General features: G+C 40.3%; 5 protein-coding genes across 12 annotated transcripts; 2 read left to right on the top strand and 3 right to left on the bottom strand.

Annotated features, from left to right (window-relative positions):
* The first annotated feature begins 12,592 nt into the window (after positions 1-12,592).
* On the top strand, positions 12,593-30,301 carry IL7R (interleukin 7 receptor). Of its 2 annotated transcripts, none has more exons than XM_074856292.1 (8): positions 12,593-12,724; positions 18,552-18,690; positions 20,030-20,184; positions 21,821-21,975; positions 23,034-23,211; positions 23,974-24,064; positions 25,997-26,072; positions 27,452-30,301. In XM_074856292.1, the coding sequence occupies exons 1-8, from the start codon at positions 12,625-12,627 to the stop codon at positions 27,953-27,955; spliced, it is 1,398 nt and encodes a 465-aa protein (XP_074712393.1). In that variant the 5' UTR covers positions 12,593-12,624; the 3' UTR covers positions 27,956-30,301. The 2 variants fall into 2 exon arrangements, with proteins under 2 accessions (XP_074712393.1, XP_074712394.1); XM_074856293.1 differs by having other exon boundaries at positions 12,638-12,724; positions 18,434-18,690.
* Positions 30,302-33,049: 2,748 nt separating this feature from the next.
* CAPSL (calcyphosine like) lies at positions 33,050-47,673 on the bottom strand. 3 transcript variants are annotated; one of them, XM_074855499.1, is made up of 6 exons: positions 47,537-47,673; positions 42,977-43,113; positions 41,964-42,141; positions 40,898-41,107; positions 38,510-38,650; positions 33,050-33,211 (listed from the first exon to the last, which is right to left on the bottom strand). In XM_074855499.1, exons 2-5 carry the CDS (start codon positions 43,111-43,113, stop codon positions 38,549-38,551), a joined length of 627 nt encoding a protein of 208 aa, XP_074711600.1. In that variant the 5' UTR covers positions 47,537-47,673; the 3' UTR covers positions 33,050-33,211; positions 38,510-38,548. The 3 variants fall into 3 exon arrangements, with proteins under 3 accessions (XP_074711600.1, XP_074711599.1, XP_074711602.1); XM_074855498.1 differs by lacking the exon at positions 38,510-38,650 and adding an exon at positions 33,894-34,040; XM_074855501.1 differs by lacking the exon at positions 33,050-33,211 and adding an exon at positions 36,281-36,545.
* Positions 47,674-65,709: 18,036 nt separating this feature from the next.
* On the bottom strand, positions 65,710-100,989 carry LMBRD2 (LMBR1 domain containing 2). 5 transcript variants are annotated; one of them, XM_074857059.1, is made up of 18 exons: positions 100,709-100,989; positions 93,298-93,527; positions 92,759-92,838; positions 90,802-90,897; positions 89,875-90,042; positions 88,800-89,010; positions 84,510-84,584; positions 84,045-84,158; positions 83,230-83,413; positions 82,193-82,374; positions 80,688-80,821; positions 80,372-80,477; positions 79,541-79,638; positions 77,691-77,794; positions 76,446-76,492; positions 74,578-74,680; positions 73,212-73,341; positions 65,710-71,291 (listed from the first exon to the last, which is right to left on the bottom strand). In XM_074857059.1, exons 2-18 carry the CDS (start codon positions 93,469-93,471, stop codon positions 71,231-71,233), a joined length of 2,067 nt encoding a protein of 688 aa, XP_074713160.1. In that variant the 5' UTR covers positions 93,472-93,527; positions 100,709-100,989; the 3' UTR covers positions 65,710-71,230. The 5 variants fall into 5 exon arrangements, with proteins under 5 accessions (XP_074713160.1, XP_074713163.1, XP_074713162.1 ...); XM_074857062.1 differs by having other exon boundaries at positions 93,298-93,507; XM_074857061.1 differs by having other exon boundaries at positions 100,726-100,989.
* Positions 100,990-101,122: 133 nt separating this feature from the next.
* SKP2 (S-phase kinase associated protein 2) lies at positions 101,123-113,382 on the top strand. Its single transcript, XM_074856541.1, has 10 exons — positions 101,123-101,200; positions 101,945-102,192; positions 103,528-103,639; positions 103,917-104,060; positions 104,633-104,767; positions 106,087-106,185; positions 107,733-107,860; positions 110,052-110,103; positions 110,803-110,910; positions 112,077-113,382. Exons 1-10 carry the CDS (start codon positions 101,193-101,195, stop codon positions 112,288-112,290), a joined length of 1,248 nt encoding a protein of 415 aa, XP_074712642.1. The 5' UTR covers positions 101,123-101,192; the 3' UTR covers positions 112,291-113,382.
* Positions 113,383-113,923: 541 nt separating this feature from the next.
* Positions 113,924-132,270, bottom strand: NADK2 (NAD kinase 2, mitochondrial). Its single transcript, XM_074855683.1, has 11 exons — positions 132,227-132,270; positions 131,805-131,893; positions 130,199-130,280; positions 128,800-128,883; positions 125,732-125,868; positions 124,709-124,787; positions 122,183-122,278; positions 119,908-119,963; positions 119,771-119,824; positions 119,193-119,316; positions 113,924-116,721 (listed from the first exon to the last, which is right to left on the bottom strand). Exons 3-11 carry the CDS (start codon positions 130,267-130,269, stop codon positions 116,583-116,585), a joined length of 840 nt encoding a protein of 279 aa, XP_074711784.1. The 5' UTR covers positions 130,270-130,280; positions 131,805-131,893; positions 132,227-132,270; the 3' UTR covers positions 113,924-116,582.
* Between the last annotated feature and the right edge of the window lie 11,909 nt (positions 132,271-144,179).

The raw sequence follows: 144,179 nt of genomic DNA, 5'->3' as shown, positions 1-144,179 counted from the left end.
GACCAACTTCCAACAGATCAACATAGGGTGTTGAGCAGCTGTGAAAATCAAGACAAATATTAGGTAACAATAGGTTTATCATGGGATTTTCAAAAGCTTTTCAGTGACTGAGAAGCAGAAATCCCACTGAAATTTTTTCCCCTTCCTTTTACCTTATTGCATTGAAAATTTTTTCCTAAAATGGAAATTAACCTGGAAGATTCCATTTTGAAATTTTTTTCTATACAGTAATCAGAAAACTGAGAAATTTAAATGTAACAGCTGAGGAAGTGCAAAGCTATGATTCCAGTACTATTTGCAATGCAACTCCCTTGTCCCTGCGAAGTTAATTTCATATAAACATACACAAATGCTGAGTGCTTTAACATGCAGAAGAAGGTGTTGGTGGGAGAAGAAAATAAGCGAAGCAATGGTAAGCACTAAAAATTTTCACTGATGTTATAAGTGTGATGAAGTTTTGTCATGGTTTGAGCCCAGAGAAAAACTGAGCACCATGCAGCCGCTCTCTCACCCCTTTCCCCTCAGGAATAGGAAGGAGAAAATACAACAAAGTCTCAAGAACTGAGATAAGGACAGAGAGGGGTGATTCACCCATTATGGTCATGGGCAAAAGACAGACTCGTTAGGGGAAGAAAAACCCATCAATTTAATTCAAACACTAAAAACTACACTTAACATAATAGAGTAGGCCAGTGAGAAGTATTACCACATTTTAAAAACACCTTCCCCCCACCCCTCCCTTCTTCCCAGGCTCAGCTTTACTCCCACTTTCTCTATCTCCTCACCCCCAGTGGTGCATGGGGCTGGGAATGGGGGGTGAAGTCAGTCCTGCTGCTTCTTCCTCCTCAGGGGGAGGACTCCACGCATTCTTCTTCTGCTCCAGTGTGGTGTCCTTCTCACAGGAGACAGTTATAACCATAGTATAGTTATAACCTTACAAGAGCAGGTTGCAAACCGTGAGGGTCTCAGATGCACATGCCTTCTGGCTAGCCCTGGGCCAGGCAGCTATGCTAGCTGGGTGGAAGGGCCCATTGTCTCAGCGTCCCTGTGTCTCACTTCAGTCCCTGGATTTTTCTGCTCCTCACAGGAGCAGGAACCTGCTTTCCTTCTATGTCCAGATACAGACGGCTTCCCTCACCGTGCCAGCTATGTTGTGGCAAGTGGAGAGCAGAGGTCCCGGACCATCAACCCTCCCTGCTTTTCACCACTGTCTCCATGAGACAAAAAGTCGGCACTTAATGAATTCCCTTTCTACTTGATCACAGGGAATAATAGTGGACACTAACAATATCGCTGCCTTATCCGTAAGTCCATGGTCAGACCTATGCTTTTGTTTTCTGCTGTTCTTGAACTTAATATCTTACTGATCACTTTCCCAGCTGAATTTCAGGTTGCAACAAATATGCAATTCAGCAGCTTGTATCTGTTGTGGTTTGTTTTTTCTCTTTAACTGCTTGATAGTCATATTTTTGTTTCCCTCCCTCTTTTTTTCTTTTTTCTTTTTTTCTCTTCCAAGCCTAGGTGATTTGGTGCAGGTTTACAGAACATTCTAGTTGTGAACACAAACACCCTGGCACCGATGGCTCCTGTGGCAGTTAAACTTTGACTGCCCTGAGACTGGGCTTGCAGTGTTTGCCTTGAAAAGTGAAACCAGTGGAGATATGCCTGTTTTCATGTTTTGTTACAAACCTTACTTCAGGCCAAGGTCACTGTAAGGCTGAGCAGCCCCAGTAACCTATAAACAATGCATGTTTATTGTTTTTCTCCAGCATTACTTCATTTTCATATAAGGCTTTGACACAGGTTCATATGAGTGTGGTCAATTTCTGACGTGGCTTTGACATTTTCCTTGACTTATTAAAGCAACACTGTTTGCATATAACCCACCGTGGAGTGAGAGCTAAGATAAAAATTGTGTCTTATGTACAAAACTCAGTGCCATCTCCACAAGTCCAGACAACAGTATGCAATGTAAATCCAAACATATGGTAGACAAATAAGAGCCAGCATATACCTAACTTGGCTGTATGCATTTTAATGCAGACAAATCAGCTTTGTGCAACGGTAGAAAATGCTGGCTGATGCTGTGCAAGACAGAGTGCAAGAAGGGAGCTGCTGCAGGAGCTGGGAAAGAAGGGAAACTGCCTGGTCCCTCTGAGGGTCTGCAGATGGCCAGCTCCTCCTGCAGCATGTGCACCTCTGCTGAGTGCAAAGAGCTGTTGCCAGTGGAACTTACATTGTTCAGTGAGGTGAATAACAAACAAAAATCTCCTTCTTGGCCTATGTTGTGCCCACAGCAAGGAAAAAGCCGTATAATACCGTAGGTGCAATCACACCCTAAATTACAAGAAAGCATAACTTCAGTGCAGTATGTTCTGTACCGTGCCTATGTGCAGAGACCCAGAAACTGGTCAGGCCTTTTGTCTTCCTTCTCTCTGGAACACTGGCTCCATTCATGTGATGCTGACATTGCACAGATCCTGGCATGCTTCAACACAAGTGCCGTGCTGGTCATTCAGGAGACCATAAAACGGGTCACCTTGTTCTGCTTGTGCTGCCCCTGCAGGCACCAAGAGCTGTCTTTCCACCTCTCCCCACATACCATAATTTCCACCCTTCCTTTCATTTTTTTTTTCTCCCTCCACATAGGCAACATCTCTCTTAAACCGTAGTGAAATTGGAAAGAATATTGCCTCTTGCTTTGTTCATCAGAACCACTTTGAGTAACGTATTCCCTGCTGAAACGTACCCATTTTTAACTGTGTTGATGTACATTCAGCCTATCGTGGGCAGCCCAGCTAGACAGACAAAACAGCTGGGGGGTTGACTGCAGTTTATAGGGAAGGCATGTGAGCAAGTCAAGTAACAACCCTATGAAATTAAGCAATTAGAGTCCCAAGTGGACTTGACTGAAGTAAGCGCTCTCAACGGCAGCCTCACATTCCCAGAAGTCAGCTTTTGTATATCATCTGGTCAATGTTTGCACTGTCATCCCTTTTATTGGATAAAGGTCTGATCTCAGGGATGTAATGGCTTCAAAATGAAGTCAGGTAAGACTGTGACCATGTAATTCAGCAGTATACCAGATGCAGCAGTTAAAGCAACCATTGTGATCCAGAATGTACAAACACGAGAATGTGGAGAACTGCAGTGATAATAATATCCCTGCACACAGGGGTTAGTGAGACTCCTATGAGAGTATTGTGCCTGGTTCTGAGCACTTCAGGAAAAAGCTGAAGGAAAATGTGGTGTCAGGAAGACCTGTCTTACTGAGTGAGAAGTTTAAAGTCCTAGATTTAGTTTACTTGTTCAAAAACATGATGAAATGATAATTCCATGGTTGACTACAATTATCTGCATGGTAAAGGATTTCAGATAATTCATTTCTGTAAACAAAAGCAGACAAGATCTGCTCAGTGGAAGTTGGATTTAGACAAATTTGCATGTACAACTCAAACAATAAGGACAGCTAATTTCAAGGGTGCAGTAGTTCCTCCTCTGCTGCAAGTCTTGAGAAGACCAAATGTAATAACTCAGGCATCACAAGTAAAACTGATAAAGAGATGGAAAAGTGATATTCTTTGGACAGTGCTGTGCTGCAGGGCAAACCACATCACCATGACAGTCTGTTCTGCCTTATGAAACCTCAGGTTACATTCACAGTGCACAGTGCAGCATGGGCTAGAGATACCTCATCTGGATCTAGGAGACAACCACAGTGGTAATACAGTTGTGCTGACACAGTATCCATCTAAGCTCACCTCCCATTACAGTAAATTACGTCAATCAGAACTGTACGCAAATAATGCTATAAAGCATCCAGCTTTTGTAACTACAGCTTTATAGCGTTTGAGGTGGTGCCTGTACCTGTAGTCTTCATTGGACTGTGAACCGAGAATATTGCTGGGCCAGAGGATTCAGTTTCCTTGCTACACTGAAAGCTCAGCATACATGGGAGCAATGTTTTTGACTGTACCCGTCACCCAGTTCTCCATTTCAGCTAGGATGAAATTTTCAGTGAATCAGATTATCTTCTTTCTTACATTTTCTACATATTGCTATGATGAAATTCCCTTTATTTCTTTGGTCTTTTTGCTGCTATGCCTCAGTGTAATGCAAAGGCAAGCTGGAAAAGCTTGTGAGTTCCATATTACTACTCATTAAACACTACACTGACACAGCAATCCCTCAAGAAGAATTGCCATGTAGAAAATAATAACTAATGTGTCAAACAGTCTTCTGCTGTGCCCAGTAGACCTGCTGGATCCCACACCTGAAGCTTTCCATTGAGCAGACACCGTGCTCTAGATTTCAGTCCTATGGTACCTTTCTTTTTTTACATTATTGACACCATCCAATTTAATTCTCTAGAGAAACAAAGGCCAATCATATTTAGTTTGGGGATTTAGTCTGCTTTGATCAGCATGGATAAGGACCCATATAAAAATGAAACAAAAAATATGAAGCAGATAAGAACCTTTCCCTTGGGGTGAAGGAGGTGACCATCAGGTCTGCATTATATCAGTGGCTCATCTCTTGTATTTCGGTGGCTGAAGAGCGTTCTTTGTGCTCTGCTCTGTCAGGAGCAGGGCAAAGCATTGCATGTTTGCCTTGCAGTGATGGTGTGGCACCCTGCTTTGGGGGAGTCAGCAGGGAAGAGCAGCTCTGTCCCTGAGCAGTTATGCATGACCAAAGGGAAACATGGACCATAAGACACAGGAAGGGATGGCAGGAATGGGAAACAGCCAGCGAACAGGGACTTTGCAGCAAGAATGTAGACAGTGAAAGCAGACAGCAGCAGCCTTATCGGAGATTAAAAGAAAGAGACTTTCTGAAGGACACGGACGGAAGAGTGGAACCTGTTGCTTGTAGCTGGTCTGAGAGCAAGCCTGGAGAATGGCTCCTGTGTTACACTGAACAGTATTTGAAATCTGATGGAGTTTCTCCATTTCCAAATATGAAAAATGTGAAACCACCTTTGAGTGGTTTTTAAATGCTCAGTGTAATGACAAGATGACAACAATCTGCATGTCAGCTCTGCCAGCTGGGGTCCCATCACAGCTTGCATATGTCCCTCTGGAATTAGTGCCTTATCCATATATTTCTTTTTCTCCTGGCTAATCAGACATAATGAATGGGCAGAAAACCTGTAATTATTTTTCTCTTTTATAGAGATTTCCCCACCCCTATATTCATATTTAAAATAGAGGATAATCTTTCAGGTTGATCATATATATTTTCCTGTGGTTTTCTGGCATGAAGTGTCTCAATTTAATGTTATCTAAAACATTACTCCAATTTAATTGATATGACACAGATGTAATTCAATTTGAACAGATAAACATCTCAGTGCACAAAATTTGTGCCAAACCAAATCACATGAATTATATATCTTTTTGTTACTTTTGATAATGTCTGTTTACAACATGGTTTTTTCAGTTACAATTTCATTTTCTTGTGTGTTTTTCTCAGTTCCTCTACTTCTAAGTAGGTTTCAGAGCAGGAAAGAGATTTTAAAATTTCTCCTTTGTGACCTTTTGCTATCTAATGTTTATCTAGTCCTTATTCACTTAAGCATTCTAAATGTTTTTTAAAAAACAGTCTTAAAAAATATTTTAATGAATTCAGCCTTACTGATGAAGCTACATTCAGCCACGCTAATTTTAAACAGTAAATTCTGTTATCCCTACGGCTAACAGTTGGTATGTCTGTTGCTGGCTTCTCAGTGATTTTTATCAAGCCACTGGCAGACTGATATGTGCTGAGATGTGCAAGGAGAAGTAAAGGGAACCTATAGTCAAGGTTGCCTTCAGCAGCCTGATCCACCCAGGCTGGCACCCAAGTCCACTTTGCATCCATCTAAACAGCACAAACCTTGGTTTAGAAACCCATTATCCTCCTAAAAGCCCATGTCTGGAGGACCTGCCTCTCCTGAGGGCTCATCCCTGTCTGAGTGCAGGGGTGAGGACACAGCCACCATGGGGTCGGCAGTCAAGGGCTGCAGCACAAAACCCATGGGAATGGCACGAGGGGATAAACATTGGCAACATCAACCCCACACAGGGCATTCAGCTCAGCAACCATGGTCCTTCCCATCCTACCTTACTGCAGCTCCCTTGGGGCCACAGGCACTCTGGCTTTGCCACACCACCTGTGCTCAAGACCGTTGTTTTTCCCTGAGGTTTCAGCTTCTGCTTTTGTCCATCTTCATAACTGCAGCAGCTATTACCAAAAGTACTGGCAGTACTTGCATACTGCACTGTGCCTAGGCAGATGTGAATCCTGTGCCTGCCCGAGTAGGAGGGAAGGGGAGAAGAAAGGGGAAGCTGCCACCCTCACACAGGCACTGCCTGGGTGCACACCATCCCTCCCTCTCTCCTTCCCACTTACCTGGTGGTGGTGAAGCCCCACACCCAGAACACATCAAACATAAATATTGCAAATGTTATTTCAGGTTCCTCATGCTCTTTTACACATGCCACCAGCCTCAACCCCCTCAAGATGGTTTCTGTCTCTCTGTTCCATTTTACAGTGACATGTAGTCATGTTCCCTCTGTTCGCTCCTCTTTGTCCTGTTTGCTGAGGTCTACACTCACTTTTCATCTGGGGCTTACAAAAGAGTCCAGGTCTGTGTCATGAACTAGTCATACATTGTAATGGAGCCTCCTACATCCCCTTGGCTTTTATTTCTGGAATGGGGTCTGTATGCAGGAACATTATGGCTAAATATTAAATATCCATAAAGCAACCACAACCGTTGTGGACAGACGTATTCAGTTGAAACCAAATCAGTTTTTAGTAATTAAAATTTTTAAACTAAAGGAAATTCTCAAACAAAATTCATTAAAAATAATTCAAATTCAAACATATTTAATTTAAAAGTTGCAAGGGTCAGATTGGAGTATTTTGCAGAATTAAAATTCATTCACAAAATGCTTCATTGCCACCAAAATAGCAGGGCTATGGCCAGCACTGTGCCTGAAAAATGTACTGAGTAAGTACGGTAGTCTTATGGCAGGTGAATGGGGCAGTGATCTCCTGCTAGATCTCATAAATGATTAATATGTCTTGCAGTAGTCTATATGTTTCTTTAAGACCTAAAAAAGCCATGAAGACAATGTTAGCTTTCATTTCTTTAACTATGCTTTAACTCAGGTTGTTGTAGGGAATAACTGAAAATAAGCACAGTAAAGACTTAGAAACTAGCAAGCAAATAAAAGATGCCCAGAAGAATTAATATGACTGTTCTTCCTATTGCTGTTGCTAAATTTGTTACTTGGGAAAAAAAAAAAAATCACCTTTTTTTTTAGCCTGTCCTACAGTTTTGAAGTCTGATCTCATAATATTTGAATGCCTGACCAAAGTGCACACCAGGCTCTCTTGCTTTACCCATCAATGTTTTTCTAACTTTTCTATATTCTTCCCTCAGTAAAACAGGTCTCCTTGTTAATATGGTGCCAATTTATGAGTCCTGGGGGAGGAAGTTCAAAGCAATAATTTTAAGTGACAAAACCTCAAAGACAAAGGCAGTTCAAAGAAACAGTCAAAAATTTCTGCTCTCTGGTACACATGGCTCCTTTCTTCAGGACAATGTGGTGAGGAACTATACGTCTTCCACCCTGCATTGCTCTCATACTCTGCAGACCAATGGGATTTGCTAATGAGGGAAGCACAATATCTTCCAGAGTATCTCCAACCAGACCTAGTTTCTTAGCTGAGTAACAGCAGTGGCTACTCTTGTGTGCTCTCTTTCTCTTCACTCAAGGCTTCAAGTTATGTTGTCAGTGGCAATGTTGCCTTAAGCAGTATGACTCCCACATGCTCCTGCTTTTGGACCAGCAAAACACTTCTTAGAGCAGCCTGAGGCTTACATGAAGTCCTTCAGCTGAGGACCTGTCAAGAGATGTCTCCACCAGGGAGAAGATATGTTTTCAAACCAGGTCAGAGTGAGAAATGCCAAGAAGCAACAAAAAAGAAGATTCTGATTCCTTTTTTTATGTAGAAGTCCTCCTCCTCACAGGTGAAGTTGTCTGGAAGATTTCTACTTTCATGGCATATCTGGTTAAAAACCTAAAAATCTAAGTATGAAGTCTGTTTGAGTATATATATGTAATACATGTTCTAATGAGGTACTGGTTTATTACTTGCCTTAACTTTACCAAAATCTTTGCTAACAACAACAATAAAAAGTAATAATAACCTTGAAATAACAACATTTTTTAGACTTAGGCACCAATCTGTAATTTAGAACTATGGTTATTAACATCTCAATTTCAAGTGTTTATTGAATTTCAGAAATTCTCTTTCAGAGCTGCATGAATCTCCCAGTTTGTCTTTCTGGCAATAATCTAAAGAAATATCCTATGGCAGATTTTTTTAAAGTGTGTTTAGGGTATTTTTTCTTGAAATTTTAGTTTAATGAGATTCAGAAACACATTAAAGTTATGCACAAATTAAGTGTTGTACTGAAGGAGGGTGGACCTAAATAGGTGTTAAAAAGCCATCTTGAATCAGCACCCATGGCCCATAGAAGGGCAGGGAAATTGTGCCATCCTCTCCTCAAGCTCCCCACTTCTTTGAGGAGCAGTGCAGAGCAGGTCAGGTTAGGTCGGACAAAGGGACCAACACCCTCATTCTGTGATATAATGAGATAATTTATTAATAGGCCAAGGAACAGAGGAACTCCATACCATAGAGAAGGCCAAGAAGCCCAACAGCTCCTGCCAAATCTGATCAAAAGTTCCCTCCCAGTCCCAAGCTGGGCCATGGGTTTGTCCATGGGTATCTGACCAGGACACACCAACTGAGCTCCTCAAACACAAGGATGCTTGTAACCTCCAACATTCAGTGTCTACATGGCCTGTCGCCAGTGCTGCACACTGGGATGTGTCTGGAGGACCCACTTCACTCAAATCACACAGATGTTCTGGGATCTCCCTGAACTGGAATGTTTGAAGCATGTAGCTAGTAGAAGGATGTGATCTACTAACTTCATCTTTCTAAGAAGGTACTGATAGCAGATTTAAATCTAGCATATGTACAGAGCCTTTTGCATTTTTTGGAGCCAAAACAGAATCAAAACAGACTTTTGGGTCCTCAGGAGAATAAATAACAAGTGAACAAACACTATAAGAAACAAAGAGAAACGTTAACTTGTAGATGACTTGCTTGGTTAGTCATTTTCAATAGCTGCAACATAATCCAAGAAGGCACTGGATCATGTGGATTTGTCAGCAGGAAGTGCTGAGAAGCTGATAACACTTCATTGACGGCACACACTTGTGAGCCATAGGGCACTGAAAAAATTGCTTTCCCCAGTCAGTCCTATCACTGGGGAAAATGTATGGACTTTATTAATGTCCAAAAATGTAAGAGGGTTTAGGGTGACTCAGAAGCTCCAAAGCAGAGTGTTGGGATGTGAAGAGGTCTGGCAGACCAATGAAGTACAGGTACATTTTTGCTGGACCTTCAAAACTCTTACCTGTTTAAAGTGAGGCTTTTTTGTGGGTTGTTTTTTTTGTTTGGTTTTTTTTTTTGTTTTTTTGTGGAACCCTGACTGAGGCAGAAGCAGTGTAAATTTATTCCAAATAAAATGAAATCGAGTTTTCTTTTAGCCTCTCCTGGGTACTAACACTTCATCTGTCCTAAAAAGTAGTCTCTTGCAAATTTGATTTCCTGTCTCTAGGGTGTTAAAAGAAGACAACAAGGTGAGACTGATGGACTCAAATATGTCTTAGAAATCAAACAATTTTTGAAGCAGAGACCCAGAAGTAAAATAAAATATACTTTTGGTTCAGGGTTTTTTCTATAAAAGTTTTTTTTCTTCACATCGTTCCCCCACCCAGACAAAATGCAGCTATGACAACATGGAAATCCCCTGAACAGCACAGCTCTGATAATAAGATTGTTCAGGTTCAACCAAAATATTATGTCTGAAAAGTCTTTTTCTTTTAGTTTGCTTCAGCTGAAACAGGAAAAAAGAAAAAAAAAAAGATCAAAGTGATAGCCCACTCAATTATAAACAAGACAAATTTAAAGTGAGAAGGTGTCATTTCCAGATAGTGATCAGTTTGCACAGGAGAGCCCTCCTTTATTGATATTTCTGGCTGAAAATGAGATAGAAATTACCCTGAGGGTTTCTAGAATAATATGATATTGAATATTATTAAACCAGGTGCTGAAATCCTTAAATAAACTTTTTTAAAACAAAGCAGCTCTAGGCCTTAGGGATGTGAAGTCACCAGGACCCAATCTCATTGATTCAAGTTTGGCTTCAATGAGTTGGGTCAAGCATAGGAAACTCAGGAGGGAGACATGAGGACTAACTACATGAGGACATGAGGACTAAAGTCTCAGCAGGTGGCTCAGACCTCTGAAAGAGGGTATTTCTTGAAGGGATATCATGTGAATGGGGCAGTGACCCCAATAATTCTGTAAGTGAAGTCAAGCTGTTGAGTGAGGGTCAGTCAGGCCACAGTGCTGCCCTCTTCGTGACTCCTTGACCCTGCTGCCATGTCCAGCTCCTGCTCTGCTTTGTGTGTATGGGTGGTCGCTGTGGCCTGGCAGGTCACCCTCCTGTTTGTGGGTGGGAGGTATTGTAGAGGTCTGACAAGCAGAAATATACCCCCTGACTCACCTTGGAATCTTTTTGAATTCAATGGAGAGAAATAAATGTATTTAGATTTCATCTTGTTTAGATTTCATCTTTTCAATGCCTATGTTAGGATGAGATAAATCACGTTCTCTGCTGGGTAGATGGAAATGAAGCACAAAAAGTTCTGACATAGGAGTATACACTGTAACTACCTACATATTGACCAATGGATCCAAACCCTTTTTTTTGTATCTACCTAGGCTTAGTGCACTTTCAGGGAACACTTTGATGGGGAGTCTCAGGGTCCTACCAGAAGGAGGGACTTGACACAGGTATGGGAGATGTCCATCTACTGGGCAGCCTCTCTAAACTGTCATGGAAAAGGGGCCATTTCTTCCCACTAAAACAGGGCAGGGAAGCTCAGAAACACCCCCTTGGCTACACACTGCCCCTGTCAGGGCAGCAAGTGGCACTGGAGGACAGTCCCTGATGTCCTGATGAGAAGGACACTTCTCTAGACATGAGTGCTGAGTATTCTTCATTTTGGTGAGTGGTTTAAATTATTTTCTTGCACATGAAAAAGCTGCTGTGGCTTCCATATTGAGTCTCTTTATTATAGTGTCATCGTTTTTCTGTTCGCTTGGGCATTGTTACCAACTTTGCCTTCAGTTTCCTCTACGCCTCTGACATAAAGCTTTTTTGGTGCAGCCGGGGCTGTGCCAGAGCTTGCTCTTCTCTTTCAGGTCTTCAGCTCACTTGTACCTAGCCACATCAGTCAGCCGTGTGCATGGCCCTGCATTACACTCTAGCATGCGTTGGTGTATACAGCCACAGAAAGTGTGCAAAGGAAATATTTAACACCTCTTTATCTTCCGCTTTCTGTCTCTACTTTGTCCAAAGACTGAAAAAATGTCAAATGTACGACTTTGTTCTCAAGATCTAGGTTTTGCAGGATTAGTCTTTTAAATCACAGCTTTTCTGGGTCGCATTGCCTTATGTGGGACTTCACAGAATCACAGAATGGTTTGGGTTGGAAGGGACCTTTGAAGATCATTTAGTCCAACCCACCCTGCTGTGCACAGGAACATTTTTCACTAGATCAGGTTGCTCAAAGCTCCATCCAACCTGTCCTTGAACATTTCCAGTGATGGGGCATCCCCAATTTCTCTGGGCAACCTGTTCCACAGTTTCACCACTCTCATAAAAAAAATTTCTTTCCTGTGACCAATCTAAATCTACCCTCTTTCAGTTTAAAACTGTTGCGCCTTGCCCTGTCACTGCAGGCCCTGGTGGAATGTCTCTCTTCATCTTTCTTACAAGTGCCACAATAAGGTCTCCCTGGAGCCTTCTCTTCTCCAGGCTGAACAGCCCCAATTCTCTCAGCCTCTGCTCATAGGAGAGGTGTTCCATCCCTCTGATCATTTTTGTGGCCTCCTCTGGACTTGATCCAACAGATCCATTTCTTTCCTGTGCTGAGGACTCCAGAGCTCAATAGAGTACTCCAGATGAGGTCTCACCAGAGCAGAGGGGGAGAATCACCTCTGTTGACCTGCTAGCCACACTCCTTTTGATGCCAACTCTTAAAGAATAAATAACAGCAATCACACTTAGTGTTTCACAGCTGGAAGATTTTTTCCCTTGGACCTGTGTACATCCATTGAGAGGAAAGTGGATAAGAGAACTAAACCATGCTCTCAGGGAAATCAGCATCAAAAATCCCACTAGCCAAGCCAGGAGCACTGTCCATGAAACATGGTCTCAGTGCACTGAACTTGACCAGATTTGCCCTAATGAGTCAATAAGCCTGATCTAGAAGGTCCTTAGTTTTGAAGTGGGTAGCATGTTTCAAAGTAAAAGCTCTGTTAATATCTTCATGCTGGCTTCCTGCTCTCTGCCACTAGTCATCCTTGTCGGCATGTTTACATTTCCCCTTGCCTGCGGTCTCTTTATCAGGCAATGGGTTTGTTCTGCGTCTAGTATAAAGTAAGCGAGCGCGGGTTTCACACACACACGTACTGCACACATGCAGCATGCTCAAGATGACACAGATGAGTACAGTACTGAGCATTTTCGTCTTGTTTCTTCGCACCACTTTTGGGGAAAGTGGTTGCACCTCAGCAGATGGTGATGGTGAGTCATTTCATCTTCATCTTTCCACTCATGTATGATCTTGAAAAACCTGAGTTAAGTGCTCCAAAATGCAACTGCTGGGTTAAATGACTTAGTGTTTTAGCCTCCAGTCTCTTTCTTTTAGTGCCAGTACCTGAGGCAGATCTGGAGCTTTAATTTAATTCCCAAGTCTGCTGTCCTCGTAATGTCCAAATTCATATGAAATGAAGGAGACTGTAGCTGTATGCAGAGGGCATGCAAGATCAGACCTGTTAATCCTCTCTTGTAGCTAGTGTCCATGAGGAGTTATGCCTGGGAGTGAGGAACTGCTTCACTCTTCTGCAGTCCATGGTCACTCTGAGCTGCCATCAGAGAGGGGTGATGTTCTGGCTTCTCTTGTTCTGGGCAGTTTTCTCCAAAGAAAATGTTTTGATGTACCTCAAACCTGGTCCAAACTGTTCCATTTCAAAAGCCAAGCTTTTTCTCTTTTTCTTTAAGTAATTGTATCAGGTATATCTGTGGGATAGTCCCAGTCTCCCTTGTAATACGACTGAAGCAGCAACTCAGCCAGGGTGTTCTCACAGCCCATCACTAAAAGCATTCATCCCTTACTCAGCAAATAATTATAAATTAATTCAACAGTTTAAATTTAGGCTTACTGCAGATTTCATTATCTCATTTGGACAAGTGAAAATTATTTAGCAGCATCAAAATCATAAATCAAAACATAAAGAACAGCAATAAAACCACTGCTTCAGACTACTGTCCTTTCTGTCAAAAGGAATATGAGAAATTGGATTTACAGATTCAGTCACAGATTTGTTAAACTCTTACTTTTCTAATACTAAACCAACATCAGTAACAGAGCTTGTTGCATTGTGCCTGAAGGACATGAGCTACTCAGTTAATGGTAGTTTTAGGGCTCCATTGTTTGGGAGCAAAAGAGTTTTTGGTTTTTAGGAAGATAATGGCTGTGTTCCTACGCTATCTGACAGGGAATCTCGTTTTCCCCTGTGTGCCATATATTATAACATACATATGTACGTACACATATATACATATATACATAGATAGAATATGCGTGATAAGATTTTAGTTAGAAGAAAACAGGGAGTGGCTCAGAACTGCATCTAACAACCTTGGTTTTTCAATTTGTCTTTTATTTATACACTGTTTAGATTCAGCTTTGGCAAGCAGCTACAGTGGTGAATGGTCAATGCTAGTGATTTATCACTGGTGTCACTGAAATCTTAAGGGCTTCCCAGAAGCAGATATGACCAGACCTTTCTTTGTTTCGTCATTAACTTCCAGTAAACTATAATTTGTTTAGACTTAAAGACAAACAGATTCAGATAATCCTCACTGAGCAATTAGCAGCTTTCATGATTTCTTCATGAGTTTCCTGGGTTTGGCCAACAAATTAAACAATCCAGGGTAAAATCACCTGTGATAGATGTTTGGCTTTCAGTCTTTGCCTTTCCAACTCACCCTGCCTCTGGCAGAGTGCCACATGATCTCACCCCTTCTTATGGGCAGAGGAGGGAAAAGATCATTGCAGCACTTGCCTTCAATCTCCTCCTCTTTTCTGAGCAGCAGACTGTCTTCCAAGAGCTGTCCCCCAGCCTGAGAGAGTTTATGGAGATCCCCAAAATCCCTAAGAGAGCTACAAGCAGAGCTAAGAAGGGGCAATCATGAGGCGCAGAAGGGTACGGGCAGGGGCAGCAGGAGGCAGTAGGCTGCGGGGTCTCATGGGCAGGACAGCTGTTTTCAATCGTCCTCCTAACCCAGACTTGTATGGTTTGTGCAACCCACATCAAAACTGTTGTGATTAAAATGAGTTCTGCCTGAACCAGATCAGCACTAGAGATTTTGCATTACTCTGGCCATGGAGACAGTCACTTCATTGACACTGGAAATTCGGTCACTGATCCTGCAGGTGCTTAGCAGTTCCTTTAGTTTCACATGCTGTTGTTAATCCCAGTGGCTTCAGAGTTTAAAGCTAAAGCATGTCCATTGTCTCTGCTAACTCTCCTCTCTTGGTAAAGGCTCCTGAGATTCCTGCTGTGATCTGAACCATCCTGCTGGGTGTAGTCCAAACCTGAGACAATAGGAAGGACCTGCCATAGCTGTTTTTCTCCCGCTAGAATCACCCCATCTCAAACCCTGCCTTGTTTTCAGCAGAGCCAGGGCTCTTCCTGGTCTGAGCTTCTCAAGGAAAAAATGATAATCTTGTAAACTTTTCATTGTGTAAAGAGTCCTTAGTTGTGCGAGTCATGTTGGAGTCATCAAAACCATTTACATAGCAAACACATTTGTACAAGGTAGTTCTGAGGTTTCGGGAAGAAGTGTAAGTTATGTCAGACAAAAAAATTGCTGTCAGTCCATAGAGGAGCCATACCAGAAAAGCGCTTTAAATTGCTTACTGAATACCATTGATGAGATTTAATTATCATATATTCTATGATTAGCATATTATTTCCATGCATAAGGAACCATGTAATCACAATGTGAAAGTTCAGTGTCAAAGAGGTGAAATCAACCTTTCTTCCAGGAGGCACCAAATGTACACTACACTTATTGAATATTAAATGGCTGTTTGAGCTAAAAGATAAAACCTTTTTCTTTCTTGTCATTTTGCAGTTCAACCTGATAGATAATTAATAAAATATCTGTTACTTGTCAGCAAAGCAGTAGCAGACAGCTGAAAGATTTTTTCAGATATGCCATTTATTAATACGATGATTATCAGTTTTGTCTGTTTATGCAAAGTCTGGTATATGTACTTTGCATATACAGAGCAGACCGAGCAGCCTCTCTCTCTTATATAAAGTAAGATCAGTCATCCTAATTCATAAGTTTTAAAGTTGTCTTGAGGTAGCTATGAATGTAAATAAACCAGTCTCCTGGTAGTCGCAAGTAAAGTCAGAGAGACATAAAATTTGACATATTTGAGCATGTGAGCTTTGGGTGTAGCTATCTATATAAAATATGGGGGGGCTTCCATTTTATGCAGATTCATTTCAACTTACTTGTTATCCCCTGAATTTTGAATATATATATATCTATATGCACACACTTTTACCCATGAATATGTATCTTTATATAATATACATTTCTGTACGTGTATGTCTGCACAGATGGATCAGGACTGTGTTGGTCAAGACTCTCACCTGTGTGAAACTGCTGCAAGACTTGTTCTAAAGTTGCACTGATCTCTGTGTCTCTCTTGAATGTGATGGTCAAATAGAGCAGCTTTGTAAAGCACCTGCTTCGTCTGTGTCTGTACTGAACATGTTATCCCCTCAAAGCATCAGCACTGGTGGAAGACACTGCATTTCATAGAATCCCAGAATCATTCAGGTTGGAAAAGACCCTTGGGATCATCGAGTCCAACCATCAGCCCTACTCTACAAAGTTCTCCCCTACACCATATCCCCCAGCATCTCATCTAAGCGACCCTTAAACACATCCAGGGATGGTGACTCCATCACCTCCCTGGGCAGCCTATTCCACGGTCTAACCACTCTTTCTGTGAAACATTTTTTTTTTGTTGTCCTTCAGGGAGACCTGAGGTCCTCTTGGGACAGACCCCCTCAGAGCTGTGGTGAGAAGGGAAGACCAGTAATTTCTTCTTAGCACTGGTTGCCCATGGTGGCAAATGGCCACTAAATCTTATCTTGGGGGATAGATCTATCTCTGGGTTCTGGATTAGTGCAGCATCAGATACTCCAGTCCCTCCTGCTACCCACCATGGGTGCTGGTGGCAGCAGCCTCATTCCTAACCCCTGCCCACACTGCTTTTGCATTTTTCTTTGCCTTCCTGACTGACTTCTGAATTTCTTCTCTTACTCAAAACCTGACTCCAGATACACCTCAACTCCAAGGTCAGGAGAAAGCACTGCTGATAGTGACCCTGTGGGGTGATGCTTTTTAATTACATTTTAAAGCAATAAAAATACTCTCCCCTGCTTTCTCCCTGCTGTCAAACCATGACCATTTTGCATCTTCAGATATGTTCCATGCCAGACAAGGTCTGGGTCTCCCTGTCCTCTGGCAGGATTGTCCAGGGATCATAGGACATCACCAGCAGGACTATGAATCACAGTATCTAAGTAGCTGGTTACCCCTCAGTAATCCAATTCACCTGGGTGACAGCAAAGATGACCATCATTTTCTCTGGGAGGATTTTCTATTGGAAATGTTTCCATGGACATTTCCCCACACTGTTTGTGAGTGTGAGTCACTGATGTTCCTGGAGCAGCCAAGGTCTTACTGTGGCAGGTGTCTTGCATGTCAAGGGTACAGCTGAGGAGTGAGTAGGAGAGGACCAAGCAGGGGATCAGGAATAGTCCCTGGATACGGAAAAGAGGGTTATGTATCATTACAGCTACCCCTAACCACCTGCAAAAGAAGATAGAGGCATTCCTGCCCTGAGGATCCACTCAAGGGGTCATGGCAATAACCCTTTTCCGTGTCTGCTTGGCTACAGTGGGTGAGATTTCATGAAATGAGGCTGAACTGACAGTTTCCACTGGTGAGGACGCCTCTCAGAAACATCAGTTTTTGCTTCACTGACCTCATACCTGCCAAGTGTAGGACTTGAGACATACGCTTTTACTCAAATCGTGGTTGTTTTATTAGTCATCGAAGCAAATTTGCAGGAAGCCACTCATTGTGGCAGAAAGTCTGAGCTTTCCCTCCTGAGCCCAAATTTGTGACATTTCAGAAAATTTTGCAGTACAATCAAAATGGGGCTTAATTGCCTCATGACACCAAAATACTCTTGCTTTCCTAAAACCACCCATATAATTTTCCAGTCTTCTCAGGAACCTGGTGACAGGCCAGACCTTCACAGCACAGGCAGGGGTAGAGCAGGAGCAGGAGGATGCTGCTTGGGCACTCTCATCTGTCTGCAACATGGCTGGTCTTGATGCAGGTGCAGCAATAGCAACTGCCAAGCATGCATTCTCAACTGTGGGTCTGACGCTTTGGAGATACAAGGTGTTTGACGTACTTTCAGGCTGCCCTGAGCTGAAATTCCTATACAAATAACTCCTGTTGAATCTAGCCCTTGCTCTTGAGCAGATGTTAGCCTTGAGCAGCAGACCCGGACACCTCTGGCAGTAACTGTGTGGACTATATTCCCCAGTGCATGTTTCTGTTCCATTTATTTTCAAGAGTGTTTTGGACTTTGACTTGAATATTCTGCTTTTCAATAGGCATCATGAACATGTCTTGCTCTGGTCCTCATGCCCAAGGATAGCAGCATTTTGTGGTTTCTAGTAGAAAGACCTGTTTGAGAAAGTTTTGAGATGATTTTCAGATGGAGTAGGTCCTGCTTTATCTTGGTGTAAAGTTTATCTGTAACTTTTAAAATGAGAATTCCCCTGTCCCTGGCTCAAATTTAGGAAGAATTAATCTGCAGAGCGGACAATACATTTTCTCTGGTTTGCACTTGACACTGGGACTTTTTCGCAGAGATTTCCAGGTTGACATCAGCAACACTCTTTGTCCATGATTAATAGAAAAGAACAGACATAGGGGGTCTCATCTGGCCAAACCACCTGCGACACTATGTGTTTTTATAGTTCACAGACTGATGATGCAGAATGTACCTTCATGTGTGGTAAGTGGGTGGGCTTCACTGGCATTCAGACATAGAGACCTTGAAAGGTGCACGTGGTTTTTAATTTCATTTTGAACAAGCTTTCTTTGCTTCTTACAAAACAGGTGGGTTGATCCTCTTCCTTTGAGGCAACCATGTAAGGAAACAACCTCCTGTACAATGGAGCTGCAAATCAAATACACTCAGGTTTGCTTCAGTAACATCCTACGGATCTCTCCTTAGGGACTTTTGTAGATGATGAACCAGACAACTTTGACATTGACTGCTTCAGCCAGCTGGAATTTAAGGATTCCTACAGCAGCCTGACCTGCAATTTTACTGAGCTGCCTCCTCACAACACTAACTATACCCTGGCCCTGTGGTAAGTGCTGTCAGCCCATCCTTTAGTAAACTTCTGGGAAGAGAAATGCTAAGTACCAGTGAGTCATGTTGCCATATGCTGGGAAACAGGAGCTACATAGCTAGACAAAATTCTGCTTCACAGTGTTTTACCAAGTTTGAATACTACATTGAGCAAAGAAGAATTTACTGAAATAAAACATAACTCCCTAATAAGAAAAAATATCAGCTGGAAGAGTCTGTAAAGGGCATTATAACATCTCAAATAGTCCTGATCTTGCCTCTGCTGTTCTGAAACACCTGTAATTACAGATGGTAGCCCAGCATGAACTGAGATAATTTTTCCTTTAAATTAAATGATATTTAAAAAGACTCCAAACATAGCTTTTATTAAGTGAAAAGTAAAAATGTTTTTGAAGAGGCAGATCCTTTCCACAGAAAATTCTTTGGCAAGAAGGATGATTTTCCACTGCAGGGAAAATGCCTTTATCTAGATCAAGACAAAAATTAAGCAATTGTCTTTGCATACACAGACATGCAAACACCACATTAGAATGAGTATACAAAAACCCAACAGTTACCAAACACATTGGTCATCTCCACTTCTCATCAAGGCCTTGGAATTCTTTTCCACATTTTTCTTAACTGATACACTTAGTTGAAGAAGCTCAGATTTTGTGTCTTTAGCATACTTCCGCTTTTCCCTTTGCCTGTTTTTACTGAAACTGAAAGTTTCGCAGCAGCCAGCAAAAGTGGATTTTTTTTAATCTTGTTATTCTAATCACTACTTAAATTTTTCCACCTAGTTTATTAGGATTTTTCTATTTTCATGGGATTTATTCTGGATTTTGACTGAAATTTTATGACAGTTCTCAAACACAGGAGTCACACAGGTGGAGAAACAAACAGATATATTTCCACCTCTGAAAATGTGCTGTATGAATCCTTCATGTCCTGGCTGACTGTTGACCCTGTATTTGCTACCACTTCAGTCAATAAAACATTTCTCTTAATCTTCAGTGAACATCCAGATCTATTGGCCTGTGTTTAAAGGTGGCAGCAGTAAGAACATTTTTAAAGATACAAAGGTTTCTAACACATACATCTACAATTTAATAATTGCATTTTTTTCTTGGAGAGCTCCAGGACTCTTACTGTGATTCTCACCACTTGATTACTGTGTCCAAAGACCATGAGGAAAAACACTATCAACCTTTTAAACTCCTTATTTGCATGGCATTTTTTCTTATTTCACATGGAGTTTCATTTCATTTAATGTGAAATGAGCAACAAGGATTCATCCCTTACTATGTTATAGTACGACCAAGAAGAAATTAATGTCGTGTCACTTTCATCAACAGTACCAAGGAAGATGGCAATTACGTGTGTTTCAATATGGAGAAACAGGAAGATGCCTATTTCTTACAATTCACTGATATACTCTCAAATAAAGATATTTGCATGGATTCTGAGACAAAGAGAAGGGTCTGTAGGAGTCTGGTTGTAACTGACATTGGTAAGACACAACATTTTTGATATTTATAATATATAGGGATTACTGGGGAAAAAAATACCCCAGTGCAATGCCGAAGTGTCAGTCTTGGTGAAATAGAGGCAGTATAAAAGAGTGTCCTGGCAGGGCACACGTAGTCTAGATTGGGGTGTTGACAGAATGTGGTGTTTCACTTGCTTCAAAGCCAAACATGGTTAACCTCCATTCAAAATGTGCAGCTGAATTCTGGTTTATTGCAACACTCTGCCGAGACCCTGGTATATACCAAGTCATGCACATGGGCGAAGCAGCTGTTGATGATGAACTGTCAAGCAGGAGCATTTTGTTCATCTCTTACTAGGGACTGCACAGTGTCAGGACTGACCATCTAGTCTAGTGTGAGCTCAGTAGCACAGGGACAGCAAGATTGCAAGATCTCACTTTTTCACACCTTGCTTCTTGGTGGAGCCTGTTGTCTGAACGAGGTGCTGAGGCATCCTGCAGCACAGAAGGGACACTGAGATCCCATGAATGGGTTTGTCAAAGCCATGTTGGGGACCTGCCTGAGTGAAGAAATAAGGAACTCAGGGGAAGAGGGGTTACTTAGGACTTGTCCCTCTTAGGAGCTGGTCTCATTCAAAGGCTGCAGAGAAGCCCGTGTAGGGCAGCTCTGTTCTGCTCTGGTACCACCTTGCTTTGCCTTTCTTTGGCAATAGGTGCTGCAGCATCCCTCTCTTACAAAACATATCTGCCTCAGTCCAATAGTTTTGTAATAATCTTACACTACCTCTTAGTTTATGGGCCAGCCTGGACCATCTCTGGTGGTCTCTCTTCTAGAAACTGTGGTTTCTGCAGGGATGAATTAAGTATTTGGGGGTTGCAAGAGTGTGCATGTTTTCTGGCTATATGCATTTTCCTGAGAGGAGGGAGGTGTGGGTTCTCTGTTCCCGTGAGAACTGATGCACTTTACATGACTCATTCAAGAAGCCTCAATGGCATAGACACAGATCCCTGCAGACATCCAGCTCAGGCACAGCTTGGGGAGAGTCCCAAGGGCTGAATTTTGGACATGATGTACATCTACAGATGGTCATCTGACACAGTCTCCTGCAGACCAGGTCAGCCGTGGGTTCGTAAAAAGGCCTGGAACCACAGGTCCCTCTGCTATAACTAACAGTATCATACTTTATCCCTTCCTCTGTCCCACCACCCTGATGGCTACCAGCAACTGTAGCTGTACTGGGATTTCTCCCCAGTGCCTTCCTCCCAGAGCAGGAATGGGTTTTGCCATGGGGTCTCCATCTCAGAGCACTGGCTAGAGGGACTGAATTTTAGGTCTTCAAGCAGTGCTACTGCAGGGATGGACATGCTCAGGAATTGTTTTCCAAGACTAAATGTCACATCCCCAGGAAGCGCCATCTCTGCTGGTCACACTGCTGCTTCAGCAGGTCAAAACCAAGCCCCTCTCAGGACCAAGGTGTAAGGATGAACTGGGGCTCAGCATGAGGCTGGCCCAAATCAGGCTAGCCCTTGCCCAAGATAGGTCACCATGCAGGGGATGTAACTTGAAGTGGAATTTTTTTTTTACTTTTCAAAACCTGTTTATTTTGTAGTAATATTATTCTATTCCTGTTATATCCTGGTTTGTTATCATTTTCAGTTAAGCCTGAAGTACCATTTGATATAAACATCACATACCAAAAGGAGGCAAATGAATATCTTATTCATTATAGCACACCACATTCATGGAAGAAATACTTAAAGGACAAATTAATACACCAAATAGCTTATCAGAAAGAAGGAGGTACTTGGAAGGTAAGTGATGATATATTAGTGAGTTTTCATTAATTTCTGAAATTAAACATTATCAGAAATACCGGTATCATGTAAAACCCCTCAAATCTGCATTTCTACAATTCTCCAGCTGAAAATTTGGAAAGATGTAATATTTGGCATTTGGAAATTTCATCAGTCAAAACAATTCCAGACCAACAGCATCTATGTCTGTTAGACACTTCTCTGGGCTAACGAAGTTTCATTCTTTTGGGCTTTGCAGTGGGAAGAGAAGACATAACATAATGAACCATCCGAAGTGTCTGAGTGGCTTGCTCTTTGCTATGGTGGTTTTGCTCTTATTTTCTGTGCTTATCAGTCAGTAAATCGTATGACCCTTTCGTATTCACAACAGTTTCTTTGTGTCCCTTTTTCCCTGAGCCTCTCCAGGCTTTGGGTGTAGCCCTGCAGCTCTCCCACTCTTGGACCATGTTTTGGGCTGCCGCTGCCTGTGAACTGAATCTGGTTTGGACTGCCCAGCTGCTGGGACCTCTGTGTCCCCTGTCACACGATCAGCCGTGCAAACACTAGTCCAGATGGGGGATGTTTGAAACCATGGACTATACCTGCTTTTTACAGAGGGAACCCAGGAGAACTGTAACTAGAGAAAGAAAAGGATTCAGGCAACAAAATACATTGAAATAAAGAGCTGCACTGTGGGATTTCAGCTTCTTTCCTGCAGCTGCTCTTTCAGAAGTTGTCATTTTATGCCACACAAATGTATACTTTCCACTCTCCCTTCTGAACCTTCCCAGAGAAGCATACGCTTCCCACTGCACTGTCAACAGTAGCAAAGCACAGTTAATACTTATAGCTGTTTTCCAAACAGCTTTTACCTGGCATTAGTCTCTGTTCTTGATACTGTCTGGACTACCTGTCTGTTAAACTAGACTGATGTCATGATGACCACCAGTATAATCACCACACAGCAAACAACACAGTACTGCAGGGATGAACCTGATCACACATATTTTGCTGAAACTCAAAGACACTTGTCCTGTCTTATAGAAAAATAATTGGATTTTTTTGTGTGTGTTTAGGCAATAGAGACACCATACCTTCAGATAAAATTACTGGGAAAAAACCTCGAAAATGATGCATCGTATGAGGTGAAAGTACGTTCAAAGCCCAACGGAGATTATTTTAAAGGCATGTGGAGTGAATGGAGCACTTCCAAGAGCTTCAGGACTGCAAGGGAGCAGCACTCCACAGAGAGCTGTAAGGGCAGAAATCACTTTGGTCCACCTGGAAGAGAGCAGAGCTAGGGGTCCTTGGCTAGCTGGCCAGCCCTGGTGGCAGTGGTGATGAGAGCATGGGGAGGGAAGAGCCCACGGCCACAGGAGAGTCAGCCCTCACAGGCATCAGGCACCCGAGAGGAGATGACTCAGAAAGTGGCTGTATCACTCTGGTCTGGGCCTGAGTCTCCATATGAAGTTAAATCTCACTCAGGGATGATAAGATCAGATGCTGTAAGGCATGTGTGGGGTGCAAAGGGAGGTGAAGACTGACTTGCTCTCTGCTGGTGTGCAGGGAGAAGGAACAGCTTGCATTGAGCAATTTAGGTAGGGCACATAGGGTGGTAAAACATGACCCATTTCAGTGCCCTGCTTCTATGTGCGAACATGGCACTTCAGTCACACATACAATACAAGATAAAACCTTATTATTGCACTTGCAAACATGAATAACCCTTCTGGTCCTTTGGGTCCCTTCAGTCCCCAGGGGCACCTCAACATTACATGTCACTTCAGTGCTGCTTTATGCATGCTTGGAGCTCAGCCAAGTGTTGATGCTCTGGCAGCCTACCTCTTTCCTCCTTCAGGGATGCAGAGGAAATGCACCACTGCACCAGTCCAATGATAGGCAAGTGCAATGCTTGGCATTAATTCCTAATTTATTGTCTGAAGAGACATTACTGTTACTGTGGCTTAACAGTGAGACATCTACATGCATTGGCTGATCTACTTTGTTTTCCTTTAGATAACAGCATGGTTGTGGTAATACTCTCCATCCTGGGATTCATGCTGTCCATTGTCATGATTGTCCTGGTCATAACTTTTTGGGAAAACAGGTAATCTAAGTCTCTTTGTATCAGAAAAAGTGTTGGAAGACAATCCTGTTCTGACATTCTTATTGCTTTCCCTGTTATACTTGTGAACCATTCTCCTTCCATCTCTGGACCTCTATCTCAAGCCAAAGGCAGACAAAGAGTAGAAGCGGGCAGAATAAGAGAGGGTGTTGGAAGGCAGAAGATGACCTGCCACTTTGAGCAGACTTCAGTCTTGGGCTTGAAACACCAACACCTTTGGGGAGCTGAAGTCACCATGAAACACAGAGTTGGTGTCTCACTGGAGGAAAATTTGACTCAAAAACTTCAAGCAAGATGCAGAAAAGAAAGCCACCTGTGGGTTTTAGTGAAGTCTCAAGAGGTGTGGAAATGGTATACCAAGGAGACTGCCTCTTTCCCTTTCATAGGCTGAGTCAGCAGAGTGTTTGCTCTGCAGCGCCTTAAGAAGCAGCAGGGCAGAGCTCTGCAACAAGGGCTTGATAGTGTCAGTCACCAGCCCACCCTCCAGCCAGTCACGTGGCAAAACCAGGCTCTACATCCCCCACCAAAGCAGTCACGGCAGAAGTGGGACTGGAGATACATTCATTACACAGGCAGTCTTTTGTCTGCATTGGTTTTTTTTTTCATATATTGACTACACAGCAGTAGATAGATAGCTGTAAATATATATTTTAAATATGTGGCTATATATGCTTGTATAGAAGATAGTTGACAAATTTAAGAAATTGGACAGATATGTAGATAATCTGGTGAAACCAGAATGTGAAGTGAAAAAGTCCCAAGTTTAACCATATGAGATGAACCTTTCCCAAGGCAGAAAACCTTGGGCTGTTCAGTGAAATTTAGAGCAGCCTGTCCATGACATCCAGCTCTACTGCCATCCAGAGAGGTAGCTGCATGCAAGCTGCGTTTTGGGGATAACATCTGAGCTGTACTAACTCCTGAATTACACACAGGGATTGCTGGAAATGTGCTGGTTGGCCCCAGTCAAACCATGCCAGGAATAATTTTAATAATTAATAATTTTATACACTGGAGTTATCTGCCAGGGAATGCTCCCTGGTGCTGTTTTATTTGCAAGTATAGATGTAGCTTGAGATTTCTAGGTCTTTCTTTTTACTGTTGTTGAGCACCTGTAGTTCTCTAACTTTGGTAGGTCTATTTATGTAAAACTGCTGAAAAACAGGCTTTTAGATGGTGAGACTTTCTGAACCCAGAGACTTCCCTTTTAAAAAGAAGAGGGATTTATATATGTATGTATATATATCCACATGTACAGACACACATATAAAATAGAATATATATTTATATACATCTATAGCTATATTTATATCACTGCAACATTGAATATCAGTCAGGCAATATTCTCTAGATGCATCATAGCTGAGTGTTTCTAGCAGCACAAAACAAGAACTTTGTTAATTTAGGCAGTAAAAATGAGACCTGTGGAACAAGGCCACAATACAGATATCTGAAACACAGATAGCTGGCCAAGGAGTAGAACAATATGCAGTTTTTTTAACTTATATAAACATGCAGAACCAAATATCAGCAAATTTGCACTTTAACCACAGCATCTTTTTTCACTTGCAAAAATTGGTTTCAGCATGCAAAACCCCGTTAACACAGCTAGATGCAAATGAGGTCTTTGCCAGCATGATTTGTTGCTTTTCAAGTACTTGGTGAAGTGTCTTCCTTTAACTGTGACAATTTGTGCACTCAAAAGAACAATGACTACTCAGTGACCTTTATAACGCCTCTTCTCCTGTCTTTGTTCTATTCTGAGACTTCTCTGATTATTCTGGGTAATGCAAGCCAGCCCTAAGGCTTTGTGAGAATTAGTACAAAGGGTACAGTATGAACCTCTGACATGTTGACATGTCCCTCTTTTACTGCTGTTTTTGTCTACTTTTTGTCTACTGTTTCTCTTTTCAGGATCAAGCCTGCTGTATGGCCAAACCTTCCTGATCATAAAAAAACACTGGAGCAACTATGTAAGAAGCCAAAAAATGTATGTACTTCCACTGTTGTTTTCACCTGCATATAGACTATTCGGAAGAAAACACTTATGAGAGACAGTACGTGCATTTGCTGCATGAACTGGGACATCCTTCAGAAATTACTTCTACATTTCTCTGAAGAGAGCCCACATTTGCCCAGGCAGATGCTAGTCAGGGGTATGGAAATAACAGATAATTAAACTAGTGCCTGATCTTTGACCTGTGCACTGTAACTACAGAGGGCTGGAGAATTTGATATATGAAGAAAGATTGAAGGAACTGAATTAGTTTACAGGAAAGAGGAAGCTTGGGGTGGGGACTACCAATCACAGCCTTCCAATACCTAAAGTGTAGGTAGACAGATGGTGGAGGTGCTCTTGCTGCAAGGCTGCATGGTGACAGGACCAGAGGCAACAGGTACATGTTTCTTCAGGGCAAACTTCATCCGGATATAAGAAAAAAGTCGTTTTCCATGACAACAATAAAAACAATGTAGGTTTCCTAGAGAAGAGTTAGGTTCTCCATTGCTGGAAATGTTCAAGTCTTGGCTTGATAGGGCTCTGGATAACCCAATCCAGGTCCTGCCTCTGGCAGAAGGTTGAACCAGTTGGACTCCAGAGGTCCTTTCCAACAAAGCTGCTTCAGTGATTCTATGTGATCGTGGGGCTGGACGGGGACCCTTTGCAAATATCACTGGTGATGCCCATGTACCCTTACACAGCCAGCAGAATTGCTCATACACCATACAGTATAAGATCTGTTCTGCCAGATAAAAGCCAGATGGATAATGTTACAAACTGTAAGGTGTGGGATTAACCCGTTGCCTTAACTATGTGTCTAGTGTATTTTTTCACTAAAAAACTCATCAGTGCTGTTCTCTCCAGTTGATACATTATTAGCATGTTCTTAATTTAATAAGAGGTCTAAGATGACTCTACCATCCCACATGCTCCCCAGTTCAAGGATTCCTAATGTTTCCGGAAGTCATGGCAATCTTTTACTTCCCTCACTGCTAAATTAGGAAGGTAAAACTGAAAGGAACCGCCTGGGTTGTTACACTCATTCCTGCAAAATAGCAGGCATGCAATAGATGCGTGTCTCAGAAAAGTCTCTGAAACACCAGCTCCCACCACATTGTGTAGCACATAAAATGCTCTCCAGTGGCACTGTCTGCAGGAAGCCACTGAATAGGTTCAGACTAATATGGCAAAGGATTTTTAACAACGTGATAATTTATTCTCTGCTAACCAATTGTTCAGTCTGCTAAGGTTTACTTTCAGAGTTAAAGAAATAATAAATACCTTTCTAATATCAAATGAGTTATCAAAGTACCTTTTCTCTTCAGCTAATACCCACCGTTAACTGACCATGCTGTTTCTTTGCCATGCAGAATTTTGATATAAGCTTTAACCCAGAGAGTTTTGGTTATGTTCATATCCATAAAGTGGATGGCATTCGAGCCAAAGCTGAACTGGAAAATTTTCTGCAGCCATCAACTGCTCTAGAGACGAACCTTACAGAAAAATTTAGGAGTGGATCAGACCTGAAGATGAACCTTGCAATGACAGACAAAAGCAACCTAAACCTGTCTGTGACTTACGGAGGAATCTGGCCAGCTGAAGCCCTGCACAGACTCCTGGGCACCAATCAATTTGCAGTCACCGAAGGAAACTGCAGTTCTAACACATATGAGGTGTGCCACAGCAACAGGGTGCCCCTGTGTGATGATGGTTTCAACCTTTCCTCCGCTCCTCTCCTGGATCCCTCTGGCCAGCCTGGACCAGAGTCCCTAAATGGTGACACCATATCCCAGATGGTGCCTACCAGTGAAATGAGGTCACCAAACAATGAGGAAGCCTATGTCACAATGTCCAGCTTCTATAAAATTCAGTAAATCTCACAGGAATAACAGCATACATTTTTTCTCTAACACAGGCAGGACATTGAAGTTTTCTGTTTTGTTTTCCTGCATCCTCTGAGTTCTCACCTCCACAACATACCCTGTTCACAGTGCAACACCACACCTGCAAGGAAGAGGGTTCTCCCACATGATAAGTGGCCTAACATCATCTCTCAGTATGCTGGCAACAATCTCCATTGCAGCAGAAATTAAATTTAATTCAACTTGACTTTTATCTTCAGATCTGATTAATCCATAGCAATGACACTGCAATCCTAGGTGAGGATCACAGCATGTCTCATAAAAGTTAATGAACTCTTCTGTTAACCTCTTGGTTGCAGAGTTAAGCTCTTATTAATGCCCAAGCAAGAAATACAGCAACAAATTCAAGTTACATAGAATCCAATCTCTTTCAAACAGTGGTAGGTCAAAAGTAATTCCTCTGCAGTCAGTGAAAGCCCATGAGTTTGCAAAATGCTAATAAATTAGAGTTGCTATCCAGCATTATTCACCTGGGTATTCAAGAGCTCGATCACCTCAAAGGGAGTTTGCTGAGCCACCAGGAAAAAGGGCACATGGACTGATTTAGGAAGATGTTTCCTCAGACTAATTTTTTCTTTTTTGAGAGAGAGAGAGATTGAAACAAAGCAAAAGCCTACATGCCACTTCTTTTTGCTGTTGGTAAAGATCTGTCCCAGAGACAATTTTAGGATTCACAGGTACTTCTGCTAGTGCTATATGTTAAAGATCTTAAATATTTCATGTACTATCAATGTTTAGCTAGGAAAACAAAACAAAATCAATGAAAAACAAAGTCTCATCTCTTCCTATAAACTGTAAAATGCAAGATGTTGTCTTTCTCTGCAGCTCTTGTGCAAGCATTAGTGCAACATGTCTTTCCAGGACAGAAGGGCTGAGTGGACTGTGTTTGTTTACTGGTATTATTCCCAATGGCTGTGGCTGCATGAGAATACTTTGAATTTAACCAGGCAATGTTCTCATACAACATCTGACCTAAGAAGATGGATGGAGAGTCATGCATCCTGCCAGTGATCAGAGACTTATATTTTTTAAAAGTACCTTGAAAATTGCCTAGATATAGCTTTTTTGTTTTTTTACATTATGATGAAGGAAGAGATTCTGTCCCTTCCCTTTCACCTTTCTCTGGACTCTGAGCCCAGCTCTAAGGGGTTCCCCACGTGCTGTCACACAGAGAAGGCTGAGACACTTCACAGACCCTCTGGGATGGTGCACATTGTGGAGCACATGCTTGGAGATAAAGCTGCTATAGCCACATGGTTGCATGACAGCCGAGCAGTGTGGCCATGGGAAATCCAAGCTGTTTTGCTGCTCTCGGGGATTGGGGTTCACCTCACTGTGCAGTCTCAGTTTCTCTAGCTGCTTGAAATTCTCCTTTACTGAAACATATTCACATTCCTGGAGTCTAAGGGTAAAAAGAGCCCTCTCTCATCCTCAGAGCTGCTTGAATTTGTTCTGACTGGTAATAATCACTGAGATGTCTCTATATTTGATGTAGCCTGCTGGAGAAAAACAGCACTCCCAAAACAGGACTCTACTTTCTCCACCTCCACCCGACACCAGGGAAACCCTCAAACCTTATGATGCCTGCATGCAACGGGGCCAAGGATTTGGCTCAAGGCATTCCAGTGACATTTTACAGAATGTTTTTTATTGTTGTTTCTTACCAACTGAAACATTGACTAATGCAGTACAAAAAGATGAAAGCCCTGGACATTCATTTGCTTTATAATGCTCGTATTTCTTTTTTAAAATGCTGCTGGTAGTGCTCATACTGTGCTGACTTGCACAGTGTGATTGTAGATGCAGACAGACTGTGCTGGAAAGATATCCTCTTCCAGTAACACAGTGACAAGCAGGGCGTAAAGGAAGAAGTAAAAGCGCATCAGAAAAATCCTATATAGTATGTGCCACGCTTGTTTTGAACTCATACAGACATTTTTAAGGATTAAAAGTGACATCACAAATGTCTATTTGCACTATTTAAGCAGAAGGGTACCCATGTGTAATAGTCTTTCTCTTTGTCCAGAAAGGTATACTGCTCTTTAATATGGGAAAAGTAGTAGAAGCTTGATGTTTGCTCTTTAATATGGGAAAAGTAGTAGGAATCTGATTTTTATTTACTTTAATGACTGAAATAGTTATATTTTTCCTATGTAGCACTCATTTTTGCATAGCTGCTAATGTTTAAACATTTGTTTTATTTTCTATGTCTTAGTATCTTATTTAATTAGATAACATGTAACCTTGGTTTTATAATATTTCTACTGTATTAAAAGGATATGGATATCTGCATGACCTATTTATGCTGCTCTAATCCAGTCTTCTAATATACATCTATTGGGATAGGACTTACTCTGCCCTCACTGAAATTAGGATAACTCCATGGACTTTACCTAGCTTCTGCCAGGATAAATCCCAAATAAGTCCAGACAGCTCAGAGGCCTGAAAGCACTGCAGGATAACAGCAATCTTCACCTTCCCTTCGTTGCCACCACCCTGTAAGCCAGGGAAGCCTCTCCACAGCTCTGGTCCCTACGTTTTGGACTGGGCATGTCTTTGTTCATCCTAACTCAGATTGCAATCCAGCCCCTGTTACCCAGAAAACAGAGAGGTAACAGCTCTGAGAATCAGGCTGGTGAAGTCAAGATCCTGCCAATGGATTGTACTTGCTTAGGTGAGCAAGAAGCTTTGACCAAGCCCCTGTGGGCAGCCATGGATCTGCACCACAAGCATCAGAAAACAGAAAAACCCTCAGGCTTGCAATAGCATACATATGCATACAGCAAGGCAAATTCCCATACAGGCTGTGACCTCAGAGATGGTACTTTGTTAATACACTGATGAATGGTGACAAATATATAACTGATGGAAAACAAAGCAGCCTTTTGTTAATTATGTTAAACCTAATGTAGCTTTTCTTAGTGGAGGATATAGGCTAACTCATGCCAGACATGGGGGTTACTTTATTCCAGGCATGCACCTGGACGTATGATGAAGCCTATCCAGAAGGGTATTTTTCCAGGAGAGCAGCAGCAAGCACAGTCAAATCAAAAGGGATTAAAGGTTAGTATTAAGGTTTCTAAAGAACCCTAGCTCCCAGAAATGGCCATAAAAACTCTTCATTGAACCATATGCAGCTGCTACAAAGCCAATGCCAACAATCAGGTCATCACAGTGGTGTTCAGTCAAGTCCTGTCAGGCTGAACCTTCACAAGCACTAAGCTCCTCCAAGATAACTCTGTTTGGGGATTAGGCTGTTCTGAAGCGTGCAGAGACTAGCAGTATCCTTCAGGTTTGACAGTCTGGCATGAACTGCGGGAGCTAAATCTTTTGGAAAAATTGGTCCTCGACTATTTTGCAGGTGCGCAGTACTAATATTTGAGCAGTCTTAGTATTAGCATCACTGAACATCATATGCGATTTTATAGCCATCAACATAAATTTGATGGATGTATACAGATATAAAAACTTTCAGCTTCCTTTTGCAAAAAACAGAAATCCATATATGCACAAAAGCAAGAAGCAACGCAGACACTTTTGGTCCATGGCCAGCTTTTAGATATGTAGTATATATATGAAGATACAGCCATGGCTATGTATGACTTCACCAGGTCAGGACCGAGTAGTTTCCTTATTCTACAGAACAGTTTCCCCCATAGCGGTTGACAAATTCCCATCTGACTCAGCATCCACACAGGAGTATAGCTCAGCTTTCACATATTCCATATATCTTCTTTACTTCAGCATTACATTCTTCCTCTACACTTTCTGCCCCCTGTGCTCATACTCAGCTGCACACACAAAAAGAGCTTGCTGAGCCTGGTTTCTATGCAGCTGCTTTATGATGCCATGCTTGGAGCTGCCTGCTCCTCTCTCCACACATACCCATCAGGCTCCACTGCCTCTTCTGTGCTCGTGGTACAACACAGCCCATCTCCCATTGTCATTTCTCCCCTCATCTATGCACAGCTCATTTGCACTATGCAAACATCTCCTAGCGGCACACAAACTCTAATCCGTGAAATAAAATAAGTCTTTTGTCAGTTATAACACTGACTCACAGCCTAATTTTAATGATGCTGAAAAACGATAATTACCTCCCAAGGCAATACTTGTCCCCTGCTGAATTTGTTTGTTTACCAAATCTCCTCCTCTTGTGTATTGTTCATTAGACAGGGTGATAAAGCACACAAAAATGCTGTGTGTGTCAGTGGGGTGGTAGACGACCAGCTAAGCATGAAGAGACAGCGGAACTGTTTCTGTCAGGGTGAAGGGATGGTTAAATGCATGTGATGTGCAGTAAAGTCTGGGCCATGAAATAAATGCTGAAGGGATGGCCTGGCCACCGCTGCTGCAGGAACAAGGTGGCTGAATTTGGGGCAGTTCTAGGCAGGCACAAGCTGAGTATGAAGCCATCCCTTCTGGCAGCAAGGGACCTGGTGGTGCTGGCCGGGTACTTCTGCAGGGCAGGAGTTCAGCTCCTTCTAGGCTTCTTAACAAAAGTGTTTATTGACTTGAAGGCCTGTATTTATACAGCAATACTGAAGTGCTGCATCCCTGGGAGGAACAGCAGCAGGTTTTTAGTCATGCTTTTGGCTCAAGCTAGTTATCTCTTTGGTTGTGGGTTTCTGAAGCTATCCTTTAAAACCAGCTACAATGGAACATAAAATGTAACCATCTCTGTGAAGAATTATTTTAGGGTCAAACAGTTCCTTATTACTGTGATTATGAAGCCTCCCAAATTAGCACTCCTCTGTGTAACAGGACATTGGCAAAACAAATCTAACGTACAGACACACAAGAAAACAACTGATGATGCCAGGAAATGCAATTGCTAATTTCTACTGACTATCCCATCCATTTGCTCACTCGGCAGCTCTAGGATTCAGCCAGGCTGGCTATCCCTTGGCTTTTAAGCGCCACCTGTTGAAACATGAAACCACATGTCAGAGTCCAGAACTGGGACACTTGCTAGTGTCATCAAATCATGAAGTTCTGAAAAAGGTGTTTAGATGGGAATTGGGAGAAAAAATCAAACCCACAACAAACGTTTCACTTCTTTATAGTCTCTGATCACAAAGGAGTTGGGGGAAATGAAAGCAAAAGTCAGAGTTTCCAGGATTTCTTCATCATTAAAATGAAGTAGGCATCACTGTCCACAGAAGCACTAACTCCTGAGTAGTAGTTCAAAAACTCATCTTTTGTAACCTAAGAATGAAAAAAACAGTGTTTACATGTGATGGCTATATACTGTGGCCCAAATCAAGATGTTTATGTAACACATCCCTATATTTTGCAAGTAATTCTTTTGCATTTTCCACAGAAGTCTGTTTTTTAGGTCAAACTGTCCTAATCTGACATTAGGATGTGTTGTTGCAGCAAGATCTCACACAGCATTTGGTCCAGTGACACTGAGGTCAATGGATTGAGCTTCTTGCTTTGGGAGACAGAGCTGTTGCTATGTCCTTGAAAAACAAATGTCAGGAAAAGTTATTCTGGTTATCGGTATATTGACTGCATAACTTAGATGTCACAACAAAATTAGATTAGTTCAACATTAGCAGCATCAACAAATGAATGTAAAAATCTCCAAAGGTTAGTCAAGAAATAAAAAATGAAAAACAAAGCAGAAATGTATTGGTGGAAATATCTAAAGGAATAAATCCATGCCACAAAGTCAGAGCTCCTCAAAAGCAATCTGCTTTTTTTTTTTTTTCCCCAGAAAATGTACATAAACTAAAACAAACATATACACACAAAACCCAGTAAATTTTGAATGCTAAATTATCAACTGAAACTTAAAAAAAAATAAATTGCAGCTTTTGGTAAAAATATCATGTTTTCAATGCAGAAATAACAGATCTATCTCTGGAAAATAAACACTGCTCACATTTTGCCACAATCTCTGCTCTTCCACAGAAAACCAGACTTGAGTTAAATTCCATGAAACATTGCACTTCCTTTCCTTCTCATCTTTCCTACTTGCCAAGACATTCAACAGAGTCTGGATCCCATCCCCATTCTTCAGCTGCAGGTCCTGTTGGGATCAACAGCAACATTGTAAGCTGGAAGGAAGCCTAGGTCCAGGTTTTGTCAGAGGTGGGGCTGCCATACCTGGGGTTGGCTGCAAATCAGCGAGCTGAAGCTTTTGCATCCTACCGTGCTCATGCCTCCTGCAGCCTCTGTTGGTGTGAGAGCTGAAGAGGTGCTAGAGCTGAAACCAATGCTCGCTCATCTGGGGTAAACCAGTACGGCTGGGGGGCTGTGTCAAATACCAAGGCTGCTCTCAGCCCCCTGAAAACTTGGCATTGAGTACAGACCACTAGAAAACCTGCTTTCTGCTCACCCCTTCCTTCTGAGCTGTCTATGAGAAAGCATTTCTAGAGAAACAGGATGGGCTATAATCATAGCGAAAGTCATAGAAAGTGGGCAGTCGCCAACGGTGGCAGATTGCTCTCAGCGTTATCTGTTTTACCAGGGAAAGCTGAACATGCTGCTGCTGCTTCTTGTGTGGAGGACAGGATCTGGAAGGCAAAAATAGTCAAAATCCCCAGGCTCACTCCTTCTGCCAGCTGGTGACAGCAGAGGCTGGGAGGCCTGCTCTGGGGTGGCAAAGCTCTGCTCTGCTCACGCAGCTACAGAGGTTTGAGGCAATACCATGTAAAAGCTGTTACATAAAGACAAATTGGCTTTCATCCAGCAATGTGCGCAGGTGGTTTCATCTGCAAAAACCCCAGCTGCTTCCACCTGCCTCTGCCAAGACAGCTTTGTGCCAGGAGACCAACATAATGAATCAGATCAGTGAATATACCTTGCCAGTTAGTTGGACTTGCATTAAAACTCAGTTTCTTGAACCAGAAATTTATGCTGTGGGAGAGAACATGAGCCAAACAACAGCTGTGGGCCATATCAAGCCAAAAATTTCCCATCCAGGACAAAAACATGAAGCCACAAAAGCACACAAGGGGTAAAACCAAAATGCAGTAAAGAATTCTTCTGGAGTGCTGCCTTTCCCCAGGGAACATGTCAGAGGGAGAGGCTGTCCCCTGCTTCTCCATTCCCATGCCTTGTGCTCTTTTGGGGTGGTGGGGGATCACAGAGATGCTCTGATGGCTCAGGTAGAGCTTGGAGCAGACTGGGGGGGGGCGGGGGGGGGGGGGGGGGCAGGCGTGGGGAGGGGAGGAAAATGGAAGCTTTTCCCTCTATGAGGGACCAGAGGGTTCAGCCAGCATTTTTGGAGTACACTCCTGGTGTGGCCTGGTGGGGAGGGCAGAGTTCATCCCTGACAAGGTGCTGTGCCATGGGGCAAGCTGGAGCCCAAGGTGCAAGGGAAACCTTTACCTCTGGTATTGGCCCACAGCACTGCAGACTCAAATGTTCTTATGGTTTGTGCTATCCTGTTTGGCATCTGTTGCACAATCAGAAAGAAGAAATAGTGCTTTGAACATGAAGCATCAACCAAGATCTGACAATCTTGATGCTAGCACCAGATACGATCATGTGCATTGCCACCTATCTCCCAGTATCTGCTGTGTGTGCTGTGCAACCACAGACTGGCAGGACAGCCTGCATCACCATCTATCTCCAGCATCTGCTGGGTCTGTAACCAGCACACAGCAGCCTGCAGTTGAACACAAGCGCCTGAGCTTCACTTTTGTCTCTCCCAGATCACAGTGCAGCAGCCCCAGCAGACAGGGACAGTGAAGTGTTAAAGGGTGGCTCTGGTCACCCACTGTTAGCGCTGATATCCCTTCATGTCTGGTTCAAATCCCTTTAACCTCTGCAGACTGCTTCCACTGAATATCAGGTGTGTGTGCCCAGTGTGTCATTATGGCTGCACATCTCCCAGTAGAGATTTTCCTATCTTAGCAGCCAATGTAATGCCTGTGTTAGTACCATGAATTTGCACACATATTAATCAAATGACATTTCTTACATCACAGATTCCAATTTGTGTTCTATGGCATCTGATTACAAGAGAAAAATCATGTTATTCTTTCTCAGATTATTTCTTTCTCCTGAAAGCACTATACCTTTTCTGCAGTTTCTAGTTTTTACTCAGATTGCTCCAGGAGCCACTCTGTTCCCACAGAAGAGAAAAGAAACTTTGTAACCCACTTCAAAGGAATCTAAAACCAGCCTTTGGAATCGTGCTCCATACAAATTTCAAAATGAGTATATTGTGAAAAATGTCCTCCTGATGCTGAAAAACACATCCAGTGAGCAATAAGGCTCACATGCAGGCAGACCCAAGGAGATGGGAGCCGCTTTGAGGGCACCAGGGCTACACCGGCTCCAGCTCTCACCCGCAGGGTGGGTGCTGAGCCCTCCCACCAGGACGAGAGGGTTTGAGGTCTCCTGGCTCATGTCCCCCAGATCCCCACACAAAACCCCTTTAGTCAAGCTCAGTGCAGAAATCTCACCCTGGAGCACTGAGCTTTCCCCAGCCGTCACAGGCTCCTGCTAAGGAATCCAGCAGCTGGTGACAAAGCTTCTGCTGTTTTTTAAAAAACATATTTGCTTCCAGTACCACTTCTCCCTTCTGAAAAGATATATTGCATTTGGGATTAAGTAAAATTGGAAAATATTAGCACTGAGAAGACAAACTGGTTGCAGTTATTGAGATTAAAACTTCCACTGCACTTGATTAAATGTCAACACAACAGATCACTGTGGGGTCTGAAGACATGAGATAGTGTGTCAGAAGGAAATAGTTTTTTCATTTTGTGATTCCCACAGACCATCCACATTACTTTCTCTTTTTTTTGAAATATAGAATACAGATAACATGACACTCTGTGTGAAGCCAATTAATAAATGAGAAAGAAATGGATTCTACTCAAGCTGCCAGGACATGTACAGCCTCTCTTTGATAATAAATTTGTTATTCATGTAAGGTATGTTGGCACTTCAGTAGCATCACAGTAAGTAAAGGTTCCTCCTATGGATGTCAGTCATAAAGAGACCCTTTCCAACAGTTTCCAGTGTCAGCCCAGTATGTAAATTTCTGGAGGCTTACAGATCAAAGAAAATATTTGAGTTTGCACAGCCTTTACTAAGGAATTGCAAGCAGCTATTGCTCGTACTGAGATCATGGCTGGACAAAACAAAAGCAGACTTTGAACAAGACCAGAGCAGCAAGCACTCAGGACTTCAGTATTTGAACTGTTAGCAGCCCAGGCTAAGTAAAAGCTGAGACTTCATCAGTCAAGCTCTTTTGAAAGTCCAGTCTGTAAGCCTATACTGTTTTTAGCTGGCTGCCAGCCTGAAATGGAGCAAATGTTGTCATACACAAGCCATTTACCCTTTGCTACAGCAGCAGCATCTCAGTATGGGAGAGCAGCACAACAATGCAAGAGAAGCAGAAAGAAGATGACAAACAGAAAAGGAACCAAGGCAGGAATAATTAGACATTTTTTTCTTTTTTTTTTTTTTTCTTTTACAGTTTCCTTTGTGCACCATTTCCCCACTCTCTGTATGGGGAAAGGACAGAACATATCAGAACTGAGATAGCCTCGTTGATGTGAACAGGAGGGTGGGTTCCCATCCTTTTTTCAGCAACATAAATGGAAGATGACAAGACAAGAAAGTTACAAGTTCTTGAGTTCCCAGAAAGTACCCTGAAGTCATAGCTTGGTCATAAACCAGTATAAATACAAAAAGTAGTAAGCGACTTTTGGTGTAGGTGTGCACAGACAACAGCTACTGGACCAGTAAATTTTCCAGGAACAGTGAGAAGAAACTACTGTAACATACGTATGTCCTTTAAAGAAAAATATTAGTGAGATGATCTCACAGTACAAAAAGAAAGAAACCAAAGAGGGGGAAAAAGCTATAAGCAGGCTTACAGAGGTTTGAAACAAGGCATGCACAGGAAAGGTGCCTGTATGCTGAGTTGTAAGCCAGGTAGAAAACAGGGCTTTAAAGAGTATTTTGCATTTATTCTGGTCCGTGTCTCCCCTTCTTGATTTGTTTCTCCATCCAGCCTCTCGGCACTGGGAACTCACATGTTCCCAGCAGTGAGCTGCGGAGTTGATCCATCCCGCAAGTGAGTCCCAAGAAGTCAAGAGATGTTGCAGTGCTACAGGCAAGAGGGTTAGGTGACACTCCTGGGACAGACTTCCTCACATTTATAACAGTCTTCCCCAGACCACCATTCTTCCAAATTATTTCAGTCTCTTCCTCTTGCATCCTCTGTCAAGCAGAGCTAACACTGGAGGAGGGGATACAGTCAGGAGCCACAGGGACCTAATGTGTATGTCTGAGAAGAAAGGACCATCTCATCTCAGAAAAGACATGTCAGGGATGCAGGGAGAAAAGGGACAGATAGGCAGAGTGGTTGGATGCCAGATCTGCTCTGATTATGCTCCAATCCCCCGAGGCTGAGCCTACAGAAGCATCTGGGAATTATTTCTGCAGATTGACTGTAATTGGCACAGTTACTGGAAGCTGTTATTATGGAAAATGAGCATATTGTTGTGCATACACTTAATCATGGGAACCTACGAAAGGTGGAAGTAAAGTCTTGCTCCTTTAATCATATGATCAGAGTTTCCAAGCATTCTTCATCATGATGATAAAATAGACATCTGTGTCTATTGAAGCGCTGACTCCTGCATAGTAGTTCATGAATTCTTCCATTGTGACCTGAGACAGAAGGATTTAAAATATGAAATTGAACCTTTATGTTTTTAATATAAGTCAAACCCACACATTAAGAAGAACTCTAAATGGAATTTAACATCCGCTATTTCATGTTGTTGCTGGTGAAAAGGAATCCAACAGGAAGAATGAAGACACTGCAAATTTGCGTCAGTTCACTTCTTTGTTAGAAATAAGAGCTCTTGTCCTCCAGGAACACTTGGATGGAAATGAAACATGCCGAGTTAAACTAACCTTACCAGGAACTGAAGTTAAAATCAGTGCTGCCCAAGAAGACAAATGTTTTAATGCATTTTTTTCCAGGGATGCTATAATCTGTTTTTTTGTGTTATTTTTAGTGAAAGTGGATGGGTTTTCTGGTGCAACCCAGGGACAGCTAGGATTTTTATATCCATTCACTAAAGAGAAAATATCATTGCTTTAAATAGGTCTCACTTAAAAAAGCAAACATTCTTTCAAATAACTGAGTTTTGAAAATCTTTCATGGATATTTTGAGGTTGAATTGCTTTTAAAATTACCATTAAAAAAACAAACAAACAAACAAACAGATTAGCAGATACGAAAGTGCATGTCTCTTGTGATGCCTTAGCTCTCAAATGCACAACACAGTAGAAGCAAATATTTTTCTATGTGATGTTTATTCAAGGAATGACCTATATGGTTTGAAAGTTAAGTAACAAGTCACAATGGGGAGAAGTGAACACTGTAGACTGTCTTACCATCAGGAAACAATTACAAGCTTCACTGACCCTGCTGATTTCAGAGGCATCCAGCAAGATCATGGTGAAGAGGACCTTTCTAGCAGATGCCTTTAGGCATTTCTGCTAAAAACATTTTAGCTGTTCAGTTCATACCAGTGTCATTAGTGACCTCTGAATCAGGTACAGGATTGTCACAATTCTTGGAAGAAACTGCAATTAGGTGAACTAATGTCAGAATTGCTGAACAAGACGTGGGTGCTCAGAGTAACTTTTTCATAAGCACAAACACTGCAGCATTTATGAGGTGAAAGGCACTGAACTTGTCAAGGATCATTTTGGAGACTCGTTTAACGTGTTAATATATGACCTCAGCACAAAAAGCAGGAACATTTTGCCTGAGGTTTGCTAGATGTCACCACTGCTGCAGAGAAGGAAGGGGACAACTCATGCAACTGGTACCTCTGAGGATGGCAGAACAGAAAAAGGAATGAAATTCAGCTCCACCAAGTGAGAAGTGATGCCTGAGGGAAGTAAAAAGCATTGCCTCCCTACAGACTGAGAGCCTTCCTGTTGGAAGCAAAGCAAGTGGAGAATTTGGATGTAGTAGCCAGCCATTAGACAGGTAAAAGTCACCAGTGTAGTGGAGCCCAAGTGACACCTCAGAAGTGTGAAGTGTTAAAGACATTCCACAAAGTGCTGATGAAACCTTATCTAGTTTGTTATTATGAACAACTCAGACTGAGAAGACCACCGTGTGAACAGAGGAGATCCACGATTGCTCTGAGTTCGTCAGACGCTTGTAAGTTCAGACCAAAGAATTTTGAAGACACATAGCAAAGGGAAAAAAATCATGCTTGACTTGGAGACAGTTACAAAGTGGATGCATAAGAAGTGCATCACAGAAGGTGCCCAGGCTTTGTACCTGCACTGGAGAGTCAAAGCGGAGGGTAGGAAGGGCTTCCAGCCCCGGCCCAGCCAGTGGTTCCTCAGGGCACACGGCTGGTGGCAGCCCCCCAATCCCACCCTCCCTCCAACTCTCTGTTGATAAATCTATCTCTATTATGGACTGATTTCCAAGTCTTTCAGTAATTACATACACTGGAGAACTGGTAACTGTAAAGTATTTCACATATTAGGGAACCTGCTTTTTAAATTAATCCTGGTATTTATTGTCCTAAGAAGTAAAAAATCCTCCAATTTACGTGGATCTTGAAAATCAGCAATCATGTGGGTTACTCTGAAGATATACTTAGAGTAATCTATGAAAGTAGAGCATTAAGGCTACAAACCTGTAAATGCAATCTCATGTCTACCCTTGCACTTCCTTCAGAGCCCCTTTGCCTCTGAATGTGTAAGCAAGTTCTAACAATAGTCCTATGCAGAGGTTATGCATCCATTGTACTGCCCCCCCATATATGTAACACAAATGTGTGTATGGCACTGCAATCACTCTCACATTTAATAATTTAAGTCAAATACTGAGTCAGATGGTGATTTCATGGTTTGACATTAGGTGTCTGCTTTACTTACCTTCCCATCTTTGTCATAGGGTGAATCAAAATTATCCAAAAAGGCCCTAAAAACTTGATCTTCTGTCCAGTCTCCATTTTGGTATTTGGGATGATGCTTTGCATTATACACCCCCTGTAAGTCTTCAATTGTTATGACACCATCTCCAGTTTTATCTAACTTCCTAAACGCCTGCATGATGATCTCTTTTCTTGCATTTGACATTGGGGGCTGTAAAGAAATATTAACAGAATCATTTTATTTCTGCCAACTACTTGCCTAGTTCCAAATTCAAGTAACTGCTGCTGTTAATAATAATCCTATTTCAAGGCACTTGGGACAACAAACTGCTGACAGCTACACTGTCCATGAGCTAGGAAGGGTAATATATCACCAAAAAAGCAGTATGATCAAGACTATTCAGTGTCTATCAATATGATAGCAAATGGACAATAAGAGAGAAAATGCTACCTAGAACACTTTTCTATTCTACTTATTTTAAATATTTCTAACAAGAAATTACTAATTACTCTAGGCATTAATTATTTCCTTTCTTAATTGCTTAGACATCAGCAGAGCAAAAAGGCTCCCACTAAAATCAGTCACACTGTGGCTGATTAGAGAAAGCCACCACTGAATTAGTTCATATTATAAGGAGATGCATGAGAAAATGACAGAAAAAGAAGTGAGATTAATAGTCTGAACCACATAAGTACCTGGACTGCAATATAGGAATTTAGGTACCTAAATCAAGGCAGCAAATCATAAAAAAAAAAATCACAACCATTTATTTTTAACTATTCTATTCTATTCTATTCTATTCTATTCTATTCTATTCTATTCTATTCTATTCTATTCACTTCTGAGCTCTCTCATCCACAGAGGTGTTGTTTAGGATGATTTTCCTCCTTTAGCATATTTTGATGGACATAGAACATTTTAACTTTTCAAGAGTTACTGATTTTTTAGAGTTGTAGACTTTCCTAATTACTAAATTGAAAAAAAGTGCTGTGTTTCATGTTCAGCTAATGACAAATCAAGGATTTTTCTCCATTTTTGCAGTAATAACATAAATTCCCAGACTTACTCTCAGTGTAACAAGAAATTCATCAAAATCAATTGTTCCATTGCCATCTTTATCAAATACCCGGAAAATCTCTTGTGCTTCTTCCTTGTCTATCATCATAGCATAATCATTTAATCCTTTCACAAATTCTTTGAAATCAAGGGTCCTGCTGTTGTCATCATCCATAATCCGAAATACTCTGTGGAAAATGTGCAATTTGAGGAGAATACATAGGACAACCTGGACAATGCTGCAGCATTTTAGCACAGTGACAGAGCACAGGGACACCTTTCTGAGATAACATTTCCCCCTTGTACAGTCTTCTGAGGGAAAAACTGAGGGGGTGGGGAAGGAACCCAGTAACAAAAACCCACCACACTTATTGGCAGCAGCAGTGACTTGCTTAGAATGGGTGCCTGAATATTACACTGCTGAACTTAAATGGGGTGACGGCTGCCTTAACTGAAGGCGTCTTCCTATTCATTATACATTGAGTCATCTAAAAGTTGGGCTTGTAGATGAAGTTCCAGCTGGTGACCTTGTATCCCTCTGTGGTTTATGAGGCCCAGGAGTGGTTTCAGGGTGTGATGCACCCTCTCCTAAGGGTGGGGTGACCCACATTCTCAGAGTGACTGCAGAAGAAGTCTAGATGCCTCCCATAAACTATACAGCTAATAGATTATTACACACAGGGGAATCACACCCCAAGGGAAAGGAAGCACAAAGCCCCTGTATTGAGATACTTATAGAACATACCAAAGAGAGAGAAAATATTTTGTGTTCCCCCTCCTTGGCCGGAGTTGTTCTGTGTCTCAAGGACACACCTTCCTCTGAGGGATTCACGGTCCTCATCCTTCAACAAACGAGCAGGTCAGTCCTGTCTCCCAAAACACAGGAAACCCAAGCCCAGGCTCTGGGGGTTGTGGCATTTGCATCGGAACCAGGAAACTCAAGTTTTGGTCCCTGCTTAGCCTATGAACCTCTTGCAGCTAAAACTATTAAGCTGAATAATGGATTTGACTTCTTAGACTCACCTGCCAAGTCCTTTGATGCCTGCAGATCCCCTTGCTAAACACTGCAGGCGAAGTCTTTCTACAGGGTCGGTCGTTTTGGACAGGTTTCTTTTGGCCTGGATTGCCATCTCTCGGTCATGCCTTGCTGTGCCTGGCATCTGGAAGACCAAAGTGCTCATACAGTATGGATTCACATGCACAAGGCAGAGTGCTGAAACCTGCCTTAGTACATAGAGCATCCCAAATCCCTCACTTGAAAGGTGCTGGCAACTCTCTCATGAGCACTCATTTTGACCCTCTCTTTCCTTTTCCTTATATCCTTTTATCAGAAGGGGAAATTGCCAATATAGGCCATCAACCCTGAAAGAAAAGCTCAGACAACCACCCTGGGATTAACCCAGATGCAAATATGAAAGTGTGAGTAAGAATTTGCTGCCTACAGTGTAGGAAAACAGTGAAAACCAGTGAATGCAGCCAGGAGAGCAGTGCTGCTTCTGCACCCCCAGCAGTCCTGCCAAGCCTTCTCAGCCTGCCACGTGTGCAGTTAGCATTTGCTCACAGGTAGAGCTGTGACAGCAAAAGATATCCTGGCTGGGGACCTTTTCCTTATGTTTGCTTTTGTTCCACTGTAGTCGTAATTCTCCAGAGCAGGGCTTTCTCCCGTTACATGTCTGAGCAACAGCTATCACCCCGAGACCTGACCTCACCTATACAGATGACACCTTGTGCTACTTCAACACAACTGCAGAAAAAATTAATACCTTAAACTTGCACAGCATTTAGCACTCCAAGATTTCAGGACTCTGCCAACAGTCACATAAGTCTTCCAGCTTCCCTCAGAGGAAGACAGTGAAACAAAAAGTGGGAAAACCAGACCATGGACTTGCAGCACTGCAACAGCACCACCAAGAGCAGCACGTCTGGGCTGGCAGAGGGTTGCTCCTTCTCCCGCAGGGATTATTTGTGCCTAATGCTAAGAGTATCAGGGCTGCTCATGGCCATACTGACATTTTAGGGGTACATTGAATCCTCACCCCTGAGCAATGCTCAGGACCAGGACTGCCATTCCCTAGCCTGGCTGCTGGGTCTACAGATCACAAAGGCCCCCAAAATATTTTCCAGCCTTTAATGCATCACAGGACCAGGGCACAAAAAGAGTTACAGAAGGACTGGGTTGAGTTACAGCAGAGCTCCTGACTCAGGGGCCACTTGATGTTCTGCTGAGGATGCTGAGGGTGGGGAGATGAAAAAGATAGATGGCCCTGTGAGACATCATCCATGCACATTGCACTTCCAATCTCATTGTTACTGCACATGCAGAAGTGTGAATTGAAATGGTAAGAGAAATCTTCTGAGAAACATAGAATTAAACTGTTTCATCTTAACTACTCTGCTCCTGTCTACAGAGCATTGGCTATGGCTATGTCACATGTGCTGACTTTTGCAACCCCTTCAGACAACACCAGTTGGGCTTAGAAAAACAGAAAAGTAAAATGGTTTTGTTCCCCCTCAAATGGTTTCAGTACTAGCTTATTGTAGAAATCTAGCATGGTAGAAAAGAGACCATTTCAGCTTTTGTTTCAGCCAGAATGAGCAAAGTTCTTCTGGGAATTCATTAATGAATGACCAGAAAGACCTTACAGCTATGTGAGATCAGCAGTCACAAATGTTTTCTGCAAACAATGACCTGTATTTAAATGATGTTTAGCTGGCAAGAATATAAAATACAGTGAGGTTACATGAACACAGTGCAAACTATATTTACATTACATAATTATGTAATATAGCTTACATATATATAATGTCTATACATCTGTATACAGAGTGCATAACCCATGCATAGCACTGTGCAGTATGCCTCTATACTATGTTATGTATTTATACAGATCTATAAATAATGAGAGCAGTGATGACATAATTTGTCTCCACTGCACACTGCAAAAATCTACATAAACACACATGGTGCAAAGAGTGTAGTAGCTCTTTGCCTTGGGTTCTGTAGAGGCATTTCCAGCATATTGCAATACACATCAAATAATCATTGCAAGCGAGATTCATGCATTGAGGCTAGGGAAGGATCATCTGATATGGTATCAGATGGACCCCTCACTACAAAAAGGACATTGAATTACTCGAGCATGTCCAGAGAAGGGCAACGAAGCTGGTGAAGGGTCTGGAGCACAGGTCCTACGAGGAGCGGCTGAGGGAACTGAGGTTGTTTAGTCTGGAGAAGAGGAGGCTGAGGGGACACCTCATTGCCCTCTACAGCTACCTGAAAGGAGGTTGCAGAGATCTGGGGATGAGTCTCTTTAACCAAGTAATAAGTGATAGGACAAGAGGGAATGGCCTCAAGTTGCACCAGGGAAGGTTTAGACTGGGTATTAGGAAGCCTTTCTTTACAGAACAGGTTGTTAGGCGTTGGAATGGGCTGCCCAGGGCAGTGGTGGAGTCCCCATCCCTGGAGGTGTTTAAGAGTTGGGTTGACATAACGCTGAGGGATCTGGTGTAGTTGAAAATGGTCATTGTTAGGTTAATGGTTGGACTAGATGATCTTCAAGGTCTTTTCCAACCTTGATGATTCTGTGATTCTGTGGTATCTACTATGATCTCCTGTACCTCAATAAAAGCCACTGAAACTGGCCAGTCCTCAGTTATGTCTGCAGTAAGTACAAAGTTTGCTTCTACACCCACAAGCATTTCTAGCTGAGAAGTCACCATCTCCAGGCTAAGTTGTGCCAGTATTGAATCATTTTCTTTTTAAAATATGTTCTTTGTTTCTAGTCTGAATTTCCCCCATCATTAGATGTTGTTTTACTTTCTTTTACTAGATTAAAGAGCTACCTGTTAAAAATTTGTCCACATGCAAGCACTTGAAGGACTCTTTTAAACCCTCTTTGGTTAAGCAATTAGACAGAGCTTAGGATTCTTGTTACAAAATGAGTTTCTAGGTGTTAGATAATTCTGCTGTTGTTCCTGAACTTTTCCAGTTTTTTCCAGTGTTCTTCTTGAAGTGGGAGAGAGCAGTCTAGTAATGTCACTAATGCCATAGGCTGAGATATTAACTTTTTTTTCCCCATGTATCATGGTTAAAAACACTAATAATAAATATTTCTGCTAACTCTTTCCAAATTTCCATTCTCTGTAATGTTCAATAACAAAATCATCAACACCACATTGCTATATAAAACTCACACATCACACTAAAGCTTCTTAAACATGATCTGGCTTCCTTTATCACACAGCAGAATGCATTTAAGAATCCTTTCTATACATTCAATAAATACAGAAAACCAGTTAAATATAAACCCTACTACATGCAAACCTGGTCAGCAGTAACACATCTACCACTTCCCTATTTCTGGTTTAAGCTAGAGATAAACACTTCCTAGGCTGTTAAAAGTCTATACTGCATTGTAAGATAACAGATTCTGAATCAGAGCAAGGATAGAGGACTCACAGTGATTCACATGGTCTCTCCTCTCCTTCCATTTTGCTTTTCCCCCTTTTTGGATAATGTGAAGTAGGTAAAGATACAGTCAGGATTTGCTGACTACAACAGGTCTCTGTATACCTTACAAACATGTTATGCATTAATAACCATTAATAAAACATGAAAAGGTCATAACCATAACTTTGCATGTTTTTAATTCTTATATCTCTTCCAAGATCATCAGATGTCTCCCACGGTGAAATGAAAAAGAGGCTGGTTAATTTAATTCTGAATGCTAGAAAGTTTTGTTTTGTGTAACAGCCTGGACAATTACAATACCCCACGTTCTCAGCATTCTTTGTTTCTATGGGCAATGTTGTGTTGTGAAGGTTGAACAGAAACAATCGCATTTCTTCTTAACAAATACAAAACCTGAAATTCTCGGTTGTTTTGGGGGTTTTTTTTCAGAATAATCTTAGGCTGTTCAGCAACCAGATCTCTTTACATCCCTCTAAGCCCGAGGCTTAAATCTGTGAAGAAAAAGATTTAATCTAAGCTCAGCACCATTCATTTATATGTTATCCTTCAGCTGAGTCCAAGAGACTCTTGTGAAAGTCCTGAAAAACACCCCAGTGTGGCAGGCAGAAACCCATACTAGCCTCCCCATTATTGCAGGCTCCTGAAAGTCCCTGTCCTGGCCAAATGCATGAGTTGCACACCATCCCTGAGCAGAAGATCTGAGAGTCTGAGACTAGATTAACTGGCCTAAACTAATTGCACACATTTGGTTTGTTCCTAATAATTTCATTAAATTATTAAAAGCATGAAAACTGCATGAATGTTTGGCAATCATCTGAACACATCCTTAAAAATCTGGGTTCCCAGTCCCACTCACCCCTCTGTAGCAGCCTCCCCTCTGCCTCTCCACCACCTCCAGCATCATCCAGCTCCTATCTTCTGGCAGGTGGGGCAGTACCACTCTTGCTATTTTGCATATACATAATTTGCATATTTTATACATGCAACATGTATTTCCAAAATATATATATATTATATATGTGTATAAAAAACACCACTCTTGGTTGAACCGCAAGCTCAACTGATCAGAGAAGCTCACTGCAAGCTAGCAAACAAGAGAGAAAATCCTTTACCTGCAATGCTATCCTGCACCTGGGGTTTCCACCCCGGACTTGGGAGGTGTCGGGGGGCTGGAGCAATGTCGTGCCCCACCTGCCTCCGTGCTCCCAGGCTCTCGCCAGGCTCAGGTGGCAAGTGGAGAGGATGCAGGGCCGCAGACTCACTATAGAGCTTCCTTGTCCATCTCGTTTTACTTGTTTGCACACCCAGCTGCCTTGGCTCCCCCCTTTTTTGGGAGGCCTGGAGTTTACCAGCTGGTCTCCAAGGTGACACTGGTGGCTGCGGCTGGCCCAACCTGCAATTACGCCGCTTCCCCAGGCAATTGCCACAGGGTTGCAAGAGTTTTTTTATTTAACTTATTTTTAAATCAATGCCTTCCTTCTCTTCTCTGCCCACATGGGCTGGGGGAGGGAGAGTGGGAGACACCTCACACTGTCCCTCACAGAGGTGCTGGCAGGAGGGTGCAGTATCACCATGCCAGCATTGGGCATGGCTATGTTTTGATAATATGTTCCTCTGCTCTGTAGTTCATAGGGTTGAAAAAACTTGCTGCTTCAGTCCTTTACTCAAAACACAATAGGAGAAAATAAGTAAAAGCCTGTCAACTGTGTTTCACAAAAAACAAGTTGCTGGTGTGTTTTTTGTCCTGCTGCTTAATTGCCAATTTGAAGACCCAATGGTCATGAGAACCTCCACGGAGATGCTGAGATTGTGTTCATTTGCAGCAAGAAGAGACCTGAAAAGGTTAAACACCCATATGATGAGGAAAAATTGCCCTCTGCCTAGACACAGCTATCAACAACTCTGTCTGCAGAAGGTCACAAACTTTATCAGTGACATAGTGTAACACTTGGGGAAAGAATTAGTGTATTGATATACTCCTTAGGGGTCAAAAAAAACCCCCCTGTGTTACACTCCCTGGCCCTCTGCGGCAGCAGCAAGCTGAGTACACAGGCTCAGGACTAATGGCAATGGCAGCTCATACAAGTCAGTGCGAGAACACATGGGAAATGGTGAGAGAGCCCACTTCTGCCCATGGATAAAACACTGAGCAAGAATGAATAAGTGCATTGTTTCCTGACAAGAGCAGAAAATTATTTTAGGCAATTACGAGAGTAATAACATTTGCATCCTGGCTGGCTGCTTATCTTTCATCGACAGGTACTTCCTGGTACTAAACCATAGCTTGTGCAAGACTTTGTATATGCTTTATATCTCGCATCTGGCAACTGATTGTACATTAATGCACAAGCAGGAAACAATGCTTATTTAATCATTCTGTGATTCAAAAATATTGACTTAGTGACAATGTAACATCCTCCCATCTGCTATCGTGTTTTGTGAATTGATCTTCAGAGGCCTCCTGGGAATACAGAAGAGATAAGGGACTTCTAATGTGACCTGGGCTGCCGGCGATGGAGGAGCAGCCCCTGCCGTCTGCCAGCACACACTGCAAAGGCAAAACGGAGAGTGAAAACTGAAGAAATAATTCTTAATGAACAACAACGTGGTCCTTGAAATTCAGCATCCCACCTGAGTAAAGAAATTCTTCAAATGCAGAATTTGCATTGACTATCAGAGGGGTGCCAGTAGATTGGAAAAGCAAGGACAGGCTCTTGAAAGCAAAATAATGTTAATTTAACATCCGGATACTTCAGTGCCTTCTGCTGCCTTTCCTGACCTCTGAGAGTGAGCCCACGCATACACATACACACATAGTTTTTCAGTTTACATTTCACACACTCTTCTGAAAATTGAACTGTGTCATGTCTGATCTGGTTAATGAGTCATGAATCTGAAAAATTATTAATGTGCTTTCAAGTGTCTCAAATTGCATTGGGCTGAAGTTTATTTGATTGTACGTACTCTGTTACTGTGCACAAACTTGTAAGCAGAGCTCAGTGAATTCAGAATGTATCATAAAGGAGATGGAGATTTCATCAGAACTCTGTAATTTTTCCTCCTCATTTTCTAGCTCTGAATACATATCTGTTCAATTTTTCATTTTCAGTCTGAACAGCCTGAACTGTCTGTTCCATTTGTGGTTCAGCACTGGACTGAATCCATTACAAAAAAAAATCTGTGAGATCTAACATGATCTCTTACGACATCTAATATGATCACTTATGACAGAGATTAAGATCTTGTCAAATTAAGTTTTCAAAAATTCAGATTTCTTGCTGAATTTTGGCAGGAGGAAATGTATAAGACATGCCTTATAAGCATTACAAAAAGTGTCTCAAAGTAAAGAAAGAAGCCACTGGGTATTTTGCCATAGTTAGTTTACATGCACTAGCATTGTTTCTTAACATGCTACCTGTGATCATCATTGCCAAGAAGTTCTTCAGCAGTGAGAAGTGCATGTATGAACACATCTGCTTGTACTTGGTAGGGGAATTGGCATGGTGTTTAATTTTCAATACAACTAAATAAGCAGGTTAAAAAACCAAACCAAAACAAAACAAAAACAAGAAAGCAAGCATGAAGTATCAGAACACTATACACCAAAGAAGACTAATTTTACAGGATAAACCTTTGGGGCTTTTTCCTGCTATTAAAATTGAGAAAGTTTCACATACACTGAAAAAGAAACCCTCATCGTAAGTAACATTGTCAAGGGAAAAGTATTCCCATTATAAACCAAGCTATAATCCAATTAAATTGAGCTCCCAATCCAAATAAAATGCTTTTATATTCAAAAATGCCGTCTCCCTGTGTGGTTTGTAGTTACCCAGCTGAAATTAATTATACTTATGATTGTTCTCCAGAGCGGAGACCAGCTGGCATATGCAGACCATGCCCATGCTACTGAACTCCTTCCAAGGGGGGCGGCCACATCCAACCTGCCTGCTGGGGATGGTCCCCTGCCCTGCTCACAGCAGACACGCAGCCCAGTCTCTCCGCATGGGTCTGACCCCACTGCAGTGACCCTCAACTCATCCCTCCAGGCCGAGGAGCCTTTCCAGCCTGGAGTGTGCATGGTGCCAGCAGCGCCTGCCCAATGGATCACTCTGCCTGGCTGCGCATCTTCAGCATTCCCTTTACCTTGTCTTGCCTTACCTTTTCCCCTCACTTTGCAGAAGCACAAACATTTTTTTAACACTATGCCTGCTGTTAAAGACATGTGTTTCTTGACAAGTTTTTTAAGGTGATTTGAGATCAAGAGCATTCCAGAAAAGGGGGTAGTCATTCTGAAATATTTTTTACTTGCAAACCTACCACAAATCTGTTTTCAGTTGGAGAATGGAAAATTAAAACACTAGATATTTCAGGTTTTTAATAAGCCCAGCAACTAATATTTACCAAAATCCAATTACTTTTACCCTGTGCCTTGAAATAATGAAACTTTAAGTTTTTAAAGATTTCAGGCAAAGTGGAAAAAACTTAATGTTGTGGGGTTTGGGGTTTTTTAACTCTCTCACATTTCTCAAAAATATTGACAAGCTTCTGTCAACCACAGTCAAACAATGCAATGGAGGTCTGACATGCATGGGAAACTTCTGTGCTCAATACCCTCTCTTTCCTCCAGAGAAGAAAACAGTTAAATGGAACCAGTGTTTAGTAAGGACAAATACCTTTTGATGCTGAAAATCTGTGCTTGATCATTGGAGAGGGGAGGAGGTGAGGAAGAACAGGAATGCAGTCTGCAGCTTGCTGCAACAAAACCCAGAACAATCTGTCCTCAGTGAAGAGGGCAAAGAGAAGGGAGCCAAAACCAGAGTGGAGAAGATTTCAGTAAGCTGCTCCTCAAGGAGGCCTCCCTAAAGACAATCATAAAGTGCTGGAATATGCCGGGGAAAGAAGAATGGTTGTAAGTCTCTCTTGGCACAGGCACAAGAGAGGAAGTCTTGATCATTTTTTGATGTCCCTCCCAGTTCTCTGAAATGTGGATTTTTACAGGTATATGGGATCATGCAGGCACAATTAGGCAGGAGGGAAAAAGGTGGTAAGGAAGCAATGGTAGTAGTTGTACAAGACAGGGCAGAGGCTCTTTCTTCTAGGACATGGGCAAAGCATTGGATTTTGGAGTAGCTTGAGGCTGTGAGGAGGAGAAGTTGTATTAGTTGCCAGTGAGGGGAATGCTTTGCTTGTCAGTCCATGGAGCCTGTTTGACTGCAGCTATTACTTCAGTCTGTGTGGTACCATTCTAAAATAACCACAAATAAGATGTATTTCTTCTTGTTCTCTGAAGCTTCCTCTCCAAATTACCAGGGAATGTTTTGGTTCCTGTCTACAGAAGCTTGCTGGTGGCATGTGAGTCAGATGCTTTTCCCTACCAGGGATGGCAGCACGATTCAGCACAGGCCTACCTACCCTAACAGCCACCCTCTCACTTGCTCTATTCATCAATGCACTGGTGATACACCACTGGTCTAGAGAACTTAGCGATGTCCCAAATTCCCTTTTCTCCATGGCCTTCTCACTTCAGAAGTGACTTTTGTCACACAGAAGGATTAGCTATTGTCAGGCTGCTCTGCACATGTTGAGCCCTGAGATGGTGCCACCTTGGCATATGAGCTGCTGTTGCCTCAGCTTCTCTGGCTGTGAAAAGCAGATTCATATGGGGGTGAGTCAGTGGACTAAAGAAACAGGGCCAGATCTCAAAACAGATTAATGTCAAGTATGGGCATTTACCCTCTCCTAATGCTGCAATGCCCAGAACCTTGTGCTTGTGTCCTCCAGAACCTGAACATTCAACTTTTTCAAAAGTATTGCTGTTCAAAGAGGGCCCCCCCTACAATTCTAACCTGGTCCCAGAAACAGTGAAAACCCAACCATATGTACTTAAGAGTCATTTTAGCCACCAAGGACACTCCAGGTATCTTCATAGAGCCACACAGGATTTACCTGAACTCTCCCTGCAGAGGAGCTGAAGGGATGGCAGAATGCCTCATGGTACCAGGTGCTGGTATTTAGGCAACTGAATTACCCTCAACCTGTCCCTCCTACAGAATTACAGCATCATAAGAACATTTAAAGTTAAAAATCAGTTTGTCTGGATCAGTCCAAAGGTCTGCTGGCCCAATCTCTTAATCCCCACAACGGCCAGAAGCCACCATTGAGGTATAAACCCTGGGCATGCCTGTAGAGTTCTCCTCCCCCATCTGCCCTCCAGCAACCAGCCATGTCCCAGCTTCCTGAGCTGGAAGTCATACCTATAGAGCTATTCTCCATGAGTTTCTCTAGCCCCTCTTTGAATCCATTAACAGATTTGGCCCTTGCAAAAATCTCACAGTAACAAATACCACAAGCACTGAGCTGTCATATCCTGCAGATCACATCTGGTGTTGCAAGCAGCCATTCAGATTTTGGGGCATCCTCACTGATGAACGAGAACTGGAAGGTAAGAAGTGACGTGGTTGGCAAAGTCCAGCAAGAGTGTCTTTGGCAACAGGCTTGTCAACTTCGTGATGAGGGCTTTAACCCAGGTTTGCTGGGACTCATGACCAAAGCCTGAGGAGAAGGAGAGGCATGGAATGGCCCTAACACTTTCCAGCTGAAAGTAGCACTGCTGGCAACCAACTCAAGTGCCTGCATAGCACAGATGAACATGCGCAAGGAGAACAGAAGGAAATAAAAGTCTAAGCACACTCTTCCTTGATTAGTTTCTTTCTGTTTGCCTGATGCAGGAGTCAGACTTACAGGTTTGTAATTCCAGGCTAGGTCATCAGACATGGCTTTCTGAAGATGTTACTTTTTAGCCTTGGTGGAATTAAAACTACTTAGCACCTGGTGCACCTTCATAAGTCTCAAGGTTTTAGGTCCCCAGGAAAGTGTCTCTCTTAAAATAAGTGTATGTATTCCCTACCTAAACAATGGACATGCGTAGGTGCCTTTGACATTCTCCAGGTAAGCACAAGGGAGTTTGGTGTCCATTTTCCCAAAAGCTTCCAAGTGAGTGAGGCTTTCACAGACATTCATAGCACTCAGCAGAGAGATGGGGGATCTGCCATTACAGCCTGGAGTACTGACCTGAGCCCACAGCTCTCACAGGGCATGTATATGGGATAAAGATGAAGACAGATTCCTTCTCTGCTATCTCCTGGCTCCCTGTAGTTTGGCTTTTGGACTGTTTTTTCCAGTATCATCCTCCAGCATCCAGTCTGGGCATGCTCTTCGTTACTGGAGGAAGCAGACCACTGAGACAGGATACACCAGCTAAAGCTTGTGAACTTCTGCGGCTTTGTAGATGCTGACTAGGAGAAACTGCCAAACCCCAGTTTCTCTGGGGTTTGGCAGCAAAACTAGTGTTTTCCAGTTATAAGCAGGACCTAAATAACAGGCTCAGATGCTGCAGCCCTTGTAGCTTGGGACTCATTTCCATTTTAGCAAAAATCACATACCTATATCTTTTTTATTTTGAGGTGACGGGGGAGAACAAGTCTGCTGTCAGGTGAGAAGGAGAAGAGTTTTATGGACTTTCCCTTTTAAAGACAATCCTGTGTTTGCTTTTCATTCTAAATTAAGGCAAAAACACATTTGAAATTTCTGGTGAAAAAGCTTTCTGCAATGCCACTTCAGGTAAATCATAATGTCCAGTTTTGATAAACCCAAAGGACTTTGGCTCTGGCATGGATCTTACTGCACATGGTCAGCTAGCCATTGTAGAAACAAGGAAACACAAAGATGCTTCTCTTTCCCCTCTAGCTTTTGATGTGCAAAATTAAAACCAAAACATCTACTTTAGTTTTAAAATTCTTGGGTTTTTTTCATACCTCTTAACATGGAATGAAATACAGAGGATTCTTTTCAGCAGCTGCAAACGATCTCCATCTTACAGGCTTCCTTTCTCCCACACTGCGGTTTTGGAAATCAAATTAGAGTTGTCTTTCTATACTGTTCTGTCTCTCTGTTACGATGGCATGAAAGGCTTCAGCCAAATGGCTTTTACTTTAAAAGTCCTTTTTAAAAAGAATTCACATGAAGGAGTGCATGTAAACTAGTTCCATCTGCTTACTACCCCTTGTGTATTACAAACCACTGAAATGAAACAGTCACTATGCTGAGAGGATTTTCTTACAAGCAAGATTTTCTCATGCCTTTGACACAAATGGTTCAAACCTTTGACTCCAGTTTGGCAGCATAGTACTAGTGGTAGGAAAGGTCCTGAAATATGTGTGTGTGCACCGAAAGCTTAACTCGCTGCAGGATTATACGTGAGGTTAAAAAAACACAAGAGCTCTTCTTGTTTTGCTGCTCCACTCATAGCTACTGATCTCTAAAACTACCAAAATCTCGATGGTCTCTTTCATCGGTGAACACTCAACTAAAGATGTATAGACTTGCATTGGATGTAATCATAAAAATTTAAAGGATTTCTCCACATGTTAGCATGTCTTATTCCCTGAAAATCAGTCAAGAAATGCTGGGAAGAGCAGCAGTGTAGCCCTGTAACCTGGTTTTGCCATTACTAGCAACAGGCCACCAGCTTTGTAGTGAGTTTGCAGAGCTTCAGGATGAGGGCCTGCCAGGCTTGTTTTGTTTGAACTTTTCTTGATCTGCCTGTAGCTTTGTTCTACTTCCTTCCGTGACAGCAATTTCTTTAACTGACCAACTGCCTATAATAATTCATTTTAATTTTATCTTTGTATGGTGCAGTTTTATATAGACAGCAGTAACAAGTAGTAATTCTATGTATAATGAGATGTTTACAACTAACACAATACAGGGTTGAGAAATACCATACCGGTACAATTGCAGAGGCCATGAGAAGTGGAGCACAGAGCAGTACAGGCATGAAATGATAAAAGCTGGGGCACAAGCTTTGCATTGGACTCCAATAGCTCCTCATCAATGGTCACTTAGAGAAATGCAGACCTGGAGCTGGATAAAACTGGATTTAAGGGTAGCAATGAGAACAAAGAAATAGCCTTCAACATATGTGAAATACACCACATACAGTAAATTCAGCTGTAATGGAGCTGCAGATCAGTGAAAAAAAAAAAAAGAAAAATGTGTAAATGCAGGTTAGGAAACACAAATGACCTCAAGTAGATCCTAGACTGTCAGCATGATAATATTCCCAACAAAGGACACCAGCAGCTGAAGATTTACAGTGTTAAGTCATTCTACAGGCTGTAGACACTGAATTTAGGACCCAGAGGAACAGAGGGGTGAGCATAATCCCAAGAAAATGGATAAAACCTAGGTGTGTGTTATAATTCTAATTGTATTTTTAGTATTATTATTATTGCTACTTTTCTCTGTATTAAAGTATTTTAATTGCATTATTATTTCTTTTTCTATAACAATTAGATTTGGATTAGCAATAATAGACTCTTCAGATTTCAATTAACAATAAATTTTGGCTTTACTGATATGTAAGGTGTTCATTCTTTTTGCCCATAAACAAGACCTTGAACATACAGAAGGGAGGCAAGATGAACATGAGGGCCTCTTCAAACTCAACTCCTAGTAAGAGGCCAAAACTCACTCTGTAACATCATTCCTGCTCTTTCCAAGGTATGTCACTCATGTTGCCACCTGTGACCTGCATTAATGAGAAGCTTAACTGTTATGTTGCGTGTGGTTATTTTCACATTCACAGAGTTGAGGTCTGCTCCAGCAGTGAGACTGCTTTGCCCCTTTGCAGTTTTTCCTCTTGGAATGGGACGGTGATTTTTTTCTTAGCTGGGAAGTTAGGCAGGTGATGTCTCTCTCCATACTGGCTGCAGGGTAGCGATGTCCTTGTGTATGCCACTCACTTGACTCTTGATCCCTGTCTAGCATATAATCAAGAATTATTTTAAATAGAGGTGATAGCATGTGTTGGTTATGCCCAGCAGATTTGGCATCAGTTCTCTGGATCTTCCAGCAAAGATCCTTCTGTCCAGCTTGTGAGGAAATATGCCCGAGCTGTGACATGCTCTTTCCTTCATACCAGTAATCTTTGTTCCCCTTCTGTCTGCCCTCTATTTTAACAACTGCTGGGAAACAAAGAAATCTGTGTTAAGCTCCCCTATATGTACACAAGCTTTTCTTCCATAAACCAGGAGCTCCTGTCTAGCTGCAGGTTAGGTGGGAGTGCCACCAGTAGTAGGAGACCATAGCTCCCAGGCAATCATTCATGACCCCACCTTGCACAGTAGACATCTATGTGGCTTGTATGGGAAGGGACCAAGAAGCATTGTACGGTTCTGCAGGCATATGCTTGAGAGGACATCCGACATGGAAATGCAGAGAAGTAGGCACACCCAATGCTGCAGAAATGGCAACAGGATTCCCAAAACTCTTCTAGTTCCACAGGCCAAATTACATGTTACAGACCCTCCATTGTTTCAAGACCTTCTCCACTAGTCAAGTCATAATTTCACTCCCTAACAAAGTTCCTGCTGATTTTAGAAGTGTGGCATTAAACATGTGCAGGTAGGCCTGAGGCAATAGAGATGAAGCGTCCAGTATCCATAGTTGTCCCTGAAGTTAGTCACCTGGGCCATGACCATTTACAGTAGCTAACGTTCTCACTCTGTGTCTCACTGTTTATCTCCATTACAGACACTGATGTTGATGGGGACCCTCTCACAGTACAAACCACCAGCAGGAACCAGTAAGCAGTCATTTACACATCATCAAGTCTAGGATAGTGGCACCACTCAGCGTTTAAGTGTTTGTAAGTTAGTTTTTCTGCCTCAAGACTTGTCCTTTTTAAAACCAAGTTAGTCATATTGTCTCGAATGGATTTATGCTGATGAAAAATGCAGTTCAGTCATATGAACAAGCAACCAGACTACAGTTACTGAAGCGTTTCTGGTACACTGGCCCTGCATTTGAGGCCAGATAACACGAACAAGAGTTTGTTAACTTTATCTACCCAGAAATTGCATAATCTGGCACATTTGTTATCTACAGGAAGAAGTCACTATCTTCTGATGGATGAAACCTCTACAAGTATTTGTACAAACAGTCATATGATCCGGATGTCACCAAAGATGGCTGTTTTGATGATGCCAAGCCAAAAAAAAAAAAACCCAAACCAAACACCCAGCTCACATAGTAACAACAAAAAGTAACAGAACATTTCTCAGAACAGAATATTATAAGAATAATGTGAAACCCAATTATACTACTACTGTAAATACTATGTAAACTCTAGTAACGGTGCGTTTAGTCCATCAACAGCTGCCTCTGTCAAGGACAGAGGCTGCAGTGCTGTGCTGCAGTTCATGGTGTGTTACTCCTCAACCATAGAAGGCTCTGCTGAGCAGCACCTTCAGTGTTGCAAGTCCAGCCCTTCCTCCAACCTTGCCTGGTGTAGCTCCCTGCCTGCACTGCCTGACCTGGCACAGCCCTGTCCTGCCATCACCAACATGGCATGTAACATCAAGAAAGAGGTAGGAGCAGAGTTCTGAGACTGCTTTGACTGTTTTCAGTAATGTTTTGACACAAATGTCAGGTAAACCCCTAACTGCACTATTACCCCAGTGCCTGGTTGCCTATAATTAATCAGACCTCCTCTAGCCAAAAGGAAAACAGAGGGCCCCAGGCTTTTGCAAAATTTGGGACTCCAAGCTTATCTTGGAGGATTTGTCATTATATGGCACAAATCAGTGCATGTTTCTTAGTTATGGACAAAGTGGGTAAAATGGGAGGAGGAGAACACAGACACTTAACCCTGGCCAGTGAATCTTTCCAAGAGGTTTGGTACCTGACATCTAGCTGTGTTCTGACTATCATTGTCACAACTGGGAACCAAATCAGAATAAATTGTGAACTCTTCACTTCCTTTTGCCCCAGAGCTGTGAAAAAGCATTAATCATTCCTCATTTTTGAAGAAAAGGTTAATTTTAGCCTCCAGAGATTTAAAAGGAAAAAGAAACAGAGGCTGAGTTAAAGGAAGTATGTCAAAACTATCTTCCCTTTAAAAATATTGGAAATATGATGTGGTTTAAAATAGGAGTAGCCCAATCCCTACCAAGGTATCGAGTACTCTGGTGGCCAGGACTGTACTGATAAGTATAAAAAAGGGTTTGTGAGCAACACTTATAGGTTTATGGAGGGCAGGTACACAGTCTTGGTGATTTCTGTGTACAGTTGCTTAAATTGCTTGGATTACCTGCAAAGTCTATCAGCATTCCTCACAGTCCCAGACAGTGGTTTCTTAAATACTAGGCTTTAAACAATGAAGTAAGGCTGCAGAAGTCATTCAGTGGAAGTTCCCTCTCCCTTCCCCATGCATGTACAATTCTTTACCACACTATTTCTATGCAAAGATAACATGCAAGATAAAACAGACTTCAGCTAAACACATTAGTAGGATTAAGTCCAGCAGTTCCAAGTCCAGGGATTTCCCTCTGCAGTTTCAAGTCCAGGGATTTCTCATCCCACTGTCCATGTTGCTGAGTGTGGAACCGGGTGCACCCTCAGTGACATGGACAGTGGCATTAAGTGTCACCCTCTATGTCAGTGACCAGCTGGAGTGCAGGGAGCTCTGCCTGGGAATGGATGAGGAGCCAACCGAGAGCTTATGGGTCAGGATTAAAGGGAGGGAAGGGACAGGAGACATTATAGTGGGGGTCTGCTACTGGCCATCTGAACAGCCCTGGACGGAAGAGGAGCCCAGGAAAGCTGATTGCTATTCAAGGATCACCTCCTCCAAGCTCAGGAGTGATGCATCCTGACAAAGAGGCAAAAATGCCAGGAGCTCTGCATGAATGAACAAGGAGCTTCTGGACAAGCTCAGACATAAAAGGGAAGCCTACAGAGGGTGGAAGCAAGAATTACATTTGGCCAGAGATGTCAAGGGTAACAAGAAAACTTCTCTAAGTATGTCAGTGATAAAAGGGAAAGTGTGGGCCCTCTCTGCAAGGAAAGGGAGACTTGGTTACCTGGGACATGGAGGAGGCTGAAGTACTCAACAACTTTTTTGCTTCAGTCTTCACTGGCAAGTGAAGGAGGCTGCTGAAACAAGGCACGTGCTCCTGTTTAAGCAGACACGCTCTGAAATAATCTTACGAGTATGGATTTCAGTGGTAACAAGCATCAAGGATATTTTTTCAATGCAGAATTATTAGTGCACGGGTTTTTTTTAATACTTTGTTATTCTTTTCAACAGGATTAATTGAAAAGTTAACCAAATTTGTTAAATTCTAAACCATTAAAATTTGAAGAATTCACAATTTATAGGTTTGACAAGGAAGTAGCACTCAGTCTTGCTTTTCTTACCATACAAACAGATGTTCAGCACTTACCTGAGTTCTATGAATCAACTGGCATACCAATATTGTACTCAAAGACCTCAATTCCTTGAAGGAGAAGTTTGGCATAACATGGCTGATTCTTTTAATCCTTCCTGCTCTGCTGTAGAAAAATTAAGCTGTGCTCTGTAGCAGAGTTCCCTACTGCTAGCAGGCCACAAGCTGGAATGGACAGTCCTCTGTCTTTGTGTCTCAGTATTTCACCCCTGCCTAGCCATGGACTTCCAGAGACATGTGAAGAAGAATTTTGTGTCTCTCTGATCACTAATAGCAGAAAGTTGGGAACATAGCAAATTTGAAAATATCAGCAAAGAAGGAAAAATCAAATCCAACAGAAATCTGGCTGTCTATATAGAATCTGTTTTGTTTTTTTAAAAAAGACATTAACGGATTCTCTCAACCCACATAGGGTAACAGTTGCTACCCTGTCCTTTCTGATTGTGTGGCAGAAGCCAAGGTGGCAGATAGCAGAGATTGTAGGAGTTCTTGATTTTAAAGTAATAGAGATATGAAAAAATATCTCCATAGTGTAAGCATCCAAGGAAATAACTGCTTGAATCCAGCACTGGTACTGTTAGAACCAAAGAATCATTTCATAAACTGTCATGTTTTATTGTTCTCTGCAAGTGCTAAAAAGACGTCATAGCAAAAATCAAAAGCTCAGTTTTTCTCATTGTGACATTGGGCCAGCTACTCTCAACCTTGTTGCTGAACATGCCCTTCTGGAGGAATATTGGTTTGGCCTTTCTACCCCAAAATAAATGGAAGTATTATTTTGCCCTATGGTTGATGAGCTCATATTGCCACACTGCAAACATTGCAGCTTGGATCCCTCAGGAGGATCTATTAGATATGGACTCTGGTAGCTAGAATATATAGTTAATATAAAGACTGGTTTCATATTTGTTCTTTATTCAAATACACTAGTGCAAGTGGTGTGGTCAACACGCTGGAGGGAAGGCATGCCATCCAGAGGGACCTGGACAGGCGGCCGGTGCAAACATCATGAAGTTCAACAAGTCCAAGTGCAAGGTCCTGCACCTGCGTTGGGAAATCCCAAGCACAGATACAGGCTGGGTGAGGAGCAGCCCTGAGGAGAAGGACTTGGGTTGCATCAAGAGAAGTGTGGCCAGCAGGTCAAGGGAGGTGATTCTGCCCCTCTACTCCAATCTCATGAGACCCCACCTGGAGTACTGCATACAGCTCTGGGGACTTCAACATAAGAAGGACATGGATCTGTTGGAGGGGGTCCAGAGGAGGCCACCAAGATGACCAGGGGGCTGGAGCACCTCCCTTATGAGGGCAGGCTGAGAGAGTTGGGGTTGTTCAGCCTGGAGAAGAGAAGGCTCCAGGGAGACCCTATAGCAGCCTTTCAGTACTTAAAGGGGGTGACAGGAAAGATGGGGAGGGACTCTTTACCAGCGAGTGTAGGGATAGGATGAGGGGTAATGGCTTTAAACTGAAAGAGGGTAGATTTAGATTAGATGTAAGGAAGAAATTCTTTACTGTGAGGGTGGTGAGACACTGGAACAGGTTGCCCAGAGAGGTTGTGGATGCCCCCTCCCTGGAAGTGTTCAAGGCCAGGTTGGACAGACCTGATCTAGTGGAAGATGTCCCTGCCCATGGCAGGGGGGTTGGAACTAGATGATATCTAAGGTCGCTTCCAACCAATCCAAACTGTTCTATGATTCTATGATTCAGACAATCTCTGTAAAAGTTCCCAGAGAAATAACCGTATAAGACATGGTCTGGGACTCCTAGTGACAAAGGTTGTCTTCACTTCAAGAGTAGAATCAAGTTCGTAATGCCTAAGGCTTGATAGCAATTATTGTTCCTGGTAGATGGTGACTGAACATCTGATTAAATGGCTGCAGCATTTCAACAGATGTCTACTTAAACAGGAAGCAAGTTCATTGCATTTTCCGGAAGTGTTTTTAAGGTTTCATTTAATTCTAGCTCTAAATCACTCAGAACTAATAATAGGGGTATGTTCACCAGTGTTCATGCTGTTGCCCCCTTTAACAGAGGGCTCCCACCTCTGTGGGTACCTGGAACACACCCCACCTACCCACATGCTCCCCTGAGCCTGCAGATCCAGTCCTAATGTTCTGCACTGGCTTGACTATTGCTTTACAAAACATCAGCACTCAAACCTGCATACAGTCTCTCCAATGCTTATCACTCAGGACTGACAAGTTTCTGGTGATTTGTAAAGATGTTTTAAGCATTAGTCCAGAAAGCCTGACTCCAACTGTCTATCCACCACTGAACTGTCTGTGAGAGGCAATACACAAGGTAAATTTTTATTCTGGTGCTCTGAATTGCACCACACTTGCTCTCAATCTCCCCCCCCCAACTCACTCACTCCTTTTCGCTTGGTCAGGGTACTCTTAAATTCAAGCCATGAATTGTGCTTGGGTTAGATACCTGAAATAAGAGAGGCGAAAGCTACAGGGTGTTTGCACAGTACTGAGCTCAACACAGGCTTTTACCACTGCTCTGCAGTGAAAGCTACATATTCTTAGACCTCGGGGGCCAGCTGGCAGCATGTTGCTATCAGATTTCCTACAGAAAATTTGAGGTGAGGCTGTAGGCAACGAAAGGTGTAAACTTAACCCAGGAGCAGGCAGAGCTCACACCCTCCTTGTCACCACGGCTCAAATACTCTCCCACGCTTTGCTTTGCCTCTCAACCCACTTCCTTTGTCCCGTCTCTCTCCGCCCTGGGTTCGTTCTGCCTCATTCCTTTCCACACGCTGTCTGACACACACAGGCAGCCTCTGAAGGGGGTGATGCTGTGTCACACTGGCTGCCACGGGTGCTAGTCTCTTACAGTAGACTTGCCAGTCATTTGTGAAACCTGGGCTTGAAAGCTGTTGCTTGCTCACTGAAACATGTCAGAGTAGTACACCGCTTTTGCATCTTCTCAATTCCCATAGACTTAAAAACCAGCAAAATCTTCCAAAATAAAAAGCATGATGCTTTTACAGGAGTACTAGTGTTTAGGGAAGGAGGCAGCCTCTGGGGGACAAAAGGAACACAGAGCACACAAGAAAAATTCCCACCAGCATCCAGCCTTTGTGAACTTGTCTTAGAATAGATGACCTTTCCTAAGCTTTGGAAATTATTTTGTCTGACAGTGAATTGTTTAACTGTGAGTGTTCATTTGGATTTCAAAGGCTTAGCAGGTTTCCACAGAGCAAGTCTAAGCACTGCCTCAGTTACACATTTGATGTTGACTGAGCAACACAAAACGCACAGCTTTAACCAGGTAAGCTGTTTCTGTGGAATGAACCTGAGAGCTTTTCTTCTGTTTGTGCATAACCCACATTCATAAACCACTCCAATGCCTGACCTCTATTTATGAGTTGAATCTTTCTTTGCAGCTCAGGTCACGTTCCCTGAGAAGGGAAGAAAAATTGTGTCTTTTGTCCAAGTAAGGCCCTGGCCAGCTTTGGCTTCTTGATAAAGCTCTCAAAAAATCCTGAAGGCAATGGTGTGTAACGAACCAATGCATAACACAATGATGTAAAGATAGGGCATTCATGAAGAGAAGGGGTTAAGATCTTTATCACAGTATGCAGAGCAGAGACTAGGAAGAACAAGCAACACACTGTGGCAGGCACACCATGGCACTGCGCAGGCGGAGATGGAGTGAGAAGGGCAGAGCAAGGTTAATTCACAACCCTGACAACTGACAGTAAGTCAAACGCTATTTCAGAACACTTAAAAGTCACTGAGCATACAAAGTAGTTTCATTAGCAACTGCTGACAATGAAACAACAGAATTTACACTGCTCTCTGAGCAAATAAAAATATGACAATGAATAATGAAAAGTTAGTATTTAATACAGGAAAACTCCTATCCTCTGAACTATATACTGTTGGGCTTAGAGTGGCTACTTATCACAGCAAGTCTGGAGGAAGAGTGTCGCTGGTTAACCACGCTGAGAGTGATTCACTTCAATATGCAAACTGGCTCTGGAAAAAAATAAAAAACATACACAGAAGATCATTCATAGAATCATATAATGGTTTGGGTTGGGAGGGACATTTAAAGGTCATCTAGTTCCAACCCCCTGCCATGGGCAGGGACATCTTCAACTAGATCAGGTTGCTCAGAGCCCCGTCCAACCTGGCCTTGAATGTTTCTGGGATGGGGCATCTACCACATCTCTGGGCAACCTGTCTGCATTTCACCACCCTAATCCTAAAAAATTTCTTACTTATATCTAGTCTGAATCTACCCTCTTTTAGTTTAAAACCATTACCCCTTGTCCTATCACAACAGGCCCTACTAAAAAGCCTGTCCCCATCGTTCCTGTAGCCCCTTTAAGTACTGGAAGGTCACTATAAGGTCTCCCTGGAGCCTTCTCTTCTCCAGGCTGAACAACCTCAACTCTCTCAGCCTGTCCTCATAGGAGAGGTGTTCCAGCCCCCTGATCATCTTCGTGGCCTCCTCTGGACCCACTCCAACAGGTCGATGTCCTTCCTATGCTGAGGACTCCAGAGCTGGACACAGTACTCCAGGTGGGGTCTCACCAGAGCAGAGTAGAGGGGCAGAATCCCCTCCCTTGACCTGCTGGCCACACTTCTCTTGATGCAGCCCAGGGTACAGTTGGCTTCTGGGCTGCAAGCACGTGTTGCTGGCTCATGTCCATCTTTTCATCCGTCAGTACCACCAATCCTTCTCTACAGGGCTGCTCTCAATCCCTTCATCCCCATTCTGCTATTCCTATCTCTTCTCCTCAGTAGAAAAAATGCCATCCACTGGATTATAATAGCTGGCTCAGTATGGTCCACTGAACATTCTGTTACTAGTCTTTCTTAAAATCTGCATGCACCATTCATTCACTACATTATTCTAAACCCACGTATATTAAAAATGCCTTACAAAAAGATCCAGAAAAGACACTTAGTAGTCCAGCAGATCAGAGAGGGTGACAGTCCCAGAAGGGGTGTGACAGAAGTCTTTTCTAACAGTGCCAAGACATTCCTACTGCAGTGATGGCACAGACTGGTCTTGAGCATGCAAAATGTTTCCTGCAACTCACTTAGAACAGCAGTTGCAGATTAACTAGAGGAGACAATAAATAATCAAATACAGGAATCACTTAGTGTTAGTTATTATAGATTTTCTGATGTGCTAAAAAGATTAATTGCTCCAGGGTATGGCTATTCAATTTACAACATGCAGAAGATACTTCTAGTACCTCTCAAGAAAAATGCCACTTCATCAGAATGAAAAGAGAACCTAAAAACATACCCTGCCACTGTAGCTGTATAGAGACAATATTTAAATTTTTAAAAAATTCTCTCTCTTCTTTCACCTTATTTTTGACTTTTTTTTTTTAGCTGGGGAAGACAAAAGTGATAAATATGCAGACAATGAAAGAAGAGAGTTAACTCCTTCATTTTGCTTGTCTCCTCACAATTGTAGTGGAAAGTCTCTTGCCTCTATTTGTACCAATGGCTAGGTACATCTAGAAGGCATTATATCCCAGCTTGACTGCTTACAGAAAGGAGGCAGGGGCATAGGAGCCCTACCTTCTACCCCACCTTATGTCCCACAAAAATACCCAGTGCCCAGTCAGCCCCATTAGCATACAGGGTCCTTACAGGCTTCCTCCAGGCGCTGCAGGAAGCCCACATCTTCCGCTAGCCTGGCTGCACTTTGTCTCCCTGCCTTCGCAGAAGCTGCTTGCACTTCCACAGTTGGGGTGAGTGGTCAGTAAAGATACCAGCCCAAAGTGTGGTTCCAAGTCTCGGCCCGAACTCTGTCAATGACACGTCCAGGTATACAAGCTCATTCTCAGTTTCCCTTTTTGATCCGCTTTAAAGAAGAAGCAAAAAGATCACTAGAACAAGGTTGGATTGTCTTCTAGAAAAAACTTAATTTCCACCTGTAAAAAAGAAATAGGTTCAATTTCTCCAAAAGATCACTATCAAAAACACTTCAAGGAATTATGAGTATCTAAAATACACCACGGAAAATGTATTGCAGAAATGATTTATTTCATGCCAACTTAACTCTTTGACTAGATATTTTACCACACATTTCAAAAATATATCCATTACAACAATAATTTAGAACACTACAGAGAAAAATGTGTAACTCAGTGAATTTCAAAACAAGTATTATGCACACATACTTATATCATAAGGCAAAAGAAGTTAGTCTATCCGTAAGCAGCACTCCTACAGCTATCCTCGATATACACTGGAGAATGAAGATCTTCTATTACTAAACCTATACTTACAAATAAATTCCCTTATCTTCCAGATATCTCTATAGAAATGTAAGGTATTTCTATAGAAAATAATTAATTTCTACAGTGATAGCTAAGCTATCACTCTGAATGTATTATATTTCACAGGAATATGTCAAATATAACATTATTCTCAAGAAATAAATGAAGTTGCATATTACTATTGCCTGCCAATTACAATTAAATCACACACACACACATAAAAGCATGCTGAGGAATACATTCCAGTGCATTTTAACAGAAACAAAGAATAAACCTGATTGGGCTCACTATATGACTGAAACAGAAGATACTCAATATAATGCACCATAATCAATGACAGGAATTAATGTATTAGAAAGGGATCTAGTTCAAGGTGCTTCTCTGCTAGCAATGCTGGGGTTCTGTTAACATAATGAAATGGTGTAGGAGTGTCTAGGCTTCAGACTAGACTACTTACTTAGAGGCACAGCTAATATCAGAGAACTGCCATGAAGCTGTACATATTCCCGCAGAGCCAATTAGGGAAAAAAAGGAATGCAAAAGTTTCAGAAAGTTTACAAGATTCATAAATAAGCTCCTCTGACAAAATTAATCATTTTCTGAATTTTAAAGAAAAATTAAAAGCTAGGGGACAATATATACCCTAAGTAGTGTTTTTGTTAATAATTAAGATGCAGATATTTGTCTGTAATTAATAGGTCAGATTTCTTTAAGAAGCCTCATAAGAAGTCTTCCTTCATGAAGTGATCTCTATTTGGTATTGTAAATGCCTCTCAGATTGGAAGTAATTACAGCAATAATGAAAACTGGAACAAAACATTGTATTTTTCACATAATATTTACAGCATTCCAAGATAAATTTAATAAAATACAAATTATCATTACAGAAAGAGTAATCACTTTTTTAGTACTTCATATGTCAAAATTGTCATGTTTTAAAATAGCAAGAACAAATATTCGAAAGATAGCAGCTTTCTGCCATTCCCATTAATACTGTTAATGACTATTTTACAAGTGCTTGATTGCAAAATAAAAGCAGATTATATACTATGATCTTTCCAGTAGTGTAAGTTACAGTAGTATAAAGTTTGTTTTTTCTTAATGTTATCATACCTAAATAATAAAATATATCATACTTTGCCCAAGGTGTCACTATGAGCACAGACTAGAAGTTGCATATCCTTTACCTTCCCTCATAAAAAGACTCTCTCACTATACTGCACTGCTAAGAGCTGCACCTTTCTTAAGCAGAGTGCAGAGGATTCATTTCCCAATATAGATATCAGAACATGTATATCTTTAAACGCCTGAAGAAACAGAACTACAAATCTAGTAAGAGTAGTAAGCTTGACTAGAGCTTTTTGCTATGCATACTTTTTAAGAAATCCAGAACTGACACAGTATGAAAGTAGCTACTGTTTTCGCTCCCACTTTTCAAAGTTCATTACAACTTGTATGGATTCTTTTCACTGGTTTAAATCTTTGACATGAAGATATTCAATCATATGTGCTTAACTTGGGTGGGTTTTTTTGGTGTTTTGGGGTTTTTTTGGTGTTCACAGCTGAAGAGGAAACTGCAGAAATGATAATGAAGTATACCTTAACTGCTCAGTAATTCAGAAAGTGAAATCAGAAATACATAATTGACATTCTTTAGCTGCAAATAAATACGACTATATACCAACAGACTAAATACGTCAACATTCAGTTCTCAAAAGCACAGTTTGCACAGCAGTTATATTTTAAATCACCTAATCTGGAGCATCAAATGTGATGCAAGAACACCAGTAACCTACAGTACAGTCACTGCTTAAATGTATCAAAGCTAGCTGTAACTTTTTTTAGCGGTGATACTGTTAGGACTAGAGCTATAGTAGCAAAGAACTCATGGTTTGGGTTGGAAGGGACATTTAAAGGTCATCTAGTCCAATCCCCCTGCCATCAGCAGGGACATCTTCAGCTAGATCAGGTTGCTCAGAGCCCCGTCCCACCTGGCCTTGAATGTTTCCAGGGATGGGACATCTACCATATCTCTGGAGTGGGGTAAATCCTTAGGCACATAGCCACCAAGCAAGTTCTGCATTATTCGTACTGGCAGTAACCAAACTAGTTTAAAACTAGCTCAAGCACACAGCAAATGCTGTGCAGGCATATCCCTTATTTCTACAATGTTCTTTTATAGTTGTACTTTGTATTTATTTGTTTAAAATCTTTCAGATTTGTCTTCCATATGAGTCATAGGAACTTTGACTTTTCAAAACTACTTTTGGAGGAACTACTTGTCAAAACACACTTTAGATTAATTGGCCTACAACTTGTGCATAATTACAGCATGAGTAACTGTTGGTCAGCAATGAAATCTATGGATGAAACCTGACACTTATCAACTCCTTACTTTAACACCCAGCATCCAGGGAGCACATGACACTGGGGATCTCCAGGTGCAATCCAGAAGAGAACTCCCGAGAGATTTTCAGAGCTCTAATTCCCATGCTTGGAAAAAGCAGCCATTGGTTACTCCACTTGATTATCAAAAAAAGGTCAGTGGATTCCCACCTCAATGAACTCTGAATTTCTATGTTAGCAACTGAAATCCCACTGCCATTAATTTATATAGTAAACTCCTCAAATTATTGTATCCCAATGAAAACTGCACAGAGGGCTTACACCAGGGACTAGTTAGCTTTTGTATATAAAATCCTGACCAAGTTTCCACTGAAAATTCTGTTTGCAGCCATTCCACCAGGAGGGGGAAAACCAGGCCCCAGCAAGGCTCAATCCAACTCTTTGAAGTCAGCAGGGGCTAGGTAAGGATCCACAAGCATTCAGAAAAACAAGTATTCCTTCTATAATTTTTACACTAGCACTGAATTAGATCCCTTTGTAGTGACATTTCAAGAGTCAAACAAAGAACTTGAACCTTATTTCATCCAAAGATTTTTAGAAATAAACTTTTGAGCAATTAAATGAGATGCAAACTTTAAAAATAGAAATATAAAGTCTAAGAAAATTCATGTGGATGGATGTCCAAGAACATATACAACTCCTTTCATATAAGGCTGAATTCAGGATAACATTTTTAAGCAGATCTAAAATAAATTAACTTGGTGCTAGAATAAAGTTGCTAAAGAACAATTTGAATAAAAAGAGTATCATTTTCTCAACTTCCAGTCCCTGACACAGCCATAAGAGCCATAATCAAGCTTTTACAATACACGAAATACCCAAACTGAAAAAGTGCCCTCTTACAGGTAATCTGGAAATTGCATGAGCTTGAATACTTGTGGGCATGGCTGTTGTTCAGTGTATTCACCTAAGAATAAAACTGACGATTATTTTATGTCTGCCAATTTATTAATGTAGTTATTTCTATACAAATAGAGCATTTTTTCTCCTTCATAGTAACAATTTTAAAACAGGCAGATCAATATATTGCAAATGCCACTACTGTTAGAACACATGATGTACTAAATCACAGGAGGTAGTTAGATTCCCATTACCAATTACTTCAGAAAACAAAGACTATTTTGAAAAATTAGTAGAACACCTCATTCACGAAAACTTACTTTTCAGAAGAACTCTTTCCTAGCTGCTTTAAGGGATGTCATGACAGAAACATGTCCTGTTTCAGTTTTCAACATAACTTTGCAATAAGCACATAAGAAAACCTCCAAGTGGTAAAGACTTAAGACAAACCGTAATAAAGCAACATTTTAAATTAATCAAATTTCCAAAGATATCATGAATTTGACCACATCTTTTACCTTATGATTACATTTGAAAATTCATTCAACTAACTATGGTTTAAAAAATATATCTATACAATGAAATTAATGTGAAGCTTTTTTACACTGTTAATAATTGGCATTTTTGAATGGCATTCAAATGAATCTTTTTGCAACAATTTATTGCAAAATACAGGCACCTTAAAAACAGATACATAATGCAACCAGGGCATTTGGGACATTAAAGGTGTTAACCATTATCTAGTCATGCTATGTATTTCCCTTCTTTTAAAGAAATACTCTACAATTTGAAGCTGTGCCTGAGGTGTGTGCAAATTATAATGTTTCAGCATTTAACTCAATTTTCACATTATATTTCTTTTACAGTTACAAAACCACTAATGTGCCAAGATTTTCAACTGTTGTAAGTGTAAAAAATCTTAAGCAAACATTGTATCTTCAATAATGTATTCTTGCTATTGCACATATGCTCATATGACAGTGAAACTCTGGTCCATATTCAATTTCAACTATTTACACATGCTAAAATCATTTATCTGCATATAATGTTGGAAAAGAAAAAATACAGCCTTTCTTGACCAATCTACCTTGCTCCAAAATTTATGCCACCAAATTTCATAGAATCATAGAATACCAGGTTGGAAGGGACCTCATGGATCATCTGGTCCAACCTTTCTTAGCAAAACCATGGTCTAGACAAGATGGTCCAGCACCCCATCCAGCTGAATCTGAAAAGTGTCCAGTGTTGGCGAATCCACACTTTCTTGGGTATATTATTCCAGTGGCTGATTGTTCTTATTGTGAAAAATTTTCCTCTTGTGTCCAATCGGAATATCCCCAGCAGTAACTTGTACCCATTACTCCTCATCTTTCCCGTGTGACTCCTTGTAAAATGGAGTCTCCATCACCTTTGTAGCCACCCTTTAAATACTGGAACATGCATTTTATGATTTTATGAAGAACAGCCTGACATTCAGTCTTTCTCCTTATACAGGGTCTGATTCAAAGACCACTGAAGCCAAAAGAAGCTTTAATTTAATTCAGTAGATTTTGGACTAGGCATAAAGTTTAAATAGAAAAATTATAGAAATTGTTTACTATAGTAATTGATATAACTGCACTTTGGATGCATTAAGATGCTCTTGCAGCATCTGATAAAATACAAAAAAATTCCTTCCAAAAAATCCTCTTTCTAAAACTTATGATGTTACAGTTCAGGTTGAGCCCTAGGTATATTTATGAAGTTTACCCTCTATTACTTTAATTAAGTTTTCTCCTTTTGGTCATGACACAAAAGCTCACACTGATGCACAACAATATCTACAATAGAAGAAGCATATTCTTGTCATAAGTAGTAAAGTTACCATACAGGTGCATTTTCAAAATAGTTGTTCCTTCATATTCTTTTTTTTAAACAAAAATGGTCTTTCTGGTTCAGTGACATATCATAAATACAGTATTTTCCAAGCAATGAGTAAGAAATCGATTTCCACTGAATCTTCATTAGCTTTGAGGAGTTTAGACATCTTCAAATATTTCACTTCGAGACATTGACAGGTATCTTCCACCAGGCTGGTACCTGCAGAATCAATTTTAAATATGAAAAAGTATCACAGGAAATAGAAAAATAAGGACCCGTGAAACCATATAACTCTCGAAATAGAAAAATAAGGACCCGTGAAACCATATAACTCTCACTGTACTCTTACTCCTTAACTCTCAATTAACTATAGGATCTGAAGTTCTGCTTAATTACTGTTTCCGTGAGAATTTGATAGGCAGTCATTAAATTAAATCTCATGCGACCAAGAAAAACAGTGATATGAATACTGGGAGTCTTAAAGAACTTTGTTTCCCGACACAAAGGAAAGAAGTTGAATGTTTTGTTGTTTTCTTTAAAAAAAAAAACCAAAACCCAAACAAAAACAGCATCCAAAAGTAGTTTGGGCAATTAGCAGAACACCTCATTGGGTATTCCAGAAGAAATACCGTATCAAAAATAATTAAAACAAATGGCCGCATATTTAGTGGGAAAAAAGAAGCTTCACAAATTGCTGGTCAAATATATTTTGAAAGCATTTTAAAAGCACAAATATATACTTCCTCTCTGCAGTACTTACCAAAACCTGAACAGACACAAAGTGAGAACCCACTGTCTCTAGTGCTCTTACTGTCCTAGAATGCTTGTAACTATTGCAAGGGCTATACTTTTAAAAATCAGTGTTACACAAGCTATTTTTAAGTTAATTGAAATTTCATATGCAATTATGCTTGATTTATTACCTCTATGAAATGTAATGCAGTTTATTAGAGGAAAACTCAGCTAAGCTCTGCGGCTCCAGATTTTCTTTTTAAAGAAAAAGTTCAGAATGTTCCACTCTGCAAAGTCTGTATAGGTGCCAGAAATCTTCAGATACTGTACTTGAAAAATATTTGCTCCAAACCAATTATATATGCATATTCCTAATTTTGTAGACTACTATCCCTTTCACACTGTATAGAAGTCAATAGCTGACAGAACTGCTAGGCTACTTCCTCTTTAAACCAACTTCAGAAATGTAGTGACATTAGACTACAGCAGTTAGCTGTTGATACAAACTAACATTACAGAATCAATCTGTAAAACCTGGCAGCGCCATTTAAGAACATTCCTTGTATGTTTTTGAACTGGCATTTACTTGTTGACATTATAGATCAACAAAAATCAACAAAAAGATTTATGATCTTTTATTGGATCGGGTATGCTACTTCTAGCTGAAAAATAATGTAAACTATAACTTTTTATAAGGGAATTTAAACTTATTATCATTAAATGGTTCCACATCATAACTGCCTGGATTAAAAAAGCACCGATAAAATGTATTACTTGTTTCTTAAATATGAGCAGAGCTTAGGAGTTATAGAAGATAGTCTGTTTCGCGACTAAGGAAATCTGGTGTTGCAGTCTCACCCACAGAATCACAGAATTCTCTGTTATAGATGGAGCTATACTGTGCAGTCCGGGACTTCTTGTTCACTAAATTCAGATTTTAATTTACTTCAGTAGTTCCAAGATCTGATCCCCAGGTGTATTGCTGCAACTACTGGTTCTGCAATACTCAGTTTTCTTTCTTGCATCCCCTTATAATGGTTTTTATACAGACAAATCAAGTAAACTTTCCAAAGTCTTGTAGAAAATTAGAGAAAACCTTATATTCTACATATGCAGGACTCCAGTTTTCTGATTTTACATACAGTATTTTTCAGATTATGCCAATATAAAAAATAATATTCAACTCAAATCTTACTCAGACATTTCTAAAAAACTGAAAAACTTCAAGGTTTCAATTGGTTTTAAAACAATTCCCATATCATGAGGGAGAAGGAAGAAAGGGAAGGAGCCAGGTGAGATTTTGTTTACAAAACTATTATTATGAAACCATCCGATACAGCTGTCAGACGTCTGAAGACAGAAGACATGAGTACCTTTTAATTGTAAATAACACAGAAGATTCCTCACCTTCCCAAGTCCAATTCAAGAGGGTCATCATTAATTGAGTCTGCGTTAAAATCCAAAGGTTCTGCATCCTGGAGGAGTTCTATTGTATCTCTTTCAGTCCTACCATTTGATCGGGTATACTTTGATAGTGCTGGAAAGTAAAAACATTCATTTGCTCTGTGAACATCTTGGAGCATGTGGAGACATCAAACTCAAAAGACCAGAATAGTAATTTGCTACTATCTCATCCAAAGTGTAAGTATAATCATTTAGAGTACATTCAATATTAAGCCAAATCTGGCTAAAATGCTTGAATTTGTAATATTTCATTTTTGTATCTCCATACCAATATAACTACAACTTTTCTTTCACCCCTCAAGTAGATGGGATCTACTTTGCAATGAACCAAAGAAAACAAGAAGTTATATGCAAACTTTACTTTTGAACCAACCAATCATCCGTTCATCTTCCCAACTTCCCGCTTTAAGCCAGTTGGAGGTTTTTTGGTTTGGTATTGTTTGTTTTTGAAGAGGCAATCTCATGAATTAATGAAATACACCTCTTCTGCAGTTCACTCTGCTACCTTCACTAGGCCAGTACCTACAGCTTGTTTTGGTGTTGGAATGCTACATATTCATATGTTTAAAATATAATTTTGTATCATTTCAGCTAGTCTACCACTGAAAATCTGGGTTTCCAACTCTGGAAAGAGAATGGGGAAATCTACCAGAGTTGTCTCAAAACCACGTTTAAAGCTTCCCTCCTCCTCCCCCTCTTTTTCCTTCCATTTTTCAGTTTCAATTCTTACTTCTTGTGAGCTTACAAGAGCACATAGAATACATAAAAAAACATTAATGCTGTGATAAATAAACATTTTGGAAGTTCAGAGCATCCACAAAAAAGTTTTTTGCCAACAGATGTTATTAAATGAGCATGTATACACTTGTGTGGTGTGTTAGTGGCTTTACATTTGTTGGTCATCTGAGTATTCCATTATTCCAGTCTGGGAGAGTTCATTTGCAACTAGAAGAGGTAAATTTTAAGATTTAAAACTCTCAACTTCAAGACATATCTTAAATAAAGTCTCTTTGTTGACAGCTGCTACTCTAATTGCAAACATGGTAAGTCCCAGAAGACTGAGTAATTGAGACTAGTCAGAATCTCCAACCTCAACTAGTTGAAGTGTTGAAGATGGGAAGAAACACAGCACTCTTTCAGGTGTCTTTAATGGGAAAGATGGCACTGTGCCACAGAAGGGAATACATCAGCACATCATCTAAGACAAAAAGGAATATATTTGAAGCTAGTCACACAGCCAGTGTTGTGCAGACAAGATATTAAAAAAACCAAAACAAAACAAACTCCATCCAAAACCCACAAAGCTTACGTCTATTGGTATTTGTCTCTGAGAAGCTGGATTCTTTTTGGTCTGTGTGGACAACTCTGTTTCTAGTGGAATCATCTCTATTTCCATACCGTTCCTTCCATTCCTGGAAAAAAGACAAAAAAAAAGAAATGTAAGCTGTGAGGAAAAAGCAACACAACAAAAGCATATATAGGATCAAGAAATATTCCAGATCCACAACTTAGAGCTAATTGATCAGTCACATCAGACTATGAAAGTAGTACTTTGAAAATGTTCCTGTTCAGTTTCTTGATACAGGAAGAATTTTTGTTTTGTTTTAAACTCAAGACATGTCCCTTCACTAAACTGGTTGCCATAACTGCTCTTTAGAAAAAAGACTTGCAGAAAATAAACTACATATTAAATCTGCACGCAAAAGTTCACTCAACTGTTCTGGTGGGAACATTGCTTTTTTTTGATTTCTACTTCCATCTAGTGGTAGAATGGAAAAATAACCAGATGCAGATAACAAAAAAAAAACATTTGGACAGGCCATGTTTACTTGTTGTTCTGTTATGCTTCCATTTCATGCTTAGTATGTAAACATTTTTGTATGCAGTATAACAAAATTTTAAAGAAGAAAATGTCTCACGATTTTATCAATAGACAATTTCATGTCTTAATAGAAACTTTTCCAACTGCTCCAGTTAACTTTAACATGTTTCAGATTCAAATCTAGATCCCAGATTACTCACTGGTAGGAACTGGAATACTCAAAGTTACTGTGCTAATTTATGCCACATGTTACAGTTCTAAGATCCAGAAGGATCAAACATTTAATCATGATCCACTCTCAAAAGCTCCAAAAGTTTCAAGAATTACTTATTTGCTATGCAAAGTCAAAAAACAGGTACATCTGAAATTGTTTGCTGTTGAACTAAAATTGTTGATTAATGTTGATTAATGAATCATTTCAGTGTATACCAAATGCATCAGGCATTTGCTACTATTTTGTTTCACAATAAATTCAAATTCTAAAATTATGAGGTGGGGGGGGGAGAGGATCAGAAGAAAGGTCTATCCAGTATTGGCTGTCATCCAGAATTAAAGTATCCCTGAGCTTGAAAAGTCAACAGGTTTTCCCCTTCCTCTAGTCAGTTCATTTTTTGTGTGCATCCTTTCGATTTATCTCTTTGTGACCTTCTATACTAAATTACAAATATTATAAATTAGCAAAAAACCGAAGCTATAGTTAACTGAAGCTCCTTAAAATGAAGCTGCCTGAATATTTTTTATTCATATTGACTATCTTCACAAATCTCTCAATTCAGTATGCAGTCAAAGTACGACTTGAATCAAACATTCTGTCCCTCAGTGCTAACAGTATTAATCCTGTCTTAAATGTAATTCCCTCATCTGAAAAAAAAAATTAAATAAAATTTAAAAATCTGTGCCAAATACTTTCCAATGAGTCCACAAAGCAACAGGTAAGTTTGGGAGGAGAATACAGTCCTCATTTCAGTGAATATGATGACACTACAACTGCAGTTATTTCAAGAAGAGCAGTATCAACGTAAGAGACTGATAATAAGCCATTTCAGGTTATTCTGCATCCTAGAAATTGGGACCCTTTTTAATGCTTGTTACACCTATTGGCACACACTGTTCTCACAGCACACTGAGTAACTGAAGTGTCCAAGTAGTGTGACCACAATCACCCTCTTATCATTTAAAACTGAAATGTAATTACTTTTTTCCCCCCAGAAAAGACTATTCTGCAAGATTAAACTGATTCCATCAATTATTGGGGACTTATTTTTTTGTGAAATAGATCATGCTGAATTAAATAGCAATGGAAAATCCTATCAGATATTGTAGTATATTAATAATTAGCTAAAACAATCTCATACCCTTCTTCTGTTTTCACCTTCTTCCTGCCTTTGTCGTTTTCTTTTCTCTATAAATATAAAAAAAAAAATATCATCTGAGCTTCATACAAGAAAAAATCATTACCAATATTTTTGTTTAAACAAACAATGAAAATCTAGCAAAGATTCTTATTGAAATATATGGCTTATACAATTAAATAAAACCAAACCACAAAGTTGTTTGTCTATTATTATGGAGTTGCCCATTAAAGTGAATTCATCATGATGATATCTTGCACCAAGGCGTAACATCTGGATACCAGTTGGCAAAGCAAAAACCAAGCTTCTTAAAAATAGCTGGAAAAAGTATGACATTAAGAAGAAACTTGAGCATTATTGAATCAAGATCTTCCTGAAGTTTTATGAGGCCTAAATCATGACCCAAATAGTTTGTGTCCATATCTGCTATTAAGCTGGAAGTGTAACATCACAGTATCCCTCTTGTTTAAGGGAATGACAGACATTCCTCTCTCTCCAAAAAAATACTACTACTCTAAGTAAATCTAGGTTTTGTTTTTCATAAACTATGAAAGGAGAATAAAAGTATTCCATAATATAACATTGTATCCAGAGATTTTAATTTTGAAACACTTACTCAAGAACCACAACAGCTTTTAACAACTTTCAATAAAAAGAAACATTTTTTATTTTCTTCAAGAAACATTTTCAATAAAAATTATCATAAAAAAATTTAAAAGGCTCTCCAAAACAACAGAAAATTACATCTCTATAGAGCAACAAGCTTTCTGTGATAAAACACAGTTAGTTGAAACAGAAATGACAGCAATGACAGAATTTGGGCAGCTCAATCAACGCACTTACACAACGAAAGATTAAAATTAGTTTGTTGATGATAAAGACAATTTAAGTGCTAACTATCCTTTATGACATATTACACAAGCACCTGCTCAGGTATTATTAGATCAGTAATGACTTCAGAGGAGTACCACTTAAATGAACTGTAAAATATTTAGAAATATCTGAATTCAGATACTGGATAAGTAAAACTGATACATTACTTAAGATGTCAGTGTAGTCCAGCACTGTTTATATAGCACCCATAATGCTGTAAGTCTATTGTATTTTGTGCAGCAGACTGCCTCAGTACAGTTTGCAAAATACTGACAAGCTATATGTTGGGGCTATTTTTGTGCAACGTTTCAGACAAGTTTAATGCAACAACATATTATATTTTGTATGAAAACTGGGATAGAGAACCTAACTTACCTCTTCTGATGAGCTCTTTTCCTTCATCAATCAAATCAGAGGTCATTTCACTATCCCCCATGAACTGCTGGAATCCCAAAAGATTCAAACAACGAGTTCCTAAACTGGTAAAAGCAGAAGGAGAAGCAATTTCCTTTGTTAATCTACAATGAATAGTTTAGATGTATTACAATGAAAAATGTAAAACAAATTATTCAGAAATTTATGGACAATTCAAGCAAAAAAGCAATATAGAAGACAGGTTATTATACTAGCTCAGAAATCAGAAAATTCAGAAGTGACATGTTCCTAAATCCAATTGAAAGTGATAGAATAATCCTATTGAAATAGAGAGATAAAACTGTTTATAGTCTGAGATTAGTGCAAATGATTAAGACAATTGCTTGAAATGTTCACATATATAACAGAAATTATACCTATATCTCATTGACTCTTTTTTGCCAGAAGACAATTACTATAAAAATTGTGCCTTTTATGATTTCTGCGGTTTTGAAACAGTAATAACATAGGAAAGCTACCTTCACCTCAGGTTTCACTCAGGAGAAATGTTTCACACACTCTTAAGCTGTAGCGATGCTGGCTGCCACTTGCGATACCCGTTAGACAGCAGTCAGATAATAAGCTTGCTCCATCTTTTTTAAGCTACTCCTGGAACTAGATAGCATGAAGCCACTTTCACCTTTTCAAATTCACGCCAGAGAATGCAACTGTTGTTTTTGTTATTGTTTTCCTCTCTACAAACTGTAGAATCAATATCATGTTCAAAATTGGCTTCATTGTATATTTATGTTGAAAAGTTCCTTCTCTTATACTATCTGAGCTTTAAGACTGCTGGATTAAATAAGGGAGACAGCTTTCCTTGACAGATTTTAATTAAACGTTCAATTTTGCATGTATCTGAATTATTAGAGGGCATTAAGGTTCATGCAAAGCAGCTTCCTCTCCTTTAGTTTCTCTTCTTCCTTTTCACTATGGCATTCAAGACCCAGAATCATCATGGACAAGAAGCCACACAAACTATATTCTTGTCACTGACTTTCCTGTTTAGGTTTTTTTTTTGCCTCCACTACCACTTTTGCCACCTAACCTAAAGGTAAGCAGGGAAAACCCAGGACTGGATCCTTGTTGTCTTACCATCTATGGATGTATTACTGGACATTCAAGGCATTTAACTACATTCTACATGACTGAAAACATACACGTTGCTCCTGACTGAATGGTAATACAAAATATAAGAAGTGAACGTAAATGTAGCCAAGCAAGGTCAGACCAAAAGTATCTCATGCCTTACATTGGTCAAAAGCAGATATTTGGAATGTAAGGATAAAGTAAGCCTACAACAGTATTTTCCGCAAATACCCTTCCAGCCAACAAACTGTGGCTTAGGGAAACAAGATCAAATGATTTAAACCACTATGCTTTCAAACTGAAGTCTGGTAACAAATCAGAAATTTGTTATGAGTCTGTTAGAAAGTTCATTACCTAAAGTTTCTGATAATGCTTATTAGTTTATTAGAAAACCTTGCTGAAAACATGGTAATTTTAATCTCAAAAGCAGAATCTAAATGCTTGTGGGCTCCAGAGTTTGAACAGATCAGACCTCAAAATCTAGGAACGAAGTTTAATGGGGAAAAAAACTCCACAACTCACTTATGAGTTAATACAGTCAATATTCTTAAAATGCACACATTTCACATATATAAATAGCCACTTATTGGTTTAGTTTTTGCATTTTTATTAATGTGTCACAATTCAACTGTTGGAAAAGGAGAGTGAATCTTTTCCTGATCACTGAAACTAATATTATTAATGTAAAGAAACATGGAGGATCTGTCTTGCAAATCACTTACCTAAAGTATGTGGCAATACAGAGAATGACAACAAGCATTGGGTAGTAAATATAGAATCCATCTGCAATGAAGGACAGCACTCTCATGGATCCCATTATCTGGAAAAAAAATCCACAAGAACAAGCTCTAATCAGATATATTCTACCTATATCCATAAAGATTGTGCCATCTCACTATTTTCAGTCCACTACACACAAACACACAATCCTTTACAGTTACTGAAACCTGCATAAGTATTATCATCACAGATCTGATTCAGATAGTTGACCCAGAATAACTAGATATAAATGCCACCTCTAACAGTGTATCCACGTACAGGTTTCTAAGATGCTAGATCTTGTTGTCTCACCTAATCCAGAACCAGTTCAAATCTGGTGGATCTTTTCATCTGCTGTGAAAGGAGTGTCTGGACAATACTAAGAATCTACTTGCTAATTAAGACATGAGACGTAACTTGCTGTCCTACAGAAATTTGTTGTTTAGTAAAACCAAACTCACTGGTTTTCAGTGGCAAGTTAGGTTTGCCCGATCTATAAAGGTGTCCCATACATTAAAGCCAGTGGAAGCTAAAACTATTAGGAAGTGAAGAACAGTCTGAACTCTTCAGTATAATACTTTCTTAGGATAAAGAGACCAAAACAAAATAATTGAGCTAGTGATGACCCCTAGCAATCATTACCAAACTCCTGGTCTATCAGTAAGTATTTGTACCCTGTTTAATACTAGTGAAGAGATTTGAATGTCTGAATCTTACTATAAGAAGTATTTTAAAATATTTTGCCTATTCTCCAAACCATATAGAAAGCTCAAAATGACATTTTCTGTACTTACAGATGTATAAGCAGTTGGCTGAGTGTTTTTGTGAGAGATTGTTGCATCCATATGGGTCAAACCCAAAAAGTTCAAGCATAATGGTGGAGTGAGACGGCAAAATAACCTTCACAAATGCAAGAGGCAACAGCATTTAAAACAATTTCTTGCACTAGAAATATCAAGAAATCATAACTGGACACATCACAGAATAATGATGTACAGCTTATTAGGATTTATACTCGTATGATTATAAATGAAAGAATATAAATCAAAGTTTTACGGACACTTTCAATTATTTGACAGAAAATCTGGAAAATATATGCCACATACTCACATGCCACTGAAAAGGAGACTGTATGCATCTGTCTGATGATGTGAAGCTAAGTAATAATAGTTAAATACACGGATCCTGAAGACAGTAGAGTAAACACAGATACTTAGGAAAAAGATGGTAAGAAAACAGGCCATCTGAGGAAAAAAAAAAAGTTGTTTGAATATAGAACTCTGCTAGAAGTTGTAACGCATTCAGCACATAGTGTGTGCATGCAACAGGTCGACTGCAGTCTAATTTTTCATTTTGAGATGGGACAGTAACACCAGCTTTAAGAAGAGTTTCAGGAGTTTTGTTGACTAATTGTTCTGGTTTCAGCTGGGATAGAATTTATTTTCTTCCTAGTAGCTAGTACAGTGCTGTGCTTTGGATTTAGTGTGAGAATAATGTTGATAACACACTGATGTTTTAGTTGTTAAGTAGTTCTTATCCTAAGTTAAGGATTTTTCAGTCTCCCATGCTCTGCCAGTGAGCAGATGTACAAGAAGCCAGGAGGGAGCATGGCCAGGACAGATGACCTGAACTAGCCAAAGGGATATTCCGTACCATAGAGCATCATACTCAGTACATAAACTAGGGGAGTTGGCCAGGAGGCATGGATCACTGCTCAGGCATTGATCAGTGGGTGGTAAGCAACTGCACTGTGCATCCCTTGTCTTCATTTTTGGGGTTTGGGTTTTTTTTTTAATTATATGCCTTTTCATTACAATTATAATTATTATATTTTTTTATTATTATTATATTACATTTTATTTAGTTATTAAACCCTTCTTATCTCAACCCACAAGTCTTACCTTTCTTTCCAATTCTCCTCCCCATCCCACTGGGAGGGGGAAGGAGTGAGCAAGTATCTGTGTGGTGCTTAGTTCCTGGCTGGGGTTAAACTACAACACTAATTTAAATTAAGAATGATACTTGTAACATTCTGCACTTCATATAAGCTAACACAGTGGAACCTAGGAACATTTATTCTTCTACTTTTTGTTATGTAAATGAAATTGCTGTAATTGCCTCAATAATTACTGACTAATTTGACAGTTTTCTTCCAACAAAAAGTGATAAAAACAAGTGCATTCAATTCAACCTATTTTGTTAGTATACTGGAAGTTTTCAGCTCGGTTCCTTTACTGATAAATTTGTTCATGCATGTGTCACACCTCTGACTGGATTTCTGGTCAGCAGCAAATTCCTGTTTAGGAAAGAGAGGTCACACACACGGCTAATCAGACACAAAATCTGAACACCTATGCTCCAAGTTAATGTTTCACAAATTACTCTACACAAGGTATTCAGCTGAACTGGGTCACACCTTCATCCCATACTGAAGAGTTGTAAGAAGTGGCAAAAGGTAGACTCCCTCCACAGAAACAAAGTTTGGTATTATATATATTAGGGATCTTCTGAAAGTTGACAGATTATTTAGAGACTTATTTTTAAATCAATCTCATCTACTATTGTAATAAAAATTTACCTGAAAAGATTTTGTTGAGTGATTAGCTCAAACTTACCTCTATGTATATATAATTATATGTCTTTTCTGCCAGCTGTATGAAAACTGCGAATAGTGATAAAACTGGTTTTGTGCTGAAAAATGTGCACTCTGACCACACAACAATTACAGAGAAAGTGGCCAGAACAACTGCAAGCACCCTGTAAAACCATGGTCGTAGAAGACATTCCCAGTACCACTCTGGAAAAAACAAGCACACACACATTCGGAATGGGTTAATGAAAATTGCACAGCCAGAAATGGAACTCCCTCACAAAAACTGTTACAAATTTCTTGCATGCACACCCTTAAAGGCTGGAATCTTTGTGGTCACACACTTACTTTCAGGGCTTTTCCAATGCCTAGAGATCTGGCTCAGCCCTAAGGAATCATATGCACAACTGGGGAAAACAGAGTGGGATTTGGGAAGCAAATTTTGCTAACGGATTAGGGGTGTGGGGCATGTAGAACAGAACTCCACTTTGGCACAGATACTATGGGTGATGCGCTTCTTGTCTGTTCATCTGTTACCCTCTCAGAAACAAAGCTTAGACTGTAAAATTATATTGTCCTATCCTGGAAATAACTCATTGCTAGTACACAACCAATTAAAAGTTAAAACATTATTAAGAGAAGACACTTTCTGAAAAGATGCACAAGCAGGCACATCTCCTGATGTGTGGTACGTGACAGATGAAGAGTGCTTTCCTCTTTGCTTTACTAGAAGAGCAGTGTCACCTCAATAACATCCCACAAATGTAGAAGGTAGCCATGATCACATAATTTAAAGTTGTTATTTTTCTTTCTTCTTTCTTCTTCTAAGGCTTCAAAGTTTTCTATTGCTATTACAACATATTACTGTTGTAAAAAAATTTAAGCTTATGGTCAAGATCGTAAGTCAGTATCTGATGGCTACTCCATTACATAAATGCATTAAGATGTATATTTGCTTCCCTTCTACTGTAACTGAACTTCTAACAGAAAACAATCAGTTCTTCTTACAAAACAGTACCAATTACTCCTTTACATATTCAAAATCTGTATGACAGCACTTACCAACAGTTGGTGTGTAGAAATACTGAATAATTTTATTTTCTGGTTCCTGGGAATGAAAGGTATGAACAAACTGTCGAGTTGCACTGGTTTCATTTTTTGCCACATCTTCTAGGTAAAATGCTTGTTCTAAAAGAATTTGCCACTGGACCTGTGTACGACGATGTCTTTGTACTGAATAGATTACCTACAATAAATTCCAAGAAACTATGGTTACAACATACTTGTTTCAAGAAATGAGAGAAAAGCCTTGCAAAATCCCTTAAAAATGTCTACATTACAGAATTGCAGAGATTAATTCTGTATACTCACAAAAGCAGGCAGTTAATTCTCTAAATATATAAATGGTAAGAGGACTGCATACATGACTGCTGAACTTTGCAGTTCTTTTATCACAATCTATCTGTAGCAATAACAGCCTACTTTTTCCAATACACCACTTTATTTTGTTATTTTTTTATATTTGTTATATAAATATATATAAATATTTATTTATATTATTTTCTTAGTGAATATAAATCTTTTATTACAATTTCTTTTCTAGAATGCACTGTCAAGCAATCATTACAACGCTTACTCACAGACAGTTAAAACACTGTCAGGAACACTTTTTACACATCCAGAAATTTGATCTGGACGTCATTTGGGATATTAAACTTCTATGTTTTCTTTCATTGAGAAAAGTTTCTGTTAAGTAGCAATCCCCAAACCCCCTATACTCAGCAATTCAGGTAAAGTGCATTGAAAATCCTTGTTTGACTAGCATTTAGTCTCACTACGTTAGCATAAGTGAGGCATTCTCTCATTTATTAGTATACCTGCTTGTGAAGTTTGACCAAACTTTTTTCACTTGGATAACTGTTCTGTCTTTCATCAAAATCTTCATAATCATCCATGTTCCTACCCATTCTTTCCTGGTACTCAGTAGGACACTACAAGGAAAAGGGAAAATTAAATGGAAGATGAAGGAATAGCAAGTGCTCTTTGCTAATTATTTGTAAATGTTTGGGGCATTTCATGGAACTGAAAAGTTCACTCTAAGTGTAGATTTTTCTGTTTCTAAAATACTACATATGTCGAAATAATTACAGCAGATAATTACAAACATCTTAAGACAGCATTGCGCAAAGAATTTCAACTCAAAGTCTCATCAGAAATTCACAAGATGCCAGTTAGAGATTTTCTGTTAAGGGAAAAAGAAAATAATGTACAGGTATTCAGTAGGTGCAGGAGGCACCCCCTCCCAGTTGAACAATTATGGCTGAAGATGAGCAATTTGTTACCTTTTTCAGTATTGTATCAACACATTTTCTCAAAGGGTGGTTATACTTGATACTCTCACTTACTTTACGGACTTCCTGTTGAAAAAAAATAGAGTTGTTTGATTATGTTTAATAGATTAAAAAATTTTACAGGGTCAGATAAGAGTTCCAGCGCTCTCAGTGGAAAAGATAACCATCAGAGCTTAAAAACAATAGAACTTCCTAAAAGCCACAACTTTACTAGACATGTAATAAGAGGTAATTGAAGGTACTTTTTTACATGTATGTATTTTCTTTTAAAAACCACAATGCCAGTGTGAAAACATTATTCTGTGTGTGGAGGATTGGTTTCTATGCATATATGTTGAAATGGAAAATACTTTCTTGATTCAGTTGTAGGTAAAGAGGAAGAGTTTCTATCTTACCTGGTTTAGTTTCACTTTTACTACTTTAAGCAGCTTGATGAATATCACTTTACACTACTTCATTTTGTACCTCCCTCACATTTATCTCCATATAGCTCACTTCTGAGACCATTTTGCATTTATCAGTAATGAAAAGATGCCACGTAAAAGCTAGGTAAGTTGCATCAGAACTGGCTCTAGCAGTTTATCAGGCTTAGTGTGGTGGTTTAGTCCCTGCTGGGGTTCGAGACCACGCGGCCGCTGCCCTCCCCCACAAAGGGAGGGAAATACAAAGCCCCGGGGCTGAGATAAGGAGAGTTTTAATACAACAGTGCAACAGCAACACAACAAACAATAACAGTAATAACAATGAACAGAGCAAGGTATGTACCGATAGAGCAGTGAGAGCAGAGAGATCACATAACACACGCGTTCACCGATTCTCCCGTGCTCCCGTGCTTGGGTGCCAGGAGCTGACGTCCTGCTAGAGCTTCCCCCCAACTGCTGGGGAAACTTAATCCTATCCTAGCTAAACCAGGACACTTAGTGAGAACTAGCTTTTATTCATCATCCTATTGGCAATCCAGAGATAACCTTCTGATGCTTTTTTGTTGCTATTACAAACAGCACTTTAAAAACAAGATGTAAGTTCTAGAGTCTGGAGGACAGAAATAATTGTAAAGCCTTAGAGATCTTGTCAAATATGATTAGGCAGACAGAATTGTATTTGTTTAGTGTGACAGGGGAAGCTAAATGCATATAGACAGTCCTTCAACATATAAAAGGCTGTTTTAACAGATGACTGTCAGTAAATCTGGATTCCCTCCAAATCTCCTAAAATCTCCTATCATCACAAGAGATCTGATTAGTGTGGCAATTTAGTGTGTGGCAAAATAAGTCTGTGGCTATGATCTTACTGACATCACAGAGACTTGGTGGGATGACTCCTATGACTGTAGTGTAGGAATGGAAGGATACAGGCTCTTTAGGAAGGACAGGCAGGGGAGACGAGGACTCCAGCGACCAACTGGAGTGCAGGGAGCTCTGCCTGGGGATGGGTGAGGAGCCAACCAAGAGCTGATGGGTCAGGATTAAAGGGAGGGCAGGGACAGGAGATGTTATAGTGAGGGTCTGCTACAGGCCACCTGACCAGAAAGACCAAGTGGATGAGGGCCTCTATAGACAGACAGGAGCAGCCTCAAGTTCACAGGCCCTGGTCCTCACAGGGGACTTCAACTACTCCGCTACCTGTTGGAGGGACGACACAGCAGGGCAGAAGAAATCCAGGAGATTCCTGGGATGCATTGGTGATAACTTCCTTCTCCAAGTGGTAGAGGAGCCAACGAAGAGAAGTGCTATGCTGGACCTTGTTCTCACTAACAAGGAAGGGCTGGTGGGGAGTGTGACCTCAAGGGCAGCCTTGGCTGCAGTGACCATGAAATGGTGGAGTTTGAGATCCTTAGGGGAGCAATGAGGGCACACAGCAAGCTCGTTAACCTGGGCTTCAGGAGATCAGACTTTGGCCTCTCCAGGGATCTGCTTGGCAGAGTAGCATGGGGTAAAGCCCTGGAGGGAAGAGGGACCCAAGAAAGCTGGTTTATATTCAAGGATCACCTCTTCTAAGATCAGGAGTGATGCATCCTGACAAAGAGGAAGTCTGGCAAAAATGCCAGGAGCTCTGCATGGATAAACAAGGAGCTCCTGGACAAGCTCAGACACAAAAAGGAAGCCTACAGAGAGTGGAAGCAAGGACAGGTAGCCTGGGAGGAATACAGAGAAACTGTCCGAGCAGACAGGGATCAGGTTAGGAAGGCCAAAGCCCTGATAGAATTAAATCTGGCCAGGGACATCAAGGGCAACAAAAAAAGCTTCTATAGGTACATTGGTGATAAAAGGAAGACTAGGGAAAATGTGGGCCCTCTCTGGAAAGAAACAGGGGACCTGGTTACCTAGGACATGGAGAAGACTGAGGTATTCACAACATTTTTGCCTCAGTCTTCACCAGCAAGTGCTCCAGTCACACTGCCCAAGTTCCAGAATGCAAAGGCGGAGACTGGGAGAATGAAGAACTGCCCATTGTAGGAGAAGATCAGGTTTGAGACCATCTAAGGAACCTGAAGGTTGTACTGGGTTTGTGTGGCAGGGTTTTTGGTAGCAGGGGCGGGGCCTACAGCGGTGGCTCCCCCAGCTCGAAGTTGGACCCACCTCTGGCAAGGCCAAGCCAGTTAGTGATGGTGGCTGCACCTCTGCAATAATGTATTTCAGAAGGGGAACCTGAGAGGGGGTTGGAGGACTTGCGAGGAGGAGTTACAAGAACAACATCTGTGTAACACTAAGGTCAGTGGAAGAAAAGGGGGGAGGTGCGCCAAGGCAGAGACTCCTCACTGTATCCCATGGTGAGAGGGCAGGGCCACGCCCCTGCCACCCATGGAGATCACCAGTGGAGCAGAGGCTGACCTGTGGCCTGTGGAAGACCCCACACCAAAGCAGGCAGCTGCAGTTAACGGAGGCTGGGACTCTGAGGGAAGAAGAAGTCCCTGCTGTTGTAGTCTGGCACTGTGAGGACTGCAACATGTGGGGGTGATCCACACAGGAGCAGCACAGGAATGGCTGCATCCTGTGGGAAGAACTCACGCTGGAAGATGTTCATGGAGGACTGTCTTCCATGAGAGGGGAGCCACGTGGAACAATAGAAGAATGCCAGAAGCTTCCCTCCCTCCTTCACAAGAAGGAAGAAGCGGCGAACTGACTGCACCTCTGGTCCCCTGACCCCTGCACCACTGAGAGGAGAAGGAGGTAGAGAGATTGGGAGCAGAGCTGAGCCCAAAAGAAGGGAGGGGTGGGAGGAAGTGACTTCTCACTGTCCCACTCTGTCTGTTAAGTGTTGTTGTTGTTAGTGTTTGAGTTAAAGTAACATTCTTTTTTCCTTCCCCTAAGGAGTCTGTTGTCTTTTGCCATAATGGATGAAACATACCTCCCTGTCCTTATCTCAATTCCTGAGCCAAGTCTTTTGCTTCATTTTCTCCTTCCCAATGCTGGAGCAGGGAGGGGGTGAGTGAATGGCTGTGTGGTGTTCAGTTGTCCTCCAGGCTCAAGCCACGACAAGGTGCACAAGTCCATGGGACCTGATAAGATGCACCCAGGGGTCCTGCGGGAACTGGTGGATGAAGTGTCTAAGCCACTATCCATCATATTTGAGAAGTCATGCCAGTCTGGTGAAGTTCCCACTGACAGGAAAAGGGGAAACATAACCCCCATTTTTAAAATCACAGAAGAAGTTACCACCCTATCCTACAGCTCTTCAGAAGTATTATTTCCAAGCCATGGTATCAGAGCAGTAGAACAGGAAATAGCTATTCAATGGGTTGAATTCTATTCTTGAACTACATTAGAGCCTATTGCTCACTAAACCATTTGAAAAAAAACAATGATCTATATATTCTCTTCTCAAAAGGCACATAGCATGGTCCTGCCAATCTAGCCTGGTAACTCAAGAATCCAGAAACGTAATGGGAGCAGAGCATAAAAATAAACATACACAATTTGCATGAACACTGGTGAAACATCTGTACACTGTACTTTCAAGTTCACTCTAGAATGTTATTTCATTAGTGACCAATATAATTCCAGAAGTGTCACTAAAAGAATAAAACCAACAAATAATGGTTATCAAGTTGCCATGGCTATCAAGTTGCCAAGTTCTTCACATCAGGGCCTATTTCTCTTGATTTTTACAAAGGATTGAGCGCCATCAAGTAGCACACTATGATGATCTTCTTAATTTACTGGTATTTCACAGTAAGTTCATGCTACTTATGTTTTCCTGCCACAAGTACCCAACACCCAGAAATTCAGAGATAATTAACAACAGCCTTCACTAATTTCATAGCAAAAACTAGTTACTTACCTCCATAATATCTTCTAAATTCTCCTCTGCATCTGCTTTTTCAGTTGTCAGTTTGGCAGCTTTGAAATAGGTCTTCATGAGTAGATAACCCCTCTTGGCCCCATTCCAGTGAGAACGTGGAATTTCTACCAAACCATAACCCAAAAGCAACACAAGAAGAAATAGACCCCATGTGTTTGCTGCAGCTATCCCAATAGTCTGAAGCTGGTTCCTAAGGGAAAAAAAAACAGCAAAAACAAACAAACAAACAAACAAACAAACAACATCCTCCTACCCCACCTGCAAGAAAGCAGCCTTGAAGCATCTATGCACCAATATGGTTTTAAAGTTTACAGAAACAGACTTAGTATCTGTAATTCTTGCCAAGCGCCAGTCTGCTACTTGGTCGCAGTTAAAGCTGTCATGATTTTTTTGTATCTCCCATGTTTCTGTCCCCTCTGGAGGGAAGACAAAAATGTTTGTTCTCAAAGGAGTATGTTCTTTTAAGAAACAACATGAACTTAGCAAACTTGTTGAAAGTGAGGTCAAAACAGCATAAGGGCAGTCACTATAAGAAACAGCCTCAGAACCCAGGATTTGTACTCAGCAGTGGAAGTTCAAAGCAACTAGGCATTACATGACAGTGTTTACTACTGTATCTAGTATGGAAGACCATTAGCAATGTTCTAAATACCAATTATTTTAACTTACCTTATCGCCTTTAACAGAATATACAGTAGATGGAAGCACTACACAGGAACTACTGACAGACTTTTTGAGGGGTGTTATTCTGAAAACACTGAGAAAGTTTCTGCACTAACTTTGCAAATGCATTTGTAGGGAGAAAAAAAAAAACTTTGCAAATATAAGAGGATTCCTCTGCCTTACATATCAAAATCAGAAAACCAAAAGACAAACTTCTATAAATAGTCTAAAGTACACTTTCCACAAAAAAAGTTAACAAAACTTTCTAACTGCCTATCAAAAAAAGATCAACTAAAATTGTTTTTTAAAAAAGACCCATTTCATCTACAGAAGAGATTACCTGTGACAATTTTGTAAGAACTCATGCAAGTACTTACAACATTATTCTTACCATTGTAAATTGAAGTTTGGATTTACAGCCACATATATTAAAAATGCTCCAAAAATCAGCAAGTAAGTGCCATAATAGATTGCATTCTCAATCAATGCAGTTTTAATCTTTCCAGTAATGGAGAACCCTCCTGATCTAGCATATGACTGCATGAAAGGTAGCAGAATCCTAGGAAGAAAGCAAACAAAACCAAATCACATCAGCCAACCAGGAAAAAAAAAGAAGTAGTTTAGTAGTGGCAGGATACTGAGACAGGGGTGTTTAAGCTAAAGACTCCAAGCTTAATTACCTAGCTATATGTTTTTATTCTAGATGTACTGGTCTGATGGCAAACCTTAAACAAGCTGCAGACAAAAACAATACAGTTAGCTTTACTATGAAAAATCTGTGTTAATTGAGAACTCACTACCAACCCTGATATTCTTGACTGATCTAGCAAAATAATTATTTGATAATAGGTTGATCAGAAACCACACACCAGTCTAACCCAAAAGCACAGACAATCAGTTTGCTGTAGCTATATCTAGAGCTTTAAACAGCACATTCAATAAAAACAAATAATTTACAATATTACTCAAAAATTACCCAACTTATTCATGGAATTATTTTGGTGTTCTTTGGCCTAAAACCCATTATTTTCAGACAATCTATCCATAAACACCTCTATATGTAAATTGCTCAGTTTCAACTATAAAAGTGAGCCAAAAGCATATGGTTGCCACCTGAAAAGGAACAAAAAAAAAAAAAAGTATGCTCAATTTAGTACAGTACTTATTCAAGAAAATTCACTGCTAGCAAATAATACATGATTAGAAGCTCTGTGGAATAGTGATATATATTCTTAAAGACTATGCTATGACTGTTAAGATGATGTACTTAGAAGCTGTACCTGTATCATAGTCTGTCATATTCTTTTGCCTTACTTACCATGTTAAAAACTGCGACGTCCAATATACAACACGCCAGAAAATTGGCATAATTCCATTAGGAATATAACTCCATGGCTTGAAACATTTTTGCTTGCTGTAACAATGTAAAGAAGCTTATTGTTAGTTGTAGGGCCAAGAGCATAAAAACCATTTTCTATAAATTCCCCTATCTAGAAAGGTCGTTGAAAATAGCAGAGGTAATACACTAGTATTTGAGTACACAGACAACCATCAACCATCTCAGAAGAAAATAAACTAAATCACCACTTAAAAACATTTATCATTCTCTTCACTGCAAATATCTGGACAAGACAGATTTCTTAGAGAAAAAAACAGTAGCTCAAAGACTAAAGAGAAATAAGCAATTAAGCAATTTAAGGTTACAATTTTTTGGGGGGGGCAGGAAGTACTTTCTTCACACAAAGAAAAAACATTTCTGTAGACAGAAGACCACTCAACTTTAGTTACTGCAGCAGGTTTTAAAAAAATATCTAGGGACCCCATCATCTAGCTGTTTCTTCTGTCACCCACCCTTCTGTCACAACTAAATACTAAATAAGTATTTAGTCAGGCTTGTATAAACTTTGATTTGTTGAGCCAATACTTTTCTGACAGGTAGTGTTTGCTTCATAGGCCCAGAAAAGCCATGAGAGCCTTTTTAGTGAAAGAAGAGCAAAAGACAAAGTGCCTATCCACACTAAGACACTTGGCGTTTTTTTTCCCAACACCTGCCTGGGTAATGAAGCAATGGTGAGTCAAGGGACAATACAATCAATTTAATAAGAGTATCTATTGAGAAATAATTAATGTTTTCCAGGGTCAAACTAGTTAAGCTTGAGTTGTGAGTTTTTATGTACACAGCCTAAATATTTTCAAAACTATCAAATTACCATAGAATGACAGGTAGTGTGACTACAGGTTTCAAACAAAGTTTTAAGATATGAGTTGCACCAACACAGTATCTGCTCAGTTACTACTTAAATTGATATTTCTATCTGATATACTTGTCATATACTATAGTATAACATGCACCAGCATGTTCTGAAACTGCAGGTAAATGGAAAGGCTATTGAATATATTTCAAATTGTGTATTTATCTAACTATGTTTAATTAAATTACACTGGGTGGTCTCAAATAAAGGGTACAATGTTGTGTCACTGAGTCTGACATTTTACTGTTCTTCCATGGATATACATCCAAAGAGCCTCCACTTTGGGGCAACTAAACTGGCAATACTTTCCATGGACGTATCAACTGATATCTTAAATGCTCTAATCATCTTACAGATAACTATACTGCACATATCCACAAGATGTGGAAATAGCCAATGGTGACTAAAGAATGAGCAGCCACAGAAAGAGCCCACATTCACCTACATTCACCATGTTTTAGGGGTTACCTCCTTCCTGCCAGAAGAGAGCAAGAAAGCTATTGTTACTTTGGTAGAATACAGTAAATTTCAGATAACTCCAATTACCACATACATGCAATTATAATAAGCAATTAGATATGCTGCTTACATATAAGACAAGCCTACTAATTTCATTCATAAGATATAAAATTAGATATTCAGATCTAAAGTCCTTAAGATTGTGAAGAAAAGATAAGCATTCACCAAGGCATCTCCTCATAGATAAGCTTGAAAAGCTTAGTTCTAACACTTTACCAACAAAATAGAAGAAATCTAGCATGAAATTAAAAAAAAAACCAAAAAAAGAATATTTAGGATAATCAGCTAGAACTACTGTATAACTACTACCAATAGATGCAAGGCACTTTTCTTCACCTCTTCCCTCACCTTCCTCTGTGCTTACAATCTTCAAATGTCATATCGCACAGATAACACTTGCTTATTAGTCTTAAAAACATGGTACATTCCTATCATTTAAAAAAAAAAAAAATCATAAAATACTTCTTTAAAAACAGTCCAATGAAGAAAACATATAGCTCATACCTTGGAGCAAGTGTAACGTAAGACCCGTTACTTTCTGCAGGGCTGGAGTTAACAGCAAGTTTGCACCGATTATAAATAGTCTAAAAGACAATTAATTTTATATCAGTGACCAAAAAAGGTATAACATTTAATTAAAAATAGTTAGTCCCATTTTTAAAGATGTTTCCTGTATTCCAGGTTTACATTTGGGAACAATTATGTCAATAAACCCTCAAAACAACATACAATTTGCAGGACAAGTAAGTAAAAAAGTGGAAGTGTTTTTATGTTGCCTAAACAGATAAAAAAAATTGTTATAAACAAAAAATGAAATTTTAAAACATTTGAAATAGATTTGTTATCTGAGGAGATCACCAAAAAATAAAATTAATTGTAAACACGGACATTGTCATGCAAAAATGTAACAAGTGTTTAGTTTAATAAGATACTATTTGGAAAATTTATTTGCTGTTTAAGATACTGTCCTTTGAAATAATGATTTTGAAAAAATATCATACATATTTTACATAACTAAGCGGGAAATCTCACAAGTTTCTTACCGTACTGACATCCAGAGGCAGTATAAATACAATAAGAAAGCAGAGATACCAAGCCAATAACGTTGCTATGATCACCAGTCTATGCTGTTTCTTGAAGTCCCCATAACGATGAAGTAGGAATAAGGCCAGAAAAAAGACAAATACTATCTCAAGGCCCAGCGCTGCACCACTCATTATTGAATGTTCACTCCAGCCACACAGCACAGCTCACTTAAGAAAGCAGATAAGAACTGTGAGACAAAAAGACATTTAATTACATTAAAATCTCTGGAAAGCTATTTACACAGAAAAAAGACATTTGAAAACATATTAATAGACTTCTAATTTCACATGACAAAGACTCTGATCAGATGAAGAACAGGATTTTTTCAGCAAGGTGCTCTAAAGTCCTCTGCAGAAATCAAACTATCATGTCATTCCAACATTGTCATTTCTAGGAACATATTAGGACAACTTCTCTTCATCTTCTTGATATACAATAGATCCAAAGGTCAAATGTCTAGACTATAAGCCTAACTTTTAAGTCTAGTATAAATTTCAAAAGAAAATACATTCTGCTCTTTTTTTTCTTTTAGAAGAAATAAACTGATTTGGACAAAGGGTTAAACGTTTAAATTAAATGTTTCTGGAAAGCTAATGAGCAACTTTTTTAATGGACCGTTCCTCAACTATGCATTTAAATTCTGTACTGAGTGTTACCAGAGCATAAAAATACAGCAAAGTATATGCTAGTCCACTTGTGATATACCTCTTTTAGGTTTGAAATTTCACGTAGTGAGAGGAAACATGCTAGCTAATTCACCTTCCTACTACTCTTCTGCTCTTGTTCAGAGATATGGAAGTCTCAATTTGTTTGTCACTAGTCTTGACATAATATATTTTTGCTTTGCTCATCCTTCTGTGTTTAGTTATTCTGTGTTATAGTCAGGACTGCTAGAAGTGTCTAGGAAGTACATACACCTTCATGCAGGCATGCATGAAAAGGGCCAGTGAGCTGCACAAATCTATTACAGAAAATTTCACTGACTTGGTACATTGCTAGTTAAACTGCTTCTAACCTTTCTAATAAGTATCATTTTACCACAGGCACTTCACACATTAACAAAAAAAAAAAAAAAAGTTTATTACTATGGTCAGGCTGACTTGCTGCTCCATCAAGATTATCATTTTAGCTGGTTTGATTTAACAGAAACAGTTTTTGCTATGGCTTCCCCACTGTTGTATTTTCAGTGCTTTCACTTTTCCCTGGAATTTTAAAGATTTAAAAGAAATGCTACTACTAAAATTTCCCTCAATTTACTTTTAAACCCCTTCAGAATCTGTTAAAGTGAACCATTTCTTTTACTAACCTCTCATTATACTGCTTAAGCAGATCTGTTATGGATGAGGGCACTAAGCAGTGATATCTGTCTTATTTCCACCAAAAAATTTCAAAGTTTGTAATGCCAGTACTTCCTTGAGGACACACGGGACAACTATTCTGTGATTTTTCCCCAAAGATTTGTTTCCTGCCATTTTGCTACTTTCACATTTAATTTTCAAATAGCGAGAGCAGCCTCTTTACTCCATGTTGGCTGTTATACACAGAGCACACCATATTCTGATAATAGCTCAAGTTACCTTCCTGTTTCTTATCAAAGATGCACACACTTTTTATCTTCTGCCTTTCATCTAACATGTTTATCAAATAATTAGCATTTCTGTTAGGTCAAAGCATCCCCTTACTATCTGCCTTTACTACATTTTGGCCAGATCATTTGCAAATCATGAATCCAGGATATCTAACATATTTCTCAATCACTTACTCTAAGCAAGTCCTTTTCTATTCTATTGTACCATTCTTGTTTCCTCGGAAAACAGTCTTTTGTATTCAGAGTATAGTAGCAAATTCCACCAAAAAATTAATGGAAAAGAAATACTATATATCAACTTCATCAAGGCAGTGCTATCAGACATATGTAGCTTTGGGTGCCCATTATAGCCACACCTTATGCTACGTAAACAAGAAAAACTATACAGCATACCCTCCATTAGTCACACCTATATAATTTTTTACTACAGTAACACCTTAAAAGTTGCTATCAAAACAGAAGGCGAAAAGTTTTTGTGTAAGATGCTGTATTCAGTTACTACCATGAGGTAACTTCCAAAAAGATTATAAAAATGTATGGAATATCCTAAAATAGAGTGGCAATTGAGTCCTACTGCAACTTAACTCACTTTCAAAGTCAAAAGCAACTTTGCAGTTATCAAAGCAAACTCCATTTTTCTGTTCTTCACCTGGTCCCTATTTTAATCTCAGAATACAAAATGAAACGCCTGATTTTCACCAGACTGCAACTGATGACTAATAGGAGTTGTGCTGAAATAATGTATACACATTTTCAAAATTACAAATCATGATTTTTAGATAGAAACCACTTAAAACTAGCTCTCCATACAAATAACTTGAATGGAAAAAAATCTACAAGGTGAGGAATACAATGCTTAAGAGGAGCTCTTACTATGAACTAAATCCTGACTAACAGGACAGCTGTACTTGGGACTCGTGCTACTAGAATTATTTGTATCTGACCTTAAAATGTATTACTGCAGGCTATAAAGCCATGCCCTTCCTGTGGCAAGCAGCATTTGCCTCTGAACTTGGTTGGTTAGCTCAAAGGAAGTTAAGTTCCTTACCCATAATTCTGTTTCTTCATTTTATTTAGACAGGCTTCTCACTATTAGGTGAGAACACAGGTCCCTAGTATCAGCTGAAATTCCTGAACTCCTAAAGAATGTTCTCTTGAGATCCATGAACTACTTCAGAAAAGTTCTCTCGTACTCTACAACCTTCAACTGCTTAGAAGATGCTCCTGTTAAACAATGACAAAAGTAACAGAATTCCTCACTCTGAAGGAAAGAGTATCTATTGGTATACTCCATTTCTGGACAGTAAGGCAGCTACAGATTAGTACAAGTAGTATCAAAAGCTGAAACAGTGGCACTGAAAGTGCAACGTAACCAGTAAAAGGCAAGGACATGCTGTTGTGTAGGCTTAGGATTTTCTTGCTTTGTTTCAGACATAGACAAAATCAGTAAGCTTTTTATTCTGTGAATTGAAGAGTTTGATTACTCCCATATAGGACATACATGTCAAAATTCTAACATGAAATCCTCTAGAGTCCAAACCCAGCTAATAACTCTTTACAAGCACCATAAAGGGCTCAGTTCACACTTAATTCCCTTGGAGACTCCCCACTATCAACAGTATTAAATTACCTTGCCAACCTCAAGACTAACCACACTCATAACCATCTACATTACAAATGAACTAACTACTCTGCCTGATACAGAAATACTCAAGTTACTAAATGGAACAGCAGAGAATGAAAAAAAACCCCCACACCTCCTTAGTGCTTTCATATAGCACCAAATTTAGCAACAAAGACACTCCAATATTATATTCTTAAAAAACGGCTAAAAAGAGTAGAGCATATCTGTGAAGAAAGGATCTTGGTCTCACTAGAGTGGACTTCAATACCCCTTTAATCAGAAATTCCAGATCAGAGTGTACCACAGTTTTATTTTTTTCAAACTTTGCAGGAAAGCATTTTACCAACAGATTGTTCGTTTTGCCCATTAATGTAATTGGTGCTTCAATCCTTCCCAATCTAGTATCACACTTTCTGCAGATTTCTCATTACCGCCCTTGACACTCTTCCCAGCTTACCCACTTCCTTCTGCAATGAGCTGGAACCCATGCAGTATCTCAGCTAACGCCTGAGAAGGCCTGAACTGAGGGTCAACATTGCTTCACATGCCTTACTGAAATGTAAAAATAGAAGTACAACCTGCATGACATTCCTTTCATGTATCCAGCTTATTATGTCCTCCAAATTCTTTCCCTCAAGAATCACAACACTGTTCTCCATCCTGTATTTGTGTAGTTGATTGCTCCTTCTTAAGTGCAGGCACAAAACTCTACTCATTCGTACCTTTTCCCCTCCCACGGGCTCATGAATCTTCAAGGCATTTTATTTTCCACTACCACACTCAAAAGGGTCTGCAATCCCTCCTAGCTTTATGCCTTCTTAAACTTTAATAATCACATTATTTCATTATGAAACTCTGTGAAAATCATGAAGAGTAGCTGACAAGGGACTGGTCTCCTTAATCACAACAGTAGCTGTTCCCAATTGTTCTTCCCCAGCAAAAACTGTTCTTCCCCAGCAAAAACATCCTGAGAAACAGAGAAGTCCTATTAAAGACCAAATATAGGACATCAACTGATCCTCTTGTATACAGCAGGCCAATCAGTGAAGTAAGTTAGATTACTTCAACAATTTTTCTTGAAAAATTGATGCTGTCTTTTATTCAGCTATTATATTCTAGATGCTTATAAATAGCTTTTGTTCCATTTTTTTTTTCAGGAATTCAAAAGGAAGTAGACTAGTCTGCCAATCTGTAGTTTCCCTTGTCCTCCAAACATCAAAGACAGCCATCATGCTTCTGGTTTTCGTATCTTTGATACCTCAGCAATTTCTAGAATACTACAGCCTTTTTTTCGTGTTGGTCTTGGAAGTATTCTCAGGTAAAGATCATCAAACAGATCTGGAAAAGTTAAATTTCTAGAAATCTTGCATATTTCAGTTAAAACACTTGAAGAACCAAGCAGCTAGAGATTTTCTTGCCTTACTCTGTATTTTAAACACCATAATTACAACTGAAAAACATTGTCACCAAGGTAGTTACCAAACTGTGAAAGAGATATCAAAGACAGTAATGAACAAAACTGAGTGAGAGACACAGCATACTGAAAGAAACATCTGTGCCACAGCATCTGCCACGTCAAGCTGAATTTACAACTCAGTAGCAAGTATAAACTGAAACCCGCCGGCTCCAGCAAAGTATCAATGACCAGTTCAATGATGACCTTTTGCATTTCTGTCAGGGAATAATCTGCTAGTTCCTATTGAGTTTCCTCCAGCACAGTTCACTTGGGAAAAGAAACATAGTATGCCACAACACCTGTGATAGGTTTCTGAAGCCTGCACTACTCTGCAAAGCTATGCTGTTAAGAATCCTAAAGTAAGATTTCACTTTACAGACATGATTAAACCTTTTGGACTGATAGAACTGCTCCACACTAAGAGCCCTTGATGCTTCCATCTTTAAACAACAAAATGGGCTACCTTCACATTTTAGAAATCTTACAGAGAAAAGAACAAGAGGTCAAGCAACAATAAAAATAATCCTTTCAGTCATTTTCATATCCAGGTCTGCTTAGTATGTTGTTGGGGCTTCTTTTTTGTTTGGTTTCAGGTTTTGGAGGGGGGGTGGGTGTTGGGTTTTTTTACTTCCTTATTACACATTGACCCTTGAAGCTCAGGGAAATAGCACGTATTCATAAACAGACAACAGACAGACAAAGAACTGCTTAATCTCAGCACTGTGAGAAAACTATCTAAAGAAAGAAAATAGCCATGAACTGCCTGAGACAACCAACTAGAGAAATTATCCGATCGCACTATTTTGGAGAAATAACCTCTGAAATTAATCAAAAAACCATAATTTGCATAGCTTTGCTCTTCTAAGAAACACTAGTCTACGTATTGATTGATATTTTATTAGTATCTGTAATTTCAACTATTTTGCAATGAAGATTTTAAATTTACTAAACATTTCATTGCTTGTGTATCAATACTTAGGGAAACAAATTTTTTATCTGCTAATGACAAGAAAAAAATAATAAAATGCTGTGCTGACTCCATTCAAAATAGCAGTATTCTCTGATTTGGTGGGAGACTAGGGTCTCCACAGAAGCACTAAATAAGAGACACAATGCTTGACCAGGGAACATAGAGATTTTTGTGTTCAAAAGTAAGCAGGGACCATTAGTACAAAACCACAGGAAGCTTATTTGCTTTACATGGTGCTGCGTTGTCCTCTAATAAGGGATACTAAGTATGACAGAGGCTGATGCTTTCATAGGGTTTAGAGGAGTACTCCAGCAGTAACACATTGAAGAAAACAAGGTGCTTGGCTAAACTAAAATAGAATCAGATACAAAAGCTGTACAGTTGCAGTGAGAATCTAAAAAAGAATAGAAATTGCTACCTGGGCTGTCAGACTAATGCACTCACACAAAAAGATGTGTCAGTAAGGCAGTCAATCACATGATCATAACCCTAACATTGCATTAAGGCAAACTTAGACTATTTGGTAATTCAAAGCTTTTTAAAAAATGATTAGATTTTATCTCTTTCAGTAAGTTCAATTTTCCACACATTAATAGAGGAAAGTGAAAAGACTGACAACGAAAAAAAGGGGCTGCAGAGCAGATTAAATATAAACAGCTTTTTTTTTTTTTAAACTAAAAAACTACCTCTCTTTCATTTGGTTATCCACTTAAATAACCTTTAAACTGTTCCATGACTTTGGTTAAAACTGGAACCGGTTAACACAAATTCTTTTTTAAGATTATATGAATGCTAATTTGAGTCACATTATTGACTACATCTGACTTAATAGATTTTGTGCATGATTTGCCACTCAGTCCATTACCGTCTTCAATTTTATAGGCACGTCTCTCCATCATAACGCAGTAAACAAAGGACAGCATTTACAAGCAAGTGGCTGACTAAGAGTGGAGTTGTAGGTGTGTTCAGAACTAGTTGTCCATCCCCACCAATTTCAAAACAAGTAGTTTGGAGAAAAAGCACGAAGAACTGCATTACTGAAAGAAAGCCTGGCATAAATCTGAAACACGGTGTAAAACGATTGCAGAGTTTAAACTAGCGTGGCTAGGTATAGGACCAGAATACGTTGGCAGTCCCTCAATTTCAGGCCTTCACAGTGAAGGCGTTTCCAAAACGCAGAAAAACCTTTCACAGTAAAATGTCACTGTCAGCGCGATTCTGGTCTTCCAAACCAGATACTGCCGTTGCACATTAAAGCCGTTAAAGCGGATGACTGTATATACATTGGCCTGTACAGCGCACAGAGTTAAAGTCTCCAGACTCTTAACAAACACCAACATGAATGCCTTAAACGTACGTGCCTGGGGTCCCTGAAGGAAGCAAAAAATTAGCGGCTAAAAGCAGAAAAACGAACACACCGACTCCTCCCGCCCTTCTCGGACACTGCCCCCAGCCCACCCCACCCCGCCTCCACTCCCTAGTCGAAGGGAGCCCGGGACGCCTCCAGGGTCTCCCCACTTCCGACCCGGGTCGCGCACACCGGGGAAGGGGGCCGAGCAGGACACGCTGCACCCTCCACCCCCCCGCCTCCGACGGCGCCGCGCCCAGCCCGGCCCCGGCCCCCGCAGACCCCCGCCCGTCCCCCGCCGTGACTCGGCGCCGCGGCACCCCCGCGACCGCGGCGCCCCGACCCGATCCTCGCCTCTCGCCGCCCGCCCCGGGGCCCGCACCTCCACCTGCCGGCGACCTGGGCCGCGCCGCTCCCTCACGGCAGCCAGAGCCCCCCGCTCAGCGGCCGGTCCCTCGCGGGGCACCGCCGCCTGCCATCCTCGCTGCCGCCGGCCTCTACGCGAGCGCTCAGATCGCCACGCAGAATGCGGCGGCCGCGCCCGGCTCCTTCCGCGACAGGGCGACCGGGGCCGCCGCCGCCGACATTTGCCCCTCGCCAGCCGCCTGTCGTCCCCAGCAGCGCTGACGTCGGCATCGCCGCCGCCCCGGAGGCGGGCGCAAGGTACTGTGGGTACGGCCCCTCCGCGCCCGGGCGGGGGAAGGTGCGCTGGCGGCGAACTACAACTCCCGTCAGGCCTTGCGGCGGCGCCGGCCGGCTTCCGGCCGGGGCGGGGAGCCCGGTGCGCGTGGCGGGACGGCGCAGTCTTAAAAGCGCGGGGCGCGGCGGGGCGCGGAGTTACCGCTGATGCTCCCGCTCCCGCCGCCATGCAGAGGTATGGGGGCAGTGGCAGCGCTCGCCGCCCGAAGCGCCGTCCCCGCGGGTGGGCTGGGAGGGAGCCGCGTGGTGCCCGGGCCGTGCGGGAGGCGCCGGCGGGTGGAGGGGTGTGCATGGGAACCCCGGGAGCCTGCGCGGGTTCTTGAGGTCCCATGAGCGTTCCGGGTGGGGGTGCGTGGGTCCCCGGGGTGCCTGGAGGTGAGGTGTGCGTGAGACCCTGGCGTGGGTGCTTAAGTCTGGGGGGGTGCCGGTGGCTGCCCGGGGTCTCTCCCTCTCCGCGGCGGGCAGTAGCGGCTCTCCTCTCCCCCCGCGCCTCCCTGCGCCCCCGCCGTGCGTGGGGCTCCCGCTGATCCTCCCTTGGGCGTTCCCACTGTCCCGCCCGGTCTCTGCCAGCGGTCTGGGTGCCGGCCGCGCTCGGGTCCCCGGCTGTACCGGGTTTGCGTGGCACGGTTTTGTTAGCGGGGAGGAGGCGGGTGGGGTGCGTACAGGGGCAGGTCTCCATCGTCTTCTCTCGCCAGTCCCCCCCCGCTCGTCCCCTCGCCCCATCCGGGAGCGGGGTGGCTCTGCCCGCCGCACACGCCTCCGCTCGGCCGCGACTTGCGCGTCCAGCAGTTGTAACCGCCCTGCACCGGGACGTGGATTTTCTGTGGCTGTGAAATGCTTCTGCACGAGTAGCCCCGTCCCGTGTTTGGTGTCAGTCTGGCGGTACCTTGAGAGCCTGTGGGTTTTGTTGTGTCTGCAGAAAACACCTCCAGGAGATCCCGTCTTCCAGCAGCAATGTTTCTACCAGCTTCACCTGGGACTGGGATGCAAGTAAGACCTCAGAGTTTCTCTCTGGCATGGGAGTGTCTGTCCTTAAGAAGGACAAGACGGGCACTGAAAACATGCCAGAGGACCTGCTGGTGACGTTTCCTCGTCCTCTGAAGCGGCAGAAGGTGAAGGACTTTTTCATTGCACGGCGGCCTCGGCTGCTTCAAGAGGGAGAGTCAGGTACTGTTAACCTGGTCCAGGTTTCATTTGCCCTTCAGAAGGGATAGAGAGTGGGCATCACAAGTCATTAATACTTTAGTCTTTGCTTTTTTTTTGCTCTATCCCAGCAGAATGGGCACTTCTAGATCTAGTGGCTCTCAGGCTTGGGCCAATGAGCCTTGTTTTATGTAAACCTTTAAGCAGAGGTGGTGTGTCTGGCTCCAGAACTGTGGGAAATTCACATAAGCTGTGGTTGGCTCCTGCCAACCCCTGGCTGTGTGATGGGTGTTTGTGCTGCATGTCCCTTTGTCTGTCTGCTCATGCTGCTTGGGACTGGATGGCACCTTGGCCCAGCAGGGCCCTGAGCTGCATCTGTTGTTCTGCCCAAGGGACCCATTCCAGGAGATGTTTCACCACATACCAAATGGGGCCAGGCTTCTCACAGAATACATCTGCAGCTACCAGATGAATATGGACCATTGGCACTGCTGTCCCCAATATAACTTTGAAACCCAGAGTGGGGCTTGATTTTTTTTTTTTTTCATTTGAGCATCTAAGAAGTAAGATACTTGGTCCTCAAGACCAAAGGGATCCTGATCCACATCTCCTAGTGCAGGCTGAGGTATGCCAGAGGGGCAGCATCCTAGCTGCTGTTGGAGCTGAGCTGTGAGCAATGCAAGGGACCCTTCCAGATAGCTACAGAGAGGGTACAGCAAAGGGTGTAAGGCTCCTAGGCTGGAAAGGGACTGGCAGGGAAAGAGCAGGGCTGTAACCTGAAGACCTGGGGCCCTTGTAGAAGGGGTTATAGGATGCTGGGATCCTTTCCCAGGTATCAAATATGGTTTCAGTCTGCAACGACTGAAACAGCTCTCTCCAGACACTAAGCTGTCATAGGAAAGGTGGGAATGCCCTCGGACAACCCTGCTTTTAAATAAGATGGAGTGCTGGGTCATGGGCAGCTGTTCTTGAGTTCCACCACCCAGAAATCTCCCATGTGAATGGCAACACCTGGAGCCCTGTATCTACTCATGAGAAGCTGAGATCACACCACATCCTTTCAGATAATTCTTGGGTGGGGTGGTGGTTAGTGTGCATGTTTTAAGGAGCAGTTTGCAGTACCTGCTTTTCTCTGTGTACCACACAAAAACATAGCTTACCTTGGGTCTCCCTTGTTGGAGCCTGACATACATGTGCATTTCAGCTGGGGAAAAAAGAAGACAGCACAAGCCTTAGAATACAAAGGAAGTAACTGAAATTTTCTTGTTTCTAAAACGAGTGTATGAATAAAAATTGTCATTTTTTTCAGGGAAACTGTTTTTCCATAGCAAACTAAACACGTTTGTTCTTTCTCTAAAGGTGTTTCTTGGGATGTAATTCCAGATGAATTGCTTTTGGCAATCTTTGCATATTTGCCTCTAAATGACTTGCTAGAAGCTTCCCTGGTTTGCAAGAGATGGCGTCGTCTTTCGTAAGTATTACTTCTCATAGTTTAGTACTAAGAAAACCTTTGCCTCCATAGACTGTTAAATGATCTGGTTCTCATCTTGTTTATTCATGTATAATTCAATATATGCTGTATGTGGGTTATATGTATAATCAAAAGATGGCTCATATATTTTAACATCAGTAAATTCTATTAAATAGCTTTCCTTTCCCGCAGTCTTTTGTGACACTGAAAACTTTCTGTGCTTGTACTTATAGTTCTGACCCTTTCTGACTCACTAACAAGTAAAATTCTGTTGTAGGTTTGATGAATCTCTCTGGCAGAGTCTTGATCTGACTGGTAGACATCTGCAGCCAGGAGTGATAGGACAGTTGCTGCCTGCAGGTGTTATTGTATTTCGCTCCCCAAGATCTTTTATTGGGAATCCGTTGTTTAATACAAGCAAGTAAGGCTTCTTCTGCATGTTCTGGATGCTGAAACCACATCTCAAATATTCAGTTTCTCTGTGTATTTTTGATTTTAAGGTCTCCACCAGTAGTAGTGTTTATGCTCTCTCTGGAGTGTGGAAGAGCTGATCAATGATTAGGCATGTGTTGAAATAAGGGGATATGCATTCACCTGTCAGTTATTTAAAACCAAGTTAATGTGACTTTTTTGAAAGTGTCAAGCACCATCATCCACTTCCAGTTTATATCTTGTAGAACCAAGAATTGTCAGCATCTCCAGCATTTTTGTATGGGAAGCCCAGAAAAATTATTTCACTCCAGCAAGATAGACTTTCAGGTGTTACGACAAATCTTGTAAATGCCTTGAGATAAGAGTTCTGCAGTTTTGGCTGGTAGCTTACCCATAGGCCCAATATGCTTAGTAGTATGTCCAGTGTGCAGCTAAATACAAAGGTATAATTATTTTCTGCAAGCTTTGCACAGTTTTAGTGTATGGGGTATATTTATGGTATGGGGAATTTGTAGAGCAGGTTTTAATGCAATTTTAGTAACCTGCCTTTCTCCTTTTCAGACATCTCAAAGTTCAACATATGGATTTGTCAAACTGCACAGTGTCTGTCACAGATGTCCAGAGTATTCTTTGTCTGTGTGAAAAGCTGCAGAACCTCAGCTTGGAGGGACTAGTGCTTTCTGACAACATCACTGAGTGAGTGACATGTTTGGGAATACTCAGTAAATACCTTCTGTTTGGAGCTATCATTTTGTGCAGGCTGGTGAGAGAATGCAGTTGAGTTGTTCATTGTGGGAGTCTTTTGAAATGGCTGGTTCTAGGCACCTAGGAGAGCTAGCTGTCAGGCTAGATAAGTGGCCTCCATCCTCTCTATCCTCCAAGAGATGAGGTAAGGAGGAAAACACCCATCTGGAAGAGTGTTTCCTGGTGGCTTTTTTTTATTCTCCAGAGTAACAGAAGCCTGGAGAAACTGCTTATCTCTAGAGTTTATGTGTTCATTGACTGTACCTGCAGCTAAGCTGTACAGCAGAGCTACTTTTATTTTCCCATTTCTGTGGTCCCAAGAGAGCTTTGTTTGGTGTACAGGTTCTTTTCTATTTTAAGGGATCTCAGCAGCTCTCCAACCAGATGTTTGTTGTGCTTCTGCACTATTTCTCACTTCTGTGTTGAACTTCACTCTTTGAGTGTCTGAAAAATTATAGATTCTGTCAAGCAGATGAACTGTTTGGTTAAACTGGAAAGACACTAATGGGTGTGCAGTCAACCTCCTGTTCAGTCACATCAGGTCATTGTGGAAGTGCCAGGGACCATAAGTCAGATAGCTGAGACTCTGGATATCTTGCTTTCTACTTTTGAGCTTTCTGATGCCTTCCTCACATCAGAGGGGACAGGGAAACAACCAATAAACCCATATAGTTTAGCTTTTGATACCAGATTAAAAGTGTCTGAAAATTGGGCACAAATTGTGGACCAGTGATGGAATTTTACTGCCTTGTGTATAAAGGTGGATACTGGGTGTAAGGATTTTTCCAGGTTTTGCCAACTGCATGTCTGCTCTAGTCTTGCAAACAAATGCATTCAGGGGGATGCTATCTGGACATGTTTTTTTTCTGGAATAGCCTCCATCTTGGAGAGGGGTAACTTTGGAAATGGGATGATTGCTTTGTCTTTTGTAGAGGTATAGTTATCTTTAATAAGCCATGTCACCTGTTTAATGCCATACAACAGGACAAGGTGAAAAGAAATTGTTTTCTTTTAAACTTAGCATTTTATAAGTACGCAGACTTGTCAGGCATGTCAGGCAAATAGGCAAGTATCCCTTTCGAAGTTGTGCTGTGATGCAGCAAGTACAGAGTTAAGATTCTTAGTGACTCTTAAGTTGGTCAGTTTACTGAAGAGGCAGTGCTGCATGTTTAATGAATGATTCTGTGCCCTGGATCTTAGCTCTTAAAAATAATTACACATCCTAGCAATGCAAGCAATGTTTCAACATGAAATTTTATTCTTCTCTACAGGAGCATTGCTAATAATCCCGGTTTGATACGACTAAATGTCTCTGGGTGCTCAGGGTTTTCTGCAGAAAGCTTGGAGCTGATGTTGAGAAGCTGTTCTATGTAAGACAAAAATAGTTTTTGCTATTCCTGCTTACTGCTATTCCTGAGAAGAAGGATCCTTTTTATTTTTTTCCATAGGCATGCCAACTGTACTTGTCTCTAATATTTTTATGAGCCTGTTTCTGTTCCTAAATGTCTAGCAGTTGATTATTAGCTGAATAGTCAGATAGTTTCTTTCCATCAAGTTATTTTCTTCTTTAATAGCAAAGATGTACTTCAGTATTTTTTCATGAGTTTTCTTAATAATCCTTAAAAGAAGTCTTGTTGGTGGGTAAACCCCACTTATGTTCTTTTGATTATCATGTAAATTTGATTTTCTTAATGAAAGCAGTATGTGATCCTCACAAAGTGAAAGTGTGTATTTTGAAACTGAAAAGTGGAGTCCCAGAGTTCCCTTTGCAATCAGAGTGATTAGCAGAAAACATTGTGCCTTTCTATTCATGATAGAATAATCCTTCAGAAACCTTCTACTTTATGAAGCACTGTGTTCAGATTGACAGCTCCAGTGATTAAACCGTCTGCTGGCAGGAAGTCACTGAACTGAGCCACAGTCAATCGGGGATTTATATCGTGATCTTTCTGCTGCCTTCCTGTGAGATGCTGGACAATCTACTTAATCTTTGCTTCTGCAAAAGCATGTTTCTAATCAAACTGTAAGTTAGTGGACAGAAAAAGCCTTAATCTTTCTCTGCCTCTCATGGGTAGGTAATGCTTTCTATTGCTTGGTCTGATTACTTGGATCATGAGCTCTTTAGAGAATGGCAGTCTGTACAGTGCACAGTGAATAGCAGATGGCAAACCTGATCCTAAGAATGCCAGTGGCAGTTTAACTGTTTTTTCATTTACATAGGCTGCCAGCTAAATGCTCTAGTTGTGCTGTGCACTGTGTCTTTGTCCTCTGGTTACATCTACAATACCTACACACAATACAAATACTTTGTCCCAGCCCCAAATGGTGGTAGCCTATAAGTAATGAAGCATGTAAAGAGAGTTAAAGTCACTGTGTGGCCAGTGCTTATGTAAAACTAGGAAGTATTTTATGCTAATTAGGATTAATTGGTCATCTGACCAGTGCTAATAATGGATAGCCTTTTTTCTTCTTAATGTGAACATCTGTTCAGTAGTAGCAGATTCAGGTCAAAAACCCAGAAGCAAGATGAAAAGAAAGTGTCCCAGTGGCAGTCTCCAGAGAGAACCATTTCACTTCCGAAGATATTATTGAATGACTCCAGTTGGAAGTGGCCTTGGGAAGTCATTTTAACCCCTTGCCCAGAGCAGGGTCTAAAATCAGCACTGGCCAGGTTGATGAGGACTTCCTTTGGTTAGATCTTGAAAACCTCCAAAGACAGATTCCACAGGCTCACTGGGCAACCTGCTTCACTGCTTAATTATTGTCAGAGCAAAATTTGTAGTCATGAATACAGGAAGTTGGTAGTAGATGTGTTACAAGTTCTTGCCTTGAAAGTATCAACTGTAATAGATAATACTGGAACTCATACTTTGCTTCAGTCATTCTCCCAAACAACTCTTTGTTCATTTGTGTGTAGGTTGGAGGAGCTGAACTTGTCCTGGTGTGACTTCACAGCCACTCATGTCAAAGCAGCAGTCAATCATGTTAGTTCAAAAATAACCCATTTAAATTTAAGTGGATACAGACACAATCTACAAATATCAGGTAAATAGCAGCGTGGCAAACTTTTATTCCACTATGGGACAAAGCAGCAGGCTTTATATTTTCTTCTTGTTGGCATCTGCTCTGTGTGTAGAAAAATCATGCTCTACCATTGATTTTGTGCTGTACAGCTTGGTGTTGTTGCTGTCAGGGACTCTTACTCATACGTCTGGCTCAGCCATGAGAATGAGATGATTTGTCTTCTGAAATTAAAAATAATCAGGTGAAAGCTCATTTCATCTTCAGTTGAAAGTTATAGCCCTTGCTTCTGAAGTAAGTCCTGGAAGCAGGATACAATGGATGCCATGGTCCACTGTGAATTAGCCTTCTAGATACAGTTCTTGAAGCCTTGTTAAGGCTTCTGCTATTGTGGCTGCTGAAGGTGTCTGTTGTGGTTTAAACCCAGCTGGCAGCCAAACACTGTGCAGCCACTTGCTTGCCCTGCCCTGGGGCATGGGGGAGTAAATTGAAGGGGTAAAGGTAAGGAGACTTGTAAGTTGAGATAAAAACAATTTCATACTTGAAATAAAATTAAAATAATGATGGTGACAATAATAGAAGGTACAAATGAATAATGCACAGTGCAGTTGCTTACCACCCACCAACCAATGCCCAGCCCATTCCCAGCTAGTGATCCCAGAGGAGGAAAATCCTGAAACCACAGTCCTGGAAGAGACCCAACTAGCTTCCTGGCCAGCCTTCATCTATATACTGAGCATGAAGCTGTATGATATGGAATAGTCCACTGGCCAATTTGGGTTTGTTGCTCTGGCTGTGCTCTCTCCCAGCTGCTTGTGCACCTGCATGCATGCAAGATATGGGAAGTTGAAAAGTCTTTGATCTCTTAGCAACAACTAAATACATCAGCATATGTAAACATTCTTCTCATACCAAATCCCATACTGAATCCAAAGCTCAGCAATATTCTAGGTACTAAGAAGAAAAACTAGCTCAGTCCTAGCTGAAATAAGGACAGCACCTTCCAAAAGAGAACAGTCATAGAAAATACCTGAGTTTACTACTCGAGGACACGATGTCCTACAGATACCAGTTAATTTGGAAGGCAAATAATCTTGGTAATCAACATTTAACTATTTAGTTGCTAATAGTTCTAGGAGGAAAAGTTGGGTAAAGTTGCAGAGTAACAGAAAGTGCAGAGAAATCTGTATCTGGGGAGAGGGCACAACAAAATGGACAAGAGCATAGATAAAGGCTGAAATGTCTTTGGTAAAGAGAAATTAATTTTGTCAGTGAGCAAATTGGTGATAGGGCATTGGCTGACAAGCAAGAAGGTGACACACAGGCTGTGACCTCTTTTTTTTTCTGTTTAAATGTCACAGACCTCTGCATGCATTCCCTTGTGGGGAAATACACCAGTTGTCTTTATCTCAGCTGAAAACCCATAAACAAACATGCTACATAATCTCTTCCAAATCAGGAATTTGAACCTTCTGTTGATCTGACCATTAGAGACAATGTGCTGAGCTCTTCTGGTTGCAAAACACATTCTATGAGTAATTTCATTCTGCTTCAATGCAGTTTATAAGGTGTAAAATTTGAATGGTTGATTAATCATAATTTAGGTATTGTTTTCTTTAGTTTTTGCATGTGAAATACCAAAATCATCTTGCATGTTGATTAGCACCTTACTAATAATAGTGGCCTTTTAGGTGATATCTGAGCCACAGGTGATTCTATGCTGTTTGCAGACAATGAAAGATGGTCTCAAGAATTTAGATCAGGAAAACCATAACTTTCTCTCATGAAGAAAGAACTTTTTGTCAGTAAAATGGAGATGCCTAAAGAACTTGATGCTCTGAAAGGATATTTGATGTGTGGAAAATTTTTGGTATTTTTTCACTACATGTAAGAATTTCAGGCATCTCACCATTAATGTGTCTTGGTAGATTTCCACAGCAATATCCTTTGAATTACTCACTTTAAGTTGCTGGCTCAACTGACTTTTAGGGACACTTCTTTGGATGAAATAGATCTGTTTTGCTGAGGATTAAAAAAAAAGTCTGTGTAAGGTATCTTGATAGACAGTCTTGTGTATCTTTTTAACAAAAAGTTGTTTCAGTTGTGGTATTCCAGTAGGGAAGATATAAATGAACATATATGGAAGTGAGTAGCCTGTATAAAGCACATTTGTCTTGTTACTGAGATAGACTGACTCTGCATGACCTCTTTTCAGATGTTAAAACACTGGTGGAAAGATGTCCTTTACTTGTCCATTTAGACCTAAGGTAAGAAGATTTGTCCAGCTGGTCCTTAAATCTTTATGATTCAGGGAATTTCAAATTCTATTGCAGTGCAGTAATTATATAGCAATAATGCATGATTGTGTAGGGTTGCACAACCAGAAAATACTTTCTATGCTAAACCTACAAAGATTTGCTATCTGGCATGACCTAATCTGGAGCAGGTAACTAACTTGAAGATTTCTTTGTTACCTCAGCATAAATGTTACGTACATACAGGATTTGTTAACTAATAAGTGACTGTAGTCAATAGGTAGAGTGGAAGGAAGCATTTAGATGCATACAGTTTATCAGCCTAGTATCCTAGACAGGGTTCGGTTCAGCTCTGATACCAATTTATTACTTGGCCATAGATCTGTTAAAAAAAAAAGTGTATTTTGGTTTTGACTGAGTCAATTAAAATAACTTGAAGTGTCTGTGTAAAGTAATTGCCTTTTCATGGCATGAGTTTGCTGCAGAATATCTGCCTGCAGAGAAGCTTGTGCTTCACTTGCCCTTAAGTGGAAAAAAAAATTCATCCCCACAACACACACACTAGAAATGGGTTACTTCCATATTGAGCAAAAAAATACTTCAGTGGTAGCAAAAGAAGTTGATATTAAATTTTTCAGCCTGAATTTTGGAAATACCAGATTTACTGCTGCTTTATATTTAAACCTCTATTTCATATGCTCTTGTGTACAGTGACAGTGTGATGTTGAATCTTAAGTGCTTCCAGTATTTTCATCAACTCTCCTTCCTAGAACATCTGTGTCTTAGCCGATGTTATCAGATAACACCTGCTGCCATAGTGTAAGTAACCTCTAGATGGCTTTGGTTTGCTGTTCATACAGAGGATAAGTTAATTTAAACTTGCTTTATTTTACATTTAGAATTGCAAGTACTGTCTTGAAAAGTTACTGGTATGATGAGTTAGGAATAAGGAACTGAGATAAAATAACCTGACTGCTAGAGCACGTACCTTTGAGAATCCAGACTGGAACCAAAGGTATCTGAGATAATCTTTCCATGATGTCAGTCAGTACTCATGGAACTCGCTGCTCAGTGCATGCATTGTGTCTTCCTTTAATGGCATTATACTACTGGTAGTCATTACTGTGAGGTACAGCTGGAGGTTCCAGTCCTGCCAGTGACCAATATCGGTGTTAATATTAGGCTTTCAATTATGCAGCAAGGAAGGTATAGTCCTTTGGAAAAGTTAAGAGTTGACAGTACTTGCTGATTAGCCAATATATTTATATTCCTTTGCTTTTGGTGCACCTGCATCAGTTATTGGTTGCCACTGAAACACAGAGTTACTTGCCTGTGGGGTTTTTCTGCCTTTTATTAGGATAGTATCTATCCATCTTAATCCTCTCAGGAAGTATGTCAATCCTAAGGAAATGATCAACATGAAAAAGATTGTTAGAGGGACAAGACTATCAAAATGTGACTCTGAAGAACCTCTACTGTAGCACTGTGTTCTCATGATGATAGCTTGTGTGTCTGCCTTTCAATTTTGTCCAATACTTGCTTATACATACACAGGTCACATGATGACTGGGCAAACATGAAGCAATCAAGAAGCCAGCGCTGGCTACTTACCAAAATGTCGTAACAAATTGGAGACTGATACTACGTAAGGGCTTGTGGCCTCTGAGCCACATCCTGAAACTTCATTTGGGGCAATTCCTTCTACTTGTTCTTAAATATTTAAGTCCAGGGAAACAAAAGGGTAGGAACGAATTTGTTTTCACTCAGAGATTAGCAAGAAGCAATTTATTCAGGTAGTTTACTAAATTACCAGTACAGAGAACTAGTTCCAATTAAATATCTGCTTTTAAAAAGTAGGAAGGGGAATTAAGCTTAAGTAGTTACCTTCTAAAAAAATTAGTAGAAATGCAGTTATCTAGTTTGGGTACAGACTGCAAAAGAGACTTTTCAGGTTCATGATTAGTTTCAAATTTTTATCTTTCTAGACAACTTGGTGAAATTCCAACATTAAAGACTCTTCAGGTATTTGGACTAGTGACTGATAGGTCCCTACAGCTCCTCCAGGAAATGCTTCCTGACATGAAGATCAACTGTTCACCCTTTACAACTGTCGCAAGGGCAACTGTTGACAGTAAAAAGAGCGATGAGATTTGGGGCATCAAATGCAGATTGACACTGAGAAAACCTAGTGTCTCATGATCATGTACAATGCACTGGATGCGATGGACACACTGTGTGTAGTGAAGATCCTTAAGAAGCAATCCTTAAAGGTGCTGGAGCACCTTTAATCATAGTACTGTTATTGTAAAAAGCATTTTGACTTCCTTATATGCCTTAACGTAGTTTCATAAATATTTTTGCAGTATTCTTCTACTTAAAACCTTTAGAAATCTGATGCTCTCTGAGCAATTGTAGAATTTTTAAGTCCTTTTCTTTTTTACAGGGGAGCATTTTTAAAAAATATTATGAAATGCAATTAAGCAATGTCAGCCTGTAACAACTATTGCAGGTTCTGATGCAGCTAGGTGTTCTAAGGTGTTCTAAAGGTGCTTTTAATGATCTCTTCCAGCTCCTCAACTCCTGAAACAGCTTGCAGAGGTGGTAAGAACTTTGGTCTGTGTCTATCATCAGGGTCCTCATGCATAAGCATGGAATGTTCCAGCAGGTATAAGCGTTAGTTGAAAAATTCTAGGGCAAACCTGCACCCTGTCTAGGGCATGAATACGCTGCTGTTGTTCCCACAAATGCAGTAAGCAAGCAGGTGGTGAATTTATTCATGGATGTTTAAGGTTGGCCTATAGCATTACTGTAGGGCTGTTGCACAGGTATAGTGCTTCCCAGCTCAAACTGAAGAAAGGAGTTCAAGAATAAATATGTGCTAGTACAGAATAAATTACTGTGGAAAGATTGTATGATTACTAGGATTTGATATTTAACTTGACTTTTTATAATATAGCAAATACAGCATTACCTTGTTAATCTCAGTTGTTTTGGGTTTTCATTAAATTTAAGAGTGTAACACTTCAGTCACTAATGAGCTTGTGCTCCTTAGAAGGAGTTAATGGGCAACAGACCTTGTGAAAGCTGGAGTGGAGAAGTGATGGGAGCATACTGGATATTCTGTTGCTTCAGTCTGCAGCCTTAGGTTTATGCCTTAAATTACTTCAAGAAAAAGTAAATCTTTGCAGCACAGCACTTTTGTAAATTCTTCTTCTCTCTATGTACAATGTAACCCTACACAACTTCTCTTGCATTTAATAAAGGCTTATTGAATTGCTGTATTGTACAAAATGACTGATGGATGGGAGAACACTTCCTCTGGCTTGCCACCAACTTTGTGTCATGCGTTTAAAAAAAAAAAAAAGGGAGAAATTTGTCCAAGCAATGTCTAAACAGTGGTGGTTTAGAGGACAGGGTCTTGTCACTAATACATTTACCATTTAATAGACTGCTTTAAAAATGTGGTTAGTAGTATGGCTTTAGCTAGAAGGAATAGTCCTGAACTACTTGGGTTTTTTTTCTAAGTACCAGGTTCAGTGTTCAAAAAGGACAAACATTTCTATTGCAAGTCTATTGGTTGTAATGGCAGCTGTAGCAGACACATAATAGAAGTCCTCTGGGTAAGGTGCACCACTGACCTTTTATTAACTGAAAAAAGTTATTTGGGAGCTCCAAGCAATCCTTACCAAAAACTGCTACATAATCTCTGCATTTTACCTAAAGCATGAAGGCTTAGAAACTGTTCCTTAAAACAACCTGCACAGCAAGTGAGAAGATACTGAGCACATGAAACACTTTTGAAAGTTGAAATAAAACACAGGACAGCTTCATCTATCAGTTAAGTTTTACATTTTTATTACATAATGTATAAACACCACTTACTTTAAAAAAGCAAAGAATGACAGGTCTAGTTTAGCAGAACATGGTGTGGACTGGCACTAAATAAAAATACCATGGATTTGATTCAGCAGGTAGAAGAGGTGCAGAGTTCACTGCCAGTCCAGGCAGATTAAATCAGTGTTAAACCCATATTCAGTCCTGTCACTGAATACTGTCTACCAGGTTAAGTTGTCTGTACTGCAATCCTTTGTAATAAAGGATCCTTAAAAAGGATTCTACAATTATTTAATTAAAAAAAGGTAGCTGCTTACTGTTTATCTATTATCATCTTATTAAATCAAGCATTCACCAGTAAATGCTTCAACAGAAGTGCAATTAAATACAGACAAAACCAACAGAGGCCACTCATGAGTAGGTCAGGTTTCCATTTTGTTAAGTTAAGAATTTGACTGTGAAATCTCTTACTGAGCCCTAAACCAGATTGTATGTAGGGCCAGACAACATGGCCGTTTAGTCTCAGCATTCATAATAGGGAATGACAAGTATCTTTAAGAGGTATGCACCCTGATCAGACTAATCAGTCTCCATTAAAACATTACAGCACCCAAATGTCTCTAAATAAGCAGGGGACAGGGTTTTTACATAAATTTATCTATGCAGGTATTCAAGGACACTTTGAATACCTAAACCTCTGATCTAACACAGTGGTCAAGTCCTAGGAAGTCACAAATTAGTGTTAATGGCATTGGTAGGTTGGTGGGTTTTTTTACTCTTAACAGCATATTGACTAGTGTACTAGACAGAGGCACATAAACCATCCTTAATTGGTTCTAGATGGATAAGGAATAACTAAAACACCATAGTCTCTGTGCAGCCAACTTCCCAAAGAAAGATTAGTCTTTTGCATCTTCACTTTTAGACCAGGTTTGCAGATTATTTTAAACATTAAAAGCTTTATTCTGATAGTTCCCAAACTTACCAAATTTTTAAAGAGTATTTGCTTTGGTTTTCCCCTTCTGGTCTGCAATCCTGATAACTCAAGCAGATAGTGTAACTAAATCTGCAGCAGACTTAAAAGGTGAAGTGTACACAAACTGATAGCTTATTCAAAAAAGTTCCATCAGTATCACATTTTCCTAGAATTGAATGGTCTGGTCAAATCAATTTACTCTAAATTCAGGTTTGGAGTGGATACAAACAATTAAGTAGTAGAAGGAAAAAAATCCTTTATCCACTTCCTCTACCTATAAAGATCAGTTTACATTTTGTGGTTGGCAATAAATACACCGATTGGCAGCACTGGAGAACAATTCCATTAGACCTGAGAACATCTGTTACAGAAGTCTCTTCACTCAAAAGTAGTTTGAAGAAAACTCACTTTTGGAAATGCACCTGTAGTAGACAGGACAAAACACATTTGTTTCAAGTCACGTAGCAGAAGAGTTCCTGCTGTAGGAATCTTCATTTTGTCAAATTCTGCCCCCTCATCTATGTGATTATCAGCACAGATTTTCAAAGGCAGTCATAGTTCACAGTTTCTCTAAAACATTATCTAAAAAGTCACTTCCTTTTCTATAATCAGAGCTTCTTCCCTATTATCAACTTGCTTACCTAACACATAATCAGAGGCATGTAAAATTAAAATTAATTGCCAATTAAATATCAGTAGAATTCAGCATAGGATTGGAAATTTAAACTTTCTGGTGAAGTTAAAAACACATATGTGGAAAACTGGGTGACATACAGGTATTAACTTGTGCTCCAACTACTAGCACCCACCTAAAGAAACTCAGAACCTAAAATTCCAAACCATTTAACTTAATAAGGCCAAATATCTTTCCTAATGATAGCCACCTACATATACTACTGTGACTGAACACCTGCTAGCTAGCTAATCCATTCAGTGAAGGAGTATATCTTCCTTCATCATGTTTCCTTTAGTTTGTATATGCCTATTAAAGGGCTCAAGAAAACCCTTGGGTTTCAAGTCCCTCTCTAGCCAAAGAGAAGGGTAAGAGCTACCTCATTCAACATGTGATTAAGCCAGACTTCTACTTTTGATGTAAATCTACAAAGTAGAAAAAATACCAAAAGAGCAAAAAAACCATTGTCACAAGTTGTATGAAACTACAAAGTTGTAAAATTTGAGAAGCATACAAAAGGTTTGTATTTCCATTTCTATTACATCAACATCAGGATTTACCAAAATCTATATATCCTTGCTAGATTGACAGTCAACTTTTCTACAAAAGTATATGTATGAAGGTGTTTAGGTTCATCAGTCCCAGACTGTTACTAAAAAACTGTACATCTGAATATTTAATGCTACTGACTTAATACTTGAACCCATCTACCTGTGTTTAAAAAGATATTCTTTCATGTTTGCCTTACAGGTTAAAATGTCAATTTTCACTGAAGTTAGAGGTAAGACTTCAGATATATTTCTTTTACACCAGATGCAAAAAGAGCTTAAACATGAGGCTAAGGTTTCCCCAACCCAAAGGAATGAAAAACATCTCAAACTTCCTTCAAATGCTCTTGCATCCAAAAAGGCCAACTTCCAACGTAATGCAGCATTGTGATGTGCTGTCTATCTCCAGGAGTTCTCTCTCTGGATCCAGCATTGTTTCAGCAGAAGACACTAGGGTCCTTCATTCTTCCAGCAGAACAGTGCACAGTGCATCCTCTGTATCAATCATTATTGAAGCTATCGCCCCATCATTGAACTCAAAAGATGTTCCTCCATCTACAACCATACATGCATCCCAACAACGGGAACGAACACAGACTCTGCAAAACACAAAAAAATAAGTTTTCACAAAACAATTTAGAAAAAATTAAGTATTTCACACAAGCACCTACCTGAACAATAAGACTGGTTCTTGGGCATGCCTTTGCATGGGTCAGTAAAAGCTTAATCACACAGGAGCACACTTAGAGAAGAATTTAGCATGGTACTAAGCACTAGAATCTCCCAACCTATCAGTACTTTGTATATACTTAGCGAAGAGTCCAGAGAGGACTGAAAGACTTGCTCAAATGAAGACTATTGCTCCAAGAGTCTGAGAACGGCCTATAACATAACACTTGATATCGAAAGCTGCAGTTTAGGTGTATTTTTTAAAGAAAGGTACTGATGACCCCATTTAATAGTGATTTACTTAATTTTTCACAGAAAAAATTTTCAATTAATTTGTGATACTTATGTATGGTCTTCATGTTAAGTGGAATATGCAGCTTCAACTAGCAATGCTTGAGATTCAAATAATATGGATACTAATACAGTCTATTTTGTTACATGAATCATTCACAGAGAGAAGGGAAAGTAATTTAAGACACAAAGTTGAAGGTCTCCAAACTTTTTTCATATTGCTAAGTAGGAACCAATAGTTATGCCAGAGCAGCTGCAAGACTGCAGGCTCACATGGATGGACTTGATTGTTTCTGACTTAGGTCTTAGTCTAGACAAAGTTCTGATGTCCAAAATTTATTCAACAATTATCCAGTGACTTAATTTTCAGGAAGACACATCTTTCACAAATACTAAAAGCTTGGAAGCACAGCCACAGTGTTAAAGCTTAATTGGCCTGTGCATCACTAAAACACAGCCAAGTCTCGACACTGAAGAACGTGGAGGCATGTTCCACTCCTCCATTTCACTCTGGGCAGCTATTATGTCAAAAAAGATAAAGAACAGCAATGGAGGGATGTCTAATATCAAGAGCTAAAGATCAACTGTGACAGGCATCAAATTCTACTTAAAAAAGGAAAAATGGACAGATATCCCTCATAGGTATGTAGACATTTATAGCTCCAGTATAGTTTTTATAGTATATCCCATGCGGAGGACTCCAGATAAGACAAGATGTCATCCTGCAGAACCCATGGATGAAAATGCAGCTACTTGCTCCTATTTTAATCTCTCCTCTTACCATCTCTTAAGATTTGCTCACCCTTGAGAACTCCTAGATCCAAATGACTAAGACACAGTAAATGTTTAAAGACATGACACATACACAGTGGGCATCTAATATTGTAATATTTAGTCCCAGTACCAGAGATGTCCTTTACTACTAGGTTATAAAATGTTGTTGTAAAAATGATGTGGCTGAAAAGAAGCAGAATTACATCTCCTTCGAGTCAGAGATCCTTTAGACATATGTTTTGATATAAAAGATTGAATTAACAATTAATACTGAGATATTGTATTGTTCTCAACATAGTTATTCTGAACATATAACTAACAGTTGCGTGTGTTTATATTTAATTGTGGCAAGCTCCGGAAAAGTCACAGAATCATTTAGGTTGGAAAAGACCTTTAAGATCATTGAGTCCAACCATTAACCTAATACTGCCAAGTCCACCACTAAACCATGTCCCTAACTGCCACATCTACAGGTCTTTTAAATACCTCCAGGGATGGTGACTGAACCACTTCCCTGATCAGCCTGTTCCAGTGCTTGACAACCCTTTCAGTGAAGAAATTTTTCCTAATATTTAATCTAAATCTCCCCTGGTGCAAATGCCCTAAGTTAAAATGACTGAATTACCAAATAATTTAGGTTGGAAGGGCATCTAGTCCAACCTTCCACTCAAAGCAGGCCTTACTTCAAAGACAGATTAGGTTGCTTAGGGCCTTGTCCAGTCAAGTTTTGAGTATCTCCAAAGTCAGTGATAGAACAATCTCTGGGCAACCTTTTCTACTGCCTGACCATTCTTACTGTGAAATATTTTTCCTTTTTTATCAGAATCCTACATCCTATGAAATCAGGGCTGTTGGCTCATATTCTGCCCTGAAAAGAGTTTTTAACTCAGTCTCCTCTGTAACCATCATTGGTAGCTGAAGACAGCAACTGGATCCACCCTGCTTAGTCTTGTCTCCTCCAGACTAAATAAAAGCACGGTTTGAGTAGCTCCTTTATACACCACATGTTTTGGTCCCCTAATCATCTCAGAGGCCCCTTCCTGAATTCACTCTAGTTTGTCAGTGCCTGTGTCTCATACCGAGGGAAATGGCACACACCCAAAGCTGGGCACAGTGAGATTCTTTTATTCTATAAGATTGTGCATGGATTAAACATTAAAAAGGCATTACACAACTTGGAAACATTTTCTTCCTGTTATTCTGAGAACAATACTCAGGCCCCTCAAAACACAAACTGGATGTTGAAACACTTCAAGGGAAACTCCTGGATTACTCATATTTTGACAAATACACAGAATGAAATAACTCTTCAGTGACTGCTACAGCCAACACTTACTTTGAAGAGAAGCCACGCTGCCGGCTACTTGAGAAAACTCTATTTACAATAGGTTCTCGAATACTGAAAAACATCTTTGGTTCTTCTGGACTGTAGAGCAGGGACTCATTGAAATCATTTGTTACTGTAAATAGAGAAATCAGCCATTACTTTTTCCAGAGAAAATTAGTTATTCTCAAAAACACACATTCCTCCAGGAAAGAGCACCTTCTCTATTGAGAGGGAATATTGAGTCTTGCCAGATGTTTAATAGCCTTCACCTGCAAAAAAAAATTAATTTTACAGAAATCTCCTTTCAGTTCTATTTCATGATGAACACTCAACAGTTCTCTTTAGGTGATTAAGTGTCTCAAACCTTAGGAGAACTGAAATTCTCCTGAAGAGCTATACATACAAAAGTCTAAATAAGTGCTTTCATATCAAGTCAGACATTTCTCACCAAATGTGTCTAAATAAAGTTTGTAACAAAGACTAATATTGCAAGAGCGCTAAAATACTGAAATCAGTGTTAAGAATCCAAACAAAATGAACTGGTCAAAGTTAAGATACCTTAAAGAAATCTTGCCATTTTCACTAACCTTTTTGTACTAGTTCTGCATTCAATGGCATATTCAAACTTCCATGCTTTTTAGCTGTTGAGCCAAGAGAAAGAGCCCCAGTTAGGTAGGTGTATCTTTATATAAACTTGGCCAGTAATACCACACTGTTCACTCACCAATCTTAAGGATCTCTTCAACAGCTTGATGTGCTACCTTGTTAATATTATAGGACCTAGACAGAGAAGTAGAAGTCTTGTTTGCTAAGAAATAAAACTTGGGATAAAACCAAAACAAAACAAAAAATGCTGCATACAGATGAAGAACTACATTCAACATCAGGAAGAAAAAAAATAAAGAATGCTATTAAGTGTGAGCTGACACCAGTTTCTTCAAAAAAAATGCCTTAAATTAACTCTTGGTTTGATATCTACCTGTGGCTTTGTAAACCTTAATAATCCCTTAAGTGAAGTCTTCAGGAAAGAAAATCATGATACACAGGATGTATTCTTCTTATCATTAATCCTCCTGCTTTAAAACCCCAATAACTGCTGATTTAAGTCTGCATTTAAAAAAACGAAGCATGATAGTTCTACAGATTGCGTGTGTTCTTTCTTATCCCTTCTATCCACCTCTTGCTAATTAATTCCTTCTGTTAGTTCTCATTTATGGGACCCAACACTTCTTTAGAAATACTATGCCTCTTAGTCCACACCCTAAGGTGTGGGCTTGAATTTCACAAGAATCAGTGCAGAAAAGGAACAGTCAGATCAGACACTTTTGCATTTGCCACATTTGGATGCACAACACTTCAGCATAAAGCCTCAGTATGAACGAAGTCTAAACTCCAGTAAAGTCTCTCTCCTGTGCCCAGGCTCAAAAGGGTTTAGGTACTAATCACAACCTCCATGCAGCAGTACTGTGAACATCTCAGTTGCCCAGGTCTCAATACAGCTTAAAATCCTCAGTCCAGCACTTCTGTTCCAGCAGTAAAACACCTCAGACTGCAACAGACACCCACTCTAAGAGTCTAAGAGCCATTCTAAGAGACTACAGAGCTGCTGAGGGTGGTTGTCCAAGGCTCTATTACACTCATTGCCTACCTGCAGGCCTGAGCAGATGCCAGCAAGAAACTGAGATGCACAGTTTGAAGCTATTCTCTCTCTCAACTAGATATCCTTTTATGCAAGTTTTGGCAGCTGAAGGAAGTACTTGGACATTTAAATGGTTCTCAGTCTGAGCAGGTCTGAAGTTCCAGGAGAGCCCCTAAACCACAGGCTAAGGAAGATCACTCCACTGAGGCTTGGCCTCAGTTTAGAGAAGTCCAGCAGTACACACTGGTTAGAGCAATGGAGATGGGCAATCCTGGAGTTTGGTCCCTAATTCTGGGATTGCTCAGTATAGTGTATAAGCAAATGAAATGCATAAGAACAGCTTTGAACTAAGACTGTACATTCATAAGGTACTGAACACTAGGAAAGTTCCTCTAGCAGTCTGCCAATTTAATCCTTGGCAGCCTCCAGAACTAAGTTATGCTGGCTGAATACAAAATTCTGAATTACAATGAAGAGTAAAACCCAGTAACCATGGTTACAGCATGAATATTCATTTTTGGATTTAATTAAAAGCTTCAGTTTTAGTTCATCTCAGCCTGCCACATAAATCTAGGGCCTGTTGTACAACTTTAAACTACAAGCAGTCAGATTTCCAAATGAAAAAGGCTCTCACTGTAAATGTCTCTCACATCTCAAAACTAAATTGATTAGACTTAAGTACAGTACTGCAGCTTGTTTAAACTGAAGTTAAGATAATTTACCCCTTTCATTAAGCTAGCACAGCTCTGCTTAGATATGCCTGCCTTTGTTTAGGGGGAATATTTTGTCAAAGAGACTGTGCCCTTTCAATTAAGTTTGAAAGAGGCAAGAGGCTTGGAAACAGAATGGAAAATAGATGTGCCAGAGAACACTTAACACTGTTTCCAAGTACATGTTTTCCCATTCTTCTTAAAGCTTAGATTTTTATAAGTTTTCTAAGCTACTTCATCTAAGCATTTTAATTTTAGCCAACAAGAGTAGTTCAGAGATCCCACTGATATGCTCTGCAAGTCAGAGCAGAATCTCTTTCCCTCACCACTCCCAACCATTCACCTCCACGTGCAGCATGCAATCTCTTTCACTAAAAATACATGTAAGGTAAGCTTCTGTCTCAATGCCTTGGCTCCTCTCCCTTTCAAGACCTCTCTCCATACCTACGAGTGAGGGGTGCTCTGCTCTTCTTATACACCTGAAACAGCTTTGAAACATATCAACAGTGAGAATATTTGGACATAACTGACATGCACTGACTTACCCATAGCCCAGAAGAGTCTCAGTATGGACAAAACGCTTAAGCAAAATAGGTCCATCTAGCTTATCTGAAGCAATATTTTATATCAAAGCAGCAACATGTACTTACCATGCTTTTGATCCTGTTCCAGTACACACATTAAGCCCTGAACTCTTCTGTTTTTCCCAAGGACCATCATCAACTGATATCTCATAATAGGAGGCCCTATGAAGCGAGAATTTAAAACTGGGTTTGCAGGACTTAAAGTTCTCCCTGAATAAGACAGAACACACAGCCTTATCAGGCACATAAAAATTTAGAGGGGCTAGTTTCAAATCTGGATGACAATTTCACAGGCTTTGCACAGTGTTTCCAACTTGGCAGCCACTTTTGATCCACTGTTTTATAGCAGTTCTTATAATGAACAAAAGTGATTTGCAGCATGAACTTTCAGGCAGTTTTTCTGCAGCCACTTTTCATATTAAATTATGCACAAAGAACTCTGTGATTCATCTGAGAACAGCTCCATATACAAGCAGGGTTTGCTGGACTTACAAATGAAACTACAAATACATTACCTTCCTTGCATAATTGTCGAACTACCACAAAAATTATGTTTACGCTGTAATTGGGTCTCATAAAATTAGATCAGGGAACACTAAGAGGTAAGACACTCCAATGTCAGTAAGTAATAGCATGGGTTCAAGCTGAATTCTTGATCAATTCATTAATTAAAAATCCACTGTGATTCTTCACGAACAGTTTTAGTTTTACAACAGTCAGCACACTTACATTTCCCTCCAGGGCAAATTCTTCCTAAAACTCAAATGTACTAAGTCTTGGGGCACAATCATCACTCTGCGTGGTATTATTCATATACCAGGTGATTCCTAATGTTGGGCCCAGAAAGACCAGACAGTCTCACTCTGTAAGCTTCAGAACATCCAGGGGTATATTTAGGAACTAAAGTTGTTAATGTGCATAGTGTCTAATTCAAACGGTATGATACCGTCCTCTGATTAATAGATACTCTCTTAGAAAACCACCACATTCACTGTGTTCAGCATGACTGAGTTTCACCTTTCTTAGTAAAAGGAGCTTACTGAGCTGTTTAGGTGATGAATGTTTCAGTTTGGATCAGCTAGGAATGCACCTCTCTAATATTTGGTGTCAAACAGTTTAGACTTCTAGTAACTAAGGGCATTTTGTGTACTCACTCTTGAGAAGATGGGAAGATGAAAGAAATGGAAGCAACTTAAGAACACAGGTGCACAGCCTGATTCAGTTTAAGATAATTTTTGCAAGCTGGGGATGAAAGGTTTCTTTTTTTTCTTCAATTTTGTTGTTTTCTTAACTGACATGCAGAACAACCGCTTGGAAGAAGCACCTAGAGTCATTTTGTCTTAATATACATCAGACTTGTGTATTTGAACCTTACAGAAGATTCATCTGTGTGACATCATTATTTAAGTCTTCAAGTGTGAAGTCCTATTAACACAATATTACTAGAGATTTGTTCCTACAGGCTTTGTGTTCCTCAATGCCTTTGAAATATACTGGAATCAAAGAGCACAATTTATTTGTGACATGCAGTAGAGGACCACTGTAAAGTGTTGGAAAGCAGCTTTGTGTTTTTCTATCGCTGCATGTTAAAGAAACTTTTAAAAATCTTTCTAAAATTAGGTTTGATTTAGTAGAGAGAAAAATTTGTATCTCTTTGAGACTAATTCCTTCTGCCAGTCTGAGGCTGCAGTCCAGATGGAAGATAAAGCACTCATGGAACATTTATACTGTTTCCAGCAGCAATCACAGTGTCCCAGGCACTGTACAAACACAAGAAGATGTTACACTCTGAAGTTAAAAAAAAAAAAAAAAAAAAAAAACAGAATAAAGGGAAAAGGGATATGAAACACAAGTAAAAGTTTGGCCAAATCCTGATCAAGGATCATGTTTTAACTCCTTTCCCGCAGCCCCAAATCACATTCCCCACATCCTTCTTGTTATCTTGTTACCATTTGGCTGGCTGAAATGCATTGATCTTCAGGACAGAAAGGAGAGTCAAAGGTATCCTGGATAATACAGTACCAGGATTTGATACAAACTTGTTTCTTAAAACAAGGAAATAAGTGTTCTCCCACAATAACAAAGCTTCTGCCAAAAGCAGGCTGATACCTTTGCCTCTAATGACAGAGAGGCAGGGAAAGGAGTACTTGGGTCATGCTAAAAGCTGTTTCTGCTTGGTCATGCTAAAAGCTTATGAAAAGATATTTAAGAAGAGATGGAGGAGAGGAGGCAGTTTAAGGACAGATATTTAAATCTTCAATCCACTGTAAAGACAGTAACTGAAGGCATCTGGTTACATAATAACTAATCAGAAAAGCTGTAAAACAATGAAGCGGAAAGAAAACAGCTGGGAATAATGAAAGATGAAGGAATGGCCAGACAGGAAGGTGGAAAAACTGAAATTAACATCACTGCACTTACATCTCTGAAAATACACTTTGTAATCAGCAAAAGTACAATCAGTGTTACATATTCATGGACTAGAACTGAAATTTGATAGTAGACATCCCACCACTGATTTGTTCATTGCAATGTCATAAAAAGAAATTAAGTCGATTGTGCCTTGCTGCAACAACAAACAATTAAACATACCTGGATGAAAGAGATTCCCCAATGAAGACTTCATTGAGTGCTCTCACTGGTAAAAGATGTGGGCCAGAAATGTCAGATCCTGCAGATATTGAATATAACAGTTTTGAATAATGGCTCTAAAACCAAAATTTTCAAAACCAATCCACAACTCACTGGAGGACACACTCTGCTGCCTGGGTTTGTATTCTAGTGCTCCATTTTCTTCAAGGACTCAATTTTTCACTGACTTAGTCTGTAGTCAGTCACTGCCCTTTACTGGAAACTAAATATTTGAACCAAGGTCAATAAGACAATGACACTTATGGTCAGACATTGCTTTCCCTGAAAACTCATGGGCAACCAGCCAGATGGAAGTCTTCTCTTCTGTCAGTCTTCCAGCCTAGTTAAATTCACTGACAGTGACTCAACAGACATTTCTGATAAAGTTCAAACAATTAGACTTTATACCACAGGGTATGGTTAAGGGGGATTAACAAAGTGTTTATGTTGACTAAGGACTCTCAGTGAAGAAATGCAGTGCTAGACACAAGTTAAGGACAGAATCATGCATCTTCCATCCATCGCAAAGAAAACAGTTGAAGGTGTCTGATGACCAAAGAACTAACCTCAAATTTAGCATAAGAGTGCTTGCAAGTGTGCGCGCGCACACACACACACACACACACACACACTTCTAGTGTGGTGCAGCTAAACATATGGTAAGATGTTCGTGTCTGTAGTAACCCTAAGAGACAGCACTTTAAAAACACTCAGGTATTTTGCCAGCAGATAATACTATTTTAAAACATCTCTAAATTAACTGTTAATACTGAAAACCTGTTCTGAGTACAGTCCAGAATAAACATACAGAAAGAAAAAATACTCCCTTCTAAAAAACCTCAATCTGGGTGATCAGCTAATGAGAGCTGTCTCTCCCTGCCTCTCAAATACCAGACTTCAAATACTTCAACTCTTACAAATCTTTATCTCCTATTCCAAGCTATCATAGCAAAATTATTATATTCTTGTCAGATTTTAACCTACTTTGATCCTGGAATCTTTCATTTATGTGAGCCCTGCTGTGTTGCTCTTGGCTTAGCTGCTGTTCATGTAAATCTACAGGGGTTGGGTTAATACCAGTTCCTTCAAGATACAGTCGGATTCTTTGTCGCCACTGCCACCTTAGAGAGGAGAAAGAAGTGGGTATCAGTAGCTGAAATACTCATTACAGAATTAGACAGGATCAGAGAGTCTTAACTCTCAAAGCAGAGTATCTTAAAAGTTAAATATATTCAAAGTCACATTTCAAGTTTTATAGCTTCCACTATAATTTCTGAATTTAGAAAGCTAATCATAATAAAATCTAAATACATTACACTTAACAATTTGCTACCTAATGTTTTTTATATGTGTAAAATAAGAGGACACTGGCCAAAAGTAGTCCACAGACATTAAAGATAACAACTCATCTTTTTAGGCATGTGATCCTAACTTACGAATTCACAACTGATGCAACGATTTTGAGAACAACAAGCTCTCAGGAATTTATACAGCAATACATGCTGTAATTTTACCATCTTTTGTTTGTATTTGTAGATGTTCAGAGAAGCAGCCCTATCCACACCTTTATAAATAAGGGCCACAAGTATCCTCTCATTTTAAGAACTCTCCTAGCCTAGGAACTTTAGGATGCTTAAGATGAATTCAAATGAAGAAAGAGAAGGATAGCTTAAGCTATTACAAGATTCAGATTTTTTGTTTTTTACTAGAGGAGGTATCAATTCCTTTTTCCTCTTACTATTTAGAGATTATGTAAAACAAAATAGCAATAGTTTTGATTAAGAAAGCAAATCACAACAGAGTGTTATAAGAACATCTTTTCCCAGTTCATACTGTTGATACCCAGGTGACAACAGCCAGTTTATGCTTCTTGAAATTACACCAAGGAACACTTACACTTCATATCATCACATCACTAGTTTTACCTCGTCATCCTTGTAGAGCCTCATTCAACACACCCTTATTATAACTACCTATCTGCCCTTAAATTCCAAGTATGTTTTCAGGTAGTCAGGCAGACAGCACGCAATGAGTATCACTGTGCTAGCCTTCTTACAATACTCATGCTGGAACATGTCAAAACCCCCACAAAATTGAAAAATGGGACTGTACCCCTATCATATCCCTATTCTGAGATCCTTTTACACCAGTGACCATCAAAAAAAACCCCCATGTGTAGTCTGATATAGTTTGTCCTTTACAAAGCAATGATGTTGGTTGTTTCATGAGACTACAAGGAAAGTGCTTATATGGACTGTTGTACTGACTGACACTTCAAGGATAAGGAGAAAAGACAATTCCCCTTTTCCAGTCTTTGGCACCTCACCATCCTTATGCAACTCTGAGACAGCAGAAGCTCTTCCAGACAGGCTGATCCAGTTACCCACCTATTTTAAAGTTTCTTTAGGGCCTATACCTGAGAACTGCCAAGTGAAACACCCTCGCAGGTCCTTGCTTAGGAATATCAGTTCCTATTATTCTGAGAAAATAACCAGAGAGATCCTTTCTGTTTCACTCTGGTGAGGCTTCAGCTCCATAATGAGCAACAAGAGGAATGTCAGCAACAAAAATACAACATGGCATCCAACAAAACATCAGAAGTGCCTAGATTATCAAGGTTACCTGCATTAACACTACCAGCTTTACCTAAGCAACTTAGCATGATGGAAAGTTAAAAGCTTCTGTTTTATAAGTCTCAGAATATGTGAGTTGAAAGTACCTTTTCATTTAGCAATACCTGAGGAAACCCCTTCAGTTATTTACAATCAATCCTGACAACTGTATTCACCTCATTTCAGAGCTTTTCTATGACACAGTTACACTTCAAGCTAAAAATTAAATTTGCAAAAACTATAAATAAAACCCAATTGCAATATATTTTCACATGAATGACTCATTTCTGTTTGATGGTTTGCCATCTAAACATATTCTGGAATGTTAATACACCACAGAACAATGTCTCTTTTAAAATAGTTATTAAAATACTCTTCCCTAGTCTGTGCTTTAAAATTCAGCTTGCTTCCTTCTTAATTCAAGTGAGATTTTTCTATTTTAAGAATACCTAGTATTGAAAAAATCAAGCTGTCTTCAGCATAAAGAAAAACTTTGCCTTACACTAATCTGTTAACAAAATTTAAGTCACTCTAGCTTAACCACCAAAACCCCAGATGCAATACACTGACCATTTCCTAACTGTATAGGCTTCATCAACTTCTATTAGTATGGCCCATCACTGTACTACATATGCTTTTGAGTGTTAAAATATGTAAACCAATACACCCTTTACAAGAATGCAGTTCCTCATTTATGAATTTGCTAATCACAAAAGTAAATCAATTATTCAAGGTCATAACAAGTCTTTTTTCTGGAACTGGCAGTCAATTTTATTCTTTGTATTCCAATCTCACTCTTGACCACTGTGGAAATACAGTGGAAGATTGGTGAGGAGGACTGTAAACATGCTCAAGTGACTTGTAGCTGGGGTGTTGAAAAATACATATATCATACTAATTGTTGTTTAGCTTTGTGTGCTTGATGGGTAGAACATCTGCATTTAGATAACAAAGGCCTGTGATAGCCTCAGAGGCACTTTATCAAACATGCTTGAGATTCCTGGCCTGCTGTGGGAATAATCAAAGCACAGTGGAAAACTACACCTGCAAAAATCTCTGATATATACAGGTAAAAGCAGCAAGTTCAAGATGTTTTTCTTTCTCCTCCTCTTTCTGGCTAGCAAGGACTGAGCTACGTGGTGTCTTTGTCCCCACTTGCGTGCTGCCCAGGTGCTGCTGCGGAGATTCCCCCAGGTCGCAAGGTAACGAGAATAAACTTACTCTTTTCATTTCATCCGTGGTTTTGTGGTTGCTCCTGCATTCTGCCTGTGTCAGCTGCATTCACAAACCCATTTTTCAACATGGTAAACATCTACATAGAATTCACAATTTGAGGCATTAAGATTTTACTAAGCATCATCTGCTCCTTAGGAATTGCACATCATTAAGTATTTTCCAATCATAGTATGTTTTGGAAAACCAAAGATCAGTGAATCCTACCTGAACTCACCACGATAAAGCTTCTGTAGTGCTTCAGGAAACGAGTGCGTGTATCTCACAGGCAAGCATAAGTGACCCTCTGATCTGGTAGCAAAAAAGGACAATGAAAATGTCAGTATAACTATTAAGATTTGGTATCTTTAAAAAATAAAACAAAACAAACACGTCTTTCTGTTACATAAAGCTAAGCTACACTTTGACCTTTATGAACCTATACTATTCTTTCATAATAGCATATCAGCAACAATACACCTCTTTCAGATCCTGGCATGTATGTGTGTGAGACATAGGATGTTTCTCCCACTAGCTGTCTGTTCAGCTAGTAATCCTGCAGGAATATGTAGGTACTAATATAGTTCCTGTCACCATAGTTCTAGGCAAGGAATTCAAACTCATTAAACCTTGCAAATTAGAAAGAAAATTTCCTCCTTTTACATGCAAGTTAGTGATACAAGACAGGTAAGCAACATGCCTAAGATCAAAAGAATCTCACGTCAAAGCCAGAGACTAAATACTGCTCCCCTTCCATGAGTGATATTTGATAACTTTGAAGGCACTTGTTATTTGAAACTCAGGCCTGATACTGTAGAATATCTATTCACAGCATTTGAAAAGTTTTGGAAGAGGAGTAAGGTATGGAAGAAATTAAAACTTTTGACCACCACTTTCTTATACTAAGACTAAATTTACTGGTAATATCAAAAGCAGAAACCTAAATCTGGAAATCTCAGCAGACAGCACCTTGGTGAATTCTGAGTTTTACTTGCCATCCATTTGAAAGTTACACCAACCAGGCAGTACTTACACACTGCATCCACCTGCCCAAATCAATCTTGTGGCTAGGTGGATGCAGCTTGCATGGAGTTTATAATAGGACAACTAAATGCCATTAATTGGCTGAGAAGACTGGGTCCTCTGAGGTATGACATGGTTTAATGAAGAAACCAGAACAAACTTCTTCATCTGAGGCCCTATCAGATTTCCAATAGGATTTGCCTTCTTCATAAAGAAACCAAGTTTCTGTGCATTCAGGTACCACACCTGGTTGCTTTTGTTAAGTCCCTTTACCTGTCTGTTCTATACTGCCATCTCTAGCCTAACAATTCTGGTTGGTAATACACCTTAACTAACTGCAACTGCTGTTACACTGGCGTGTGAAAACAGCTGTGGCAGATTAACACAGTCATGCTTATCCAGTACTACTTAATGTCCTCTCAAATGAGACAGGATAACTCACTGTTGAAACTTTTCTAATAAAACAATGGGTTCACTTGATATATACACAGTCCACTAAAACCTTCATTGCCAAATGCTACAGGCACGCCTCATGCATCACGAAAACAGATGCATATTGTGCCTGATATTAAATAAAGCATTGCTTTCCCAAATGTGTTTTTACCTTTCAGGATCAGTATTTACTCCAATAACTGGTTTAAATTTATCAAAGACCTTACTGGCTGCCAACAACATTGTACCATCACCTACAGAAAAAGCAAAACAAAAGTTAGTTTCATTTCTCATTCTAGTATCCCAAACAAAATAGTCTCACATGTACTGCAACATTATCACTAAGTGCTTTTATATCAACAACCAATCAGGTAAGCTGCACAAAAAATAAAATGGACCACAAAACTACTGACAACTTCAAAGCAGAGTAGTAACAACTGAATCCAAGATGGCAAATATGATTGGAAAAAGTACAACTTATCTGACAGCTATACATGTCCGGGCAACTGAATTTGGCAGAAGCAAGTCTGAAAGGAGATTTATGGAAATTTCTGTATGCTTATCAGCTAGTTAAAGAAATACTTTGGGAAAATAAATTTAGAAAGTATCACTAATCGAAGCAACAGGTCACAGGAAACAATACCAAATTTTACTGTGAATCACATGAAAACAATGACTTTATTTCCATTTCAATTGCTCTCCTAGAAGGAACAATTTAAAGGTCTTATTTGGCCCCAAATAGGAAAGCTTGGAAAAGGAGTCTTAGATAAAACTGTTGAAGTAGAAATCTTTAAGTGTCACTGGTTTCCTCAAATACTGTTATCCTTTCCTGTCTGTTAAACAGAAGGACAACTATAACCTGAATCAGTCTTTGCACCAAGATATAAACTCTGAAAACCTTGGATGGTGTATCACTTCCCAGCTGCTTGCCTCATAACCGTGACAAATGTTGCGACAGACAAACTAGCACTTTAACCTCCAGCTTAGAGTTCTTTGAAATCTATAGGAGTATATTAGGATGCTTCAGGAATGTACACATATCCCTTTCCACCCACGCATTCTGCGTGGTAACCAGTAGCTAAGGGCAAAGTGGACCAGTGGGGAGGAGAGAAAGGCAGAGCAGTCATCAAGTCTAACTGCCACAGATGATTGAACATTATGTCAGAGCCCAGCAGCAAATCACAAAAATAACACTGAATGAACATGCAATGCAATGTTAGAAAGAAACAATCAGGTTAGTTGGTCTGTTGGTTCATTTAAAAAGCTCATCTGTGGCACAGGCTGTTCAGAAGTTGCATACTTTTACCTGCACCATCCAACTAGATACTCCAGTCGCTGGAATTAAGTGTGAAAGCAAGAAAGAGGAAGGGGAGTTTGAGCAAGGGAGGAAAAGGTAGTATGTTAGTCTCCACCTCACATACCAAAACCCAAAGAGGAGGGTTTAGGGCTATGTATAATCATATGACATCAAGCATTTTATCCTCTTTAGTTGAAAACTATAGTAAATTCCACAGTTTATACTGTTTTACACAAGACAATTAAACATTTCCAAAGTGGCCATGCACTGGGATTCACTTCCTAGTGCTACAATTTTAGACACTAGACATAGAAATGATGGTCACAACCATTGCGTTTTGTCATATTTTCCGACAATTAGATACACAATTTGTTTTCAAAATGTGCATACCTCCAGACGCTTCACACACTGAAAAATATTTTTGAAAAATATATCTATGAAAATGTACTGAAATAAATACTTCCCTTCCATAAAGTCGTACCTCCTGCTGATATAACAGCATCTGCCCACCGAACAGTCTCTTCATTATATTCTCGACGTTTAACAAGACGAACTTCTATCCTCTCATTCCTATAAAGCACAGAAAAAGCCTAAACGTGTCTTATATTGTTGTCACATCCTTCTGAAAAACTGACATGTAATTAGGAACTAATTACAGTGGTATATGGCTGATAAACATCTTTTACATCTTTTTCATTTGTTTTCAAGAGCATAACATAGTGTGTTAGTTAACTAAACTGAGCTAGTACACATTACAATTGTTTCAGGAATGTATCTGCATCATCCTGTTTTCAGTATTCCTATTTTATTAGAGCTTGTAACACAAAGCCTCCTTTCGTTCTTTTACACAATCCATGGATATTTGCACTGTGTCTGAAATTCTCAACATCCATATATTCTTACCGTAAACTGTCTACAACATGCTCCACGTTTTCTGTATGAATGCGATGCCGCTCCAGCAGACCAGCATAGTTAGATCCCTTCAAGGCAAGCTGTAAGACATAAATTGATTTTGTAGAAGTTAATCACTACAGTAAGTGCTCTTGAGTAACACAAAGAGAAGCTAGAAAAAAGCATGTATCTTATATCCTTTTATAAGCATTCCATTAATTACATTTCTACATACATACCAGTCAGCTTACATTGACTAGTTCATTAAATGAGTTACATTGCCACGGCAGCCAAGAATCACAGACCTTTTCAGGCCTCTACACAAATATGCAAACAAGTATGCTACACTGATGTCTATGCCACTTCAGACACTTTGCTTTCCCTGCATCTGTTAAGTAGTTTAAACTCTAGGTAAATCTACATAAAATAGTTATACTAACTATACTCTGGTCATGTGCTAAAAGCTAGCTAATTACCTTAAGAATTATAAACATTATGCTACAGAGAAAAGAGGACAACAGAAAAAGCAACAGGAATGATAATTAAGAAAACAGGAATTTCTGAAATAACCGAAGTATTAACCTTCAAATTGCATTTGAGCTAAAATGAGAGACTGCCAAGTGCTGACCAAGGTGACATTTCCCTTACATCAAAAAAAAAGCAAGGACAATCTACCTACTACCTCTGATACTGTCCCCTGGATTATAGAACAGTTTTTCAAACAAATTCACCTCAATAACAAGACAAACAGTATTTAGCAGTTGCATTTCAGCCTCATTCTGCTTGGGAACTGGAGAATTTAAATACTTAATCTTGACACACTCTCTAGACCATGGAAACATTTTGCAGTTCATATAGATAGACTCTTGTGAGCAGGCAGGTGAGACAGTTGGGTGAAGATTATTTTTTTGCAACAGGCTTCTGTGAAAGTAATTCAGTCACCATCTGTACGCATTCATTCTTCACCTCAGTGTGCTCATCTGGGGCTGTTACTGCCAAATACGTGTTTGCATGGAGATTAAGCAAATAGAGGAAAGAGGGTGAAAATGATATTAAGTAAAAGGAGTATAAATACATTCATAACAAAACTGATCCTGCTTTAAGGAGCAGGCTAGACTAGATGACCTCCTGAGACTCCTTCTAGCCTGAATTGTTATACAATGATACTGTCGTTACTTCCTTTTCCCCAACCAGTTAAAAACAATTTACCAGCACAGAAACAGAACTTCTCCTAGAGTTTCTGTAGAGAAATTCATCTGTGCCAGAAGCTTTGAAAAGGCACTTCCAGCAGTTTATTCAAGTGCCTTTACTCAAAGTTGTACACCATTCCAAGAGAAAGTGATGCCAGACAGCCAGATCTAATCCCATTTCCATAGAGACCCACATCACTGAACTCCACAACAAAGGGGAGAGGACTGGCAGGATATGACAGTTACAGTTAACTGCAATCCAACACACACAAACACAATCTTTCTTCATCTGGCACCCACCCACAGATGTCAAGAAATCCAACCATGAGCTAAGCACAAAGACAGACTCGGTGCTGAAGAACCTACAGAAAAGAATGGAATTGGTTGCTCTCAAACTGCATCGCTGTTCTGCTCAGTGTGTTTACAATCAGTGATTAACTTGCAGGAACAAAATCTTCAAGTGGTCTTACAGCTGGGATCAGGAAACCACCTCTAGCAGAGGGGCTCCTAGACTTTGTCTGGATGTCACCAACAGCACTACAGGCAAACAGGGGGAGTAGCTGCCAGCTCTGCTTGGTCACACACACAGATAAGCATGTGGGTGATCAGAAAATATCCAGACAAAGCTTTCAGGTCATCTTTACAAAGCTTGTTAGTATTGGTTTACTGGGGTATGGGGTCTTATGTCCCATTAACTGCCTCACACACTTAAACACTTTGTTTCTACTCCCCAGCTACAATACTTGCGCACTCCTGTACACCTCTTGCTCCTCCAGAGCCCATGTTGCACTGTGAACACGAACAGTACCACTGTGCTGCTGTGGGGAGGGGAAGAGTACACAAGGCTATGGCCAGTTACAGCACTGCCCATTGCTGGATCTGCTGTCAGACTCTCATCACCCATTTGGAACAGAAAGGAGAAAGTGGAAAGGAGAAAAGAAAAAGGTATTTGCCTCCCACAGACAGCATCTGCCGCTGAGCACCACAGGTCTCATTTGCCAGAAGAGGGATTTTCAATTACACATTCAAAGCACCAACTGACCTTGCTTTACCACCAGAAAGAACAAGAAATCCACAGCAAATAACCTCAAAAGAAATCAACTATGTTACTAAAATCAGGATTCCCATTCATGCTTCCTCTAGAAAGATCTGCTGTGAATAAAACACCAGCACCTGACAAGCAGACTGCTGCTGCAGCATACGTTTTTCAGGCTGCTATTTCCACAGGCTGTTACTTCCACACACACCAGATACTGCAAACTCCATCTTGCAATTTTATGTACCTCATTTATTTGGCTAATTCACCAGCATGCTGTCTTTCAACGTGGTTGAACAGAGCTTTTATCTCAGAACAATGACAATGTAATGACTCTCTATATGATTATTTGCAGACTTCTGAGCCATCAAAATCAGTGGTGAGCCTACAGCGAACATTTCATCGGCATTTCTAGCAATGAGAGGTACAGGTAGTGTCATTGCTGTGGAACAGAGTCTGTTCTGTAACTTACATTTGCATCGGGTGTGTTAAATTATTTCATGAACAGCTTCAGAAAGCAGAAAAGGATGCTCAGCAAATAAGCTGCCAGTATCCTGACAACTGGCTGAACAATTTCCGTGGATACTTCTACCCTTGCTAAAAGCAGCACTGCAGAATGGGTATCTAATGCATAGAGGTTTCCTCTTTGAATTTAGCTCTAGAACAAGTAAGCAGGTATCATTAAGCAACACGATAAATGAAAAGTTAAGGGCTTGAGTTTAAATGGCTAAACTACATCTACGAAGTTAATGAATCAGCCTAATTTGCAGACTCCAGAGATTAAAACAGTCTGCTCATCTCGAGCCTCATCCCTCTAGCTCAGAGATAAATAACTCACCAGTTCATTCATCTAAGAACTCACAAAGGGACAGCCTGCCTGAGCCTAACCACAGTCAAGCATATAAAACAGGAATGCTAATCATCAGCTGCTTTTCATGTAACTACTCCAAAGAACCAGAGAAGTGCCTACAGCCCTTGAGGTCAGAGGCCATAGAATGACAGAGTGGGAAGGGACCTCTGGAGGTCATCTGGTCCAACTCCCCCACACAAGCAGAGCCACCTGGAGTCACTTGCCCAGGACCACGTCCAGATGGCCTTAGAAGATCTTCATAGGTGGAGCCTCCACCACCTCTCTGGGCAACCTGTCCACGTGCTCAGTCACAGTCACTCTGAAAAAAAAAAGTGTCTCCCACTGTTCAGACTGTATTTCAGTTTGTGCCCACTGCCTGTGGTCCTGCCTCAGCACCTGAATGGCATACTAAAACTATGACAAATACTGCTTCTTAAAAGAGCTCTGCACTGAGGATAAAGAATAAGACAAACTGAGACAACCACATCCTTTTCACTTTAAAAGAGCTTTTTATGAAAAGTCACTTTTTTCCATGGAATATGTTTGGCCCATGAAAATGAAGAAAACCTCATAAAATTGGAAAAAAGCTAAACTAAGTGTCAAGGTTTAGCAGTATATACTCCTGCAAAACTTACCCATACTAACACAGAAAACCTAAAAAATTACAAAAACCACTAAGAAGCCTGCCAGTACAGTTCAAGGGAGTATACTGCAAAACATAAGACATCTAAACTTAGCGATATTTCTCCAGAAATTGCCAGACTGCAGACTGACTTTCTAGACACGAACTAGAAAATAAAACCACTATTCCTATAGAGCTTAGGATCTTCAAATTGAAGTATGCTTGGCATTTCTTGACACTGACATTGTAAAAGCCTACGCGAGGCACCACACACAGGTTTGGAGCCAGGCACTGCAGGTTAAGTACTTTCTTCCAGCAGTTATCTGGAAAGATCAGTAAAAGCAAAGGAAACTGAAAAGTACTGATGAATTGAAGTTATCAGCTATGGATCTATAAACATACAGGAAACATGGCATTTGCTGAGTTCCACTTGCTGAGGCTCCTGGAACAGGAAAAAATAAGGGTAAAGTGTACAGGAAATGTTGCATCAGAGCACAAGGGTAGTCAGCTACGGGTGACATTAGCAGAAGTACGCAAAAGCAGAAGTATTTAAGAAGAGTGGGAACAAGAAGAAATACAACTGTAGGCCTATTAATGTGACCTCAATACCATGCAAGATTGTAAAACAAAATGCATGAATATATACGTCAGCTATTATAGCTAGAAGTGTATTAGCATATGAAAACAGGGACAAACTGGCCAAAAATACATTCAGGCATCATTTCAGTAGTGTTCTTAAACCCCACAGCTGAGATTCAGTGCAAAGTAGTCTTTCAGAAGAGCTTGCATTGGAAAACACACTCAGGTGAACAGAACATGTTCTATGATGGAGTTATTTTTCTTTAGGAGCCTGAAGGAGAAAAGGTCTAGACCAAATGCCTAAAAAAAGCTCTTCTGATATCTTCTGGCCTGATCCTTTTTTAATGAAAGGATAATTCTTCACAGAGCTCCTTTAACAGTCATTTAGGCAAGAGACATTTGCCTGACTGCCTTCCTTCTGGAGTCTTACCTCTCACCTCTGGCAAGTCTCACCCCACTCGGTTTTCAACTGTGGGTCTGCTCTCCTTGAGTAATGCTGGCCCTCCAGGAATAACACTGCGCAAAAAGGACATGGCGTGTAGCCACAAATACAGAAGCAACACGAAGCCGAGCAACATCCAAATACCCACTGTTGTCTACATATGTGGATTATGATCCCTGATTTAGAGAATGGGGAAAAGCCATAGCCAAGTCTTACTGACATTGCTAACCTGATCATGAGGATAAAATTGTATATATAACATATAGGAGATATAGGATATAGGATATATATAACATATAGGATAATATAGGATAAAATTGTATATATAACGTATATTCATATTCTCATTACTAGGCTTATCCTGAATTTACAGCGCTAACCTTCATGTTGCTTTAAACTGCCACTGCACCAGAGTGGCGTTAATGCCTCGGTGTACCTATCAGTTGTTTTACAACAGTTGATCATTCAGAAGTTAAACTAAATGTCTGACTAGAAGGAAAAAAAAAAATTATAGATCTAGAAAAGATTATTCTCTCAAATTTCCACAATGAACTTAGCCACACACATACCCCAGCAGGAAAACAACTGATCACTGTTTTCCAATCTATATAATTTCTACAGAAAGAACCACGGAACAGTGGATTTAAGGAGCAACAGCTAAACACAGAAGTTTGAATTTTAACCTTAAGGGGAAAATACCATGACCACTATAGGTATAATCACCTAACCATTTCTAAGCAGAGTACAGCGCTATTAAAAGCCCCGTATTTTCAGAAATTGTCTCTCTAGATTAACCACATCTCCCAAGTATAGACAAAGTTAGCACTCTCAGTTTTGCTCTCGGTTTATAAAGAAACAAGCATTTATTTTGATAGGAATATGGGAAAAAATATTTTTCCAAATGTGTTAAGTTTTGAACTAGAAACAGCTTTGAATATAGCATGTGCTTCAAATAATACACTCTTCTTAGCTTCCCTGACAAATAAGAAACACTGTCTTAAAATTTGCTTGAGTACCAAAGTCAAAGACTGGCAGTCTATAGTTGCATACAAGTGATTTTACTATGTTCTAGCGTTAACTACTAGTTAAGTTAAATCTTTCTCTGTCACGCTAAAAAGAAATCCAGTTTTCCTCACAGGTCAGACACGACACTGAACTTTCTGATTTCTGAAGAGCTCAAATCACATATTAAGCTTTCTTGTTTTGTAATGTAAAAATAATCTGCATACAAATAAGTGGGATTAAAGCATGGTTCAACTTCTGAATCTTAAAGCGCAGAAGACAAAAGAGATTAAAATAAACAGAGCAATTAGCCATGGCAGAACCTGCCCAGTAGAAATCTGCACCTTAAGAGACACATTTCAAGTGCTCCACCGAAAAGGGTCTGCTAGAAGGTCAGCCACAGCAACCTTGAACCACAACCCTGAATCTTCAGTGGGTTTTCCAGCATCAGCTGGAACTGATGAGGGAGTTGAATTTGGTAGTTGTACACAACAGATGTCCAGGTTTGGATATGACACCTACGTACAGAACAGCATGCCCACCCTCAATTTCTTCTAACTAGAGAAGAATTACCAAGACAAGTATCATTTATGAGCTTCAATTGCTGTATTTATACTAATGACAGCAAGTTTGCAGAAGACACCAAATTGAGTGGTGTGGTTGATAATCCAGAGGGAAGGTATGCCACCCAAAGGGACCCTGACAGAGGTGGGTCTGGCTGAACCACATGAAGTTCAACAAGGACAAGTGCAAGGTCCTGCACAGGGGTTGGAGCAACCCCTGATAACAATACCTACTGGGCAATGAGTGGATTGAGAGCAGCCCTGTGGAGAAGGGCTTGGGGGTACTGGTGGATGAAAAGCTGGACATGAGCCAGCAATGTGCGCTCGCAGCCCAGAAGGCCAACTGTATCCTGGGCTATATCAAAAAAAGTGTGACCAGCAGGTCGAGGGAGGGGATTCTGCCCCTCTACTCCAATCTCATGAGACCCCACCTGGAGTACTGCATACAGCTCTGGGGACTTCAACATAAGAAGGACATGGACCTGCTTGAGTGGGTCCAGAGGAGGCCACCAAGATGATCAGGGGGCTGGAGCACCTCCCTTATGAGGACAGGCTGAGAGAGTTGGGGTTGTTCAGCCTGGAGAAAAGAAGGCTCTGGGGAGACCTTATAGCAGCCTTCCAGTACTTAAAGGGGCTACAGGAAAGATGGGGAGGGACTCTTTATCAGAGAGTGTAGGGATAGGATGAGGGGTAATGGCTTTAAACTGAAAGAGGGTAGATTTAGATTAGATATAAGGAAGAAATTCCTTACTGTGAGGCTAGTGAGACACTGGAACAGGTTGCCCAGAGAAGTTGTGGATGGCCCCCTCCCTGGCAGTGTTCAAGGCCAGGTTGGATGGGGCTTTGAGCAACCTGGTCTAGTGGAAGGTGTCCCTGCCCATGGCAGGGGGTTGGAACTAGATGATCTTTAAGGTCGCTTCCAACCCAAACCATCCTATGATTCTGTGACTCTGCTTTCATAGTGGTTGCTTGACTTAAACTTCTCAAACTGCTTAGAAGGGGAAATGAGTTCCCCTACTTGCTTTTGCACTAGAAACACTAAATGCATCAAATTTGATCTTACATGGTTTTGCTAGAGAAAAAAAAATGAGGTGGTAGGGTCACCACACTTGAAAAAATAAAGCCAAAACACTAGTCAAATTTAAGTCTTTATTGAAAAATTCCAGGCTCATTGAATTGATACTTTGGTAAGGCTCTGGTTCAACCTTTTGCCAAAAACAGGGCATGTTTCAGTAGGATCATGCTTGCGGTACTAGTGGATTAACCCATTTTGGGACACCCAGCTCTTTCATACACCTGCAGTCCAGCTCATTCAGACTGGCAGGAGTTAAAGTAGCAGAGAAACCACACAGCTTCCCAAAACAAAGTCCTACTAAGAATTGGCATTACCAAGGGTCAGCTTTAAGTCCTCTGTAAAGCTTTAAACATGAATCAAGTCTTCAATTACAAACTCCTGTCGAGTTGCAAGCCACAGACATTAAATCCAGTTCCTCCTCCCTTCCCAGTCTGGCTTATTAGGTATTATACAGGCCATTAACTGCTTGCTTATAAAAACATGTGGTAGGTTAACCGATAAAGGTCAGTACCTACCATAAAAGAAAGGCAGTAGGCTGGTCCTACCTGACCAGCACTCTTGACCCTCTACTGTTGCCTGATGTACTAACCAGCTGTCAATTGCTCAAAATTGTTCCTAACATTGTTCCTGGCCCTATGCTAGGTTTCTACCAGTTTGCTACATCACCCCTTGTGCTGTAGAAGCCCAGCAGGCTGCTTTAGCTAGGAACTTTTCTTCCCCTTATACTTTCCTCACCATTTTCTTCAGCATCTCAGACCCCTCACTTTCATTACATGGTCACAGCAGCCTTTCAAATGTTGTCTAACATCTGCTATAAAGTAATGACTATGAAGTACTTTGCATATTGTAGCATTTTCTATGCCATTACTTCTGTCGTAGCTGACTTCAATTCTTCACTTGGTAAGTGAAACTGGCAACATTATGTTCCTGAGGCATTACAGAAATGCTGTGTTGGGACAAGAGTTTGATCTATATATGAGCAAAAGTAAAAATGCCGTAAACTGTCTTCTAATTCTTTATGTACCACATTAAAATATTATTGTAATTTTAACCACAACTGAAGAATACAGTGGTTTGTAATTCAAAGTTTAATGCAGAGCAAATTGTTGTGTTAACTATAAACAGAGCAGTAACTACTTTCTGCACTAACAGGTTTCTAGAAACCCAGTGCAATCCAGGCAATTCAATCATTCAGTTCTCATTAATTCAGCAGAACACCAACATAATGTCATAAATCACAACTAAGTACTTAAAAACAATATTAAAGTTACATCCAAAAAGCAGCCTTCTTCAGCTCTATAAAGTATCACATGCTTGGTGAGATAGTCCATGAAGTTTAATTTAGGTACACTGAAACGCTCTTCTTTTGCATCTATTTGCTATATATGACTGAGTACACTTGAATGGTGTGCTAGAAAAAACAAATGCTATGGAAAAAGGAATTATCACATTTATTTGTTTCCATCATCTTCCAGACTCCTCTTATGACAGAATTACATCATAGGAAAAACTTTTTAATAAAACAGATGTAACTGAAGTTACTTTACAATTATTCATGTATATCAAATTTCAAAGGTAAAGACAAATATATGCACATTGTGGTTATGGAACCTGAAAAACCTTCACACCCATCTCAGTTTCCAGTGGACCAGCACGCAAATTTTATTTCTGAAAAAAGTGTCTTTAGCTTTGTATAATCTTGGTGTACTATAACCCGTGTCTTGCATTATGCATGCTTCAAATTCAGTAGATTGAGATGATATTTTTTCCCCCCTCTTTTCAGGGTGAAGTAGAGCCAAGTACAGTCCTAACAGTTTTTAAACACTTTATGTGCTCCCTAGAAGAACATCTACTGAAACAATTCACGTTACAAAATAAGTAGAGATAGGTAGTCTGAATTTAAGAGAACACTTAAAAGCTTCACAGTACCACTTCATTCAATAAATTTCTATTTAAAGATACTACTTTCAAATGTACCACTGTGCATTTGGATGCACAAGAGAACACAGGGGTAAATATCCTAATATCCACTGCTTTTTAGAACAGCTTTTTTTTTTCCCCAAGAAAAAAATTAACATGATTTTTGAAGAAAAAAAAACTCTGCTGAATTATCTGATTTAATTTTAAAATTAGAATTCAATTGAGCTTTGAAGTTTGCATATTACCTTTTCCTTCTGCTACCTTCCTTGCATCTGTTAAAAAACCTAGTGTTTTGAAAATATTTGAGTAACGTTTTCCACATGGGAGTTCTAGTGGAACAAAGGCATCCGGACTGAAGTGCAGTTCTCTAAAACAAAAATCTAAGAATGAAATACCTGGCTAGTTTCCAAAAGCTTACCTTGACATGATGGTATGACATTCACAAACCTGAAACACCAGTACTTAGGAAAGGTAATTCAAAACTTATATCAAAAATGTATCTTTCACCATTTAATGTAAAAGAAGGTAAAGAATTTGTTTCTGTAATTAAAAACTGAATCACCTATTAAGTTACAGGTAAAATAGTACATTTCCCCCAAGAGAGAATTTTCTAAGAATCATGAAAACTTTAATATGCAGGTTAGTAGCAGCTGGTGCTGTAAGCATCTAAATTAGGAATTGGAAGGGGGAGGGGGGGTGGTATTGTTCTACACAGACACCCCCCCACCGCCCTCCCCAGTTCTGTGGGTTTTGTTTTGGTGCACAAGAACATACGAGCTCCAGCTGAAGCTCTCCTACCTGCTGGAGACATTTCTTCCTTCCTTCCTGACCAGCCCTGCTCAGTATGTTGTTGGTGCCCTACGCTGAAGATGAGTTCACATTGTGCCTCTTTTAGAGGAGGCAATATCCTGCTAACAAGTTACCTTTTCTCCACCCAGATACCAGTTTTCAAGAAAGCTATATAAACTTCACATTGCTGAGGAGACCACCCTTGACAATTTGTTGCAGCAGTCCAAAAGAGCCAAAACTTGTTCCAAACCTCCAATTCCTTGCTCTCCCTTCCTGCTCCAAATATACACAAACCAGACACAACAGGGTGTCAGCTGTGGTCCACATTGAATGATTTTCCTCCAATTAAAACCAAAACAAACATAACTTTTCATCTGACAAGACATTTTCAAAGCTAATTAAAACTGCATATGAAGTGTGCTTGGACAGCTAAACCGTTGATCTTCTCTAAATACCTTCCAGCAGTGAGAAGTCAGCAGCTGCATCTCAACCACACTATCAAACAATAAAACAGGAATCAGGAAATTAGCTTTATCTACTACTGGGATATTCTCTTAGTTTACATAAGGACAACAATGCTTGCTCTGCATGGGTTTGCCGAGAGCAAAATTAACAGTTGGGACATATTGGCCTTTAGTATTAGTTGACTGGATCATTTTTACAACCAGCCACAATTAGATGCCAATCCCAATAACCATGTCAGAAGAAATTAAAATTGTTGTCATTTCTGGTAAGCAAACTGTTTGTACAGACTTAGGAAAATGACTAGTATTTTTATTTAACTTAAAGCTGGTAACTGCAAGTGATAGAAATCCAATTGTCTCTTTAAATCTCATGAAGGCAAACAAAATTATTCCTTGTGTGATTTGGTGCAACACTTTTTTTTTTTTAAAGTGCTGGGTCATTTTTCTTTGCTGGTATTAGAAGAGAAATCTCTCGTTTTTATAGGTCTCATCTTCCTTCTGAACTGAAGACTCTGAAAACCTCCCCTGTACAACAGTGTTCAGAGCACTTAATTACACTTTTCACAATAGTTCAGAATCAGAATACTAATTATGATAGTCTGATGTGTTTAGGTACAGTTATAAACATTTAAAAGACTCATTTGTAAGTGTGTAAGAGTATCTGCCACAAGAGACATAAAACCACCATCTGGAGCAAGCATGCATAACATGTATGCAGAGATGCAATGAAAGATTTAATCTTTCATTGATCTACTAAACGCTCTTTCAAGTCTTTGCCCTTGCTCTCCATCTCTCCCACTCTTCAGATCGCTTCTTCACCTCTCCAGTATCTGTTTGCACAGAGAAAGAATTCAGGAATTGTGACCTTGTAGCTTTGACTTTGCAACATTTAATCGTGTTCCTATAGCACAACTTACTTGGTGTGTCCAAAAGAAAGGCCACGGAAGTATTTAGGCCACAGCTGCTCAGGGCCTCTATGGCCTGTCAGAAGTGTCAGCCAGCAGCTTCAATACTGAGATATTCTGCTTCTTGAAGTATACTGTGATTTATATAGTATATCACATATATGATTGTGGGAATGTAACAGAAGCTTGGCAAGGAGGATTGTAAACACAGTCAAGTGATTTGCAGCTGGGGTCTTGAAAAAAAATATGTATCATACTAATCGTTGTTTAGTTAGGTGTGCCTCACAGGTAGAACATCTGTGCTTAGATAACATAGGCCTGTGATAGAGGTACCTTGTCAAACATGCTTGAGATTCCTGGCCTGCTGTGGGAATAATCAAAGCACAGTGGGAAACTACACCTGTGAAAAATCCCCAATATACAGGTGAAGGCAGCAGGTTTGAGACATTTTTCTTTCTCCTCCTCTTTCTGGCTAGCAAGGACCAAGCTCTGTGGTGCCTGCATTCCTGCTTGCATGCCTCTGCTCAG

The sequence above is a fragment of the Strix uralensis genome, chromosome Z (genome assembly GCF_047716275.1).
Source record: "Strix uralensis isolate ZFMK-TIS-50842 chromosome Z, bStrUra1, whole genome shotgun sequence".
In the NCBI taxonomy this organism is placed as follows: Eukaryota; Metazoa; Chordata; class Aves; order Strigiformes; family Strigidae; genus Strix; species Strix uralensis.
The sequence above is the reverse complement of the archived record's forward strand: the minus strand, read 5'-3'. Positions and strand labels throughout refer to the sequence as shown.

Excerpts from the sequence above, each read along its gene's own strand:
- SKP2 (XM_074856541.1), top strand. Across the intron at positions 103,640-103,916 it reads AAGAGATGGCGTCGTCTTTC|GTTTGATGAATCTCTCTGGC; the intron begins GTAAGTATTACT and ends ATTCTGTTGTAG. Across the intron at positions 104,768-106,086 it reads CTTTCTGACAACATCACTGA|GAGCATTGCTAATAATCCCG; the intron begins GTGAGTGACATG and ends TCTTCTCTACAG.
- CAPSL (XM_074855498.1), bottom strand. The coding sequence starts at position 43,113 with ATGCCAGGCACAGCAAGGCATGACCGAGAGATGGCAATCCAGGCCAAA. Across the intron at positions 34,041-40,897 it reads CCTATGACAAAGATGGGAAG|GACCTGCAGCTGAAGAATGG; the intron begins GTAAGTAAAGCA and ends TGATCCCAACAG. Across the intron at positions 33,212-33,893 it reads AGCAGAGATTGTGGCAAAAT|GTTACAAAAGATGAGTTTTT; the intron begins GTGAGCAGTGTT and ends TTTCATTCTTAG.
- LMBRD2 (XM_074857059.1), bottom strand. The coding sequence starts at position 93,471 with ATGAGTGGTGCAGCGCTGGGCCTTGAGATAGTATTTGTCTTTTTTCTG. Across the intron at positions 82,375-83,229 it reads TTTCTACACACCAACTGTTG|AGTGGTACTGGGAATGTCTT; the intron begins GTAAGTGCTGTC and ends TGTTTTTTCCAG. Across the intron at positions 71,292-73,211 it reads CTTGAATTGGACTTGGGAAG|GTACCAGCCTGGTGGAAGAT; the intron begins GTGAGGAATCTT and ends TTGATTCTGCAG.
- IL7R (XM_074856292.1), top strand. The coding sequence starts at position 12,625 with ATGCTCAAGATGACACAGATGAGTACAGTACTGAGCATTTTCGTCTTG. Across the intron at positions 12,725-18,551 it reads CACCTCAGCAGATGGTGATG|GGACTTTTGTAGATGATGAA; the intron begins GTGAGTCATTTC and ends ATCTCTCCTTAG. Across the intron at positions 21,976-23,033 it reads AAGAAGGAGGTACTTGGAAG|GCAATAGAGACACCATACCT; the intron begins GTAAGTGATGAT and ends GTGTGTGTTTAG.
- NADK2 (XM_074855683.1), bottom strand. The coding sequence starts at position 130,269 with ATGTTGTTGGCAGCCAGTAAGGTCTTTGATAAATTTAAACCAGTTATT. Across the intron at positions 119,317-119,770 it reads TGCAGAACTAGTACAAAAAG|TAACAAATGATTTCAATGAG; the intron begins GTTAGTGAAAAT and ends CTCTATTTACAG. Across the intron at positions 116,722-119,192 it reads CAGCGTGGCTTCTCTTCAAA|AGTCTGTGTTCGTTCCCGTT; the intron begins GTAAGTGTTGGC and ends TGTGTTTTGCAG.